The sequence below is a fragment of the Eptesicus fuscus genome, chromosome 8 (genome assembly GCF_027574615.1).
Source record: "Eptesicus fuscus isolate TK198812 chromosome 8, DD_ASM_mEF_20220401, whole genome shotgun sequence".
NCBI lineage: Eukaryota > Metazoa > Chordata > Mammalia > Chiroptera > Vespertilionidae > Eptesicus > Eptesicus fuscus.
In genome coordinates this window covers 13,575,884-13,720,062 of record NC_072480.1, presented here as the reverse complement: position 1 = coordinate 13,720,062, position 144,179 = coordinate 13,575,884, and the positions used below count along the sequence as shown (strand labels likewise).

The window sequence follows — 144,179 nt, the reverse complement described above, 5'->3', positions numbered from 1 at the left end:
TAGCAGACATATGTTGTAGCAATATCTTTACCTACACAGCTCCTAGGGCAATGGAGACTAACAAGAAAATAAACAAATGGGACTACATCAAAATTAAAAGCTCTGAGGAGAAACCAAGATGGCGGCATAGGTAAGCACCTAAACTGCTGCCTCGCACAACAATTTCAAAACTACAACTAAAAGACAGAATGGACATCATCCAGAACCACAGGAAAGCTGGCTGAGTGGAAATTCTACAACTAGAAGGAAAGAGAAAAGCTCATGGAAAATCAGAGGAGCTGCAAAGGACTGAGGTACAGAGACACTCGTGCAGAGAGGAAGGGTGGCTGAGTGCCTGGCTGGCTTTCTCTGGTGGGAGGGGGAAGGAAGCCCCTGACTGCACTGAACCCCAGTTCTGGGTGAAACCCCATGGACCCAGGCTCATACGGGGGGAGTCTGGACTGTCAGGTAGAAAGAGAGGCACACGGAGACTCGGGGAAGCCATGGCGGGCAGGGGTCTGGAGGCGCGCGTGCGCGCAGAGAGTACTGACTGCTGAGGTTACCACTAGCTCTCCCTAGTAGAAGGGAGTCAGAATCTCCTGACTGCACTGAACCCCAGTTCTGGGCGAGCCCCTGGGGACCCACACTCTTACGGGGGGAATCTGGACTGTCAGGTGGAAACTCAGGGGAGCCACAGAAGGCAGAGGTCTGGAGGTGCGCGCGCAAGGGCAGGGCTGATGGGAAGCCAAGACTGTCTGCTCAGCCCGGAGACTCCGCCCCATCCAAGCTGAGCACAGAGGCTTTTGCAATTTTGCAAGTCTGGTCCTATAAGGCTGTCTCCAGCACAGGTCTCCCAGCGTAGACACAGCTGATACTCACAGCCAATTGGCCTGGAGGCCAATTCCTCCCAGTGATACCAGCAACAATCAAGACTTAACTACAACAAGGCTGTACACACAGACCACAAAGGGGTGCACCAAGAGTGTCCACCTCAGGTAACTGGGGAGGCCAACCCACTGGACCATATAGGACATCTAGCACACAAAGCCACCCTACCAACTCAGGGAAGCAGCAAAAATGTGGAGACAAAGTAACAGATCACAAATGACAGAAATGGAGGAAAACAAACAACTAGATATAGAATTCAAAACCACGGTTATAAGGTTTTTCAAGAATTTCCTAGAAAAGGCCGATAAATTTAGCGAGACCCTCGAGGATATGAAAAAGGATCAACTAGAAATTAAGCATACACTGACTGAAATAAAAAATATTATACAGAGACCCAACAGCAGACTAGAGGATCGCAAGAATCAAGTCAAAGATTTGAAATACAAAGAAGCAAAAAACACCCAACCGGAAAAGCAAATAGAAAAAAGAATCCAAAAAGTTGAAGATAGTATAAGAAGCCTCTAGGACAACTTCAAGCGAACCAACATCAGAATTATGGGGGTGCCAGAAGAAGAGAGAGAGCAAGATACTGAAAACCTATTTGAAGAAATAGTGACTGAAAACTTCCCCTACCTGGTGAAAGAAATAGACTTACAAGTCCAGGAAGCGCACAGAACCCCAAACAAAAGGAATCCAAAGAGGACCACACCAAGACACATCATAATTAAAATGCCAAGAGCAAAAGGCAAAGAGAGAATATTAAAAGCAGCAAGAGAAAAACAGTTAATTACCTACAAGGGAGCACCCATACGATTGTCAGCTGATTTCTCAACGGAAACTATGCAGGCCAGACGGGAGTGGCAAGAAATATTCAAAGTGATGAATAGCAAGAACCTACAACCAAGATTACTCTACCCAGCAAAGTTATCATTCAGAATGAAAGATCAGATAAAGAGCTTCACAGATAAGAACAAGCTAAGGGAGTTCATCACCACCAAACCAGTATTATATGAAATGCTGAAAGGTATTCTTTAAGAAGAGGAAGAAGACAAAAGTAAAGATAAAAATTATGAACAACAAATACATATCTATCAAAAAGTGAACCTAAAAATCAAGTGAATTAAAAATCTGAGGAACAGAATAAATTGGTGAATATAATAGAATCAGGGGCATAGAAAGGGAGTGGACTGATAATTCTCAGGGGGAAAGGGGAATGGGGGTTGCAGGAAGAGTCTGGACAAAAATCGTACACCTGTGGATGAGGACAGTGGGGGGGAGAGGTAAGGGCAGAGGGTGGGGTGGGAACCGGGTGGAGGGGAGCTATGGGGGGAAAAAGGAGAAACAATTGTAATAATCTGAACAATAAAGATTTATTAAATTTTAAAAAAAATAAAAAGCTCTGCACAGCAAAGGAAACCATTAACAAAACAATAAGAAAGCCCACTGCATGGGAGAACATATTTGCCAATGCTATTTCAGATAAGGGTTTAATCTCCAAAATTTACAGAGAACTCCTACAGCTTTACAAAAGGAAGATAAACAATCCAATCAAAAAATAGGCAAAGGACCTAAATAGTCACTTTTCTAAAGAGGACATACAGAAGGCCAAGAGACATATGAAAACATGCTCAAAGTCACTAATCATCCAAGAGATGCAAATCAAAACAGCAATGAGATACCATCTCACACCTGTCAGAATGGCTATCATCAACAAATCAACAAATGACACATGCTTGTGAGGATGTGGAGAAAAAGGAACCCTCGTGCACTGCTGGTGGGAATGCAGACTGGTGTAGCCACTGTGGAGAACAGTATGGTGTTTCCTCAAAAAATTAAAAATGGAACTTCCATTTGACCCAGTAATCCCACTTACTTCTAGGACCAAATCCCATGAAACCAGAAACACCAATCAGAAAGGATATATGCACTCCTATGTCCATAGCAGCTATTTATAATAGCTAAGATTTGGAAACAACCTAAGTGCCCATCAGGAGATGAGTGGATTAAAAAATTGTGGTACATCTACACCATGGAATACTATGCCGCTATAAAAAAGAAGGAACTTTTACCATTTGCAACAGCATGGATGGAACTGGAGAGCATTATGCTAATCGAAATAAGCCAGTCAGAGAAAGATCAATATCACATGATCTCACTCATATATGGGATATAATGATCAACATCATTTGATGAACAAAAATAGATCCAGAGACAAATGGCAGGAGAGGTGGGAGGGTTAGAGAGCAACCAAAGGACTTGTATGCATGCATATTAGCATAACCAATGGACACAGACACTGGGGTGGTGGGGGCTTGCCTGGGGTGGGAATGGCTGGGGAGGGGGTGTCAATCATGGAAAAAGGAGGCATATGTAAAACTTTAGACAATAAAATAAAAAAAGAGAATATATATGCATACCCCATGGACATGGACAATAGTTTGGTGAAGGCCAAGGGATGGGGAGGCAGAGATGGGCAGAGATGGGCAAAGGTGGGAGGGAGACACCTGCAATAATGTCAACATTAAAAACGTTTTAATAAAAAATAAGTTTGTAAATAGGAAGTCAGATGATGTAACATGAAAAGGATGCAACACAGATAGAGGAAAAGGCCACAAGTCAAGGAATGTAGGCAGCCTCTAGAAGCTGAAGGAAACAGATGCTTAGACCCAGGTTAGACTTCTAACCTACAGAACTATAAGGTCATTTATTTGTGTTGTTTTAAGCCACTAAGTTTGTGGTAATTTGATCCAGCAGCAATAGGAAACTAACATTTCTATGAGCCAGTCATTGAGCCAGTCAATAGGATTGCAAAGAAGTCCCAGCATTCTAGGAACACAGTCCAGGAGGGAGAGAAAAATACATGCATGTTGTTAAAGCAGCATGCTGAGCCCCCTGAGGGCTCACTGAGCAGAAAGTGCTCTCCTCTGCTTTGGCTAGTCAAGGAAGGCTACCTGGAGGAGGGGAGACACTCCAACTAAGTCTAGAAGGCCCCAAAAGGAGTCTGCACAGCTCCGGGTTCACATAGTTTCAGAGCCTTTTATTTAGCTATCTTCAGGGACACAGGTGTTAAACAGAGAAACCACTTTTTTTATTGTTCACACTGATCTAGACCCTTGATCCTCAAAGTATGATCTAGGGACCAGAAGCATCAGCATCACCTGGAAGCTTGTCAGAAATGCAGAATCTTGGTCCCAGCCCAACCCTACTGAGTCAGAACCTTCATTCTAAGAAGATTCCCCAGATGATTCATGTGTGTCTGAGAAATCACTGCCCTCAATAACAACATTCTCATACTCACCATACAGCATGGAGAGGACGGAGTCCGGGCTCCAGAAGTTGCTTACATGTGTAGACCTGATGGGATGGACAAAACACCTCAGACTGCGTGTAACAGTGCTCAGAAAGGTGCACTCCCACCCTACGCCCTTCTCAGCTTTTGCATAGATACCACACATGATCAGGCTATACAGCTCTGACCTGAACATTAGGCAGATTCATTTAAAAAAAAAAACAACACTTGGTTACAAACATCACCTTTTTATTTCTTAGAATATGTGACTTTAACATTAGCATTCTTCTCTCTCTCTCTCTCTTTTTTACAATACATCATCTGTATATTATATTGTCTAATAGGGAAAATTTTAATTTCGTTCAATAACCTCAGTTCTGTAATTTACTCTTATTTTCAAATCATTGAGTTTCAATTTGTTTCTCCTGCTACCAATAGAACCAGGTCAGGGGCTCTGGCAAACCCCAGCCCTGGTGTTCAGAACCTCAGTCCCAGGAAACCCTTGGCTGAAACCATTTGTTCCTGCACTCCACCTCCGACCTGTGCAGGGGCAGAGCATGACAGTATGAGGAAGCAACCTAATAGCATTCTTAAAATGTCGCATGAGTCCTAGCTGGTTTGGCTCAGTGGATAGAGCATCAGCCTGTGGACTGAAGGGTCTCTGGTTCGATTCTGGTTAAGAGCACATGCCTCGGTTTCAGGCTCAATTACCGGCTATCGTCGGGGCTCTTTTGGGAGGCAACCAATCAATGACACACTGATGTTACTTTCTCTGTCTCTTGTCCTCCCTTCCACTCTCTCTAAGAATCAATGGAAAAATATCCTCAAGTGAGGATTAACAAAAATAAAATAAAATAAAAGTCAAATTAATAAAGTGAGCTTAGTAGAAGCCTCATGCGTCATGAACTAATAAATGTTCACTAAAATTTAGAGATAGGCAATTCAATATTGACACCTGTGTTATAGCTCTCAGAGACTTGCCAAGGATTTGTAAGTGGCAAGGACGAGAGAAGAGAAAGGTTTGGAACTATAATATGAGTTTAAAGCAATCTCAAGTCACTATTCTTGCTGATATTATGAAGAATAATGGTTACAGAAAAAATGAAAAAGAAACAAAACAAAAATAGCCTTTTCCACATTTATAATGCCCCAGGCTTTAGACAATTGATTTTGTATTCATTGGTTCCATGAATGCATTTTGTAGACGGGAAAACTGAAATTCACAAAGGTTAAGTAAATTGCCCAAGGTCCCATGGTCCGTAGAGGTGCCAGGATTTGAGCCTATCTTTGTCAGGTTCCAGAACCTGTGCTCTCAGCCACCACATTATGCCTGGATGAGGGACCGATGGTATCCCAAAGAGAACTTTGACTTTGGCAATGGACAGAGGTGGGTTCAAATTCTGCCTCTGCCTCTCCCTGCTGGTTAGTAGAATAAATGACTTCTCTAAAATCCTTAAGTAAGACAAGAGCAGGGAGGGACGACAACTCCTACCTTGCTGATTTGTTAAAAAAATAAGTAATAATATTTGTAAAGCGCCTTTCTCACTATGGTGACCGTTAAGGGTATTTACCGCCGTGCAAACCAGAGGCAAGCTGCCTGTGATGAGAATAACGGCTGCCCCTGCAGCAAGGTCCTTCCCAGCCAAAGCAGCACCTGTTGGCCACGGTGAGCCGCATCCTCTGTCACCGGGCACGTCGTGGGCCGCCTCCCAGCAGGGCCCGCCTCCGCCTACAGTTTCCCCACATCACACTTCACAGACTTGGCAGCAACGGAGCACAGAAGCCAAGGATGGATCTGGATGACTGCAAGTCACCGCCAATTCACGAAACAACTGTCACTGACATCTGGGTTTCTTCCTCCCGCTGGTTGTTGAACTGAAGGGTGTGCTGTGGAACCGATTGCACCAGCGGTTCTTTCAGTGCCTCAGAGACAAGATGATGGCGTGCGCCCCAGAAATGAAAGAACCTGCTGGGCGAAGAGAGCGTTGAGGCAAATCATTTTCTTCCTCTGGCAGCGGCTTTACTTCCCAGCTCCTTCTGCACAGGGAACTGAGAGGTATTAAGGGAGCTTTCGCTGCGTATCAATGTGCTGATAAGCTAGCTCCCTTTCCATTTTCCTACCATTCTGAGGGACTGTTTAGGTACAAAGGTAACTCTACCAAGGGCTCTCGCTCACCCCACACACACCCTTTACCAGTTCTGAGTCACTGAAACCACTGTCTTTTTGTCCTCCGTCCCCCACATTCTCTCCCCTCCCCCCACCAATCATTCGCATAAAGGCTGATTTTCAGCATTAAATGAAAATGCAGACTCTCAGGCAAGTCAGCTGTATGCCAACTCTTGGGTGTGATGATTCGTACCACACTTGTTTTCACTGACAGTGGTGAAAAAAACACATGTCAGAGTGAGGACTGGAAGGGTAAAGGGGTGGAGTGGGGGGTGGAGAATGACAAGAAATGAAAGAGAGCTGAGTCCAGAGAATTCTGAAACCTTCAGAGTTGCTGAACTCTTAAGCTTCCTCCAGCCATTAGGAGAGACCAGCTTGCTGACCCCCTTTCAAGAACTAAATTACAGTTGAATTTTTATTCAAAAAAATCAATCTCTTTCTCTGAGTCTTTGCTGCTGTCACCGTTATGTCATTGTGCTGAGGCCTCAGGGTTACTGTCATTAGTGTGCAAATGAAATTCTCACATACAACAAAAGAAAAAGATCCTAAGGACCTGGGGTCTCACCAGAAAGCCCCTTAAGTCAGCTGACTTGGAATATGCAATGTATATTTCACATTTTAATGCATTTTATATAGCATGGAATGTCTTATTCCTGGCAATTCACATGTAATGCAGTGTGACATTAAGATTGGGTGACACAATGCCAGTTAAAAAATTGATTTGCTTCTCCATATTGGCATACTTTATGGTGCACAAAATACAAGGCAGGACATGAGCCTCCCTCATTGAAAATTAATAAGGATTTGTGAATTGGACTGTGAGGCACTGGAAAGCAGGTAATTTCTCAATGGTGTTAGAAGAATATCCCTCAAAATAGTAGGTGTAAAATGAGTGGGAATACCCATAAATGATTATTTTTAAAAACTCTTAGAAAACTAGAAATAGAAAGGAAATACCTTAATCTGATTTTTTTAAGTATCTGCTAAAATCCCACAGAGAGTGCTATTCCTGATGGTAATCAGAAAAAGCTTTGTCTCTGAAGAAAAGAACAAGGCAATAAAGCCTGAGACCAGCACTTCTAGTCAACGTTGTACTGGAGACACTGCCGGCACAGTAAGAAAAACAAAATCTGCAAGGACTGGGAACAAAATTACAAACTGTCATTTTTCACAGTTGATATAATCATCCAAAAAGAAAACTCAAGGGATAATTTATAACTAAGAAGAATTAATAAGTGAGTTACACATTACTATCCTATATAATAAAAGCCCAGCGACCGAATGGCAGAACAACCAGAATGACCGGTCGACCAAATGGCAGAACAACCAGAATGACCGGTCGACCAGTCGCTGTGATGTACACTGACCACCAGGGGGCAGACGCTCAATGCAGGAGCTGCCCCCTGGTGGTCAGTGCACTCCCACAGTGGGAGCAGCCTCTCAGAGGGCGGGTCCACAGCCACTCTGCTGACCGGGATGAGTGGTGCTCCCACAGCAGGCCAATCCCCACAGGCCATGTCCCCCACCAGTGCACGAATCCCATGCACCGGGCCTCTAGTTTAATATAAACATTAATATGCCATTATCACTTGGCTTCCTATATCCAATGCACTTAGCCAGCAGATATTTATTTAACACTTACTATGTGTCACTCTTCTAAGTGCTTATAGTATATCAATAAAGACAACAGGCAAAGAGCCTGGCCTTCTTGATCTTACCAGACAGAGCTACCTAAACAATGTAACTGACATGAGTGGGAACAGAAAGATTAGATGGTCAGCGAAGGGAGGGAGCCTTATAAGCACTGGGTTCTGATTCCTGGTGGTTTGCTGCAGCAGAGGTATTATTTACCAAGATGTGTATCTGCTCTTGGGCCATCAGTGACAAGTGGGGCAGAGAGAACTCAGACCAGCTCAACAAGAGCCAAATTTGGCCTTTGTTTAGCAGACAACACCCCTAAAATTTAATATTGTTTCAATAATATCAATTATTTAGCAATCCATATTCAAATATCCATAGTTGTCCTAATACAAGTTTTTTATAGCTGACTTTTAAAAATATAGGATCTCATTAATGCTCACACATTCACTTGTTATATTGTCTAAGTCTCATTTAATCTAGAACAATCCTCCACTGTCCTCTCACCCTATGTCAAAGGCCACAGCTCCCATCAGTCAGCCCACACCCTTAGTTACCTTCGCCAGGTTCTAGGAACCACTCCTGCTTCTACTCCCTCCAACTCCCCCCTGTTTGTAACTCCAGAATACTGGATTATTAATTGTTGATGTTCCTAAACTGTGTTCACATCTTTATAAAAAGTCCCATTATTAAACTTACCTCAAATTACCTAGATTTTTCCATCAGGTCTCTGACCAATGCAGGGAGACAGGCCCAAGGACTTGGGGCAGCTTAATAGGTTGGGAAGAAAATAGGAACAAGCAAAGAGGATCAACAATGAGCAATCAATGAGATTGAACAAAACTCAAGAAAGTGTGGGTGTCCTGAAACCAAGTGAAGAAAGAAGCTTAGGAAGAGTGACCAACTGATGGTGTTGATAAGTCATGTGAGGTGAGGACTGACTGAAATGTGCCATTGGTTTAGCAACATGGAAGTTACTGATCACCTCGGCAAGAACAATAACAGTGGAATGCTGATGTGTAGAGGTCCCAGATAAAAATGAATGCAGGTTCTGCTAATGGCAATAAGTAATCATAGTCTCTGAAAAATTAGATATAAAACTACATTTAAGCCATGTGGTATTTTTGAAATTGATTTCAGAAAGGAAGGGAGAAGGAGAGAGAGATAGAAACATCAATGATGAGAGAGAATCACTGATCGAACCTGCAACGTTTGCATGTGCCCTGACCAGGAATTGAACCGTGACCTCCTGGTGCATAGGTTGATGTTCAACCACTGAGCCACACCAGCTGGTCCATTTAAGCCATGTTTTTAACCAGCACAACAGCATGCAAATAGAGAGGCTCCCAAGCACTAACTAAGAACCATACTTTGGGTCAGGTGCTTTGCATATATTATCTTATTTAATCTTCATAACAATCCCATGAGACAGAATTATTATTTCCGTTTAACTGATTCATCCAATATATGTTACTATGGGCCAAGTAATGTTCTAAATATAAGGGATACATCAGTAATCAAAAGAGGAAAATGTGTCTGCTTTAATGGACTTCTGTTCTGGCGGGTTCAGAGGAGCGACGCTGACAAAGAGAAGTCACATCATTTCCCCAGAAAGTGAAGAGGTAGAGGAGCTGGAATTGGAATAAAACTGTATCCTTTCCAGCATATTTTTTTTACTTCATTATGCAAACAAATAAATTCACAATTAAAAAGTTGTTTAATAGAAACAAGCATGACTTTAAACTTCCTATATGATAAACATGATTGCCACAGCAAGTCTCCATTCTATATTCAAATATGAAACATTCAAATGTCCAATATTTCTCCAAGACTAAAATAAAAACCTCAAATACCAAGTAATTCTACCCCAGACACCCACCTGGAGTTTGCTGCATTTGAACTCCAAAGGTAATCAACACATACTTACATTCAAACACTCTTACACAGGCACAGGCATTCACATACACCTCTGGGGGAGTGTTGCGGATGGTGGCCTGGCATTGTGTGTCTTTAGGCAAGTCAGAGGAAGGAGTGGGGTTCTAGAAAAAAGTATATAAAACACCTTTTAAAACTGAAAAGCCCTGTTTAGATATCTGTATAGTGTCAATAGTTATAAAACTCTTGACTCTAGGATTCCCCAAATCCCTCCCTGGAACAGAGCCTAACGAGTTAGCCACTGGAGATCTGGGCCTTCCCTTCCAGCCATGGCAGAGGAGGCCTGCTTGCTGCTCAGGATGGGAGAATAGGCCAGCTCCTGGGGACTGCACGTTTCTCTCTCTCTCTCTCTCTCTCTCTCTCTCTCTCTCTCTCTCTCTCTCTCTCTCTCTCTCTCCCCTTATCTTTATTGTTGAAAGTATTACAGATACCCCCCCCTTATTTTCCCCCATTGACCACCTCTACCCCACACTCACCCCTCCCAGGCCCTCACCTCACTATTGTGTGTGTTCATGGGTTATGCATATATGCATATAAGTTCCCTGGTTAATCTCTCCCCATCCACCCCTGCCTTCCCTCTGAGATTCCTCAGTCTGTTCATGCTTCTATGTCTCTGGACCTATTTTGTTCATCAGTTTATTTTGTTCATTAGATTTCACATATGAGTGAGATCATGTGATACTTATCTTTCTCTGACTGGCTTATTTCACTTAACATAATACGTTGTAAGTTCTTTATGAGGCAAAATGACAGGAAAGGGACAAATGGGCTTTAAATTCCATTTTCATGGTTAGAAAAGTTTCAGTACTCCATTTATTTCTTTTTAATCTTCTGGGTGGATGTCTCTTATACAGGCATAAATGCCTAATTGGTCTTCAATTAATCAACTCTAGGGGTTTCTGACTCCAGCCAGGTATGTGGGTATGTGGGAGGATAACCGCTTTTCTAACTTGATTACCAGGCTTTGGGTGTACTACGCATCCTGCTGACTTATGGATTTTAGTTCTAATCTCTGTGAGCTCTGTATGCTCAGGGGCAAGTATTCAAAGTCACTTATCGTAAGCTCTCCAGATGCTGCCTCTACGTGTGTGTTTCCCGTCAGGAGATGAAATTCCCACCAACACATCTGGGTTCTAAGCCTTCAGGTAGCTACACAATACAGCCTTCCTGATAGAATGCCAGTTTCATACTTTCAATAAAGGGGAGAAGAAAGGGCCCCTTTACTAGCATTGTTGAACACTTACTATGTACCAGATGCTCTAACAGACACCTTATAGACATTAATCCCCATTTCTTGTCTCTATGTTATAGACAAGAAAACATGCCTGTGTGAGGTCCAGTTAGTAAGAGACAGGTAAGATTTGTTAAGATTATCCGTTACCTAGATGAAATAAGCAGTTTCCCATTGTCTTGTAAAGTCTTATGTGCCAGAGATTGCTAGTTACCTCCCAGTAACCATTCTCACTTCTCTGTCAATTTTAACTGAACAAATGGTTTATCAAAGTCTAGGTTGTTTCCCAAGCCTTTCTTGTAACATGATATAGTTATGTAAAGAAGTTTGACAAATGGAAAGTAAGTGAAAGTGGTGTGAGCTCCTTCTAGGTTACCTCATTACCATGCAGTTTTGATTACTGTCACTTCATGATATATTTTGAAGTCAGGAAATGTGATGCCTCCATCTTTGTTCTTTCTTAGCGTGCACCTAACTATTCATGGTCTTTTGTGTTTCTATATGAACTATAGACTTGTTTTTTCTGTTTATATAAAAAAATCTTTGGAATTTTTATAGGGATTGCATCGAATTATTTGCAGATAGTTTTAGATATTACAGACATTTTAACAATACAGTACTAAGTCTTCCAATCCAAGATGGCTTTCCATTTGTTTCTGTCTTGTTTAATTCCTTTCATCGAAGTTTTGCAATTTTTAATATAAAATTCTTCTACCTTCTTAGTTAATTTTATTCCTATGGAACAGAATACAAAACTGAGAAATAAACCCATGCATATATGGTCAACTAATTTTCAATAAGAGAGCCACAAATACACAATGGGGAAAGCACAGTCTCTTCAAATTATGGTGTTGGAAAAACTGGACCTCAGTACGTAACAGAATTAAATTGGACCCGTATCTTACACCATACCAAAAAGTCAACTGAAAATGGATTAAAGACTTAAACCTGAGACCCAAAACTGTAAAACTCCTGGAAGAAAACCTTTTGGGAAAAAGCTTCATGACATTGATTTTGGCAATGATTTCATGGATATGAAACAGGCAACAAAAACTAAAATAAGCAAGTGGGACTACATCAAACCAAAGAGCTTCTGCACATCAAAGAAAACAATCAGCAGAATGAAAAGGCAACCTATATATGGAATGAGAGAATATATTTACAAATGATATATCTGGGTAGGGGTTAATAGTCAAAATATATAAAGAATTCATATAACTCAGTAGCCAAAAAACACTCAATCCAATTTTAAAATTACATCACTAGTCCATATATCTTTTCTGCTCTTTTCCTGAACTTTAACTCTTTACACTCGCTTGCTTTTTTCTCTATTCCTTTATTCTAATGCTAACCGTGTCAAGTCACACTCGACATCCGAGTGCAAAAGGTTAACCATGGTCTACCCCAGTGGTCCCCTTATCACTAAGTCTGATGGAACTTTTAAATATTTATCTTGACTAAACTCTCAACAAAATTTGATACTCTCTGGGAAAACTCTCTCCACTGGGCTATTTTTTTGTACTCGCTCTCCTGTTTCTTCCTTCCTCTTAGGCCAAATCTTTCAGTCTCCTTTGCCGGCTTCTACACTACTCATTCGTTGAGTGTTGATGTTTCTTAAAGACAGTCTTACTCCAGAAACTCTCTCTGAACATTGCCATATCTTTAATTACTATGTATGTGCCACAGACCTCCATAGATACATCTTCAGTTTTAGTAGTACTCTCTTTTGAGCTCCTGGCACACAGTAATTAATAGCCCATTAAATTAATGAATGAATAAATGGTAAACATTTACAAAATGTTTAACTGCTTTAACTTTGATTGCATTTTTCATAGGTAACTTCTTGGACACATGGAAATCATCTTTATCTCATAATCAATATCTTCAATACATTTTTCCTAGCTTTACTGAGATATAACTGACAAACAACTTTGTGTGAATTCAAGATGTACAATGTGATCATTTGATGCATTTATATATGGTAAAATGTTTACTACGTTAAGTTTAGTTGACACATCCTTTACCTCACATAATTACCGTCTTGTTGTTGTTGTTATGGTAAGAACATTAAAGCTCTACTTTCGAAGCAACTTTTAAGTATGTGCTTTCCATTTAATTATTTATATACTCAGTTAATGACACACAGAGCTTGGAAATTTGCTATAAACTTTAGTACAAAAAGTTTCTCTTAGGTGATAGCTTTACTTGGACTTGTGAATTAGTCATCTCACACATCATTGTTTATCCCACAGTACCTAGTATAGTCATTTACAGATAAAGTGTTCAGTGAAGATTTATTTATTGTGCATTTGATTTTGTTTATTCCCCAATTGCTCTAGAAGAAACCAAAAATGAAATTTGAGGTATTTCCATTTAATATAATCTGATGTAATACTGTATGGATTGATTCCCACATAACCATATCTATATTTTTACCTTTTTGCTTTGGGCTATTAAACTTTTGACCATATTCTTTGTAGAATTTTAAGAATATCACAAGTGAATTTTGTAGACAGAAGCAAGTGTGTGAGAGCAAGTGACATCTTGATGTGGTCTGAAACTGTCGTAATTGCACAGAAATTGTATAAAAAATTAACGTGAGAATATCTGCATAATTAATGTTTTTGAATGAATATTTAAATACAAAATATGTTTGCTTAATTATGTATCCTATTATCTTCCTTATCCTTAGCTCATCTCATTTCTTCCAGTGATTATACTCTCTTCATACTTCTTAGAGAATATTTCAAAAAAAGATGTCCTTTCTTTCATTATTTTGAATGGTAAAGATCTCCTCAAAATTACTTCCGCTCCACAACCACTCCTATCATTATTTTTTACCCACATCAGGAGAAGCATAATTCCAACTAACAGCTTAAAAATTAGATTTACTAGCATAATAAAAATGAACCCAAACTACTTCAGAATTTTACTTTCTATCTTTTGTTTTCAGTGCAAATGTTTGAACTGGCATGACATATAGATCCCTTCTTTACTTATTTCTAGATGAGTGACTGCATTAATTAGTGAGATCAAAATTTTACAGAAAATTAATCAGATGTCTAAAGGAAACAGCTTCTCTTTCTTATATAATTGGTTTACTTCCTACTCAACGGGGGAAGATGAGATGGGTAAACAACATAGGGACTTAAATTTACCAGTTAAAGTAATATGCTCTCATCTGTTTTAAATAAGTCTCTTTCAATACTTTTTTTTTCTTTGAGGTAAATAAATTTCTTCCCAACTGTCCTTTCCAAGTGACATCTTGGTGTGGTTTGCTGTTATCTAATAGGGCCAACAGTATATCTTCACCTCATGAATGAGGTTACAGGACTCAGAAAAAAAGAAAAAAAATCATTTTAGAAATTAAGACTAAATTGGAAGAAACACAAAGCAAATAGACACAACAGTGATAGCTTAAGAGAAAAGACGGTGAAGTGAGGAAATTCTTTAATTAAAAAGAAATAGAGTTTTTAAAAAGACTCAAGAAAATGTGAAAAATATTGAAAATAGGCAAAGAAAATTCATTATATATATATAACTAGAGGCCCGGTGCATGAAATTCACCGGGGTGAGGTGTTGTGTGTCCCTCTGCCCAGCCTGCACCCTCTCCAATCTGGGACCCCTCAATCAGACGTAAACAGGCAGTCGGACATCCCTCTCACAATCCAGGACTGCTGGCTCCCAACCGCTCGCCTGCCTGCCTGCCTGATCACCCCCTAACCACTCCCTTGCCAGCCTGATCGACACCTAACTGCTCTCCTGCCGGCCTGGTCCCCCCCAACTGCCCTCCCCTATAGGCCTGGTCACACCCAACTGCCCTCCCCTGCTGGCCCAGTCACTCCTAACTGCCCTCCCTTGCCAGCCTGGTCGCCCCTAACTGCCCTCCCCTGCTGGCCTGGTCACCCCCAGCTGCCCTTCCCTGCAGGCCTGGTCCCCCTCAACTGCCACCACCCCCCCCCCTCGCAGGCCTGGTCACCCCCAACTGCCCTCCTCTGCCAGCCTGGTCATCCCTAACTGCCCTCCCCTGCAGGCCTGTTCTCCCCCAACTGTCCTCCCCTGCTGGCCTAATCGCCCACAACTGCCCTTCCCTGGCAGCCATCTTGTGGTGGCCATCTTGTGTCCAAATGGGGGTGGCCATCTTTGACCATATGGGGGTGGCCATCTTGTGTGTTGGAGTGACAGTCAATTTACATATTACCTCTTTATTATATAGGATAGGAGTCACAGAAGAAGAAACATAAAACATGGGAATAGACTAAATACTAAAAAATAAAATTTAAGAAAGCTCTTAAAATTTAAAAAAATTTTTTTGAAAGTGCATTTTGAAGTAGTATGCCATGGGCCTGAGAATAATGACTCAGAATGATCACAGTAAGTCATGTCAGATAAACTATTAAATTTTAAAGAAAAAGGAAAAACCTTATGGTCATCTAGGCAAAACTAGTAAATAATACATAAGGAAAATAACAGTAAATTGTCACCAGAATTTTGAACATCAATGGTTATGGCAAAAGAAAGTGGAGTAACGTATTTTAGATACTCAAAGAAAACTATGAACAATCAGCTAAACTGACTTTTAAATATAGAGGCAACAGGTAAACTAAGATGGCAAGAACTTAGGATATATGGTTTCCATAAGCCTTTACTGAAGAATATGCAAAATAATAAACTTCCAATTGATTAGAGAGAAATCAAATATATACTAAAGAATGAACTTCAAATAATTAGACATCAAAATAAGGAGTGGTAAATATTAAATACACATTTACTTGTAGAATTAAATGAAGCTGAAGATAAAATATATAGAGAGTAATATACAATCTGTATATATAAAACCTTAATATGCAAATAAACTGAACAGAAGAACAACTGAACAACTGAATAACCGAACAACCAGTTGCTATGACGTGCACTGACCATCAGGGGGCACGCATGGAACACAGCGGGCATCGGCGGCAGGCGGTAGAGTGCAAAACATTGACGGGCATCGGCCATGGTAGGATGTGGAGCAGGTGAGTGGGGGCGCCAGACCAAGGCAGGGCGCCAGTCGCTATCATTGGGGCAAGCCTCTGGTGGTTACTGAAAATTCTTTGCTTCTGTGCACCATGGTCCTGCCCAGCGCTCTCACCTGCTGCTGGTGCCAGCCCCACTCACACCCGCTGCCAGTGCCCAGCACCAGATTGCTTGGCACTGTCAGCAGGTGTGAAAGGTGGCTGCCGGCCCCTATCACCCCTGAGGGCTACTCCACCCCCCCCCCCTGATAATGAGGGGCAATTGGGGCTGGCAGCCACCTGTCACACCCACAGCTGGAGCCAGAGCCACCGCTCTCACCCGCTGCCAGTGCCCAGAGCTGACCCCAATCGCTCAGCACCATCAGCGGGTGCGAACGGTGGCTGCCGGCCTCAATCGCCCCTGAGGGCTTCTCCACCTCCCCCTGCTCCTGAGGGGCAATTGGGGCTGGCAGCCGCCGCTTGTACCCACTGACAGCACCGGCCCCAATAGCTCTGCATGATCAGTGGGTGCGAGCGGGGCCGGCACTGTCAGTGCATGGGAGTGGTGACGGCAGGAGCGGAGCTGCCAGCAGACAGGGGACCAGGGCTGGCAGCAGGAGGGGCCAGGTGGGGGTACAGAGGATGTGCCAAGACCTGTTCCTGTGCCCACCACAGCCTCGCAGCCCACAGTTCCTTTTAAGGTGCACGAATTCGTGCACTAGGTCCCTAGTACCTATAAAATAAGACAGTGTAAAAATGATAAAATTGCAAAAATGGGGTCAGAATGGGGAGCACATACAAAAAATGTAACTGGTGGTGACAGTATTATTATAAATATGGTTAGACTGTTATGTGTGTAATGTGGAAAAAGAAAATAAGTATTTATGAAATTTTTAATTCTATCATTCCTTGGGTCCTTGAGAACCAGGATTTTTAGATTCTCAGTGTGGAAAAATAAGATATAGAAATAATATAAAATCTTAAGGAAAAAAAAAACCTCTACATCTAAATTGAATTTGAATTAAAAGTTCATATGAACTCATGAGATTATATAGCATATAGTATACAGTGGTACATATTAACTCCGTCTACTAAGTCTAGAAACAATTAATACCCAGATCATGGTCTTAAAAATACCCTAACCTTAACCCTTTTCACCAAAAATCCAGAATTTCTTGGGGAAAATGACTGATTCCAGGTCTAAGGTAAGAAATGAACAAAATGCGCCTAGAATACCAGATATCAAGAAAGCTACCAAAGACTAAGATATTTATGTCAAAAATACTCAGAAAACAACTTGAAGAGGCTCCCACTGGCCAGAGGAACAATTTGAGCTTCAAAGGGAAAGTTGGAATTGACTAAGTCCATTAAATCAATGGATTCATAATGATATTTTGAAAATCTAATTGTTCACCTTCAAAGAATGAGAGGAAAGCAATTTATCATCTTGGAAACTAGTAAGTAAAGGGAAAGAAAAAAATATTCATCCTGACTTTCTATGTAAATTATGCCACTTAATAACAAAATTATAGATGAGTAAAATGTTTCTTTATAAAGAGTTCTACAATAACTAAATTGTGAGAAGTGATAGAATTAAAATAGCACTATTTTCAAATTCCAGTGAATTAATAGATCTATAAGCATTGGGCATCATCAGCTGCTAACATTACAGAAAGAAATGTCCAGACAAGATGTGCCTCCTCATTAAAGAACACGGCACTAAGCAAAGAGTACAGACTTCCAGTTATAAGATGATTAAGGTCTGGGGGTCAAATGCACAGCATAATGACTATCCTATATAATAAAAGCCTAATAAGCAAATTGTCCCCTCAACCAGGAGTTTGGCTGGGAGTTTGACCACTTGCTATGACGTGCACTGACCACCAGGGGGTGGCATGGAACATGGCAGGCATTGGCATGAGACGCTGGCAGCGGGCAGCAGTGGAGGCACTGCAGGCCCCAATGGCCCCCAACGAGAGTGGGACCAGGGTGGGACGGTGGAGCAGGTGAGTGGGCAGTGTCAGACCAAGGCAGGTGTGAGCCACTGGTCACCAGGTGGGGGCCAATTGCTCCGCCGATCCCCCTGCCACTGCCAGGCTCCCAGGCACTGAGGGAGCTGGGAGGGGCCTGATGTTCTGCTGATCTGATTGCAGAGCGACTAGCTGTCAGGAGCCAAGAGTTGGTCAAAGGATTAACTCTGACCTTACTTCAGTCACAGAAACTAGGCCCACTTCCTCTTGCCTGAGGACAAAGCATTCCTTCTGTAGCCGCCCTTCAACCACCACACCCTTTACTTTAGCCGATTATCTAAGTCCCCACCCCTCCTAGGCATCTCCCCTTCTAGAAACCACATATAAGGAACACTGTAAGAATAAAATTTCAAGGCTTGATCAGAAACCCTTTTGTCCTGCCTCCATTCTTCTGCGTCCCTTGTCTGTCTCCCATTCTCTTAGGTGCGCCGCCTCGGTACCCTCGTTAGAAGACCCCGCTGGCCGGGGCAACTAGCAGTGGCAGTGGGGGTCAGCGGGGGTGGCCTGCCAACAGGCTCCCTCAGTGCCTGGGAGCTGGGCAGCAGTGGGGCATTCATGGGGGGGGATGATAGGGCCCTGCAGGCAGCAAGCAGTGGCAGTGGCTGGGGGCAGGCAGCCAGGGGAAGGGAGGGAGTACCCAGTTGGCAGCAGGCAGCCACTAGGGACCCTACCAGTGCACAGATTTCATGCACTGGGCCTCTAGTCTATATTATAAAGCAGTAATATGCAAATTAGGCCAGGACTCCGTAACGGGTCATGACCAGACAGGAGGAGGTTGCACGTGCAGGTGAGACCAGAGCAGAGATAAAGATAGAGGCAGGGGGGCCTGCCTGAGCCAGTGCAATGGCTAGGGGGGCCCCAGAGCAGACACAGGCAGGGAGGCCGGGGGACGCTGTAAGTCAGGAGCAGGTCCCGGCCCCCCACGGTGCCCATCTGGCCTCCTGCGGTGCTGATCTGGCCTGACTCCTGCGGCGGCCGGTGCTGCGCGAGTCAGGCATGGGTCCTGGCCCCCAGCGGGGTGCCTCCTCGCACAGCAGAAGGCAGGGCGCCTCCTTGTGCAATTTCAATCATGCACTGGGCCTCTAGTAGTTAATAACAGACTTGAAAGTTGCTAAGAGGGAAGATCTTAAATGTTCTCACTACTGAAAAAGAAATGGTAATTATGTGATATGATGCTAGCTAAGGCTATGATGGAAATCATTTTGCAATATATAAATGTATCTAATCAACACATAAGTGTATCACATCAACACATTGTACACCTTAAACTTACATAATGTTTATGTCAATGGTATCTCAATAAACCTAAGGGGTAAAGGAAATAACTTAGCACCACCTATAGTCTTGCCAAAGGATTAAATATGAGTCTGATTGAGACTTTGGATCCAACCATCAATTTGCAAGAAATACGAAGGACAGAGGACCAGGCTGAATTGCATCATGATTATACAATAAAAATTTCCATGCTGTACATAATTCTTCAGGTCAAATGCAACAAATCAATTTTAAGATAAGTGAAGAGATAAAGGGGAAATTAGTGATTAAAAAAGACTTAGTCATTTTTTTTAAAATGAGAAAGATGTGTTTAGGATGTATCTGGATAATAAAGATATTTGAACAAAATAAATAATTGATTACTAGATTAGTTTATATTTATCATATTAATACTAAGGGCCCAGTACACGAAATTCGTGCACTGGGGAGGGGTCTCTCAGCCCAGCCTGCCCCCTCTCACATACTGGGAGCCCTCAGGGGATATCCTACTGATGGCTTAGGGCCGCTCCCAATGGGGAGTGGCCCTAAGCTGCAGTCTGTCCTCCCTTTGCAGGAGGTGACCGGGCTGATCAGGGGAAGGCGCCAGCCCCATCACCCCACTGCTGCAGCCACTGCCAGTCACCGCAGCCGCCAAGGTATTTTCATCAATACAGACTCCAGTCCCTTCACCATGAAAAAATGACTTTCTTTAGGCATTTTCAAGATGTGTCTTTCATAGGATATGACATTTCTTTCTTTATTTTTCTTTTTATCCTCACCTGAGGATATCTTTCCATTGATTTTTTTTCCGATCCCAGGCTTGGCCCCTGCCCAAGCCTAAAGTCTCCACCTGGGGCTTTAGGCTTGGGAAGGGGGCCCCCTGCCCCTCCGATGGCCGGCTAGAAGTGACCTGGGTGAGGAGGAGGTTCCTGGGACCCAGATATGTATGCAAATTAACCACCATCTTTGTTGGGTTAATTTGCATACTCACTCTGATTGGCTGTGGGCATAGCGGAGGTACAGTCAATTTACATGTTTCTCTATTATTAGGTAAGATAGTAATGTCCTATGGGCCACGTGGAAGGACTTTTTTTTACTTCTCCCACAAGATGTCTTGTGGAAATTTTATTAGCTAGAATGTAAAATGAATTGTCAGTCAAATAAAAAGAACCCTTTAGAAAACAACAACATGCGTAACATTTTCCAACAGCCTTTTTAAATAGTCAGACATTTCAAGTATTATAAGGAAAATAAGGAGAAAAACCCAGAAACTATAACTTCAGTACATTTCAAACAGAATGTCCCCCAGGTCAATTAAAAATAAAAGAAAAAATAGCTTCAATTCCATTTTTTTTCCTTTAAAAATACATGTTATCTGTACAAGATATACTTCAGTAAATATTGAAAATCATATTAGCCCTTTTATTAAATCAAAATTATTTAATTCACATTGTGGTTAATATTAGATTTATATATTCATCTAGTTTATTTGACAAATATTAAAAATATTTAAAAGATAAAAGCAAAGAATGCCTTGGAATTAAAAAATAGTTACTACATTTTTATGTGCTTCAGTATTCCACAGTGTTTATTAGAAGTTATATCAAATTTCTTTTTAATATTAAAAAAAACAATATTTATATTTCTGAGAGAATAGAGAAAGGTTGTTTTGTTTTTAAAGGTGAGGTCTTAGATACACAATTGCAACTGGTAATGGAGATATGAAAATAACATGCTAACCACTGAACACATTTTTATTACCCGTTAGCACTCTAGAAATTATACAAACCCTATAAAATGCATCCTCCTAACCCCTGTTAGATAGCAATACAATTCTCTATTCAGAATTCACATAATTACAATACATGATAGTTCAGGTCTTTTTTTTAATGCAATAAAACCAGACAGTTAAGATATAAAAAATTAGAAGTAAAACATTTAATGAATTTACACATTTAAGAAATTTAAGTACTATTTAAAATTTAAAAAAATAATGTTACATCCCACCTAAGACTTCCAAGACACTTTGCAACAGAAACAACTGTAAATAAAAAGACACACACAAACACACACACACACACACACACACACACACACACTCACGCACCAACAAAAACACAAGTTAAAATGTCACTGCTATGAGGCACATTCTAGTGCCTGAATTTGCAGATATCGCTCCAGAAAGAATCTTAGAGCTTCCACATTTGAAATAACAAAAACTATCAGCAAATTTTAGTAACGATTTCCTGGTTTTTAGAAAAAAATCTGTTAATCTAAATATAGTGTTTCACAGAACAAAACAAAGATTCTTCATTAAAAGTTTTGCAAATCTACAAACCTCTGTTAAAAACACGTTTCGTCACAATGATGTGGGGAGGAGGGTCACTGTGCTACTATTCGGGGCAGTGGGCCTGAGCTTGCCCTAGTGTCTGGCGGCAGAAAGTGACCGCTGTCTGTAATGCTCCGCCCGGGCCACAGCGGAGTCTGGCGGAGCGCTGGCCTGGGGGACTTGCTGTGTGGGCTGGGCAGGTGCGGCCCCAGCCTGGGGTCAGAAAGCCGGAGGACCACTCCCAGGGGTGCTGTCCTGAGCTCCCTGGAGAAGAGGTGTTTTGATGATCATGGCTCGGCAGGTGGCTGGCTGAAGGAGCTCAGACCAAAGGCTGCAGGTGCTCCAAGACTGGAACCGCCAACTTCCTCATCTAGGAGATGTGTGGCCCCCGGATCTGCTGAGGAGCCCCCCTGACGAACATTCGCAGGTTGGTTCGGTGTTGGGAGGGGGCGCCGATGCAGCTCCATGTGTGCTCCTGACGGCTGGCTTCTGCTGTTCTCACCCGCTTTGCTGATGACTGTGCTATCTCTTGGACGCCGCCAGGGATTCCCACGCTCCAGGGCACAGCCACGGCCATGGACTCCTTGTCTAGCAACTGCAGGGCCTCCAAGTCATCTCTCTGCTGGGCCGTAAGAATAAGCTCGTTGAGGACATCGGTGGAGGGTCCCGTGGCCTGTGCAGCTCTCCCTGGGCTCATACTACACCGTCTGGTTTGAACTGAATGCTCCCCTCCATGTCATTCTGGCCCTTCCTGATCATTGCTCCGTTTCTCCCTGTGCCATCCAACAGCAAGCCTAGGCAAGACACTCTATACGGCCTCCTCCCGTTTGGGATGTGACGTCACCGCGCACACCGCGAGCGCCAGCGTGGTCTTTCTCTGGGACGGTCTCTACGACCACGTCTCTTGCTTGTTCTTCAAAGGGTCTCCGTGCTGCGAGGAGGCTTGTCCGCCCCCGTGGGCAATGGGCGTCCTGCATTATGACCATTTCACACCCATCCGCTCCCGCAACTGCTTTGTCGGTCCCCTCCTTTGCCGAAGGCCAGGCCCACCTTGGACGCAGGGACAAGCATCTCCTGGGTTGTGCTGCTGCTATGTCATTATGAAAGTCAGGTCCATTCCGACAGCGGTCCACAATCTGACCCAGGAGCCATGTGGCTTGCTCAGTACATTCTGGGGTTTGGTTAAATACACAGGGCCCCTCTGGAATCCCAGAGCGCTCTGAAGCAATCTGAATTGAGCAACCAGATTGTGCTTGAATCCGAGAAATCTGCCTGCTCACCTCCGCTGCCAATAATAAATCCAACCATTTTATCAGGCACTTTGAATTCTTCTGTTATTAGTACCCGCTGATGTACCAAGGCCCCAAAAGCCATTCTTGTACTCCATATTCATACCCTGAAGGATCCACTGGAGGTGTGGGATTATTCACGTGAGAAGTTGAATCAATTTTAGCAGCAATCTGCCAGACCTGGTGCAGGGCATCCAGGCAGCCCCTGCACTGCTCTGCCCCTGTACCAGCTCCACAATTGCGCCGCCCCCCCTCCCCACTTTGCTCTCTGGCCTGCCTGCCCCTCTGCTTTGCAAGGACTTCTGGAGTGACTGGTCAAGTTCTATTTCCTGACCTGATTGTTTAGCTTATATCTCTTTCAGCAAACGGTTGTTCTGCAGCTTCTTTTGCATCAGGCTTGTTTTAAAATGTAAAGTTGTTTTTTTAAGTCTGTGCTTAACTACAATTGTTTATTGATTCCCTGTAGTGCTATTAAGATAGATATGGGGACCTTATGATAAATGTCAGATATAAAGAAGGTTGCATTTTTAAAAAGTTTAAAATCTATTTTTATTGATTTCAGAGAAAGGAAGGGAGAAGGAGAGCGAGATGGAAACATCAATGATGAGAGAATCGTGGATAGGCTGCCTTCTGCATGCCCCCTACTGGGGATCCAGTGAAACCTGGGTGTGTGCCCTGACCAGGAATGTGACCTCCTGGCTCATAGGTCCTTGCTCAACTACGGAGCCACACCCGCCAGGTGAGGCTTCATTTTTTTTACACTAAAATTTTGAGTCCAAAACCGACTGAAGAAATGGAAATAAAGATGTAAGATTTGCATGAAAAGAACTTGGGAGTTTTCTTTTATAGTAAGCTCAATATGCATTAACACTATGCTAAGACAGTTCCTAAGAGCTAACCTGGTCTTTAGCCTCGGTGATAAAGATACAAAATCGAAACAACAGAGATGATGGTTGCTCTCCACACTGCACAGTTGTGGGCTCCATACTAATACTGCTACTGACAGGCAAGGTTGCTCAGAGGAGATGGACTACAGAGTGAAGGTTCTCAAAACCTTAGTATAAAAGGAATAATGAAGCAACTAAAGACATTTACTCTGGAAAGACTAGACTGAAAGACATGTGGCCATTAACTTAAACATTTGAAAAACAGCCTATTTTAAGAGAGAATATTGTTGTTCTAAATGGTCCCAAAATCAGTGGGTGAAGAGACAGAAAGACAAATTTTGCCTCATAAAGAATTTTTTGACCATCAGAGTCTGAGAAAATGTGATGAATTATTTTAGAAAGTACAAGGTTCTTGTCACTGGAATTCAGTCATAGGTAGGAAGACCACTTGGGGATGGGTAATATATAAGTACTAGAGGCTCAACGCATGAAATTCGTGCACGGGTACGGTCCCTAGGCCTGGCCTGCGATCAGGGCCATCTTCCCCAGCTGCCTGCAGCCAGCCCCACCCCCCGCTGCCACCCACCCCTGGTTCCCTGTTCACCATTGGATGATTGGTGCCTGATGGCCAGGGGGAGGGACTGAGAGGTCAGCTGTTCCCACCCACTTGCCGGCCCCGCCCCCGACACAGGTCACCCTCTGTGTGTGGGGTGACCGGCGGGGCGGGGGCCTTGGCCTGGCACCACCCGCATCCCCCGCCACCCACCCCCGATTCCCCGTTCACCATCAGTCAATCTGAGCCTGCCGACTGGGGAAAGGGACCAAGAGGTGGTCAGTGCACCTCTTAATGACTGGTCCAGCAGTCATTCTGGTCATTCCACTGTTAGGGTCAATATGCATATTACCCTTTTATTATATAGGATAGAGGCCTGGTGCACGGGTGGGGGCCAGCTGGCCTGCCCTGCTGGGGGCCCTGGATTGGTGTGGGGGGTCCCCACTGGGGATGGGGCTGGCCTGGGCGAGGGGCTGTGGTCGTTCTGGCCTCTGGTTGTTCTGGTCATTCTGCTGTTTCGGTTGCTGGGCTTTTATTATATAGGATTAAAAAGTTTGGGTAAATGAAATCTATAGGTTCTTTTAACTTTGAGGGTTTTAGAATTCTTATTATTCTGCTTAGCATGAGAATCCTTGGGACCAGGAGTTATAAAAATAACTCATGTATTATTAACTTTTAAATTCCTCACCATGATAAGAGTGATCTGTGAGAAAAACATCTTTTTTGTATTTTAAAATGCTACCATTTAAGCATTTCTATTAAAATGTTTAATAGAAACAAACTTGAGGAGTTTAGCTTCTACCTAAAACCCTTTGTGCAATTTTTCAACCATAAGCAGTCACAAAGGCTTTACCTGGGAGCTCGTGGAGGAAGCCTGCCTGCCCACACAGCACTTGGCACAAAGCCAGGGCATGGCAGGCTCTGAAGGAAGTTGTCGTCAAAGACTCCGGCCCTCCTGGCTGGCCCTACTCTTATGCATAACTGCATTTCTAGCCCAAGCACCTTGATTTGAGGTCTTTTTATGGGAACACTTTGAAGACACTCTCCCCCACACTGACTCCGTCTTCAGTACTTTTCCACTTATAGCACCCCCTCTCCTCCCGCCTTCCAGCCCCAGATTAAACATGAGTCTAATCATGTTGATATATGATCCATAAAACCGCAGGAGCCATTAAGCTGCAGGAGTGCTGTGTTCAGGGCTACTTCAATATGAGGCAAACCCCAAGTCTGTGTGGATCCACTTGAACCTCGCCAGGCGTACTATTCTGTTAGGAAAAGTGGATCAGAGGGGAGTGGGTGGGTGTTTTCTCCGGTGTTAGCCTCTTGCTTACACTATCACAGTAAGTGATTAGAAGCTTCATTGTTACTTTCATTTTGGCTTGTTGCTTTAGTCGGCTACTCTGACACCTGAGAGCTCAGCTGAGCTAATACAGCACATAATCATGTAAATTATGCTTCAAAAATATTTGAGGTTAATTTTATAGCTAAGATCACACATCATTATGAACTATTCTTTGCACTTAATAATAAATGCTTTCATGCTTGTTAATCTCCTATGAGAACCCACGGCAGGCAGCCAATTTCACTGTCCGTTACAGGTTACTATACCCTTGACAGCTTGTCTGAAGTCCACTACCAATAGATATAAATCTTACTGCACGCACATTCACATACATGCTAATTTGAGACTCCTTTATTATTTACATGTCTTGTCCATTAAACTTCCCTGAGCCCCTTCCACATACTTCTCTTCCTGTCTTTGGTAGCACCTCTGTGAGTCTCATCTTACCTACCATCCAAGCTAGGCCTGTAATGGAGTGGAAATACAAGAGCAGATTTCCTATCACCCTTTCCTTCAGGGCTGTCAAGGCAGGGACAATACTGGCCTCACTTCAGCACCAGAGATGGGTATGTGACCCAAGTGAGAGGACGGCAGCCCAATGGCTATGTGATGGTTACAGAGAAGGGCACTGAGCCAGGCTGAAATCACATCTTCCCAAGGATTTTTCTGCCATGGGTATTGGGAAAAGTGCTTTTGTTTTCTTCTGAGATCTTGAGCCCTAACATCCATAAGTGCATGCCACATTGAACACCTTCTCCAATTGGAAAAAACTGTCTGGTATAGGAATGAATAAAGCCAACACGCATAAAGGAAACAGAAGATAGAGAAAGAAATTAAAAAATAGACTCTTGGGTCCAATGCTACTAATGTGTACCTCAATTTCGTAGTTACATAAGTCAATTACTTCATTTTCTTTTTGTTTAAATCTGTGTGAGTAGAGTTTGTCACTTGCAAACACAAGAATTCTGATTAATACATACAGTATATCACAGTTGTTTGTTCAACATAATGCTTTCCTGAATAATTGTGTTAATGAGACAAGATCTGAAATTAAAACTATAAAGTAAAGACAATAGCATTCAATTAATTCTGTCCTGTAGTCATTTATTCAATTGGTATGGAAGAAAAGATTTGAAAGGCAGATAAGAAATCAATTATAGCATAAAGCTCTGATATCTGGATTGCAAAATTCTAATCTCTATAAGATGAATATAATATAGCTATTTCTGCTTGAGAAATAAGTGGTTTCTGCCTAATTTTGAATTTTTGCCTTATTGTGTGCTCTGAATCAGCCCTTCTATGAGTGGAAAATATTAATTCTCATCAAAACTCATTTGAATTCTGACAATAGTTGTGATGTGCATTTGCATCTAATTACATTCCATTAAAAGGAACAAAATTGGATGCAGCACAGACTGAATTGTGTTGAGTCCTGAAGAAATAAGGGAGTCTAGAAAAATCAGAAGGAGAGTCTGGTGAATTGAAAGAGGGTAGGTGCTTGAAGAGCATCGTATTTTCACCACCTGAATGTAATAGAAGGCATGGCACTCACACAGGATGTCAGCATCTCTTGGCCCTGGGTTCTTAAAGGTAGGGCTTCTCTGAGTAAACACACATACACAGTTATGCAGACATGCACTCAGATTCTCTCTCTCACTCTCTCTTCTCCTCCCTCTCTCTTCTTCTCCATCCCTCCTATCCTCACTCTGTCTGTGTTGCTGGCTCCTTAAATGCCTAAAAGTCACTAGCCACATTTATTATCCAAACAATTAAAATAGTATCAAAGAAGCCACAAAAGTGTTCAGGTGTCTACAGATTTACCCATTTGCTCTATTCTCTTCTATCCACCCCAGGCCGTCAACACTTTTTAAACAAACACTATACAGTTTATTAAAAACCTATCACCCCACCCAAAATTTCTTGATGGCTGCTTTAGATATTTTATACAAATATCTACAATATTTTTTCCACATTCTGCTTAGGAAAAAAAGTTTTATTTGAAAAAGCTTCATGAATGTCCTGATATCTCTGTTTCTTGCATTAATTAATCTACAACAGGTTTTTCAATAATTTTGGTTCCAAAATCCTGCTGCATATCAGTAGTCCCTGCAGAATTTCCTTGGGAATCCAGATGTGGAAGCCTCTGCTCTACAAGCTTGTCACTGACAGTATGCTCCGAAGACAAGCAGCACTGGCATCACTTTCTCTGAGCTCCTTAAAAATGCAAAATCTCTGGCTCCACTACAGACATAACGAATCAAAATCTGCAGCAAAGACCCCGGGCGAGTCTCTGCACATTAGCATTTAAGAAACATCTACAGAGGATGGTCATGCTTTTCTCTATTCCTATTATTCAAAATTTTGACATCTTCTACTTAGTTAAGAAAACTATGTAGTGCCCTTAAATTTTATTTATTTTTCATCTGTACCTTGCACCAATTAAACTTAAATCCTATATTAGACCACAAAGTAGGTAAAAATAAGGTTTTAAACTTTGTAAAGTCCCCCTTTGATGTCTCATTGCATTTTGTTTTCAGAATATTCCCTATAGGCCTGAATCACTAAAGTATTTTGAACTTGATCTTTCTATATTTCTTGACCTTTGCTTCTTATGTAGGTTTCATTTCCAAGGCTGTTTCATCTTAGCTGTGACATTGTCATTCATTTCCTGCTAAATTTTCAAAATCATTCCTTCGACAGACTTCCGAAGCTCTTGTCTGCCTTTCATCTTTTTGGCCAGCTTTAATTTTGTCTAATATGAAGACCCCATTTTCTGTAGGCTCTCAGGCTAGTTACCTTCCAAATTTCATTTCTAGGACATTGTCTGCCAATATCTGCTTTCTGGCTGTTCCTACTTCACTTCCAAATGTCTGGATAAAGGTGATTCATCAATCACCTTGACTATTTTCCCACTGCTGGATGCTTGGTGTTACTGTAACCATCTTCTTGTGGTTAAAAGCTTTTCATCTGGGTATTTTAATGTTACATAGATGCAGTAGTTTGAAAACACAAGCACAGTGATTGGCTTATTATAGTGATAGCAGTAAGGAGTAAGCAATGATCAGAGTATGAGGGTTTTTATGAATGAATTCTGCCTCAGTGTCTTCACTTTCTCACTTCCAAAGACCTTTCTACTATTTCCTTTCAGTCACTTCTCCCATAATCAGACCCTGGGCCTGGCCATCATCAGGAAGTACCCACCTCTGGCACTGTGAATGCCAATTTCCCACCAATGATGCAAAATCGTTTATCTGTCAGACTTCAATTTTCTCATCCATGCCTTTTGACACTGATTTGGGTTAAATCAACTAGAACATGAACTCAGCCTTTCAGCATCTTCCACAAAATATGAGATTACCGAAGAATGTCATCATTGAGGTCATTAATAAAGACTTTGTGTAATCACATAGCAAGGTTGCATCACATATAGTTCAATATTATTGTTCTCCATAGTCCAGACCTATCCAAATAGAGCTCTGCCCTCCTCACTCACGGTACTTAACCCACAGATTCCTCTCTCTGATGCCATCTTCTCTCCTAATCAAGACTCTACTCAAGTTTTTCCATCCCTTATTCAGGGAAAGTCCATTCTCCTCTAGCTCCCACACCCCAAAAGCCAGTGTACCCATTGAAATTAATATTAGTTTCTATTGTGCTACAGAATTTCAGGAATGCAAGACAGAAAAACATATTGGTAAGGGATAAGATGAAATTGCAAAGAATATGGAATAATGAAAGAGCGCAAAGGAAAAGGGTTTGAGAATAAATCCACTTAAAATCAAGGTGTGTTTGCATTCTCTATGCCTCATATTGACCAAAGTTTTCACTGGTTCTCAGAGTACAAAAACTATGTGAAATTCACTACTAATGAAGTATTACTGTGGGCACATGTCCATCCATTAGGTCTTTGCTTGGGTTGACCAGCAGACCTTGAGCAATGGATGACTGATTACTCCGACACATGTTTCTGTGAAAGAGAGGGCTAAAGGACTGCTTGGCTTAAGAAACCAAACAGCCCTGTTCACCTGCCTCCTCAGGTTTTTATTGTAGCAACAGCTTGAACTAAAATTAACTTCTAGATACTGTCAGCAGGGTAAGTATCCTTGAGAAGACACATGCACCTGCAATGTCCTTTAAGCAAGGACGTCTGAAGACCAAGCATAAAGATTCCAATAAATACCCGGGTGCTCACACATACACAGACTTGCTTCCCTACAGGCCTTACCGCACAGAAATTAGATTCAGGGCCTCTGAAGTTCAACTGCCTCCTTATAGCTCTCAACAAGCTACTTAAGTCCTCTGTGCCTCATCTTTAAAATGGGAATAATAAAAGTATCTGCCCCTGAGGTAATGATGAGGTTTATATGAAATCATCAATGTATGGTGCTTAGCACAGAGCCTGGCCCAAAGTAAGCACTAAATGCATGTCAGTTACAGTAAGGATTAGCATTGATCATAAACCTTTTTCTGAAGGGCTCCCATTAAAACAGCATTTTATTTTGATAACTTTATCTGTCATTTTAACATGGCTTCTGTGTGGACTGAAAGATGAAAGAAATAAAGATATAAAGTAAGGTAGAGGTAGGGTAGAGCACTGGACTTGTAAATTAAAACAAAAGTGATGAAAATAAATATAATTCCTCTGCTCCAATTAATTGTTGCAGAAATGGACTCCAAAATTAAATGAATATGGTCAAGGAAAATGAAAGCTCTTCCACTGTACTCTCCTGCCTTTACTCATGTCCACATCCAACTCATATCTGGAAGACAAGAATGAATTTTCTTTTCAAAGGGCCTCTTAGAAGAGATTTGACATTCTTTCTGAGTAACCAACTCCTTTCCTTCTGAGTTGTTGGATTGGAACAGATAGGTCCTTTTATTCTAGAAACAGATGTATGTATAGAACAAAACCTGAGTGGTAAGTGGGCATAGAATTGACAAAAATTTCTGTCTTTTATTTACAGTTCTGTTTCCTAATTACCACACATGATTTGAAATGAATAGGAAATAATTGCCCAAAATGCTACACTTTTACTCATATATTCTTGGGAAAACTTTACATTATTTTCTTAGTTTGTAACACCCTTGTCATTGCTATAGTCTTGTTGATCTAGATTTGTAAAAATGATGTTAATAAATATTAAACTATGACTGCCACTTCAAGAGCGGACCTTTAGCAATCACCCTTGTGTTGCTGGCCCTGGTGTGCAGGAAACATAAGGAAGTGTGGGCAGAAGCAGGAAGACCAGCTCTGAGGATGTGTGGTAAACAGCTGAGAGAGGTTGAAAGCCCAGAGTAGGCAGTGAAGTGGGGTTGGGGAAACAAGGAAGGACAGACCAATAGTAAGGAAGTAGGGTGACGGGATATGGTGACAAATTCCTTCTGCTTAATTTTTTTTACTTATTATTATTAGTCTTCAATGAAAAAAAGAAAAAAACTTCCCATCCTATATCTGGCAATACATTATATTTATTAAGTGCATCAGGAGAAGAGGAGAGAATTAATACTTCCAGAATGTCTGTTAGGTCTTTGGACCTCTTCTCTATCTGTACCAACTCCCTTGGTGACTCAACCAATATCTATACAATGAGGGCTCCAAATTATCTATGTTTAGGTTCAACTTCTTCCCTGAATTTCAGGCTTATATATTCAGCTTCCTACTCAACTTCTCCACCTGCATCTCTATTAGGCATCTTACACTTAACATACACCTAAATAAACTTGGACCTTCCTCCAGCCTGGTACCTCCTCTATCTTTTTCATCTCAGTATTGGCTACTCCATTCTTAAATGGTCAGGTAAAAAATTTTCCAGTATTCTTGACTTTTCTTTCGGTTAGATACCTCTTCCAGTCAATCAGAAAGTCCTATTAGATTTACCTTCAAAATATATCCAAGAAGGCCCTTTCTTTCCAGTAAAAACGAGCTGTATTATTCAGGCAACCCTAAGAAAAAAATTTTTTTTAATTTATTTATTGATTTCAGAGAGACAGGGAGAGGGAGAGAGAAAGAGAGAGATTTGTTGTTCCACTTATTTAGGCATTCATTAATTGATTCTTGTATGTAACCTGACCAGGGATTGAACCTGCAACCTTGGAGTACTGGGACAATGCTCTAGCAGCGAGCTACCTGGCCAGGGCCAAACAAAATATTTGCAACAAAATATTTTTTAACCTTTTGCACTCGGATGTCGAGTGTGACTCGACACGGTTAGCATCGGTAGCAGGAATCGAGAAAAAAAGCAAGTGAGTGCAAAGGGTTAAAAACCTAAGAGCTGAGGGGGAGGAACCAAGATGGCGGCATAGGTAAACACCTGAACTTGCTGTCTCACACAACCACATCAAAACTACAACTAAAAGAAAAAACGGATTTCATCCAGAACCACAGGAAGGCTGGATGAGAGGAAGTTCTACAACAAGAAGGAAAGAGAAAAGTGCATCTAGACTGGTAGGAGGTGCAGAAGTATGGAGGAGCAAAGGTATGGAGGCGCACGCGGAAACAGGCTGGCAACTGAGTACGCTGTGGTCTTTTTCAATCAGGAGGGAGATACAAACTCCTGACTGCTCTGAATTCCAGTACCGGGTGAGACTCTGGGGACCCAGACTCATACAGGGAGAAACTGGGCTGTCTGGCATCAGGCCAGAACACGAGGGCGGCTTTCTCTCAGAGGTGGTTGCAGTGTTCATTGCTCCTGCACAGGGCCACAGGACACAGAGACTCAGGGACCTATCCAGGACAGAGCAGACTGGCAGCCATTGCAGTTTGCTCCACCCAGTGATTCCCTGAGACCATGCCCAACCCAATTTACAACCCCACCCAAGCTGTGTGCAGAGGCGTTTGCATATGAATGGCCTTGCCTTTTGAAACCTAACCTTACAAACTACAGCTGGGTCAAAGAACCCCAGAGCTTCCAAAAGACAGCCTAAGGCTCATCAGCAGCCTGCATTGCTTCATAGCTGCGCCTCATCTGGGCACCTCCAAATCCCAAACTAAGAGGTAGATTCTGCTGGGTGGCCTCAGGCAGGGGTTGACTTAGCACCTCCTTGGAGATCCAAGAGCCAGTGCACCCAGTGGTCAAAGTGAGACCACACCAGATTACAACTCTTCAGATCCATAAGAGACAAACTCAGGGGGCAGACTCAGTGAGCACCAAAGTCCCACTAAGCAAGTCCTGCCCTATAAGGGTGTCTCCAACACAGCAGTTCTCCCAATGTAGACACAACTGGTCCTCACAGCCAAATGGTCTGGAGGTCAATTCTGCCCAGTGATACCAACAGCAATCAAGGCTTAACTACAACAAGACTGTGCACACAGCCCATAAAGGGGTGCACCAAGAGCATCCACCTCAGGTGACTGGGGAGGCTGAGCCACTGGGCCCTATAGGACACATAGCACACAAAGCCACCCTATCAACACAGGGAAGCAGCCAAAATGTGGAGACAAAGAAACATGTCACAAATGAAGAAATGGAGGAAAGCAAACTATAGGATATAGAGTTCAAAACCACAGTTATAAGGTTACTCAAGAATCTTCTAGAAACCTCTGAGAAATTTAGTGAGATCCTCAAGGATATGAAAAAGAACCAATTGGAAATTAAGCATACACTGACTGAAATAAAGAACAATATACAGAGATCCAACAGCAGACTAGAGAATCCCAAGAATCAAGTCAAAGATTTGAAATATGAAGAAGCAAAAAAACACCCAACCGGAAAAGAAAAAAGAAAAAAGAATCCAAAAATATTAAGATAGTGTAAGGAGCCTCTGGGACAACTTCAAGCATACCAACATCCGAATTATGGGGGTACCAGAAGAAGCGAGAGAGCAAGATATTGAAAACCTATTTGAAGAAATAATGACAAAAAACTTCCCCCACCTGGTGAAAGAAATAGACTTACAAGTCCAGGAAGTGCAGAGAACCCCAAACAAGAGGAATCCAAAGAGGACCACACCAAGACACATCATAATTAAAATGCCAAGGGAAAAACACAAAGAGAGAATATTAAAAGCAGCAAGAGAAAAACAGTTAGTTCCCTACAAGGGAGTATCCATACAACTGTCAGCTGATTTCTCAACAGAAACTATGCAGGCCAGACGGGAGTGGTAAGAAGTATTCAAAGTGATGAATAGCAAGAACCTACAACCAAGAGTACTCTACTCAGCAAAGCTATCATTTAGAATTGAAGGTCACATAAAGAGCTTCACAGATAAGAACAAGCTAAAGGAGTTCATCACCGCCAAACCAGTATTATATGAAATGCTGAAGTGTATTCTTTAAGAAGAGGAAGAAGAAAAAGGTAAAGATAAAAATTATGATCAACAAAGTGACAACAAATACATATCTATCAACAAGTGAATCTAAAAATTGAGTGAAAAAAATACGATGAACAGAATAAACCAGTGAATATAATAGGATCAGGGGCATGGAAAGGGAGTGGACTGACAATTCTCTGGGAAAGGGGGTGTGGGGATGCAGGGAGAGACTGGACAAAAATTGAACACCTATGGACGAGGACAATGAGGGGGTAAGGGCATGGGGTGGTGTGGGAACCTGGTGGAGGGGAGCTATGGGGAGAAAAAAAAGACGAAAAACTGTAATAATCTGAACAATAAAGACTTATTTTTTAAAAATAAAATAAAATAAAACAGAAAAAAACTAAGAGCTGAAAGATAATCAGGAATTATAAAAACTGAAGAAGAAAGGATAATTCAGGAACAAAAAAAAAAAGGAGATATCTTTGCTCTGATTGCATGTGTCTATCCCAAAACCTTTTCCTTGTGGATGTAAACATTATGGGAATATAATAAGAAACTTTTCTCAAACTTAGTTGGGACCTTAAGGGCCTATGGTGCTAGAATGGTCCAGAAATTATTCAGTCCTCACATGGAGTTCCACCTCATCTTTATTTCTGGGTCACCTAGTGAATCTCAAGCTTTGAACTTGATTAAGTTTATCCACAACTGGTAGCATCCCCATGCCTGGCAGAAGCAATGACAAATCCTTTCTGGATGCAGTTTCCTTAATTAATTATAGGTCCCAAATTATACCAACAATTTTTTTTCAAATAAAACATCCAATATCTAGTCATACATTAAAAACTAGGCATACAAGGAAGCTAGAAATAACCAGCAGAAGCAACATGGAACACAGGCTTTGGTATATAACTCATCCACCAGAGTCTATAAAGTAATCATGCTCACTATATTTGAATAAACAAAAGACAAACTTGAGGATCTCTTCATCATTCATCATTTTATAAAATGACAAAGCAGAAAAAATTTTAATTTTATAGAAATTAAAGCAGAATAAAATTTAAAATTACATGGATGGGTTCAATAGAAAATTAGACACAATTGAAGGGAATTAGTGAACTGGAGTGCCAGGCTGGGGTCTCTTATTGAGAGGTATAGAGATGCTGAGTCCAGCTGCTGCTTATTTGAGAGATTTTAGAAAAGTCTGAAACCTGAACCATGACAGATTATTCATATGGAAAGACAACTGCAAACAGCTTGGGTGAGGCTGCAAATTATGTGGGACAGGGTCTCAAGGAATCACCAGGGCCAGGCAAACAGGTTGATGGAACTCAGATGTGGCACTTGCCAGTTGGCTCTGTGGTGGGGGAGGTCTCAGCATAGGAACAATGATTTCCACCAGCACTTTCGTCTGGGTGAAAGCTGCCCCCAGTTCTTGCCATAATGCCAGACAATTGGTTCCTCTCCATGTGTCTCTGGATTCTTTCAAGCTGCTGCCCCAGCACTGGAGCTCAGAGTGAGTGAGTCCAAGTAAGTCCATGCACAGGCCCTTTAAGAGGAGCACCTGGGACTCCAGCAACCTTTGTGTCACTCAGCCACAATTCCTGCTGGGTTTTACAGCCCGGAGTGATGGGGACTTCTCTTTCTGGCACTGGAACCCTGGGCCAAGGGGTCAAGTGTGGGGCTGGGACCTCTGCATCCAAGATATCCCTCCCAATTAAAAAAAGAAACACCATACATGGGTATCAGACCAGCCTGTTCCATGCCTCTGCTTTCTCCTACTAGTCTCAATGTGGCTTCTTCTTTAGTTCTCTAGTTGTAGGACTTCAGTTAGGCCAGATTTCAAGTGGTTCTGAATGATAGTTGCTCTGGGGTTTAGTTGTAATTTGGATGTGATTGTGGGAGGATGTGAGTGCCACCGCTATACCATACTTTTTAATCATTTTGTTTCTCCATGCTACATTTTGTATAATTTCTTATGAGTTGTCCTCCAGTATAGTGCAGAGGTAGCCAGCTGTGATAGCTGAAGGTGTGAAGGGGTAGGGGCAGGTGTTGCCTCTTTGTGTCATTGTTTTCTAGCACTGCCTATCCATCTAGATCATTACCACCATGAAGATCTGGATTTCAGAGTATGTCTTTTACATCCATAGAATATTTTTAGCAAAAGCTGTGATGCAGACATAATCAAATCCTATGAACCCAAGTGTCATTGGAGTTAATGTATTGGATAGACACATAAATATCTCTGGAAAGTTGCATAGCCATAGATTTCCTAGCACAGAGTGGGAACTGCCTTCCATTGTGAAATCTTTATTGGTGCAACAACAACATTCTGGAGGACTTCTGGTCAAGATGGTAGTGTAGATAAACGTGGCACTCACATCCTCTGAGCCCTACAGGACACCTACTACACAGGCCTCTCTACCAATTCCAGGAGACATAGCAGTTCTACCTAAAACATAACAGCCAAAATGCAGAGACAAAAAAACATGTCACAAGTGAAAGAACAGAAGAAATATCCAGAAAAAGAACTAAATGAAATGGAAGCAAGCAAACTACCATTAACAGGGTTCAAAACAATAGTTATAACTGCTCAAGGAACTTAGTGACAATTTCAAGGAACTTAGAGAGAGAGCACCAATAATATTTAAAAAGGATCATTCAGAAATGAAGGATACACTCGCTGAAATGAAGAATAATTTACAGAAAATCAATAGTAGACTAGAGGATGCCAAGAATCAAATCAATGATTTGGAATATGAAGAAGCAAAAAATACCCAATCAGAACAACAAAAAGAATCCAAAAATATGAACACAGTGTAAAGAGCCTCTGAGACAACTTCAAGTGTACCAATATTCACATCATAGGGGTGCCAGAAGGAGAAGAGAGGGAGCAAGAAATTGAAAACCTATTTGAAAAGATAATGACAGAAAACTTCCCCTACCTGGTGAAAGAAGTAGACATACAAGTCCAGGAAGTGCAGAGAGTCCCAAACAAGATGAACACAAAAAAGCCCACACATAATATTTAAAATGCCAAAGGTTAAAGACGAAGAGAAAATCTTAAAAGCAGCAAGAGAAAAGCAGTTAGTTACCTACAAGGGAGTGCCCATATGATTGTCAGCTGATTTCTCAACAGAAACTTTGCAGGCCAGAAGGGAGTGACAAGAAATATTCAAAGTGATGAATAGCAAGAACCTACAACCAAGACTACTCTACCCAGCAAAGTTGTCATTTAGAATTGAAGATCAGATAAAGACCTTCACAGACAAGAAAAAGCTGAAGGAGTTCATCACCACCAAACCAGTATTACATGAAACATTAAAGGGTTTTCTAGAAGAAGAAGAAGAAGAAGGAGGAAGGAGGAGGAGGAAGGAGGAGGAGGAGGAGGAGAAGGAGGAGGAGAAGGAGAAGGAGAAGGAGAAGGAGAAGGAGAAGGAGAAGGAGATGGAGAAGAAGGAGAAGGAGAAGGAGAAGGAGAAGGAGAAGGAGAAGAAGAAGGAGGAGGAGAAGAGGAAGGAGAAGAAAAAGAAGAAGGAGGAGGAGGAGAAATAGATAAAAATACTAGTGCCCCGATGCATGGATTCATGCACATTGAAAGGAAATCAATTAGAAGGTGGCCGGTGAGGCAGGACTGGGCGAGATGGCCGGTCACACCCTGGAGCCAACCTCCTATGGTCCCTCCCTGGCCAGACACTCCTGGGGTGGCGCCACGGCTTGAAGGTCGTCTGGTGAGTGAGTGGGGTCCCTCCGGCAGGTGGGGTCCCTCAGCCTGGCCTGCGGGGATTGGGCTGAAACCAGTTCTCCGACATCCCCCAAGGGGTCCCAGATTGCAAGAAGGCGGTTCTCGGGTGACACACCTCAGAATCAGGCTCCCTCCTCTCTGGTTCTGGGTGTGTCACCTGAGAACTGCCACTACCAAGTCACTGCAGCTCGGCAGCTCCTGCATTGAGCATCTGCCCCCTGGTGATCAGTGCACATCATAGCTACTGGTCAGACAGTCAGACGGTTGCTTAGCCTTTTATATATGTAGATATGAACAATAAAATGGCAATAAATATATATCTATCAACAATTGAATCTAAAATTCAAAATAAAAAACAAGGAACAAAATGAACAAAATAAACTGATGAGTAAAATAGAATCAGAGGCATGGAATCATGGAACAGACTGAAGAAACTCAGAGGGAAGAGGGGGGCACAGGGGTGGGAAGGGATCAACCAAAGAACTTATATGCATATATGCATGACCCATGGACACAGACAATAGGGTGGTGAAGGTCTGGGGTGGGGCAGGATCCAGGTGGAAGGGGGCAATAAGGGAGGAAAACCAGGGGACATCTGTAATACTCTCAACAATAAAGTGTTGTTGTTTTTTTTAAAGAACACTCTGTAGTTAATCCTGAAGAGAAAATAATAGAACTTAAATTCAGTAATATTTTATTTACAAATATGGCTTCAGTAGATGGGAGACAAATGCAAACCACATCCTCAAGACCCAGAAACAAATTTTGACTCAAAAATTCATAATGACTTTGCAAGGAATCAGTCTCATCAGTTACCTAGAAGGACTAATGACAAGTACTCTATGTTCAAATGCTAATAAAGGCTGAGAAGCAATGGAATGAGCAATACAGAAATTAAATGCCAAAAAATGAAGACCTGGCAGTTTCAATAAGAGGAATATAATAACTCCCATAGCAAAGGCAGCATTTGTAGAGAATAATGAAAATTTGTATACAATATTGGGTCTCCCAGGTTTCTCTAAACTGGCAATATATTTATTTGTTATTTTAAAAATACAACTACATTGTAGGTAAAATTGTTGTTGTTTTCTGTTGTTGCTGTTTTGTTTTGTTGTTTTTTTTAGTAACCAGAAGAAAGGCTATGTGACTTCTGATCAAATCCAAGAGGTGCCAGCTTTTACATAAAAGAGATCATCTGAAATCAGTGTTGTTCAAAATGTTCACCTAATTTGAGGGTTCCTGTACTTATGTGAAAATTTGGCCATTTTTAAAAAAGTACTTTGAAATGTGGATTGGCATATTCAATCTCCTTAAGGTAGAATTTTAAAGCTTTCACACACTGGTGCTCTATGTGGCTTTGGATAAGCTAACTCTTTTGTATACACAATTGCCCTCTATAGTAAACTTCAACAGCTTGCTTGAAGAAACTCACTTTCAAAAAAGAAATTGTATAGTTTTAAAGGCATATTAATTTGTTTAAAATAACCTGTTTGGTTATAAACAACCACAAAGAACCATGGTGTTTGAATTTGATACTTAAATGATATTTTAGAGTAAAAATTATCACTAAATATGTTCACATTCGTGCACTGGTGGTGGGGGGGGGGGGGTAGTGGTGGTCCCTCAGCCTGGCCTTCACCCTTTCACAGTCTGGGAGCCCTCGGGGGATATCCAACTGATGGCTTAAGCCATCTCCCCGAGGTGGGAGTCCTAAGCACGAAGGCGAGCTGCTGCGCTAGCCAGCAGTCAGCCCTTGTGGCTAAGCAGCACTCCCCCATGGAAGCGCACTAACCACCAGGGGGCAGCTCCTGCATTGAGCATCTGCCCCCTGGTGGTCAGTTCACATCATAGCGACCAGTCGTTCCACTTTTCGGTCAATTTGCATATTACCCTTTTATTATATAGGATTGTATTAATGTGTACTGTATTCATTTGCCAAAGTGTTGTAACTTTGTAAAGTTATTACCTTTCTTCAATTTGTGCTTCCAAAAGCTTTTATAATTTAGTATGTTGTACCATGGGCTGATTATGTTAACTGAAAACACAGATATACCTGGTGAAAAAAGTGTAGAATATAAAGTAGTAGAAAATGTCCATAGTGAGAAAATCTCACATACATTAAATCAGAGTCCCCCAAAAAAGCAGAAAGAATGAGGAAGAAACAATACTTTATGAGATAGTGACAGTTTTTTAGAACTACAGAAGGGCATCAATCACATATTCAAGGAGCTTTATGAATCCCAAACAGAAATATAAGAACCAAATTATACCTAGATACATCAGGGTATGTTTCTGAAAATTAAGCACAAAGAGGATATCTCTAAAACTATTAAAGAAACAAGACATATTATCTTTAAGAATTGGCAGAAAGCAATAATCTTCAGGAGCAATAAAAAAAGTCAGAATGCAGTAAAATTACTGTCTTGATTATTTTTAAAAATCTAACAGTCTACATTTGCTAAAATATCCATAAATAAAGAAATCCAATAAAGATATTCTCAAATAAACAAAAATTGAGATTTCCACTAGCAGACTTGCACTGAATGAAATTCTGAAGAATTTCAGGAAGAAAGAAAATACTCCTATCTAATAAAAGAGTAATATGCAAATTAACCATCACTCTGCTACACCCACAAGCCACCCACCAGCCAATCAGGAGCAAGTATGCAAATTAACCCAACCAAGATGGCTACGGCCATGGAGAGAGCAGGAGGCTTGGGTTTCCTTGGCAATGGAGGAAGCCAAGCTTTCTGCACACCCTGGCAGGCCCAGGCCTCCACTCAAGGCTACGAAGTTTCAATTATAGAAGATAAATAAATCCCAACAAAAATGTCAGCAGCCACGGAGCTGGAGAGAGTAGGAGGCTTGAGTTGCCCCCGGCGATGGAGGAAGCCAAGTTTCCACAGCCCTGTCCTGCCTTGGCCTCCGCTTAAGGCTACAAAGTTTCAATTGTAGAAGATAAATAAATCCCAGATACCAGGGCCTCCGCTTGGGTCACCGGGGTGTGTGGCTGGCCTGCAAACCACCACAGACCCCTCACCCAGGCCACCCCACACTCCAAGGGAAACCCCTGATCTGGGACACCCTTCAGGGCAAACCAGCTGGACCCCACCCGTGCACCAGGCCTCTATCCTATCTAATAAAAGAGTAATATGCAAATTGACCATCACTCCAACACACAAGATGGCTGCCCCTATGTGGTCAAAGATGGCTGCCCCCATGTGGACACAAAATGGCCGCCACAAGATGGCCAGCAGGGGAGGGAAGTTGAGAGGGACCAGGCCTGTAAGGGAGGGCAGTTGTAGGTGATCAGACCAGCAGGGGAGGGCAGTTGTGGCGGGGGTGGACCCAGGCCTGCAGGAAAGGGCAGTTGGGGGGGACCAGGCCTGAAGGGGAGGCAGTTAGGGGTGACCAGGCCTGAAGGGGAGGGCAGTTGGGGGTGACCAGGCCTGAAGGGGAGGGCAGTTAGGGGTGACTAGGCCTGCAGGGGAGGGCAGTTAGGGACAATCAGGCTGGCAGGAGAGCAGTTAAGCATCCATCAGGCTGGCAGGGGAGTGGTTAGGGGGTGATCAGGCTGGCAGGCAGAAGCGGTTAGGGGCAATCAGGAAGGCAGGCAGGTGAGCAGTTGGGAGCCAGCAGTCCTGGATTGTGAGAGGGATGTCCAACTGCCCATTTAGGCCCGATCCTACCAGGATCAGGCCTAAACGGGCAGTTGGACATCCCTTGAGGGGTTCCAGGGGTTCCATATTGGAGAGGGTGCAGGCTGGGCTGAGGAACACAACCCCCCGTGCACGAATTTTGTGCACCGGGCCTCTAGTCCATATATATAAAAAGCCAGGGGCCATGATGACTGAAATGACCAAATGACCGGTCCAGCTCTCACAGCGTGGCAGGGTGGGGCCGTGGAGGCCGAGGAGACTCGCGGGGTGGGGGCTGTTAACATGGAGCTTCCTGAGGTGGCTGAGGTGGAGAAGTGTCATGGGACAGGGCCTGTGAGCGTGGAGCTTCCCGGGGTGGCTGAGGCAGAGGAGCATCACAGGGCAGGGGTGGCGGAAGCGAGGTGGAGGAACGGGGCGGGGGTTGTGAGCGTGGAGCTTCATGGGGTGGCTGAGGTGGAGGAGCATTGCAGCGGTGGCAGCTGAGGCCGGGGAGCTTCACAGGGTGGGGGCTGTTAGCGTGGAGCTTCCTGGGGTGGCTGAGGCAGAGGAGCATTGCGGGGCGAGGGTGGTGGAGGCGAGGCAGAGGAGCAGGGTGGGGGCTGTGAGTATGGAGCTTCGCGGGGCTGCTGAGGCAGAAGAGCGTCACGGGGTGTGGGCAGCAGAGGCCAAGGAGCCTCGCGGGGCAGGGTCTGTTAGCGTGCAGCTTCATGGGGCAGGGGCCACGGAGGTGGAGGAGTGATACTGGGCAGTGGGCATGGCCCTGATTGCAGCTAGGCCTAGGGACCCTAACTGGCAGAAGAGGGCAATTGGGGGTGAGATAAGGCCAGCAGGGGAGGGCAGTTGGGGGGCGAGATCAGGTTGGCATGGGAGGGCAGTTGGGGGCGATCGGGCTGGCAGGGGAGGGCAGTTGGGATCAATCAGGTTGGCAGGGGAGCAGTTAGGCATCAATCAGGCTGGCAGGGGAGTGGTTAGGGGGTGATTAGGCTGGCAAGCAGAAGCGGTTAGGGGCAATCAGGCAGGCAGGGAGGCAAGCAGTTAGGAGCCAGCAGTCCTGGATTGTGAGGGATGTCCCCCAAGGAGTCCCAGATTGGAGAGGGTGCAGGCCAGGCTGAGGGACACCCCCCTCCCCCGTGCACAAATTTCATTTCATGCACCAGGCCTCTAGTCCATATATATAAAAGCCTAAGTGACCAAAGGACCGGTTACTATGATGCACACTGACCACCAGGGGGCAGATGCTCAATGCAGGACCTGCCCCCTGGTGGTCAGTGGACTCCCACAGCCAACCTCCCATGGCCAGCCAACCTCTGTGGCAGGCTGGCCCCCTTGATCGGCGCTGATCGGGTGGGGGGGCTGGCTAGCCAACCTCCCGCAGTCACTCCCCCTGGCTGGCCAACCTCACGTTCCCTCCCCACAACAGGTTGGCTCCCCCGATGGGCCCTGATCACCGGCCAGGCCAGGAGACCTCACCCATGCACAAATTTCAATCTTTCTCACCCAGCAGACTCATCCAGACAATAGATAAGGAACTCAACTTATGAGGTTAGCATGTTCTTTAAACAAAAATTTTCCTGAGACATATTTGAAAGGTAAATATTTGTAATAAATACAGATGCAAAAATCCTAATCAAAACATTATGAAATAAAGTTCAGAGACAGATAAAAATGTAATACATCACAATCAAATATGGCTTATTCCCAAAATGCAAGGTTGGTTTTACATTAGACAATCAATATAATGTGCCACAGATTAGTATAAAGGAGAAAAACTACATACATGGTTATCTCAAGAGCTTCAGAAAGGGTTTTGATAAAATTGAACATCCCTTATTACAAAAACTCAGTAAAATAAGGTATAAGAAAATAACCTTAATCTGATTAAAAGCATCCACCAACATCATACCTAACCTGAAACACTGAAATTTTACTTTGAAACAAAGAATAAAACAGAAATGCCTACAAGTACCACTTCTATTTAATATCTTATTGGAGATTCTAGCAAGTGCAGGAAAGCAAATAAATAACATTCTACAGATTAAATGGAAATAATTGGGACTATCATTAATTGAAAATGATGTGATTGCATAGCAAGTCCCAAATCAATTACATTTGCATATCTTGACATGTCAGAAAGCCAAGAAGCACTTATAGACTAATAGGAGCGATGGAAAGGGCACAGGAGCCAGCTCGAAGAGGCTTCCACTGACTAAAAGTTGAGACAACATGAACATTGAAAAGAATAATGACTGTAATTAACTACATAGTGTTTAATAAATAAAATTTCATGAGGAGAAAGAGAAAGAACGAGCAGGGGCTGGTGGAACTTGTTAGGGAGCGCCTGTCATGGTACTAATTCCCTGGGACATTGTCCTCAGGGGTGCAGTTGAAACTTACTGGGGTATGAAGCCAACCGTGTGTCCTGCATGCAGGTGAGCAGCACAGAAGCAAGAGGAGAAGGAAGCACCCTCCACTGACAAAGCCTAACATCATGCCACCAGGCAATGGAAAAGTATTTATGGGATCTGACTATAGAACCATAAAGCAGAGCAAGGAAAGGTGAATTTGGAGTTGAGAGGCAATAAATATATATACATATGCACCCATACATATGTTTATAACACATACACACATATATAAAACACAGTGTCATGCTGATAAAATTAACTATATTTAAAACTGAAGTTGAAAGCTTTAAAATTAAATATGTGTATGTATTTTGAAACACTGACATATAAATGTATATTAAGATTAGTTTTATAAGTTTAATAATAAAATTTTTCAGTAGGTCAGAAAAAGAAAGATCTTTAAGTATACATTCTTTCTTCCAGCTTTATTATGTAAGTTTTAAGGAGTATAATGTGTTGATTTGACCCACTTATATTTTGCAAAATGATTATCACCATAGCACCATGTCACATAATTAGCATTTCTTTTTTGGGGGTGAGAATATTTAAGATTTACTCTCTAATCAACTTTCAAGTATTATTAAATATACTCAAAATGCTATCTATACATTAGATTCCCCCAAATTTATTAATCTTATAACTGGAAGTTTATACTCTTTAACCAATATCTCCCCATTTTCCACACCAAACCTCATCCCCCAGACCCTAGTAACCACCATTCTAGCCTGTTTCTATGAGTTTGACTTTTATATTTTTTTTATTTATCTTTATTGTTGAAAGTATTACAGAAGTCCCCTTTGTGGTTTTTCTTTCCCATTGACCCACACAACCAGGCACCCACCCCCCACCCCAAGCTTTCACCACACTATTGTCTATGTCTATGGGTTATGCATATCTATATATATAAAACCCTATATGCAAATAGACTGAACAGTGGAACAAATGGACAACCGGACAAACGGACAACCGAACAACTGGTTGCTATGATGTGCGCTGACCACCAGGGGGTATGTGTGAAACATGGCAGGTGTCAGCAGCAGGTGGCACAGCACGGAACATGGTGGACATTGGCTGCAGTGGGATGGTGGAGCAGATGAGCAGGGATGCTAGACCAAGGTGGGGTGTTGGTCACTATCATCGGGGCAAGCTTCTGGTGGTTACTGAAAATTCTTTGCTCCCACACATCGCTGTCCCACCAGGCACTCGCACCTGCTGCCAGCACCAGCCCTGCTCACACCTGCTGCCAGTGCCAGAGCCGCCACTTGCACCCACTGCCAGCTCCAATCTCTCGGCGCCGTCAGCAGGTGCGAGCAGTAGCTGCTGGCCCGATCACCTCTCAGGGCTTCGCCACCTCCCCCTGCTCCTGAGGGGTGATCGGGGCCAGCAGCTGCCTCTCGCATCCGCTGCTGGCAATGGCCCCACTTGCACCCACTGCCGGCGCCAGCCCCAACCGCTCCATGCCGTCAGTGGATGCGAGCAGGGCTGGTGCCATCAGCACATGGGAACTGCAGCAGTGGGAGCAGGACTGCCAGCAGACAGGGGACCAGGGGCTGTGGCAGGAGGGGCAAGATGGGGGCGCAGAGGATGGGTCGAGACCCACCCTGTGCCCACAGCAGCCTTGCAGCCCACAGTTCCTTTCAAGGTGCACGAATTCATGCACTGGCCCCCTAGTCCTATATAATAAAAGCCCAGCGACCGAATGGCAGAACAACCAAAACAACCAGTCGACCAGTTGTTATGATGCACACTGACCACCAGGGGGCAGACTTTATGGATTAAGAACTTTGGTGATAAAAACTAACCATCATGTTTAACATGGATTACACAGGAAAATACTTTCCTGGTTCCAAACATACAGGACTAATTTATAGATTCCTCTATCTATTCACTCATTTTTTAATTAATGTAATTTATAATTCTGCTTTCTAAAAATATCTGGAGCTGTTAACTTAAAGCCAGGTAAAGTATATTCATTAAAAACAATCTGAAAAAAAATAATTTAAAGAGAGGCTAGTAGATGTTATCAGGCAACTGGGATAAATTGGTTAAGGACAAAATCTACTACCAAGACTCCTGGCCGCTGAGTGTGGTGACAGGAACGTCTAACCGTTCCCCACAGGGCAGTGACCAGACGACTGGGCTGAGAGGAGGGGGCCTGCTGCTAAGGAGCCCAGGGCATCTGCAGGTTCTCTAACATCTCTGGGCCCATGTCTCCTCTGCAAAAGTAATGGGATTGACTACATTACCTTAAGTTTATTTTAGCTCTGGAATGTTGTGAATCATTTTTGATTCACTGATCAATATTTTTAAAGTCCCAGTTCATTTGGAAAAGTAATTTATTTTCCCTGGTATTGATTTGTAGGGGGAATTTGTCACAAAGTTTTTTATATAATATGCATTGAGTAACTCAACTAGTAGTGTGCTTACTACTGTTTTGAAAAACAAAACAAAAACCCACAGAAATGCACATTTAGTAAGGAGTTCCTGTATATTCCCTCTATAAAACTTAAGGACCAAAAATTAAGGTAAATTTAGTATTTCCAAAAGTTTGTTCCATTAGTTCCATAAAACACAACTTGAAAAAATTTTTTCAAAAGCAAAGATGACAGAGTAAGTGCTATGCTCACCTCCTCCCACGACCACATCAAAATTACAACTAAATTAAGAACAACCACCTTTGAGAACCACCTGAGGACTAGCTGAGCAGAACTCATATAACTAAGGATACAAAAGAGAAGCCACATTGAAACTGGTAGGAGGGCAGAGGTATGAAACAGGCTAGTCCCAGACCCACATATGGCAGTGAAGAATTAAGAGGGAGCTCTATCCAGTTTCACCCGGTGGATAGAACATTGGTCGAACTGCGGACTGAAGGGTCCCAGGTTCGATTTCAGTAAAGGGCACATGCCCAGGCTGTGGGCTTGGTCCCCAATAGGGGGCATGCAGGAGGCAGCCAATCAGTGATTCTCTCTCACCCTTTCCATTCCTCTCTGAAATCAATAAAAATATAATTTTTTAAAAATAATTAAGATAGGCAAGATGGTGGCTGGCAGGACAGCTGTGAGGGAGAGGGTGTGAGTGAGTGAGGGAGTGAAAGGGGTATATGTGGACATGTGTGTGTGTGTGTGTGAGTGAGGGACAGTTAGATCCTGCAGGAGTATCAGGGGCTATCAGACCAGGCTCTCCTGAATGGAGAGCCCCTGCCACCACTGTAGGCATTCCCTGGGCTGCGGGGCTCAGGCACAGACCCCACACCATCATGAAGGGGAGAGTAGCCTCCACTAGGAACCCAGCCTCACCACCACCCAGACTGGCCTTGGACACTGCCCAGAACCTTGCAGCCACTCCAGCCAAAGTCGTGCTGCCTCACCCGCAGACCTGCAGACCCCAGGATGTCTACTTCTAAGGGCGCACAGCTCCCCCCAATAGAAACCACCATACCCTGCTCCCCAGCGGCTGGCATCTGGTGCCACTCCAGTGTGCGTGGGCTCAGGAGCTCACTGCCTGGTGGCAGGCAGCTCCTGGGTCCCTCTGTAAGCCTCCCATGTGTGCACACCTCTCCAACCAAGGGTGCACAGCTCCCCCAACAGAAACTGTGACTCCGCGCTCCCTGATGGTTGGCATCTAGACACCATGGTGAGGGCTCGCCTGCCTGAACAAGGTTGCACTGTTTCAGCCACAGACTCCAAGACTCCCACATCCCCAGCTGCTGGCTCCTAGACTCCCTTGTGATTCACAGAGCGAAATCACTCTGGCCAGAGTCCCACTGCCTCATCCGCAGACTACAGGACAGCTGCCTCCCACTGTCATGGGCTCCAGGACCTTTGCAGTGATTTTCAGAGTGACACTACCCCAGCAAGAGTCACACAAAACCAGCAGAGACACATTACCTGAGCCTCAGGGCCCAAGACCACTTCTTCCCAGGCCGTGGACTCCAGGATCTCACAGTTAGCGCAGGCCAGTGAGACCTCAGGCAACCCTTTCCACAAGAGCCAGAACCATGAGACATCCACAACAGCTTGCATGACAAGGCTGGGATAAGGCACATTGTCAGACTACCTGTGATGAGACTTCCTCCGTGAACAAGAAACTAACATTTAAGACACAACTGCATCAGGAGAACCCAAATAGCTCAAGTAGGGGGCTCCAGTAGAACACCAAGCTCAGGAGATCTGGGTTGCACGAATCACCAACTAAATAGGACCACCTGAAAAAGAACCTGGGTAGCAAAGAGTTGGATCTAAGACATAGAAACAATTAAAATATTTCAGCAAAAATGGGGAGACAGAGAAACAATCCCCAAAGGAAAGAAAAGGAGGAATCACCAGAAAAGAAATTAAATGAAATGGAGGCAAGTAATTTGTCAGAGAAAGAATTCAGAGTAATGGTTATAAGGATGCTCAAACGTTTGGATGGCAAATACACACAACTCAATGAGAGTTATAAGGAGCTGAATGAGAATTTCAACAACATGAAAAGGAATAAAGAGAAAATGAAGAATGACATAGCTGCAATAAAGAACACAATGGAAGACCTCAACAATAGACTAGAAGAAGCTGAGGACTGCATCAGTGAGTTAGAAGACAAGGTAGAAAAAAACACCCAAGCACAGCAGCAACTGGAAAAAAAAAACTTTAAAAGCAGGAGGACAGCCTAATAGGGGAGCCAGAAGGAGAGGGAATGAAGCAAGGACTAGAAAACCTGTTTGAAGAAATAATGACAGAAAACTTCCCTGAGTTGGGGAAGAAAAAAGCCACACAAATCCAAGAAGCACACAGAGTTCCAAACAAGATGAAACCAAAAAGACCAATACCAAGACACATCATAATTAAATTGGCAAACATCAACAACAAAGTAAGAATCTTAAAGACTGCCAGAGAGAGAGACAGAAAGTCACCTACAAGGGATCTCCCATTAGACTATCAACTGACTTCTCAACAGAAACACATCAGGCCAAAAGGCAATGGAATGAAGTATACAAAGTGATGCAAAGCAAGAGACTGAATCCAAGAGTACTATACCCAGCAAAGGTATCATTCAAAATTGAAGGGGAAATCAGGAGCTTCACAGAAAAAAAAAAAAAATGCTAAGGGAGTTTATTACCACCAAGCCAGCCATGCAAGAAATCCTAAAGGGACTGCTGTAAAAAGAAGTAGAAAGGGAAGAAGGAACACAGGCATCTATCTATAATAATAAAAGTGTAATATGCTAATTAGACCAAACAGCTGAATGAACTTCCGGACATCCTTCTGGATGAAGCTGCGGCAGTGGGGGCTGAGGCAGAGGCAGTTAGGTGTGATCAGGCAGGCAGGCAAGCAGTAGGGGCAATCAGTCAGGCAGACAAGTGGTTAGGGGCGATCAGGCAGGCAGGATGAATGGTTAGAGGCCATCAGGCATGCAGGCAGAGGCAGTTAGGGGCGATCAGGCAGGCAGGTGAGTGGTTAGGGGAGATCAGGCAGGCAGGCGAGCATTTAGAGGCTATCAGGCAGGCAGAGGGATTAGGGGTGATCAGGCAGGCAGGCAAGTGGTTAGGGACAATCAGGCAGGTAGGCAGAGGTGGTTAGGGGCAATTAAGCAGGCAGGTGAGCAGTTAGGGGTGATCAGGCAGGAAGGCAGAGCGATTAGGAGCGGTCAGGCAGGCCAACAGTTAGGAGCCAGTGGTCCTGGATTGCGAGAGGGATGTCTGACTGCCAGTTTAGGCCCAATCCCTGCAGGCAGTTGAACATCCCCCAAGGGGTCCCAGGTTGAGAAAGGGTGCAGGCTGGGCTGAGGGATTCCATCCCCCCACCACCATGCATGAATTTCGTGCACCCAGCTTCTAGTCCTATATAATAAAAGCCTAATATGCAAATCGACCAAACAGCAGAATGACCAGCAGAACGACTGGTCACTATGATGTGCACCGACCACCAGGGGGCAGATGCAGGAGCTTCCCCAGCCTGCAGGCCCCAGGCCAGCCAAGGTGGGTGCCAGTGGGGGCCCCTCAATAGCCCCTCCAATTGCTTCACAGATCGGCCCTGATCACTGACTGGCCAGGCCTAGGGACCCTACCTGTGCACGAACTTCATGCACTGGGCCTCTTTTCTATAATAATAAAAGCATAATATGCTAATTACACCAGACAGCCAAATGACCTTCTGGACATCATTCTGGATGTCCTTCTGGACGACCTTCCTGATGAAGCTTCAGCAGCAGGGGACAAGGCAGAGGCAGTTGGGGGCCATCAGGCAAGCAGGCGAATAGTTGGGGGCAATCAGGCAGGCAGACAGAGGGGTCAGGGGCGATCAGGCAGGGAGGTGAGTGGTTAGGGGTGATTAGGCAGGCAGGCAGGGGTGGTTAGGGGAGATCAGGCAGACAGACGAGAAGTTAGGGGTGATCAGGCAGGCAGGCGAATGGTTAGGGTGATCAGGCAGGCAGAAGTGGTTAGGGGTAATCAGGCAGGCAGTCAGAGGGCTTAGGGGCAATCAGGCAGGCAGGCAGGAGAGTGGTTAGGAGCCAGTGGTCCCGGATTATGAGAGGGATGTCCAACTGCTGGTTTAGGCCCGATCCCACAGGGATCCCAGATATCCCCCAAGGGGTCCTGGATTGCGAGAGGGTGCAGGCTGGGCTGAGGAACCCTTTCCCTAAATGCATTAATTTTGTGCACTGGGCTTCTAGTGTATATATATATATAAAAGCCCAGTGACCATTACAGCGGAACGACCAGAACGACCAGTTGCTATGACACACACTGACCACCAGGAGGCAGATGCTCAACACAGGAGCTGCCCCCTGATGATCAGTGTACTCCCACAGCAGGAGTGCTGCTCAGCCAGAAGCTGGGCTCACAGCTGGTGAGCACAGCTGGGCGTGAGCTTCACCCGCCTCCAGCAGGCATAATCTCCAATGAGCAGACTGCAGTACCAACACCTGGTGGTAGGGGTGTAGCCAGAATGACCACAGATCAGCCCCTGCCATCCCCTGGAACTCTCCCTCCCGACCCTGCAGCTGCACCACACCCCTTACCAATTGCCCTCTAGGTCTCCAGATGCAGGCTTGGGAAAAACCCACAGAGGTGCTTCATGCACATACTGACTGGGCTGGCCCCCATCTTGAGAGTGAGCACCGGTGAAGTTGAGTTCAATGACCAACACCCATGCATGTCTGCGGACAAGCCCTTCACAACTTCCACCTACCATCTGGCCCCGGCCCCAGCCCCAGCCCCGTCTCCCAGAAAGGTTGGCATCCTGGCTCTGAATATCCACTCCTGAATCCCTGCAGAGTGCTGATCGGCTCTGGTGGGCAGAGGGGCACCAGCAGGTGCTGGCCTAACCTGTTCAATTTAGGCAACCCCACACTTGGGCCAGGATTTGCATGGAAAATCACCCCCTATACGCTGCAGATACAATCTACTGCAAACAAATGCAGCATGGAATGTTTGAGCATGACCAGGATGACCTTGATACCTATGCCGACCCCCTGGAACTCTCCTCGGGCATCAGGGCCACCCTTAGCTATTACCATGTTCCTTTGGATGTGGAACTGAAATACTAAGAATGCATCTTACCCAGGACCGTGATCAGCCTCTCCCTCCCTCCTTCCTACCACCCCCAGCTGCCACATCCAAGTCAGACCAGTCGCCACCTCCAAAGAGAGTCCTGGAAAAAGTGAGAAAATTCCAATCCAACTAGCGGGTCTCCCACGCATATCCGTGGCCAAGCCCATCATGCCCTTCCTGGGCCTGGCCGGCATCTGGGCTCCCACGTTCCCCACAAATCCCCAGTGACTCCCGCTGGCAGGCGGGCCCACGGACCACGGCTCCCGCAGACAGACCCCAGTAGTGCTGGTACCTGGCCCCAGGACACCCACAACTCAGCCAGAAGTTGCTGCAAAGCACATACCACATAAGCCTACAGGTTCAATCTCCAGGGAATGGATGAAGCGCAGACACTCGGAGTAACTGGGATGATCCTGATATTGACAGCGGGCTCCTAGAACTCTGCCTTGGGCATCAAGATGAGATCAAATCTCATCCCTTCTTGATTGCCCTGGAGCTACAGAGGAAGGCAGCAACATAAAAGTGGCCACAAGGTGGCAACTGACAATTAGGGTAAAAGTCAGAGAGATGGATCTGAAGGGTGGGGGTGTTGGCAAGAGAGCATCCCCACCTTTCAAGCTCCCGAACTTTGTATTGTTCACCTCGGAGCATCTCTTATCCAGCTCTGAGCAGTGGAAAGCATCCAGCATGGACCAAGGACACTGGGGACCTCCTGGCCAGCAAGGCGTGACACTGGCTGCAGAAGAGACATTAGGAAATATTTTTTTCAGGAAGCTGCGGGGAGGAGGACAGACTCCCCATGCTACTTCCAAGCGGCTCACAGGGAGCTGGAAACTCCCTGGGCACGTGGGCTGCGTGCGGGCTCCTGATTTCCCTTCAATGTGCATGAATCCATGCACCAGGCCACTAGTAAAGAATAAAAATGGCTACAAAAAAGTACCTATCAATAATAACCTTAAACGTAAATGGATGAAATGCTCGAATCAAAAGACATAGGGTAGCTGAATGGATAAGAAAACATGACCCTATATTTGCAGTCTATAAGAGACCCCACCTCAGAACAAAGAACTCACACAGACTGATAATGAAGGGTTGGGAAAAAAATTTAGGCAAATGAAAATGAATAAAAAGCTGGGGTAGCAATACTTAAATCTGACAAAATAGACTTCAAAGTGAAGGCCGTAATAAGAGATAAGGAGGGCCACTTCATAATACTAAAGGGAGCAATTCAACAAGAGAATGTAAGTCTGGTAAACATATACAGGAGCACCCAAATACATTAAAAAAAAAAAAAAAAAAACTTCTGGAAGATATCAAGGGAGAGATCAATAGAAATACAATCATAGTAGGGGACCTTAATATCCCATTGACAACACTGGATAAACCATCCAAACAAAAATTCAACAAAGAAACACCAATACTAAATGACTCACTGGATCAGATGGAATTTAATGACATTTTCAGAACATTTCATCCCAAAGCAACAGATTATACATTCTTCTCAACTGCACATGGGACATTTTCAAAGATAGACCACCTATTGGGACACAGGCAAAGCCTCTTCAAATTCAAGAATATAGAAATCATATCAAGCATCCTCTCAGATCACAATGGCATAATATTAGAAATCAACTACAATAAAAACAATAGAAAAATGTCAAGCACTTGGAGGCTAAATGGAATGCTATTTAACAATGATTGGGTTACCAAAGAGATCAAAGAAGAAATAAAAAGCATCCTGGAAACAAATGACAATGAAAACACAACCATCCAAAATCTATGGAACACAGTTAAAGCAGTCCTGAGAGGAAAGTTCATAGCTCTATAGGCTATGAACTTTTTTTTCTAAAAAAAAAAAAAGAAAAAAATGGTAATTAAATATCTAACCCTGCAACTTAAAGAATTAGAAAGAGAGCAACAAGAAAAGCCCAGAGTAAGCAGAAGGAAGGAAATAATAAAGATCAGAGTGGAAATAAATGACATAGAGACCAAAAAAAACTCCACAAACAAACAAACAAAAACACATACACACAAAACAATAGAAAAGATCAACAAAACCAAGAGCTGGTTCTTTGAAAGGATAAACAAGATTGATGAAACTCTAGCCAGGCTCACCACGAAGCAAAGAGAGAGGACCCAAATAAACAAAATCAGAAATGAACGAGGTGAAGTAACAACTGACCCCACAGACATACAAAGGATTGTAAAAAAAAAAAATATTACAAACAACCCAACTCCAACAAACTGTACAACCTAGACAAAATGGACATATTCCTAGAATAAATACAATCTTCCAAAACTCAATCAAAAAGAATAAAAAACCTGAATAAGCCGATAACTACTGATAAAATTGAAGCAATAATAATAATAAAAAAAAACCTTCCAGCAAATAAAAGCCCTGGTCTGGATGGCTTCACAGGAGAATTATACAAACCATTCAAAGAAGAACTAAAATCTATCCTCCTCAGGCTGTTCCAAAAAATTCAAGAGGAAGAAACACTTGCAAGCTCTTTCTATGAAGCCAGCATTACCCTAACCCCAAACCAGATAAAGACAATACAAAGAAATAGAAATACAGGCCAATATCCCTGATGAACATATATGCTAAAATCCTCAACAAAATTCTAGCAAATTGGATCCAGCATTATATTAGAAAGATCATACACCATGACCTAGTGGGATTTACTCCAGGGGTGCAAAGATGGTACAATATCTGCAAATTGATGAACATGATACATCACAAAAACAAATTGAGAGACAAAAATCACATAATCATAACCATTGATGCAGAAAAAGCATTTGACAACATCCATCACCATTTCTTGATAAAAACTCTCAGCAAAGTGGGAATAGAGGGGTCATACCTCAACATAACAAAAGCCTTATATGACAAACCTACAGCCAACATCATACTCAATGGGCAAAACTAAATTCATTTCCCCTAAGAACAGGAACAAGACAGGGATGCCTACTTTCACCATTCCTATTTGACATAGTGCTAGCCATAAAGAAGAAATAAAAGGAATCCAAATTGGAAAAGAAGTAAAACTGTCATTATTTGCAGATGATATGATATTGTACATAGAAAACCCTAAAGACTCCATCAAAAAATATTAGACTTAATAAATGAATTTGGCAATGTAGCAGTATATAAAATTAACACCCAGAAATCCATAGCTTTTTTATACACCAACTATGTACTCACAGAAAGAGAAACTAAAAAAATAATCCCACTTACCATTGCAACAGAAAAATTAAGATGCCTAGGAATGAACTTAACTAAGGAGGTAAAAGACCTGTACTCTAAAAACTACAGGACATTGGAAAAAACGACATAAACAAATGGAACAATATACCATGCTCATGGATTGGTAGAATCAACATCATTAAAATGTCCATACTACTCAAAGCAATCTATACATTCAATGCAATCCCCATTGAAATACCAATGGCATACTTCATAGACCTAGAACAACTCGCCAAAAATTCATATGGAATAAAAAACGACCCTAAATAGCCGCAGCAATTCTGAGAAAGAAGAACAAAGTTGGAGTGATCACAATACCAGATATCAAGCTATATTACAGAGCCACTGTTCTCAAAACTGCCTGGTACTGGCACAAGAACAGACATATAGACCAATGGAACAGAACAGAGAACCCAGAAATCGACCCAAGACATTATGCTCAATTAATATTTGACAAAGGAGGCAAGAGCATACAATGGAATCAAGACAGTCTCTTCAATAAATGGTGTTGGAAAAATTGGGTAGATACTTGCAAAAAAAATGAAACTAGACCACCAACTTACAACCATACACAAAAATAAACTCAAAATGGATAAAAACTTAAATGTAAGACTGGAAATCATAACAATCTTAGAGGAATTCACAGGCAGCAAAATATCAGACATATTACAGTTGCATAGTATTCCATTGTGTAGATGTACCACAGTTTTTTAATCCACTCATCTGCTGATGGGCACTTAGGCTGTTTCTAAATACTAGCTATTGCTATGATTTCCAAATCATAGCAATATCTTTACCAATACAGATCATAGGATAGCGGAAAGTAAGGAGAAAATAAACAAATGGGACTACATCAAAATAAAAAGCTTCTGCACAGCAAAAGAAACCATCAACATAATAACAAGAAAGCCCAATGCATGAGAGAACATATTTGCCAATGTTATTTCTGATAAGGGTTTAATCTCCAAAATTTACAGGGAACTCATACAACGTAACAAAAGGAAGATAAACAATCCAATAAAAAAATGGGCAAAGGATTTAAATAGAATCTTTTTAAAAGAGGACATACAGAAGACCAAGAGGCATATGAAAACATGCTCAAAGTCACTAATCATCCAATCAAAATGACAATCACACTTCTCAGAATGGCTATTATCAACAAATCAACAAACGACAAGTGCTGGCAAGGATGTGGAGAAAAAGGAACCCTCCTGCACTGCTGGTGGGGATGCAGACTGCTGCAGCCACTGTGGAGAACAGTATGGTGTTTCCTCAAAAAACTAAAAATGGAACTCCCTTTTGACCCAATAATCCCACTTCTAGGGATATATTCCAAGAAATCAGAAACACCAATCAGAAAGGATATATGCACCCCTATGTTCATAGCAGCACAATTTACAATAGCTAAGATTTGGTAACAGCCAAAGTGCCCATCAGCAGATGAGTGGATTAAAAAACTGTGGTACATCTACACAATGGAATACTATGCTGCCATAAAAAAGAAGGAATTCTTACCATTTGCAGCAACCTGGATGGAACTGGAGAGCATTATGCTAAGTGAAATAAGCCAATCAATGAAAGAAAAATACCACATGATCTCACTCATTTGTGGAATATAATGTACAACATAAACTGATGAACAAAATAGATCCAGAGACAGAGAAGAATTGAACAGACCATCAAATCTCAGAGGGAAGGCAGGGGAGGGTGGGAGGTGGGGTAAGAGATCAACCAAAGGACTTGCATACATGCATATAAGCATAACCAATGGACATAGACACTAGGGGGGGTGAGGACATGTGCTTGGGGTGGGGTGGGAGTGTCCTGGGAGAGGTCAATGGGGGAATAAGAGACATATGTAATACTTTAATCAATCCTATGTAATAAAGACACAATATGCAAATTTACCATCACTCCAACACACAAGATAGCTGCCCCCATGTGGTCAAAGATGGCCACCACAAGATGGCTGGCAGGGGAGGGCAGTTGGGAGGGACCGGGCCTGCAAGGGAGGGCAGTTGGGGCCGATAAGGTCTGCAGGGGAGGGAAGTTAGGGTTGACCAGGCTGGCAGAGGAGGGCACTTGGGGGTGACCAGGTCTGCAGGGGAGGACAGTTTGGGGGAACCAAGCCTGCAGGGGAGGGCAGTTAGGAGCAATCAGGCCAGCAGGGGAGGGCAGTTAGGGGTGTTCGGACCTGCAGGGGAGGGCAGTGTGGGGGGGCCAGGCCTGCAGGGGAGGGCAGTTGGGGGCAACCAGGCTGGCAGGGGAGGGCATTTAGGGATGACCAGGCTGGCAGGGGAGGCCAGTTAGGGGTGACCAGGCTGGCAGGGGAGGGCAGTTAAGGGCAATCGGGCCGGCAGGGGAGCAGTTAGGCATTGACCAGGCTGGCAGGGGAGTGGTTTGGGGGTGATCAGGCAGGCAGGCAGGCGAGAGGTTGGGAGCCAGCATTGATGGATTAAGATCGAACCCACTGGAATCGGGCCTAAATGGGCAGTTGGACATCCCTCGAGGGGTCCCAGATTGGAGAGGGTGCTGGCTGGGCTGAGGACACACACACCCCCTGTGCACGAATTTTGTGCACTGGGCCACTAGTAAAGAATAAATAAATAAAATAGTTTAATATTGTTTTATAAAAGTGTAACCAATTTCTGAATATTAATTTTGTATCTTACTACTTGACTGAACTCATCTATCAGTCCTAGTATATTTTTGGTAGAATCTGTAGGTTCTCTATATCATATCATCTACAAATAATAATTGTTTTACTTATTTTTTTCCAATATGGGTGCCTTTTTCTAGTCTGATTTCTGTGGCTAGCCTTACAATACTATCCTACCTTATAATAGAGAAATATGCAAATTGACCGCACCTCCGCTATGCCCATGATTGGGCCTGCGAGAGGCTGGGGGCGGGACTCCGGGTGGCCTATCCGGCCGTTGAGAAGAGCAAGATGGCGGCGCCCAATCCTCTTAGTTCCGGGGGTCTGGGGCGGCGATGGCCACCCTGGGGGGTGTGTCCGGTCCGAGCCAGGCTCTGCCGGGGGTCTGAGCCAGGCGATCGCCACCCGGGGGGGCGTGTCCGGTCCGAGCCAGGCGATCGCCACCCTGGGGGGCATGTCCGGTGCGAGCCAGGCGCTGCCGGGGGTCTGGGGCTGCGATTGCCACCAGGGGGGCGTGTCCGGTCCGAGCCAGGCGCTGCCAAGGGTCCGAACGAGGCGATCGCCACCCGGGGGGGCGTGCCCTGTCCGAGCCAGGTGCTGCCGGGGGTCCAAGCCAGGCGATCGCCACCCTGGGGGGCGTGTCCGGTCCGAGCCAGGCGCTGCCGCTGCCGGGGGTCTGAGCCAGGCGATCGCCACCCGGGGGGGCGTGTCTGGTCCGAGCCAGGCGCTGCCGGGGGTCTGAGCCAGGCGATCGCCACCCGAGGGGGCGTGTCCTGTCCGAGCCAGGCGCTGCCGGGGGTCTGGGGCTGCGATCGCCACCCTGGGGGGCGTGTTCGGTCCGAGCCAGGCGCTGCCCAGGGTCCGAGCCAGGCGATCGCCACCCTGGGGGGCGTGTTCGGTCCGAGCCAGGCGCTGCCGGGCTTCTGGGGCTGCGATCGCCACCCTGGGGGGCGTGTCCTGTCCGAGCCAGGCGCTGCCGGGGGTCTGAGCCAGGCGATCGCCACCCGGGGGGGCGTGTCCTGTCCGAGCCAGGCGCTGCCGGGGGTCCGAGCCAGGTGATCGCCACCCGAGGGGGCGTGTCCGGTCCGAGCCAGGCGCTGCCGGGGGTCTGGGGCGGCGATCGCCACCCTGGGGGGCGTGTCCTGTCTGAGCCAGGCGCTGCCGGGGGTCTGAGCCAGGCGATCGCCACCCGGGGGGGCGTGTCCTGTCCGAGCCTGGCGCTGCCGGGGGTCCGAGCCAGGTGATCGCCACCCGAGGGGGCGTGTCCGGTCCGAGCCAGGCGCTGCCGGGGGTCTGGGGCTGCGATCCCCACGCTGCGGGGCGTGTCCGGTCCGAGCCAGGCGCTGCCCGGGGTCCGAGCCAGGCGATCGCCACCCTGGGGGGCGTGTCCGGTCCGAGCCAGGCGCTGCCGGGGGTCTGAGCCAGGTGATCGCCACCCGGGGGGGCGTGTCCTGTCCGATCCAGGCGCTGCCGGGGGTCTGAGCCAGGTGATCGCCACCGGGGGGGCGTGTCCGGTCCGAGCCAGGTGCTGCCGGGGGATCCGGGGGCCATCGCCACCCTGGGTGGGGCGTGGCAGGACTCGCCCAGCCCCTCCCAGGGTCCCTGGGAACATTGCAGGCGTGTGGTTGCTGAGACCCAGACCAGGCCTCTGGCCACAGATTCATAGCTTTGCGGAGACCTAGGGCAGGGATCTGCTTCATCTGCAGAGAGACGGAGGTTCTGCAGTGCCCCCAAGATGTGGGTGGGCCCAGCCAGGGGTCAAGGGGCATGGAAGGACTCCTGGCAGAGGGGCAAGGACCCTCACCCCTGAGGCGGGGGTTGAGGGATGGAGCCACCTCAGTGAAGGGGTACTGCACTGCAGGGTACTGGACTGACTGACGTGATTCAGAGAAGCTCCCAGTGCTAATGGGCCTCGCTCAGGCGGCCTTCACACTTCAGAGGCAGTGACTACTGCTCCTGCCTTGACCCAAAAGCAAGCTCGCTACACCCTGCCCCATAGCAGAGCATGCCTAGGCAGTGAGTGGGAAGCCTTCCACCTGCTTCGGAGAAGAGGGGGCAGTAAAGAATGGGGGGAGAGGAAAGAATGTGGAGCATCCGCAATGAAGAGGTGCTTGAGAAAGAGGCTGGGAAGCCTGACTGGAAGGTTTGTTCTGTTTGCTGGGCCGCTGCCCCTTAGGAAGCGCAAAGAGCATGGCTCTGAGGGCTTCCTGTGTGCTCTGAGGGCTTCCTGAGTCAAGTTCCACAGCCAACTGGAATTGGCCTCAGTTTCCTGGTCTGTAAAATGGATGAAGCGTGTCCCAGTGCCTTCACTGATCTTTGATGGCCAATTGAGATACTATATAAAGAAAATGAGGGAAGAAGTGAGAAAGAAAAGTAAGGACAAAAAAACACAAAAGAAAGATTGAAAGGAACCTGTAAACCCATTGTCACTTAAATAGGGAATATAGTCAGTAGTGTTGTAATGATGGTATGATGCAGGTGGGTACTAGAAATATCGGGGAACACTTTGTAAAGTATATGATTGTCTAACCATTATTCTGTAACTAATATAAAACCTGAAACCAATACAAAATAATGTTGAATATAAAGAAATGAAAATTGGAGTGAAATTTTTATAAATTTCAAAGTTTAAATAAAAGCTGTAAAGGAAGAAAGGAGAGAATAAAAAGTGTTTTTCATTTTGCCACTTCATTAAAAAGACAGTTGTCTTTATGTGATGCTTTTATACTTTTCTAAGTCATTATCTCATTTTAATTTCCGGGCAACTTAAAGACAAGATAAGTATTCCCTCCACTATTCAAAGAAAGGAAATCTTGGTGTCTGGTCCTAATGATTCAATCGTCAAGCCCTTATTGTAAAGCAGTGTTAGTAAAATTTTCTGTGCAGGGTCATATCTATACTAATAAAAGCCTTGGGGGTGATCAGGCCAGCAGGGGAGGGTATTTGGGGGCAATCAGGCCCGCAGAGGAGCAGTTAGGGGTCAATCAGGCCAGCAAGGAAGCAGTTAGGGGGCAATCAGGCAGGTAGGTGAGCGGTTAGGAGCCAGCAGTCCCGGATTGTGAGAAGAATGTCCAACTGCAGGATTAGGCCCGATTCCACAGGAATCGGGCCTAATCCTGCAGTTGGACATCCCCCGAGGGGTCCCATATTAGAGAGGGTGCAAGCTGGGCTGAGGGACACCCTCCCCAGTGCACGAATTTCGTGCACCGGGCCTCTAGTCCTATATAATAAAAGCCTAATATGCAAATCGACCGAATGGCAGAATGACCAGTTGCTATGATGTGCACTGACCACTAGAGGTCAGATGCTCAATGAGGAGCTGCTCACAGCCCACAGGCCCCAGGCCAGCCAAGGTGGGTGCCTGTGGGGGGCCTCCAATCACACCGTTGCTCGCCCCACATATCATCCCTGATCACTGGCCAGGCCTAGGGACCCTACTGTGCAAGAATTTCATGCACCAGTCTTCTATCTATATATATAAAAGCCTAAGTGACTGTTATGGCAGAACAACCAGAACAACCAGCCGGTAGTATGATGTGCAGTGACCACCAGGGTGCAGATGCTCAGTGCAGGAGCTGCCCCATTGTGGTCAGTGTGCTCCCACAGCCAACCTCCCGCAGCTGGCCAGCCTCCCAAGGTCCCTCACGCTGGTCGGCCAGCCCCGATTGGCCCCAATTGGCCCTGATCACCGGCCAGGGCGAGGGACCCCACCCATGCACGAATTCGTGCACTGGGCCTCTAGTGTTGAATAAAATGATGAAAGTGGACAACCTTGTCTTGTTCCTGATCTTAAGGATAATGCTTTCAGCTTTTCCCTCTTGAGTATGATGTTAGCTATGGGTTTGTCATATATGGGCTTTATTTTATTGAGTTATGGTCCCCTATATTCCAACTTTGCTGAGAGTTTTTATCATTAACTAGAGGCCCGGTGCACAAATTCATGCACCAGTGGGGTCCCTCAGCCTGGCCTGCAGGGATCGGGCCAAAACCTGCTCTCCGACATCCCCTGAGGGGTCCCGGATTGTGAGAGGGCACAGGCTAGGCTGAGGGAGCCCACCAGTGCACGATCGGGGCCAGGGAGGGATGTGGGATGTTGGCCAGCTAGGGAGGGACCGTGGGAGGGCTCCAGGGTGTGTCTGGTCTGTCTCGCTCAGTCCCGATCAGCCAGATCCCAGCAGCAAGCTAACTTTCCAGTCAGAGTGTCTGCCCCCTGGTGATCAGTGCATGTCATAGCGAGTGGTTGAGTGGCCTTAGCATATCATTAGTATATTACTCTTTGATTGGTTGAACCAATGACTGGACGACGGAACACTTAGCATATTAGGCTTTTATTATACAGGACATTTGCTGAATTTTGTCAATTGTTTCTTTGCATTTATTGATATGATCATATAATTTTCATCCTTCTTTTTTAATTAGATTAAATTTTATATACAACTAGTAATTGTACATTTTCAAGCAAGAATAAAGTGTTCAATATGACTAAACAGCTTATGATACATTCTTGATACATGTAGGTGGAAATGGGATGGGAAGCTATCAGTCACACCAAGGAAGACTGTGCCCCTGCAGCATCCAAGCTGAGTGGGAAGGAGGCAAAGACATCAAACTCAACCTGCCCTGCAAACAGCCCCAGGAGAAGCGGTTGTCATTCTTGTTCACAGGCACAGGTCCATGAGGCAGGGTCTTCTCTTTAAGGTGGAGCAGGTACACCTCTAACTCACCTCCCCACGAAGTCCATGCTGTCTCACTAGCTTGTTATGTCTTTCAATTTCTTGTTTCTTCTCAGAGCAGCTGAATCAAGGTGTTGGATCTTGGTAGCCAATTGTGTATTTGTCTATTTTAACCTTAACAGTTGTCGTTCTGAGCATGTCTTAACCGAGGTAACTATCCCATTGATTATCCAGGCCACCTGCCACAGCCACAGCAGAATCAGCAGGCCTAGAGCCTCAAACTCAGAACAGGAGGATAACGTTGAGGAGGAATGAAACCATGATGACGATGGAGCCTAGGATTTCAAACTTGCAGTGGAAGAACTCCAAGCAGAAAACAAATATTTTCAAGAAAACCACCATCATAAAGAAGGTCCAGATGGCAATGCTCTTGTAGTGGCATACCGGGGGGACTTGTCAGGCTGAATGATCTTCAGGTACAGAATGAGCTGAGCCAGCACCAGGAGGGCATCCAGAATGACCAGGCAAGTGGTGATGACCTGAAACCTGTGGGAGCTGAAGAGCTTCCTCAATGTGGTCCTGAAGTCTAGGGGACCCTTGGGTGCAGAGACAGGAGCCAAAGTTGGGTCAGTAGCTGTGCCTTCCTTGCCCAAGGCCAGTATTGGTGGTGGCTGCTCCTCCTTCTCTTCTTCATTCTCCCATTTCTTGTGGTTGACATTCCAGGCATGGTAGTCATCCCCATCGACAATGAAATGCTTCAGGAACTTGCTCATCCTCTCGGCAGAAGCCACCTTGGCCCTGTGGCTGACTGTCTTTTCATCCCAAGTAGCCATTTTCCTGTCTCCAGATCTGGTATAACTTCTGGCTCTGCTCCTTTGTGATGCGAGGAAAGTGGCTTGGCCTCTTTGAGTCTTGGTTTCTTCACCTGTAAGAGGGAAACAAGGATGGTACTTCCTAATCTGTTGCTGCTGCCTGGCCTGTCTTTTCTTTTCTTTTCTTTTCCTTTTCTTTTCTTTTCTTTTCTTTTCTTTTCCTTTTCTTTTCTTTTCTTTTCTTTTCTTTCCTTTCCTTTCCTTTCCTTTCCTTTTCTTTCCTTTCCTTTCCTTTCCTTTCTTTCCTTTCCTTTCCTTTTCTTTTCTTTTCTTTTCTTTCTTTCTTTTCTTTTCTTTTCTTTTCTTTTCCTTTCTTTCTTTCTTTCTTTCTTTCTTTCTTTCTTTCTTTCTTTCTTTCTTTTTTAAATAAAGTCACAGAAACTTTTATTGGAAATAAACAAGCTGCAGCAAAGTACACTTGGTGCACACTGCCCAATGGGCAAGACGGAAGGTACAGGTGGTGCCAGGAGCCCACCCAGTCCAGGGCTGATGATCAGTGGGGCCTGCTGGGTCTTGGGCCCTTTGGGCCGAAGTGTGCAGGCCCAGGTCTGATCCCAAACAAAATAAAATATGTGATCCATCTGTCCCTGCCTAATTCAGTTAGTGGGCAGGGCAGTGGCTCTCAGTCCACACACCTGAATCAGGTTTATGTTGCCTAATTCTCAAGTCTGATTTAAATCTGGAACTATTGGACTAAAATAAATCAATCTGGCTATCGCCTAGCTCTCAGCATGAGCCATAGCTTCTCCATAGTTTTAATGACACCGTTTGACTTTTCTGTCAGGCTTTGTGATTCTCAGCTACTTCTTCATGAATCACATCCTACTCAACCTCCACATAATATTTGACATCCTTGATGACTAAGCCCCTTTCCAAAACTGTCACCTACTTTGGCTGTTATTAATGTACTAGAGCAGGGGTCCTCAAGCTTTTTAAACAGGGGGCCAGTTCACTGTCCCTCAGACCGTTGGAGGACCGGACTATAGTTTAAAAAAAACTATGAACAAATTCCTATGCACACTGCACATATCTTATTTTGAAGTAAAAAAACAAAACGGCAAAAACACCCGCATGTGGCCCGAGGGCCGTAGTTTGATGACGCCTGTACTAGAGGCCCGGTGCACAAAAATTCGTGCACTGGGGTTGGGGAGTCCCTCAGCCTGGCCAGCCCCCTCTCACAGTCCAGGAGCCCTCAGGGGATGTCCTACTGATGGCACGGGGAGCAGGCTTAAGCTGCAGAATGGCCTTCCTCTGCAGGAGGCAACTGGGCTGATCAGGGGAAGGTGCTGCCCCCATCACCCTGCTGCTGCTGTGCAGCCACTGGGGCTCAAGGCTGCCATGAGCCCTGGGCCTCGCAGCTGCTGTGGCTTTGTCCTGATGGACGTCCAGATGGACGTCAGGAAGACATCCACCCTAATGAGCATATTGCCCTTTCATTAGTATAGATTATCCTCATTTTCTGGACCCCTCGTTCCTCTATTCCTCTCTGTAACAGGGATGTTCCCAGAGTCTGCTGTCTCTTTTCTCTCCCCCTGGCACTAACTCACACTTAATGCTCATAACATTCTCTCTACATTAGTCCTCCCTACTTTAGTTCATAGGGAAAGGTGAGGCAATTTCCATGCCCATCCCCACTGCCATCACCATTGTTAGCTGATAAGTCATGTCACTTGCTGAGTGTTAAACAGAAAAACCAATAGCACAGTGATAATGTTATCCATACATAGAAGAAAATAAAGGGATTGTGTTCAAATACAAAACTGATGTTATTTGCGTCTATCCAATATCGGTCAAGCTGGCTTGGGAGTACCTTCATCTCAGAGGCACAATGGGAGTGGGATTTTTAACCAAGAAAGCTGAAATGTGAACACTTACATGTTGCTCTTCCTGAAGAAACTCCAACAGAAGAAGGTGGTCGGTAGGTGGCCTAGAGAAAGAACAAGACCGTGTGGCTTTGCCGACGTGTCCAATGCACAGACCAGAGGAGGGGGACCTGTGTGGTCTGACTTGGGAGCTCAAGGTGTGGATCCCACTCTGTTCTCCCCACGCTGCCAGAACGTTTGCCTGAAATAAGCAGCCTGTAGCCAGGCTGCTTAAGAAAATAGTCCCACGTTTTGGTATGTGGGTAAGAAAGAAAAAACAGAAAAGGCACTGGCATCCCAGCCCTCCCCTCAGCCCCTTCCCCTACCCTGGTCCTCAGCAGGAAACCTCCATGGCTGCAGGCATATGTCCCTTCAAGCTGATCATGGCCTATCACAGTCATGATGTTATTGGCTCTTCAGGGACCATGAGGCACCAACTTGGGTCTCTCTCTCTCTCTCTCTCTCTCTCTCTCTCTCTCTCTCTCTCTCTCATATACACTTCTAGCGAGAGCAATAGGAAGAGGGTGGGATCTTGAGACTGTGAATTTAGGAATCTAACCACTGGGTTCAAATCCCAGCACAGCTACTTACTGGCTATGCACCTTTAGCAACTTACCTGCCTCACTTTTCTCCTCTGTAAAGTAGAGATAGAGCACCTATCTCATAGAGGTTAAGCATTCAGTGAGCTAATATATTTCAACCGTGCAGAAGAGTGCCTGGCTGCAAGTTAAATTCTCACTATCATCCTAATGGGCACAGAGGGTAGGAGGAGGACTACAAATCTTAGCATTTCTTAGCTCAGGACACTCAGCTCAACTCTCCCAATTTCTGTTCATTAGAGCCAAGATTGCTTCCCACTGATTCCTTCCCCTCAAAGGCAATTACTCCAGAAGAATGGTGCTTATCACTCTATAGTTGTTGTTTTTCTAAGACTCAAGCAGAAGAGAGGAATCAAATGACTGTTCTCTCAACTACTTTATCTTGTTCAAAGTAAAGTTTAATAAAGTAAAACATTCTTCCAGCTGGTTCCTGTTGAAAGTACAAAGTTACCTTTCGAATTATGATATATTTTGGCTAAATATTTCTAACTTAATGGTGAACATTTTCATAGCTTTGTGGGGGTTTTGTGTTTTTTGTTTTGTTTTGTGGTGTGTTGTTGTTGTTGTTGTTTTTGTGTGTGTGTTTGTGTGTGTGTGTTCTTTTTCCAGCTGTTTGCTGGATTTTTTTGTTTTTATAAAGGGAGCAAAAACATTTGTAGAAAAATTCTCATATATCAGTAAAAGTTGCTTCATTGTTTGTTATCCCAATTTCAAGGTTAGCTAAGCAAAAACAGAACTTTAAGGCACAGCATCAACAGTGCCTAGAAAATTGTATGTGAATATTCTGGACCAACAAATCAATAAGAATCATTCATCTCACTTCCCTAGCTTGGATATTATGTTCACTGAGCAATCTCCTGATTACTGGTATAATTTGTCTTACAGTAATTTGTCTTTAGGGGGGAAAATGTATTGAGCAGTAAATTCAATACATTCTTTGGAAGAAACTGATAGTTATATTTCTCACTTTAAGTTAATCAGTTTGAGATGGCAAGCCCCCTCCCTGCCTGCACCACCATAACCACGCCTCAGCTTCTGTAATCTCGCTTGCTTCTTCTGCTCCTGCTTCAGCGGGGCTGCAGCCGGTCAGGCTTCTGTTGGCTCAGGTTGCTGCACTCATCATCTAAGACATTGTAGGCCCACAGGGGTCCTCGAACTTTTTAAACAGGGGGCCACTTCACTGTCCCTCAGACCATTGGCGGGCCGGACTATAGTTTAAAAAAAAAAACTATGAACAAATTCCTATGCACACTGCACAAATCTTATTTTGAAGTAAAAAAACAAAACAGCAAAAACACCCGCATGTGGCCCGCGGGCTGTAGTTTGAGGACGCCTGTGTAGGGAATCTAGTCGGAATGTGGCTTGGAAGTCATGTCTGTCAGGGCGGCTCTGGAGGCCAGCTCCTGGGCAGCATCCTCCCTAGTGGCGGCTGGCGCAATGCAGCGGGAGAAACAGCCCAGAACACAGGCACAGATGTGGGAGAGGGGGGCCCCCCACCGGGGCCTCTAGAGGGGCTCGGCCTGTGGGGAGGTTCTGAGCTCTGCTTGGTTGTGGCGCCCGCCCCTCCTCCCCAAACTGCAACAGGTACCTGGAAGCTTAGCGTGTATCGTAGAAAGAATGCGTAGAATATGTATGCAGGCCATAAATGGGAGACAAAGAACCTAGGGATGTATATAAGGCAAAAACCCACTGCGTTGGGGACTCAGCCTCTGGAGGGGATTCCGTTGAGCCAGCACTGGTGCGAATAAACACTCCTTTTCCGAACCTCTCAGTGCGTTCGGTTTGTCGCTTCCTGCTGGCCTGATTTCTGCCATAACAAATTGACATGATTGTACATCAATGATCAAAACTGCCCCCAAAATACTGGGTGCTTCAGTAAATTAGACTTCCCCAGCCTCTAAAACCTCCAGAATGCTGTGGCCACACCTGGTATGATTGCCATTCTGTGAGCCCTGTCTGAGGGAACATCCAGTTAACCTTTATAACATCCCCATTGGTTCTTAGTTACAACAGCTACTACTCCAGTTACATCTCCTACTGCGACCTCTATGTGCACCTGCCCAGGGGACCCTAACTGACTGTGCCACCAGCATTTCTGAGACACAATTCACAGTCTTGCTCTGCAGGCCCATTCTTGCTACTGCTCCTAAGATGTTAGGAGATCACAGAAAGGCCTTAAGCAGAGAAGTAACATGACTGGGTTTGCATTTCTGTAACATTTCTCCACCCGGTGTAGAGAAGAGATTGTTAGGAGGCAGGAGTGGATACAGGGGTGTCGGTTAGGAGGCCAGTGCAGTCATCTGGGTCCGCAATGATGTGGGCCTGGACTGAGGGTGTCAGTGGAGATGGAGAGAAGAGAACAATTGGATGATTGGGTGTAAACGGCGGGACAGATAGAGATATCAAAGATAGCTCCTTGGTTTCTGGTGGATGGTAGGATCATTTACTAAGAAACAAGGAGGAAGAGCAGCATGTGTGGGAGGAAGATGATCATTTCTGTGCCGGACATGTTGAATTTGACACATCTCTGAAACATCTAAGTGAACTGCCGTGTAGGAAACTGGACTTAGGGGTGGAGCTCAGCTGGGAGAAATGTTCAAAGACACAAATTTAGAGTCATCAGCATAATGACTGTACTCGTAGTCATGAGCATGCATAGAATCACCAAGGAAATGAGAATGAGTAGAAGTTGGGGGGTGAGGGCAGCGGGTAGAACTAGTGTAACAGGGAGACTCCAATACAAGAAGTCAGATTGATCTGAACGATGTGGCAAAGGAATCTCCAGAGACGTGGGAGGAAACCCAGGGGTGATATCAAGGGAAGGGAGTGCTCTAGGGAGAAGGGCGTGGCTGTCTGTGTGGACTGCTGCTGGCAGGTCAAGTTAAAATGTCTATAATCTTTCTCTTGGGGAAATCGCATGATAAAATCAGAAAATGTTTTGTGTTTTTTAAAACAAAAAACAAACAAACAAACAAAAACAGCTCTCTGGATAGCCACAGGTTATATTTTGAAATGTAATGTCAATCCTAGTTACATATAATAAAGAAACTTTTCAAAAATGATTTTTGCAGCACCATAATAAGGAATTGAAGAAATAAAAAAACACCCGCATAATTCTTTATCCAAAACATTTGTTATTGTAATGCCAGACATTTGAATGTTTTCAAATATCTTGATGTTTGGCATTAATGTAACCCAAATGTGCAGACGTTTTCAGTCTTTTTTTTTTTCCCCTAAAATTATTCTGCTATCTAGCATAATTTGCAAAACAGCCCAAAGCTCTCCACAGCTCACTGACCCACATTCCACCTTTTTAACATGGAGCCAGCATTTGCACCTTGATCTTTTTGGTTTATGCACTGTTGGTCTCTTAAATCACTTAGAACACCATTTGTCAGTGTTCCCAGGCTCACAGATAAAATATCACATGTGCTCCCAACATGAAGCCAAATCCAGATAAATTTTGAGTCAGTAGCATAAGCTCTCCAACATCCTCACATGGGGCTTTGCTTGTTTCCTAGGTGACCAAGCTGTGCAGCTAGTTACTATTCCAAAGCACACAGCCAGATTCTCATCACTACAGTATATTCCATTTTCTATTCAATTTCACCCCCAGGAGAAAACTCAGGGGTTATGTGGAATTGCACATTTAGACTTGCCATTCTGTCAAACATTAATAGGATCACGGGATCATCATGCAGTGGGAGACCTGCGGACTCAACCCATTTCCCTTCAGCAGGAAAACGTTTAACCTAACCCTGAGGAACGAAGGAATCTTTATGTTTAAAGGCAGCGTCTTTCCCCTCCAGGAGAGAAGATTCTAGTCTACAACAAAAAATTCTAATGCTTAGAACCTCTACCCCATGAGAGCCCTGGGGTGACACAGAATCAACATTATCACAGTAGGACATTGCTAGTCAGACAGACTGAGAAGAAAATGATCTAATTCACCCAGAGATGATTCAGAAATAATACTTTGAATTTTGGAAAATATTAAAAGTGAAAGCATCAAAGCATAGCCAGTTCACAGTATAATGTTTTTCACATTAGACTACTCATGCCTGGAAGAGTCCATGGGTCATTGGGGTCAATTCTTGAGGGGTTATGGGAATTAACCACTGTCACTCAGTGTGCCCTTTTTTCATGCTTCTTCCAGTAAGGAAATTTCCCAGTGGGGTGAAACAGTTATTTGAACTGTGTCTGTTTTGTTACATATTCTGTCTTGCCCATGAAAAATGCTTTAATAAAACTGTAAGTCTTTTTTTTAAGAGTGAACATTTTGAGAATTTTTCTAGTTTCCTCCAAGGGATTAGAAAAGGCATCAGGCCCTGGCTGGTTTGGCTCAGTGGATAGAGTGCTGGCCTGTGGACTGAAGGGTCCCAGGTTCGATTCCAGTCAAGGGCATGTACCTGGGTTGCGGGCACATCCCCAGTAGTGGGTGTGCAGGAGGCTGCTGGTCGATGTTTCTCTCTCATCGATGTTTCTAACTCTCTATCCCTCTCCCTTCCTCTCTGTAAAAAATAAAAAATATAAATATATATATATATATATATATATATATATATATATATATAAAGGCATCAGAACATTCATAGTGCATGTGCTCAGTCACCCTTTCAGAAACATGTGAAGGACTCCTTCTGTGTGCTAGGCTTCAGTATTAAGTGCTAAGCATAGACACATCTGTTGTAATAAGCACATGTCAAGCTCTATGTTAGACAGTGAAGGTACAGTGGTGCACAGAATCATCTGGTCTTCATGATGCATAGAGATGAAAAGAGAGAATGATTAAAGAAACACAAAAATATTAAATGACCACTTTGTTAAGGTCCTCTGAATGCATAAATAGGGGATACATCTAGTCAAGCAGGCAACAATGATTGAGTGGTGATATGACAACTAAGCAGCAGTCTACCAGGTCACAATGAACCAGGAAGAGTATTCCAGAGAGAGAAACTGGCAAAAACAAAAGTCTGTGCCTGAAGAGAAAGAACAGTTGGTTATTGAAGGAACTAAAGAACGCTAGTATAGTTGGAGCACAGACAATGCCTGCAGAAAGGGGGGATTGTGATGACACATGGCTTGGTATAATTCTGGTCTCCATTCTAAGAACAACAGGAAGTTGTTTCGGTTGTTTAGGTTGCTGAGGGGATGACATGGCCAGATTTCCCTTTCACAAAGAGCACTCCAGCTAGAGTATGGTGACTGGGTAAGAGGGCATGAATGGGTGTGGGAAGCCATTTGAAAGACTAGTGTAATTAGCTAGCCTAGAGAGATGGAAAGAATGGACTAAGATGAAAGTGGGGTAGGAGGCAAGAGAAATATTTCAGGGCACATCTAGCAAGCAGAAATGACAGAACCTGGTGATGAACTGATAAGTAGTTAAGGGAGAGAGAGTTTTTAAGGATGACATCTAATTTCTGGCTTGATACTAAGACAAATGATGGTACCACTCAGTGAGATGAGAAACAGGGGGAAGAGAATCATGGCAGAGTGGGAGTGGCAATCATGAGTTCAGTTTGTATCATTTTAATTGGACGTACCTTTGAGACAGCCAAGAAAATCTGTCAAGGTGATAGTAAGATCGACAGGCCTGAGGCACAGAGAAGATGTGAGAGCTGGATTCTCATTGGGAGTCATATGTACATCAGTTGAAATCACGGGCCAAGGGAGAGGGTGCAAAGAAGAGAAGAGAGCTTAGGAGCAAACTTTGAGGACTCCAGTCCATAAAGACATAGAGGAAGCTGCATGGGAGACAAAGGACCAGAGGGGTGGGAAGAAAACCTGGAGCATCATACTATGGAAGTCAGGGGAGAGACTATTCCAGGAACAAGGGAGGAGTCAACAGTGGCTAAGGAAACTGAACCCTATCTGGCATTGAAAGGAAATGGAGATTACAAATATGGACAATCCTTTCAGGAAATGTGCTGTGTAAAGGAGTGGCAGTTGATGAAAGAGGATGTGGGGTTACAACAATGATTTTTTTTTTTCCTTTTTCAACGTGAGAGAGATTAGTGTATTTAAATGTTGATGAGAGAGACCCCAGGAGAGGTAGATAGAACAGAGAGAAGGGGCGGGCAATAGGCTACTTTTTGAATAGGCTAGAAGGGAGAGGAGCCTTATGTGGAGAGATTTTATTTTGAAAGTACTCATTGTGGGTACTCATTTGAAAGTACTCATTGTTACAAGCTCAGGTTCTCTGACTATATATTAAAAACAACCACATTGCCAGGGCAAGCAGCATCGTGGCCAGCATCAGGGAACCCCAAAGGTTCTGTCAGTTGTTCCTCTTCTTGCCACCCTGAGGACAGCCGTCTAGTCAGGACACTGCTTGCTGGTTGACCCAGCAGAGAGGTTGTCTGAGCCAGAGGTTTTGCTTAACAACCCCAGCCAGCCCACCTAATAGCGCTTCCCAATCAGTGGCCCACAATACTTGTAAACCCACAACACAGCAAAAGGGCTCATAGACATAGCAAAAAGAAAGAAAGAAAAAGGTGAGTACACCAATGGGTATTACATGAAAGGTCAAAGGGTTATGGGGGGAAACAGAACCCCCTCAGCCTGACTTTGGGCTTGAGAAAAATTATCACATTGTTTTCAAACTGTCAGCTTACTTTTAAAATCAAATATAGCCGGCAGCAATTTACGGGCAAGAATTGTGTCCTTTTAATCTGAGTGTCCCCAGTGCCTACAGCTGTCCCCGACACAGAGCCGTTGATGGACAGGCTCCATCACAGAGAGTGGGAAGAGGGCAGAGAGATCATTGGGGCTGGGAAGAGCATCCAGACGGGAGGTAGGTGCAGGTTGTGGTGCTTGCCTGTGCTCTGTGAGTAGAAGGTAGAAATGAAAGCTCTCAAGGCTGTGCTGTAGGGCAGTAGCTTCTGAAGCAGCAGATCTATCTGGAGACCTTTTGGGGCGGTTCAACTGTAAGATGCATAAATAGAAGTCTTTATGAGGTGAGGAATGGGTGGGGAGACAGAAATGAGAGTAGAAAAGACTAGAATGGGTAGTCATAAATTTGTATCTTGGAGTTTTAAAATTGCATTTGGAATAACTGCAAAATGAAGGCAAAAATTGAGTGAGGATGATTGTTAGCAAATTCCCAGATCCTCACTGGAAGAACTAGGATGTCTATAATATCAACACAACAGAAGCCGGAGTAGATGGTGGAGTGGGATGAGTTGGGGGTGGGGAGGAGAGGGATGCCAAATGGCCTAGACCTCAAAAAAAGAAAGATTTCTGACCTGCCCCTTGCTGTTTGGTGAACTCTATTTGCTCTTTATGCCTCAACCTTTGTTTTCTCTTTGTTAAATCAATTCCAATCAATCCCCCCCCCACCCCGCTCCCCTCTCATCATACTCAGGATCTATTGTTTCCTCCCTTACACTGGCTCTAACACCATCCTGTACATGTTTCTAAACTGAATCACAAACACATCTGTCATAACATTAATGACAATGTATTCAGGTTTGGGGTTTACTTGTCTGGATCTTTCACTAATGAATGTTAGCATTCAAAGGTAAAGTATCTTATTTGGACCAGATCCAGCCGGATACCCAATATCATGTTGAGGATTGAGGAGTTCATGTAGAAAGGGTCAAGAGCATTTAGATTGTAGATACAGACTTGTGAGAGCACATGAAGAGAGATATAGATTTGGAAGCTGACTGCAGAGTGAAATGATAATATCCAACACTTCTCACATGCCAAACACTATCTCAGCACTCTATGTATTAACTTCTCAGTCCTCACAAAACCCTTAGAATGCCAATGATACAACCAAAGAAAATGACTCTCAGAGAGGTTGAGTAACTTGTCCCAAAGATCACAAACCTAGTGATGGAAAAAGCGTTTGAATTCAGACAGTCCTGCCAGCATTAAAAAATCAGTCTTATCCATGATACATACTATCCTTCCACTTATGTGAGACTTCTTCAAAGACATTGTTGTGGGCTAAATTGTATGCCTCAAATTCATATATTGAAGTCCTAACCCCAAGTACCTAAGAATGTGATTGTATTTGAAAGTAAGTTCTTTCAGGAGGTAATTAAGTTAAAATGAGGCACTTAGGATGGGCCCTAATCCATTATTGGTATCTTTATAAAAAGAGGAAATTTAGCCCTGGCTGGTTTTGCTCAGTGGATAGAGCGTCGGCCTGCGGACTGAAAGGTCCCGGGTTCGATTCCCGTCAGGGGCACGTACCTTGGTTGCGGGCACATCCCCAGTAGGAGGCGTGCAAGAGGCAGCTGATGGATGTTTCTCTCTCATTGATGTTTCTAGCTCTCTATCCCTCTCCCTTCCTCTCTGTAAAAAATCAATAAAATACATTTAAAAAAAAAAAAGAGGAAATTTAGACACACAAAGAGACACCAGAGATGTGTTCTCACAGAGGAAAGACAAGCAGAGAGGCCTCAGGAGCAACCAAACCTACCAACACCTTGATCTTGGACTTCCAGCTTCCAGAACTGTAAGAAAATGAAGTTCTGTTGTTGAAGCCACCAGGTCTGTGATGCTTTGTTATGGCAGCTCTAGCAAACTAGTACTGGCAATTAGAGCTGTAGAAGACTGGTCCCTGAAGTCAGTGAAGGGAAGTGTGAGAATGAGGGGACAGAGGGTAAGCCCCAAGTCTAGATGAATAATATGATGATAAGAAGGTGACCGGCCACAGTTCCAAGAAGGCATGAGCATCCTCACAGGAGCCTAGAGGGCAGTGTTGTGGGTCTAGGATTTCACTGTATTCTTAAATTCCCACAGCACTTTTCCAGAGTTCTTTCTCATTCCGTCTCATCTTTCTCCCACCACCCTGCAGTTGGGGAGGTAACCATGGGCACATGGTCAGATGTCTGGTCCTGGTCTCCAGATCTCATCCCATACACTGCAGGCTGGGACTTCTTGGATAGGCTCCAAGGCAGGACCACTATCTCTGCTCTCCCTTATCGAAGCAGAGTCATTTATATTTTAATGAGATTATTTTCCAACTCAACAGTTTATCTTTAGTTTCATTTTCCCTTTGCCATCTGGTCCCCTTATGCTTGCATGTAAGGCTAGTGGCTTTCTTTGTCTAAGTAGATTTGTCAATAGTTTATAATTTTTTCTTGTCATGATCATAATATTTATTTTTCACATCACACAAACTCTTCTGGAGACTTGGAAGAAAAAGGGTTTTTGTTGTTGTTGTTTTATTATGCCTCTCTTTAACCTGAAATTTTTCTTTCTAGGAAGCGTGTTTTTTAAAACAAAGTGTTAAATAAAATTGAATGAATAAAACTTCCCAAGCCAACGTATCTTTGAGTTCTAACTGCTGCTAAATACCCTAACCTAGTACTTCATTTAAAGAACTGTGACAGAGCAGGTGGCCTTACAGCAAATGGTACAGAAAGTTTAAATTCAGGCAGGCGCCTTCTTCCCTCTAACTTTAAACTCAAATCCAGGAAAATCCCATGCCGAGGAGATTTTTATTTTTATCTGTTTGTTTGTTTGTTTGTTTAATCTCTAGGCCTTTAAATTCTTATAAAGCTGCTTATCTTCTGTTATTCAAAACCCTGGGCCCCTTCCCTATTACTTTTGGCCTTCTTGATTACTAATCTTTTTCATCATCAAAATTGATGCTCTTTATTTAGCATCAGATTATCTTGAGATTTGCTTTTTCTTCAGTAAAGGGCTTTGATATTCCAGGTTTACCCTAAAGGCTGATGGCACTGTGCACCTGACAGGTGCCTGGTGGGCCTTAAGGAGCCCTGCCAGGAAGGTTAGGCCTAGTGGGGGGCCAGGCCTGCCAGTGAGACCTAGAACATGATGAACTGACCTCAAAAGCTCCATTTGGGCCCTAAGCAATGTGGCTCAGTTGGTTGGAGCATCATCCCTTACACCAGAAGGTGGCCAGTTTGATTCCTGGTCAGGCACATTCCTAGGTTGTGGATTCAATCTCTGATTCCAGGGGGTCATGTGGGAGGCAACCCATTAATGTTTCTCACTCACTCACATGGATCTCTGTCTCTCTCTCTCTCTCTCTCTCTTTTTCTTCTCTCTGAAATCAATAATAATAATAAAAAAGGCCAGTCACTGACTCTGACCTGTTCCCCAGTGTGCCCTGGCACCCAGCCACTGCCTGGCACACTGAGTGCTCAATAAGGAAGTGGATGAATGGCCTTGTATTCGTAATACCAACATATGCAATAGCATCAACAAAGACTGAAACTAGTACTGTGGTGAAATAAAATATGAGTGTTGAGACCTGTTTGAGAAAAAGTGATTAAAAGGTCAGTGACATCTTATATTCATACTAGATGCTTGGTGCACGAATTCATGCATGGGCGGGGTCCCTCGGGGTGGCCTGCGGAGATCAGTCCCCAGCTCGCACCCCCAGCCTCGCAGCCCTGTAGCCCCATCTGGCAACCTGCCTTGGCCTGGCACAGCCCCTTCACCTGCTCCATCATCCCGCCTGTGGGGCGATTGGTCGGGGCCGGGCCCCCCACACGGCTCCCTCAGCACCTGGGAGCCCAGCAGCGGCCTCACCCCCCGCCACCACCACAGCTAGTCGCCGTCTGTGGGGCAATTGGCAGGGCGATTGGGCCCCTGCTTGCACCCACCTTGGCCTGGCGCTGCCCACTCACCTGCTCCACCATCCCACCATGGTCCCGCTCTCATTGGGGCCCATCAGGGCTGGCAGCGCCTCCACTGCTGCCTGCTGCCACTGTCGTGCCGCCAACGCCTGCCATGTTCCGCGCGCACCCCCTGGTGGTCAGCGCATGTCATAGCGAGTGGTCAAAGTCCTGGTCTCCCAGTCTAACCATCGGTCAAACAACCTTCCTAGGGGACAATTTGCATATTAGGCTTTTATTATATAGGATGTTTCATAGTTTCTAGACAGATTCGAAGACTCCATTTTAAGGATGATGGGAGCCTCAAAGGTATTTTTGAGGATTAAAGAGATCGTGTATGTAAAGCCCCTACCACATGCCTGACATGTAGTAAGAACTTTGAAAACAGCTGATGGTCTACCCTTTTCTTCTAGTGATGTGACAAATTCAGGTCCAGAGGTCAGGTTTCCCATTTTCTGGCCTATCACACTTCCCCGCTTCCTCAGTGTTCCTCCCACACTGTTCTCAGACTCTGATGGGATCATCTTTAGGACAGCAGGCAGGGCACCCTAAGCAGACCTGTGACACTCCTCTGCTGCCATCTTACAGGGGGTGAGGGGAGAGGGCATCGCACCCTCCACCATTAAAGTGATTGATGCTAAATAGCTGGAAGGAGAGCCTGGGAACCATGCAAGGTTTGGACAAGATATCCTACTGTGATCACCACAAAATCCCTGGACCGATTCCCTGCCGACAGCTCTATTTCTGAAAAAATAACAAATAAAGTGAGGCTTCTAAGACTCCATGACTGAAGTGGGAACCCACACAGATCCACGATATGTCTGCTCAGAGGGACAGTGATTACCCTTCAAACTTTTCATCCAAATAATAAATGCATTAAGGAGTTGCCGTTAGATGCTGTGCCAATGATAAACAACACTGTGTTTCTGTGGTCCAGGGGATCTGAATCAAATGCATCGTTCTGAGATGTGGCCCAGGTTTTTTGTCTGGATATTTAAAAAAGAGTGAAATAACTTAAGTAGCATCTCATTTTCTACTGTCCTCCTTCTAAGGGCCATGCTAATGTCATCCTTTTCTTCTCTGACCTTTGTCTTAATGCTGTCTTGCTGAGGGTGCAGCTGGCCCATCCATAAGCCATCCAGGTGGAGGACATGAGCCCCATGGCATTTAAGGGCCACCTGGCTCCTCCTCTCACTCACTGAGTGGCCTGGGGCAAGCCCTTGAATGCAGTGGGGTTTAGTTTCCTCTACAGAAAAATGGAAAACTATACCTACTTCACAGACCTTTCTTTGACAAATATGAATGACCTATACAGAATAGACAGAGGTAGTTCCTTTCGTGGCTGTCAGGATAACAAGATGGTAGACTGTTCAATATACTTACCTATTTTCCCACACTTATCACGCCCGTCCATCTGGTTTCACTGACACTGTGTTTGTCCTTCTGTTTTACAAAGAGGCTATAACTGCCTGCGGGTTTCCTGGAGATGTCACGTTTATGCACCGGTGGACATGCCCCACTATCATCTTTGCCATTTGGGGTTCTTCTGGTCACCCAGCTTCCCTTCGCTCCGCCTCTAATCAAACGTCAGTGCCCTCTACCTCTTGCTGGTCCCCACCTGGAACACTCTCCTCATGGCCCGCCTTCCCTTGGGGCTGCTTCCCTTTCATTCACTTTGTCAGAAGAGAAGAATGGAAATGCAAACTCATAATCGAGAATTAAAAAACACGTAAATGTGCCAACTCCAAATCTTAGCTGAATTGTCCTTGCTGAGTTTTACATTCCTTTTATACAGCACAGAAATGGATATATTATAGTTATTTATTGCTCCAGGTGTTGGGTATATAGCAGTGAACAAAACAAAGTCCCCGCTCTCATGGAGTGGGCATTTTTGGGGTAGAGTTGGGGATGGAAGAGCAGGTAAGTAAAGAAATCTATCATATGCCAGATGCTGGCAGCGTTACAAGAAGGAGTAGAGAGGGGTAAGAGGGTTCTGTGGTGTGGGTTAGTTGGGACAGGCTCTCTGGTGTCAGGAGTCTTGCAGGAAATCTGGAAGACAACATCCCAGGGAGAAGGAACAGCTCAAGTGCAAAGGCCCTGATGCAGCAGAGGCTAAAATACCCCTTTCTGAGAGAGCGCAAATTTAAATTGTGTTCTCTTTTTCTCAGGGCACACTGTTCTTTTCCTTCAAAGATTTATCTCCATTTATGTTATATATATATAATTTACTTCCTTAGTCTGGATTATAAGGTCTCTAAGGGTAGGCATCATATCTGTTGCTGTTTTCTCTCATTTGTACATTCAGAATTCACCCTCCTGTCTGGTTAAATAGTTATTGAATCAATTGATACCTTTAAAAGGGTCATTAATGGCATTGTGTAGTAAATCACTCACCGAGTTTCTTTTGCCTCCTGTGAGAATTTTCTTTTAGAAATCAGTACATGGGGGTGGGAGGAAATCCCCCTTGACTTGCTCCATTCTTTCCACTAATGAGTACAAATTGAGTAGAATACCATTTCTGTTTTGTGTAAAAGGAAAATTCAGTTAAGATTTGGAGTTGGCATATTTACCTGATTTTTCCTGATGATAAGATTGCTCTCTATTCTTTCGCTAATTGGTTTCTCTTTTGTGTAATTTAAGTAAGAGTCAGAAAGGAGTGATCTTTAGGTAGGTACATGGTAAGGAAGAAATAAAGAGAAGGGAGAGGGAAAGAAAATATATTCCTCTTCACCCATATCACTTGTCATCCAGAGTGACACTGCTTTGCAAGTTGAGATTGGTATGTAATGACAGCTGCCTCTGACTAGTGCTTGGCATGTATTAGGGCCAATGCTAAGTATTTTACATATATGAACTCATTAAATTCACAACACACTATAGGGTACATATAACTAGCTCTATCTTATAAATAAGTAAATTAAGTCTTAAAGAGGTTAAATAACTTGCCTCCAAATAGAAGAAAGTAGGAATGAGTGCCTTTTAACGGCTAGGTCAGAACTGTCAGAATTAAATCCCAATTGTTCTGATCTTCCCTCTCCCCAAGCTTCCATCTGGCCTCACCCTCCAATAGTGATCATTAACTCACCTTGAGTCCTTGAAGTGGTACTTGACAAACATCCATTATTCCCTTACTACTACAATTCCTGACTGAAGTACAGCCCTGTTTAAAAAAAAAAAAAGCAAAAGAATGCAAGATGCCGATTGTAAACCGACAAGCTGGATGGTGGGAAGCCACTCAGACCTGTGCTAAGAAAGGTGATAATGAATTGAGTGTAGGCAATTCTGAGGAAAATGTAAGAAAACGCCTAGATGCTCCAGCTGATCACAGAAGTGAAACAGATCCCTCCTTGCTTTCTTGGTGCGACCGGGTATTTCTCCCTGCTGCTCGCACCAGCTCAGGGCTCAGGAACCGTGAGGCTGGGGAACCGAGGGGGCAATGCCTGGGTGTCTGACTCACGGACTGTGGACACAGGGGCGAGGGCAGTCCAATGCGCACGCATACATACACTCACACACCACACACGGTTACAAAGCAGACGGGCACAAGAGCAAACGCGTTTGACACATACACAGAAGTGTGCACCTACAAATACATACTTCACCCGCCCACCCTCATCGCACCACAATCACAGGCGCACGCGAACTCACACCCCTCTCCCGCTCATGCACGCACACCACACACAGGCGCGCAACACGCGAGCTACAGATGCTCTGCGCGCACACGCTCACACCCCGCGCACACGCCCTCCTGCGCACGCACACACCACCTTGCACAGGCACGCACCGCGCGCACACGCCCACACCCGCGCACACGCTCACACCCCGCGCACACGCTCACACCCCGCGCACACGCCCACACCCGCGCACACGCTCACACCCGCGCACACGCCCTCCTGCGCACGCACAGACCCTGGCGCGCACCCGCTCACGCGGCGAGGGCGGGGCGGGGAGGAGCGGCCGCCAGTGCCCAGCCCCGCGTGGCCGGGAGAGGGCGCGGCCGGAGTTGTCTGCGGAGCCGGGACGGGGAGCCGCTGGCCGCGAGCTTCACCGGGTCCGGCTGCGCTGGGCGGGGCGGCCCGGAGGGAGCGCGTCCCAGGTCACGCTGGTGCCCGCGAGCGGAGCGCGGCGGGGAGCGCGCCATGGACCCCAAGGCGGGCGGCGGCGAGGACGATGACTGTGTGGACTCGGGAGCCGAGACCGGAGGGTGAGCCGGGCCGGGCGGTGGGTGGGGGGCGCTCTGTGAGTTGCGAGGCAGCTCTTCTCTGGCCTGAGACCTTCCCGGACCCCGCGGCGGAGCCGGAGCCGCTTCGGCTGAGAAGGGGCCCGGGGCTGCCGGTCCCGCAGCCCACTGCTCCCCCGAAGCCGGAGGGGCAGTGGCGAGCCTGAGGGCACGTGGTTCATGGCTGCCCGGGACAGGACCGGCCCACGCCGGGGGAGGAGGAGAGTGCAAGACTCGAGGTTCAGAGTACCCCACAGCCCGCACACCAGCCCCTCCCGCACTCCGTTATCACTAAGATGACGTGGAGCGCCCCACAAATGTAGTCACCCCTGAGATCGTCCTTAGAGACCAGAGATGCTCTTGCACCTGTTTCGACCTCCCATGAGGACTTTCTTGTGGCTCAGGAGCCCCCTGGAGTCCGGGATGGGGGCTCCTGGATGAGGAAAAGAGGCTAGGACACCTGGCACCTAAAAGTCTTTCAGAAATCGGCTAAGAGGCTGGCATTTTTAATTTCATGGCTTTACTGTGCTTGCTGAGACATTCTCCCCTCCCCCCAACTTCTCCACTCTGCCCCTCACCCCACCCCACCCCACCCCCGCCGAAATTCCTCACCTCTGTGTGTACCTGTCCTACCCGCAACCTTTTGCCTTGGGTACAGGTGGGATGAAGATGGCGGGATGAAGACATGTTTGAAGCAATGTCCTCCTCCCTTCAACAGACTGTTAGCCCAAACCTTTGGAGACTAACTAGCCCTCTCCCAACAAAACCGGTTTCCTTAATGTCTTCAAGGAGATGAAAGTCCTTGTAAAGGGTCCCACCCAGCCCCTATCTCTTGAGGATTTCCCTGTGCAGAGTCAGCGCCACATCCCATGTCCAGGATGCAGTGCTGACCCAGGAGGAAAGGGTGTATTTTCCTATCGGAGGAACCCTGGGGGAGGGCTGGAGCTGCCCTGACAGCCTTTATCCTGGAGTTTGGGGAGGTTTAGACTAATCTCAGGGGTTGGCAACCAGGTGAGGGCGGGAAGAGAGTCCAAGCCCAGAATGGACACAGGGTTCTGACCTGACCCCAAGCCGGGCTCCCTACTGGCCTCTCCTTCTTTGCAGCCCCCACTGCCATTGCTAGCCCAAATCTGGGATGCTATGCCCTAAAGCATCTACCCTTCAATGGTCTTGCCCTCTTTTCCAAACTTGTGATCATCTATGGTTCACTACAGAACCCAATGACATTCCAGTGTAGTAACCTGAGTCCGAATACTGAACCCCCTTGCTTTCCCCCCACACTTTGTATATGTGGCCTTTATCAACTTTAATTGAAGATCCTTGGCTTTTTTCTCCCTAATGCCTGTAGTTAGATGGACCATGAATAGAAGAAAGCAAGCAAAATTAACCAGCGCATTATCAGCCTGGTTAACTAAAGCACTGACTAGTCCATTTGTTTTCAATTTGCAAAGCTCACCTAAAACATTTTTTCCGAAGGCTCTCTCTTGGAGAAGAGAATGGAGAGGAGTCTCTAACCCTCTTCACCCATTTAACACCACCCTGGGGTCCCAAGAGCAGCATCACAGCCAGGGCTCCTGGGAAGGGCTTGCTGAACACGCTGATACCAGAGCTTCTGTTTTCTGCCTGTCCTGAAAGTGTGCAGTTGTAACAGGACATGATTGTTTAAAGAATTCTTATAGCCTCAGGAGAAACCTTAAATTGAAGATACAGGTAAAATGCCCTGTATTTAAATAAAATAGTTTCTGTGTATGCTTATTAGTCTAGTATCTGCCACACATTCACATATCCCTTGAAGTAGTTTAGTTATCAAAAAGCTGTTCATAATTTCCCTGCTTTTCCAGAGCTTGCTCTCTCTTACCCTATCTAGCTTCATATAGCTGCCTGTTGAGACTATGTATCAAAAGTGGAGAAAGCACTCTATACATGTTTGCTATCATTATTTTTGAAGTGCGAATCTGGTCATGTCTCTCTCCCATTCAGACTTTTATGGCTCTGTCATCTATAAAAGGCAAAGAGCTCAGCATGCCCTATAAGCCTGATGTTATGGCATTCCTCTCTCTCTGGCCTTGTTTCTTGGCAGGTCTACCCTTACTTTTTTTGCTTAGACATTGTCTTTTGCTTGAAATGCTACCTTTGATGTCTGACCCACCTAATACAGGCCAAAACTAAACGCAAACTATATTCTTCTGTGGTGATTGATGTCATTTTGAAACTCCCATTTTCCTATTGAAAACCAGCCGTGTGCTTTTGTGTACTTTTGGTTAGAAAAAACTGGCAGGTCAGCTATTGACAGTTGTGAGCTATCTTAAGAAACAGAATTCCTTAGTAGAGGGACAGGCAATGCTGTAAACCCAAATAAAAGACAGAATAAGCAAGACAGTCTATGTATATATAAAACCCTAATATGCAAATAGACCGAACGGTGTAACAACCAAACATCCAGTCGCTATGACGTGCACTGACCACCAGGGGGCACGCATGGGACATGGTGGGCATCGGCAGCAGGCTGCAGAGTGTGGAACATGGTGGGCGTTGGCCGTGGCGGGATAGTGGAGCAGGTGAGCAGGGGTGCCAGACCAAGGCGGGGTGCCGATCGCTGTCATTGGGGTGAGCCTCTCGTGGTTACTGAAAATTCTTTGCTCCCATGTGCCGCCGTCCCACCCAGCACTCGCACCGGCTGCAAGCACCAGCCCTAATCGCTCGGCAACATCAGCGAGGGTGAGCGGTGGCTGCCGGCCCCGATCGCCCCTCAGGGCTCCTCTAGCCTCTTTTGCTCCTGTGGGGCGATCGGGGAAGCAGCTGCTGCTCGCACCCGCTGACTGTGTGTGGGAGCGGTGGCGAGACCAGGGGCTGTGGTGGGAGGGGCCGGGTGGGGTGTGGAGGATGGGCCAAGACCCACCCCTGTGCCCACCACAGCCTTGCGGCCCACAGCTCCTTTCAAGGTGCGTGAATTTGTGCACTGGGCCCCGAGTGCTTTGTAATGGGTGTTTCATTAGTGATGTCTCCCAGATGCAGCCTGTACACCACTCTTCCAAATACGATGGATTACTTTCATTCAAAAGTTTGATCTGACATTAATGAACTTCCACTTCACAGTCAGTTGGCGCCGAGCTTCTGGAGATGTAGGGCCTGTCAATGAGAGGATGTCCGGCCCAAGAAAAGACTTGTAAGAGTTTATGTGAGCGAACTGATGACAATTGCCAGGAAGCAAACTCGCAAGGGATTAAAACAAATGCTCAGGAGAATAGCAGTTTTGTGGCTTATTTTATACATTAGAATCGAAGGAGGGCACATGGGAGGGTTCCATGAAATCCATTGGTGGTAGATTTAGGGGGCTGGAGAAAGCAAAGTGGGGAAATCTCTGAGACTGGATAAAAAGCAAAATGGAGAGACACATACTTCTTTTACCTTGGTGGGTCAGGGTAGTTAACATTTACAGCACATGGAGATGGTATGCGGGGAGTAAGATAACAATGTGACCTTGTGCTGGCCTTTGTGCTTCCCAGAGGTTTAGAAAAGAAAATTACTCTGACATTTTAAAGGTATGTTATCTTAGATCAGGGGTGGGGAACTTCCAGCTCGCAGGCCGTAGAAGGCCCTCGGAATCATTTGATCTGGCCCTGCCAAGGCACTAGGGGTGAGTTAATTAAGTGTTTGACCAAATATAGCAGACTAACTTTTAAGTTGGTAATTTTGTATGGCCCACAAATGATGCTATGAATATCCAGATGGCCTTTGGCAGAAAAAAAGGTTCCCCACCCCTGTCTTAGACAGTAGACAATTTTTTTTTTTATTAATTTTTTACAGAGAGGAAGAGAGAGGGATAGAGGGCTAGAAACATCGATGAGAGAGAAACATTGATCAGCTGCCTCTTACACACCCCCTACTGGGGATGTGCCCGCAACCAAGGTACATGCCCTTGACCGGAATCGAACCTGGGACCCTTCAGTCCGCAGGCCGACGCTCTCTCCACTGAGCCAAACCGGTTTCGGCAACAGTAGACAATTTCAAAGGTAAAGATTTACCTTTGACAAGGAAGCTACAGGCCTAGCACATGACTACCTACCATGACCCACTTTTACTTAGGAATTTTTATGTTCAAGCCTGTTACTGTTGTAACTAGCTAGTTGATATTAATAATAGGAAAGGAGCAAAAGGGAGGCCAGACATTATAAGCACGGTCATCTATTGTGGGCCACTCACACTCCCCAGGGAACTACCAGTCCATTCCCTACAGATCACTAGGAGAAAGGGAAAATTGAGGCATGTGCAGTAAAGTCGGGGTGATGTATGGAAGATACTTGCCTGTCAGTCTAGCCTAGAGAACCATGGATTCGCTAGAGGGGATGGAGCCACTGCATTTTAATCTTATAAGATTAAATTCCCAAGGACAAAGGAATTCTCTCTCTTTCATTCCTCTTGCTTCACTCCTGCTTCCTTGCACTTGCCTGTATGCTAGCCTGCCACGTGGACCCCACACACAATGGACTGCAGCTGGAAATACAAGCTAAGCTAGCCTGATGCTGGACTAGACTGTGCAAATATGGGACAGAAACTCTGGACAATGGCTTTAACCTTAGCTCTGCTGATGACACATCTGGACTTTTTCCTTGGCAGGATGGAGGGAGATGGGACCTTGGAAACTCATGGGTTTAATTCTACGCAAATAAATGTCACCCATACTCTTTTGTGAGTCTCAGAAATTCCTTTTCTCATGACATCGCAAGAAGCCCACTTCCATCAGCAACAGGTGGGACACGAAGAGCACCCCACCAATAGCAAGCCCATCCTGTGTGACTACTTTCGGTCTCTTGAGTTTGTAAGGCCTTCCATGTAGGCCTCGGCTGGGCTTGTCAGGTTCGATTGGTTGGTCCTTTTTCATCCACAGGTAATATAGATGCAGTTGCAATAATCTGGTTATTATTTACAGGAAGGAAGTAAAGGGGAGATCAAATAATATAGACATGCCATTTATACCACTTTGCCAAAAAGCTGCATTTAACACTCTCCAAGTCTGTTCCTTGCTGTTTCATGGGGGAAGGGACTGGACAAAGGCAGTTTAGACTCATACCCAGTAAGGTCTGAGTGCCATGGGAAGGTGCCTACCTGTCTCCCAGTCACACCTGGGATGGGCGCGGCCTCTGCAAGTAAGCAAAACCTGACTACTTAAACTTCTAATCAAAAGAGCGTTCTCTCTCTGTGTCTCTCTCTCTCTCTCTGTCTCTCTGTCTCTCTGTCTCTGTCTCTCTCTCTCTCTCTCTCTCTCTCTCTGGCTCTCTCTCTCTCTCTCTCTCGGTCTCAGTTCCTCTTACTCATGTGGTCCTGGCCATATGGGACTCCACACAGTGGACTTAAATGCACTTAGATGCTGCAACATGGAGCAGAAGCTCTGGACACGGGCCTTGCTTTTGGAACCCCAGCTGTACCTCTTTCAGGACTGGTTTAAGGGGCATGGGACATTGCAACCCGAGGAATGTACCTCCACACAAATAAAGCCTCTTGCCACATATCATTCTCCTGTGGGGGCTTCTGAAAATTCTTATTTCAGGGGTACCCCAAGAACCTCGCTCTCATGAGCAACAGGGATTCTCCAGTAACAATACCCTGCCCTTTATCTTTGGGTGACCTCTGATTAATACTTACTGTGACTTAAGAGGTAGCAATTCAGGAGTCTAGAGTTTATAAACTCTAGGTGGATGAAACAATAGGGGGAATACATTTTAAAATGGGACAGGTTTAAAGGAGATAAAAAGAGAAATCTTGTATAGAAGATAAGCTGACCTATTATTATCTTTGTGTTCAAGGTGGAGCTAGTTAATTAAATTACCATGGAATCTAATTCAATGGATTGAGTTAACAGATGAGGTCCATGATGCATTGAACTGATGTTTTACAGAAATGTCAAGATCAGTTTTACTGAAATGCCAAAATCAATTCTTATGCCATGATTGTCCTGGAATAGAGAATTTAGGAAGGTACCCATTATATACATACTAGAGGCTCGGTGCACAAAATTCGTGCATGGGTAGGGTCCCCAGGCTTGGCCGGTGATCAGGGCCAATCAGGGCTTTCTGGCTGCCGGCCGGGGCCTTCCTTCATTCCGTGCCACACCCTGGTGGTCAGCGCACATCATAGTGAGCGATCGAACTCCTGGTCAAACTCCCGAGGGGACACTTTGCATATTAGCCTTATATATATTATATATATGGTTGCTAACAGTGGTAAACTATTTTAAGTGCAGATCTTTTTATATATGATTCCTATATGTATAATTATAATTAAAATATGGTCAAGGGATTGCATCTAACTTTCTGTTCATTATTGGCACAGATACTAAAAAAATGTAATATTTGGAAATCTGTCCACTGTATGTGTCAGGTATGTGAAAATATATAATCCTTGTATTATTATTCTGCTCATCTCTATTATGTGTCCATAAATTTTTCATCCTAAAATTCATGGATTCACCTTTCACGCTTTACTCTGGCAGAGCTGAAGGTGTTATGCAGAGCCAGCTGGGTAAATTCTTAGGATGTGATTCCCAAGATAGGTGCCCTATTGCTGTTCCCTCCTCCTCTAAAAAAGCTTGGGAGTACATAGCCCTCCAGAGATTGAAATTGTTTGAACCTACTTAGTATGCATAAACTTGTTTTAAGTTTTACAGTTTGTCTTTCATTGGCAGTATTTCCAGTAAATAACTTTGTAGGGTATTTGGACTGTATTTTAAGAGCTACACAAGGTTCATGCCTTGATTCAGTCCCTGCTCTACTTCATGATAATTTTCCTAAGGAAAAGAAGATAAGTATCAAGTTGTATTATAAATATCTTATTGCTGGTGTGCTTTGCAAAAGTGAACAATCAGGAACAATCATATAGCCAACAAGAGGGAAATGGTTGATTAAATTATAGTAAATCACTTTATCTAAAATTATAACTACAGGAACTATGCAGCAGCATGTTATAATAGTGTTCAGTGAAAAGAGCAATTTAAAATTGTATCTCCAGTATTATGGCAACTGCATACAAATTACAGAAACAGGATCAGAGGCTGGAAAGCAGTGTGAGAGTTTAGGTGACTTTCTGTTGATTTCTGTTTTGTTGGTGGACAGGAATGGAAGATGGGGTGATGAATGAGACTGCAGAGCTGGGCAGGGGCCATCGGTAATGGAAAGAGGGGTGTATGCTGTATAATATCAAGCTTGAACTTCATCCAGAGAGATACATGATCAAATTTGTACTTTGCAGAGTTTCACTGACGTAAAGGGTGAGATGACAGTCAAGAGACTGAGCAGTGCCAGGCAGGCCTGACCAAGCAGTGCCTTCAGACATGAGAACTACGGGAGGATTCCTGGCAGGGGCAGTAGTTATGCTAGCACCTGTCCTACAGTTCTACTGTTGCACTTTGAGATTCTTGACATGTGTTTCAAATGTAAATTTCATTCTAAGTACATTTCCATCTGTATGCAGATCTTTAAAATGTACGCATATGCGAAACCCATCTGCCTCAGGAGTATTTGGAAATCCTAGCTGAAAATACTGACAAATTTTTAATAATAAGGTAAATAGCCCTATCACACATTCTTATTGAATGTTTTATTTGAGTTATCATGAAATTTCTTTAAAATCTGTCCATCTTAAGATGACCATGTTGTAATGGGATTGCTTTTCTGTTGTATCTACTACAGTGGATGTTTGTTGTGTATCGTTGCATTTATATAGTGTTATATTTCTAAGTATTGTCCTAAAGTTTATTTGTATCCTGCCTGATTCCAAAAAACATGCAGTGCACCAATACTGGGGTTCCAGATCCTGGGTTTCAAAAGATTCTTGATCCTTGACTCTCCTTTCTCTTTCATTTCCCTCAGCCAGTGTGTCGCCGTGCCCTAGCCAATTCCTCTACCTTCTAACTTCTTCCTTCCCACCACCCTGCACACATAGTTCAAGCCCTTATCATTCCTCGCCTCCTGTTCTCCCTACAGATAGTATCCCTTTAGTTTCCTAATCAGTAATATAAAAAATTGGATTAGATCTAGGAGAATGCAGTTAGTCATATATAAAGAGATATGCAAATGTTAGTAGTTTGTTATTCTTTCCAGTTTTAGAATTCAGTGATTCTATGAATCTGTACTCTTTCTTCTATTTTCTTCCTCTACCAGTAAGTCAGTGCATCATGTTGTGTGAGAGATGCAGGTTATTTTAACTAGTAAGGCGCATGCTCTTTATGTTTTTTAAGTTATACATATACTGTGCTTTTTTAATGTGCTAAGAAACTCAGTGGAGAGAAAATTGGATGATTGAAGAAGGATACTATCAGACTAGTAAATAAAAGGAGTGCAAATCTATCAAATGTAACATAACTAATCACTTAATTTGCATAACTATGTCCCCTAACTCCCACTTAGCAGAATAATCCCTGCTTGAGGTTAATTTTCGACTGAGAACAACTTTGGGATAGTGGGGAAAGAAAACGAATAGCTTCTATACCGATGAGTTGCCAGAGAGGGAAGCCTTAACAGCCATGTAAGTAGGGCAGAAGTTTAGTGGAGAGTAAGCAGGCAGGTCCTTGGCCAGATGCCCATTTGCACAGAGGCTGAATGCCAGCAGCTGATTTCTTAGCGTAGAGACTGGTGGCTAATTTCACCCTGGCCCTTAACCCTGCCTTTTCCTTTCCCCAATCACAGCCTATATCCTGTTACTGTACTGTGCAGCAGGAATTGTCCTTAGATGGAACTGAAATCAGTCAGACATCATGTGCCTTCGTGTTTCCTGATGGCCGGACCTTGAACATGGAAGTCCTCAGAGCCAGGGTCCCCACTCACGCTCCCCAGGGTCCACCGTTCCTATGCACAGGGAGATCTGTCCAAGGTGTGGTGATAACATTTGAAGGGTGTTATTTGCAGTGGTTTAAACTTTTGGGGAGTCATGACCCCTTTGAGAATCTGTTGAAAACTTTGAGGCTTTTCCCCAGTAACATAAGTGTCCATTCAAAAATTTGCCAGGAAATTTAGATGGTCCAGAATCCACCGGATCTCCAGTCTGGGAGAGTCACAGAGCCCATATGAAGGACCCCTGATTTTTTTTTTTTTTCAATTACAGTTGGCATTCAATATCATATTAGTTTCAGGTATATAGCATAGTGGTTAGACAATTGTATAATTCACATAGAGATTCCCACCCTTCACCCCTCACCCATAATTCTAGTACCACCTGGCACCATACATAGTTATTACAATATTACTGACAATAGTCCCTATGTTGTACTTTACATCCCTGTGACTATTTTGTAACTACCAGTTTGTATTTTGTAATCCCTTCACCTTTCCAATCAAGTCCCCGTCCCACATCTGACCTGGCAACCCTCAGTTTATTCTTTTATCTATAAGTCTGTTTCTATTTTGTTTGTTTATTTTGTTCTTTAGATTCCACAAATAAGTGAAATCATATGGTATTTGCCTTTCTCTGTCTGACTTATTTTACTTAACATAATATTCTCTAGGCCCACCCATATTGTGAATTGTAAGATTTCATTCTTTTTTAAAATATATATATATTTTTTATTGATTTCAGAGAAGAAGGGAGAGGGAGAGAGAGATAGAAACATCAGTGATGACAGAGAATCATTATTTTGGCTGCCTCCTGCACACCCCGCACTGGGGATCGAGCCCACACCCGGGCATGTGCCCTGACAGGGAGTCAGCCGTGACCTCCTGGTTCATAGGTCGACACTCAACCACTGAATCATGCCAGCCAGGCAAGATTTCATTCTTTTTTATAGCCAAGTTGTATTCCATTGTATATATCTTCTTTCTCCAATCATCTATTGATGAGCACTTGGGTTGCTTTTCAGATTAGTGCTTTTAAAAAAATGTATCTTTATTGTTGAAAGTATTACAGATGTCCCCTTTGTTGTTTTTTCCCCATTGACCCCCTCCACCCACACCCACCTTTTGATTTCTTCCAATATATATCCAGAAGTGGAATTGCTGGATCAAAAGGTAGGTCTATTTTTAATTTTTTTAGAAACCTCCATACTGTTTTCTATAGTGGCTGTACCAATTTGCAATCTCACCAACAGTGCACGAGGGTTCCTTTTTCTCTACATCCTCACCAGCACTTGTTGTTTGTTGATTTATTGATGATAGCCATTCTGGCAGGTGTGAGATAATATCTCACTGTGGTTGTAATTTGCATTTCTCTGGTGATTACTTGAACATTTTTTCATATGGCTGTTGGCCATCTGTATGTCCTCTTTGGGGAAGTGTCTAGGGAGGTTCTCTACCCATTTTTTAATTGGATTGTTTGTTCTTTTGGTGTTGAGTTCTATGAGTTCTTTATAAATTTTGCATATTAACCCCTTATTGGATGTATCATCGGTGAATATCCTCTTCTTTTTAGTAAGCTGTCTCTTTATTTTGTTGATAGTTTCCTTTGCTGTGCAAAGTCTTTTTAATTTGCTCTAGTCCCTTTAGTGTTTTTTTGTTTGTTTGTTCCCCTTGCTTGAGGAAATGTATCAGAAAAAAACCTTGGTAAATGTCAGAGAGTTTACTGCCTAAGTTTTCTTCTAGGAGTTTTACGGTTTCAAGTCTTATATTTAAACTAGGGGCCCAGTGCACGAATTCATGCACCTTGAAAGGAACTGTGGGCCGCAGCGGGTGTGAGCGGTGGCTCTGGTGCCAGCTGCAGGTGCGAGCAGGGTCATTGCTGGCAGCGGGGCCATTGCTAGCAGCGGGTGTGAGCGGCAACACCAGCGCCGGCTGCAGGTGTGAGCAGCGCCGGCGCCAACAGTGGGTATGAGTGGCAGCTCTGGTGCTGGCAGCAGGTACAATCAGGGCTGTTGCCAGCAGTGGGTGTGAGAGGCGGCTGCCGGCCCCGATTGCCCCACAGGAGCTGGGGAAGGTGGAGAAACCCTGAGGGGCGATCAGGACCGGCAGCTGCTGCTTGCACCTGCTGACGACGCCGAGTGATCGGGGCTGGCGCCGGGTGTCGGCAACGGGTGTGAGCGGTGGCTCCAGCACTGGCAGCGGGTGCGAGTGGGGCCAGTGCTGGCAGCAGGTGTGAGCTCCAGGTGGGACTGCGGTACGCAGGAGCAAAGAATTTTTAGTAACCCCCAGAGGCTCACCCCGATGACAGCAACCAGCGCTCCGCCTTGGTCTGGCACCCCGCTCACCTGCTCCACCATCCCACTGCGGCCAACGCCCGCCATGTTCTGCACTCTGCCACCCGCTGCCAACGCCCACCATGTTCCGCGCGCGCCCCCTGGTGGTCAGCACATGTCATAGCGACCGGTTGTTCTGTTGTTCTGCCGTTCAGTCTATTTGCATATTAGCCTTTTATTATATAGGATCTTATATTTAAAATGAATCAATTTTGAGTTTAATTCCATTTATGATGTAAGAAGGTGGTCTAGTTTCATTTTTTTTGCATGTATCTGTCCAATTTTCCCCACACCATTTCTTGAATAGACTATCTTTATCCCACGGTATGTTTTTGCCTCGTATATCAAATGTTAATTGGCCATAAAGGTGTGGGTTCATTTCTGAGCTCTCAATAATGTTCCATTGATCTATATGTTTATTTTTATGCCACTACCATGCTGTTTTGATTACTACAAACTTGTAGTGTAGTTTAGGTATCAGGTAGCAGGTATTTTTCCTCAAAATTATACTAGTGACTATTCAGGGTCTTTTTTGGTTCCATATAAATTTTGGAATTATTTGTTCTAGTTCTGTGAAAAATACCATTGGTGTTTTGATAGCGATTGCATTGAATCTATTTAGATTGCTTTGAGTAGTATGGGCATCTTAACCATGTTAATTGTTCCTATCCATGAACATGGTACTATATATGCTTCCATTTATGTGTATCTTCTTCAGTTTTTTCCTTCCATGTTTTATAATTTTCTAAGCACAGGTCTTCTGTCTCCTTGATTAAATTTATTCTTAGGTACTTTTCTGATGCATTTGTAAATTGGATTGTTTTTTAGTTTTCTTTTCCAGTAGTTCATTATTGGTGTATAAAAATGCAACCAAATTTCTGAATATTAATTTTGAACCCTACTACTTTACTGAATTCACTTATCAGTTCTAGCAGTTTTTTGGTGGCATCCTTTGGGTTCTCTGTTTACAGTATCATGTCATCTGCAAATAAAGACAGACAGTTTTACTTCTTTCTTTCCAATTTGGATGCCTTCTTATTTTTCTCGTTTCATTGCTGTGGCTAAGACTTCCAATGCTATGTTGAATAAAAGTGGTGAAAGTGGGTATCCTTGTCTTGTTCCTGATTTTAGCTTTTCCTCATTGCATGTGATGTAAGTTGTGGATTTCCATATGTGGCCTTTATTATGTTGAGGTATGTTCCCTCTATTTCCATTTTACTAAGAGTTTTTATCATAAATGGATGCTGCATTTTGTCAAGTGCTTTGTCTGCATGTATTGATATGATCATATGTTTTATCTTCCATTTTTTTATGTGGTGTATCATATTAATTAATTGGCTGATATTAAACCCACCTTGCATTCCAGGAATAAATCCCACTTGATTGTGGTATATGATCTTTTTAATGTATTTCTGAATTCGATTTGCCAATATTATGTTGAGGATTTTCACATCTATGTTCATTGGGGATTTTAATGTATAATTTCCTTTCTTTGTAAAGTCTTCTGGTTTTGGAATCAGAGTAACGCTGGCCTCTTAAAATGATTGGGAGCCTTTAGTCCTCTTGAATTTTTTGAATAGTTTGAGGAGAGATGTTAATTATTATTTGGATGTTTGGTAAAATTGCCTGTCTAATGTGGCTCAGTGGTTGAGCATTAATCCATGGACCAGGAGGTCAGGGTTCCATTCCTGGTCAGGACATATGCCTGGGTTTCAAGCTGGATCCCTAGTGAGGGGTGTGCAGGAGGCAGCCAGTCAATAATTCTTTCTCATCATTGATGTTTCTCTCTCTCCCTCTCCCTTCCTCTCTTGGAAGTAAATTAAAAAAAAAATTTTTAAATTCATCTGTGAAGTCATCCAGTCTATGACTTTTGTTTATTGGGAGTTTTTTTTATTATTACTGATTTGATTTCGTTGGTAGTAATTGGTCTGTTCAGATTTTCCGTTCCTTCTTTTTTTAAAGTTTATCTTTGTTGTTAAAACTATTACAGATGTCCACTTTTTCCCCCATTGACCCCTTCACTCCAAACCCCCCAGGCCTACTGCACTATTTTCTGTGTCCATGGGTTATGCATATATGCATAAAAGTTTTTTAGTTGATCACTTTCCACCCACCCTTCCCTGTCTTCCCTCTGAGATTCCACAGTTTCTGGATCATTTTATTCATCGATTTATTTTGTTCATTTGATTCCACATGTGAGTGAGATCATGTGATACTTGCCTTTTTCTGACTGGCTTATTTCACTTAGTATAATACTCTCCAGGTCCCTCCATGCTGTCTCAAAGGGTAAGAGATCCTTCTTTTTTACTGCTGCATAGTACTCCATTGTGTAAATGTACCACAGTTTTTTTTATCTACTCATCTACTGATGGGCACTTGGGCTGTTCCCAAATCTTAGCTATTGTAAATAGCACTGCTATAAATATAGGGGTGCATATGTTCTTTCTGATTGGTGTTTCAGGATACTTAGAATATTTTCCTAGAAGTGGGATCACTGGGTCAAATGGCAGTTCCATCTTTAATTTTTTTAGGAAACTATACTGTCTTCCACAGTGGTTGCACCAGTCTGCATTCCCACCTACAGTGTACTAGGGTTCTCCTTTCTCCACATCCTCACCTGCACTTGTGATTCATTTTGTTGATGGTAGCCATTCTGGGAGGTGTAAGATGATACCTAATTGTCCTTTTAATTCGCATTGCTCTGATAATTAGTGACTTAGAGCATTTTTTCATGTGTCTCTTGGCCATCTGTATGCCCTCCTTTTTGTTTTTAAATATTTATTGTTGAGAATATTACAGATGTGCCCCTTTTTTCCTCCATTGCCCCCCACCACCTGGTTCCCATCCCACCCCAGGTCTTCACCATCCTATTATCTGTGTCCATGGGTTATGCATATATGCATATAAGTTCCTTGGTTAATCTCTTGCCTCCCTCCCCCACCCACCTTCCCTCTGATATTCGTCAGTCTGTTCCATGTTTCCATGCCTCTGGTTCTATTTTATTCATCAGTTTATTTTGTTCATTAGATTCTTTGTTCATTTTTTATTTTAGATTTAATTATTGATAGATATGTATTTTATTCATATTTTTATCTCTTCTTCTTCTTCTTCTTATTCTTATTCTTATTCAACTGCTTTTCTGTTGCTGCTTTTAAGATTCTCTCTTTGTCTTTAACATTTGGCATTTTAATTATGATGTGTCTTGGTGTGGGCCTCTTTGGGTTCCTCTTGTTTGGGACTCTGCATGCTTCCTGAACTTGTTAACCTATTTCTTTCACCAGATAGGGGAAGTTTTCTGTCATTATTTCTTCAAATAGGTTTTCAATATCTTGCTCTGTCTCTTCTCCTTCTGGCACCCCCATAATGCGAATGTTGATACACTTGAAGTGGTTCCCAAGGCTCCTTACACTATCTTCATATTTTTGGATAATTTTTTTTTTTTTCTTTTTGCTCTTCTGCTTAGGTGTTTTTTGCTTCCTCATATTCCAAATCCTTTATTTGATTCTCAGACTCTTCTACTCTACTGGTGAATCCCTATAAATCACTCTTTATTTCAGTTAGTGTATCCTTCATTTCTGACTGGTTCTTTTCTATGTCATTGATGTTCTCACTAAGTTCCTTAAAGTTGTCAATAAGTTCCTTGAAGCTCTCATTAAGATCCTTGAGCAACCTTATAACCATTGTTTTGAACTTTGTATCTAGTAGTTTGCTTGCTTCCATTCCATTTAGTTCTTTTTCTGGAGATTTCTTCTGTTCTTTCATTTGTGACATGTTTCTTTGTCTCTGCATTTTGGTTGCTTCCCTGTGTTTGTTTCTATGTATTAGGTAGAGCTGCTATGTCTCCTGGAATTGGTAGAGTGGCCTTGTATAGTAGGTGTCCTGTAGGGCCCAGTGGCTCAGCCTCCCAAGTCACCTGAGCTGGGCACTCACTCTAGGTGCACCTCTGTGTGGGCTGTGTGCACAGTCATGTTGTAGTTGAGCCTTAATTGCTGTTGGTGTCACTGAGAGAAATTGACCTCTAGACCAGTTGGCTATGAGGACCAGCTGTGACTACAGTGGAAGAGCTGCCATGCAGAAAACACCCCTATAGAGCAGGACTTGCTTCAGTGGGGCTTTAGTGCTCACTGAGTCTGCCTTTTGAGTGTGTCACTTATGGAAGTGTAGAGTTGTAATCTGGTAGGGTCTGAAGTTGTCCACTGGGTGCACTGGCTCTGGGGCCTCCTGGGAGGTGTAAAGTCAGCCCCTGCCTGGGGTAACCTGGCAGGAGCCACAGAGCGACCTGTAGATGGCCACCACTTATTGATAGGTATGGGGCATGCTGATGCCAGCTGCTGCTTTCTTGAGAGATTTTAGGAAAGTGTGAAGCCTCAGTCAGGACAGGCCAATTATATGAAAAGACCACTGCCAACAGCTTGGGTGGGGCTGCAAATTGGATGGGGCAGGGTCTCAGTGAATCACTAGATTGGAGAAACAGTGTTAGCCAGGCTAATGGAAACTCAGATTAGGCTGCCAGTCAGCTCTGTGATGGGGTAGGTGTCAGCACAGTAACAATGACCCCTTTGAGACCCCTGTCTGGGAGAAAGTCATCCGCGAGTTCTTGCTCTGATTCTAGATGACCCAGTTCCCCCCTTTATGTCCCTGGATTCCCCCGAGCTGTTGTCCCAGTGCTGGAGCTCAGAGAGAGCTGAACTGTGTAAGTTCATGCACCAGCCCTTTAAGAGGAACTGCTTGGGTCTCCAGCAGCCTCTGTCACTCGGCCACAATCCCTGCTGGTTTTTACAGCCCAAAGTTACGGGGGCTTCTCTTCCCAGCTCTGGAACACTGCGCTGGGGGTCTGGGTGTGAGGCTGGGACCCCTTGCTCCTCATGGGAGGCCTCCGCCGCCAAGATATCCCTCTTGACTGGAAAAAAATGCCGCATGTGGGTGCAGGACAGGCCCATTCTGTGCCTCTGCCCCTCCTACTAGTCTTGGTGTGCTTTTTTCTTTATTTCTCTATTTGTGGGACTTCCATTTAGCCAGATTTCAGGAAGTTCTGAAAGATGGTTGTTCTGTATTTTAGTTGTAATTTTGATGTGGTTGTGGGAGGTGGCATGTATCGCTGTTGACCTGTGCCACCATCTTGGTTCTCTGTATGTCTTCTTTGGAGAAGTGTCTATTAAGGTCCTTTGACCCTTTTTAAATTGGATTGTTTGTCTTTCTTTTGTTAAGTTGTATGAGTTTTTTAGATATTTTGGAAATTAACCTTTTATCAGATGTATCATTGCCAAATATGTTCTCCCATTCAGTGGGATCCCTTTTTGGTTTCTTTTGCTGTGCAGAAGCTTTTAGTTTGATGTAATCCCATTTGTTTATTTTTTCCTTTGTATCCCTTGCCCTTGGATATGTATCAGCAAACGTATGGCTATGATAGATGTGTGAGATTTTGCTGCCTATGGTTTCTTCTAGGATTTTTATTATTTCGTGACTTACATTTAAATCTTTTATCCATTTTGAGTTTATTCTTGAGTATATTGTAAGTTGGTGGTCTAGTTTCATTTTTTTTTGCATGTACCTGTCCAATTTCCCCCTCACCATTTATTGAAGAGATTGTCTTTACTCCATTGTATGTTCTTGCCTCTTTTGTCAAATATTAATTGAGCATAATGGCTTGGGTTGATTTCTGGGTTCTCTGTTCTATTCCACTGGTCTATATGCCTGTTCTTGTGCCAGTACTGGGCTGTTTTGATTACAGTGGCTTTGTAGTACAATTTGATATCTAGTATTGTGATCCCTCCAACTTTGTGCTTCTTTCTCAATATTGCTGCAGCTATTCAGGGTCTTGGGCAAGTTAGATAGGGGAGTGTCTCAGGAAGTCAGGGTAGAGCTAGTGGAGTTCACCTGGCTAATGTAGATTCAGCTTAGGCTGTGTGCAGGGCGGGCTCAAAACAGGAAGAGTGGTGGTCGTCCCTCCAGCCCTTGCCCTGAAGTCATACAACTAACTTTCTCCCTGTATATCTGTGGCACTCCCCGATATACTGCCCCTTCATGAAGCCCAAGTTTAGTGCCCTGTGAGTGAGTGTTTGTGCATTGGCCCTTCAAGAGGACAGCCTTCTATCTCCCTCAAAGAATGGAATCCCTGCTGATTTTCACAGCCAGATGTTATGTGAGCTACTCTTCTGGCACTGGTGTTCCCGGGTAGGGACCTGGTGTGGGGCTTCAACCACCCCCTTGCTTCTAAGGGGGGACCTCTGCAGCTGAAATATCCCTTCAGATTCTCAGTCACCACAGATGGGTGCAGGGTCAGCCTGTTTTGCATCTCTACCCTTCCTACCCGTCTCTATGTGGCTTCTGCCACGTATAATCCTTAGTTACAGGATTTCTGTTCAGCTATTCTTCAGATGGTTGTACAGATTGATTGTTCTATACTTTGGTTGTAATTTTGATGTGGTCATGAGAGAAAGTGAGTGCAGCATCTACCTATTCCACCATCTTGACCAAAACCTAAAGGACCCCTGATTTCTAAAGTGCCTTTAAAGTTTTGCTTTCAAATTTAGACTTAAATTTATTTTGCACAAGCAATGCTAACACTATAGTTTTTAATTTGTGGCATTTCTTTATTAGCTAGATGCTACTTGCCACTGACTTGAACATTGTAGCTTGGAGAAATTATTTGGGTAAAGAAGAAATTTTTAATCCTACTAATACCGAGGTTTTGTGTTTCAGGTCTGACTACAGCCACCTATCCTCCACCAGCAGTAAGTATGGGTTAACTGCCCTTCAGAATTGTTTTCACAGCCCCTCGGGCGTCAGTCCCCTCTGTGCATGTAGAGAAGGTCATCTGTGTGACCCTTGTTTTAATAGTAGGACTTACCAAAGGTATTCTTAACAGTAATACATCCTCTAACTCTAGAAGTGGAGACTTTCTCTGGAGAATTTGTTTTTACCTTCGTTGCAGGACTAGATATGCCACTACTTTCCCTATGGGAATTCAGCCTGGAGGAACTAGCTCAGGCTTTATTAGCACAAATGCTTCTAAAACATCTTCTGAGGAATCTGAGGCAACCCATTCATTCAACAAACATTTATCAAATACCTGCTAAAGGTTAATGGCTCAGAGCACATTTATTGAGTCCAGGGGGTGGCCCCAACTCATCTGTTTGGGCAAATTTCCTCAGATATCATAATTATTATATATGGTTAAAAAATGATTGGAACTTTGTGTATAAACACATTCTGAGTATAGAAAAGTTGCCTCTGTAGTTAATATTAAATCACAAGTGTGAATCTATTCATGGGAAATTAGGCCTTGAACAATTTACAGTGATTCAGATCACTGTGTAAAAGACCATAGTCACTCAGACTGATTAAACACTTATTTTAAAATAACAAAAAGGATGTTTTATGGTAAAATCCTGATCTTTTTAATCAGGACAAAACAGTTCAGTATTTATTATCTCACTATCCGGTTAAACTCTCAATTCTAAATAGTTCCCAATTGGAAACACACTTAATTGGGTTATTCTTTTTACTGATGTTCTGGCTTAGCTTTCCTTTGCAATAAGAGACTGTGCAGAAAGCTGTATATCTGAAATTATATTTAGTGTCAAGTTATATTAGTTATTAGAATGGATACAAGGAGCAATTTCTGGTTGTTTCAGCCAACTGGAGACTCAGAATTGCCCCTCAGTTATTAAGAACCATTAGTAATAATGAGAATAATGCTCTCGTGATTTGCATTTACTCCCTGAAGCTTTTGCATTCCTAACACCGGAGAATGCTCTCTTGAACTCTCAGAGACTATATTTTTAAAGAATGGTTTGTATAAACCACTTGCACAAAGCCTTTTCTCAACTCATAGCTCTCAAATCAGTCCTCTGGGTCACAACAAAGCACCTCTCTTGTTAGGGAAACAGGTAATTTGGTTTGGGATGTTTTCCTCTCCATTATTTTTATTGCGATCTCTGAGCTGAAATTTCTCTTAGTGCAACTGGGATCAATAGCCTTTTATTATGCTTTCTTTTCTCTTTAAATATTACATGATTTCACTCTCTCAATGTCAGGGCTCCTTGACAAGTGAGGATGTATATTTACGTGTTTCATATTTTAGTTAGGACATGTATCGGGCTACAGATAATAGAGGAAAATAAAGACTTGAAGAAATAGGGGTTTCTTTTCCTCTAACATTAAAAATGAAACAAATCCAGAGGATGCGGTGCCGGTGTGGTATAGGAGCTCCTTCAATCGTTATTCTACACCATCCTTAACTTTTGGCTTCCATCCTCAGGATTGCCTCAGAGTCACGAAACAGCTGCCTCTAGTATAGCTATCACCTCCTTGTCCTGGGCAGGAAGAGGGGGTGAGTGCATACAGGTGGCCCCTGGCTGTTTTTGCCCAGTATGTGGCCTGGCCTGCATTTCCTCCCAGCCAGGAACATAAATCCTGGCCACACCCATACTCAGGAGAAGGCCCCTTAAGTAGTCAGTGAAAGATAATAGAGTGGACCCTTTCCGAAAAGAAAACAAATTTTTTTTAAGTCTACAGTTTTAAATCTATCCTTTAAAACGTAAGTTCAACAGAGCTGCAATAATAAAAAGTTTCTTCCAAGTAGATTTAAAACATAGCATTTCTCACCCTGGCCAGCGTAGCTCAGTTGGTTGGAGTATCGTCTCGTACACCAAAAGGTTTGATTTCCCATCAGGGCACACAACTAGGTTGTGAGTTTGATCCCTGGAGGCAACCGATTGATGTTTCTCTCACATTGATGATTCTCTCTCTCTCCATTCCTCTCTCTAAAAATCAATAAACACACATAGCATTTCTCCACAAACGATATAATCACACTCAGATGACTAAATAGGGAGAAAACCAATATGTTTACTATCTATCCTGAATGTTTCTGTTCCAGGGTCACTCTCCCCTCACAGCTGACTTGGTGCCTGTGCCCTGTGTGACCAGTTCCCACTAGTCAGTCCTGGGAGCAGCTCCTGCATCTCATTGTCATTCCACTGTCCCCAGTCAGCCTCTCTCCACCCAATGGCTTGTTTCTGGGTAATTCCTGATTCCTGACTGGGGTTTGAGCATTGGTTCTGACGATTCACTGTTAAGAAATGAATTTTTCTGTCTGCAAGTGGTTCTTACTCAACATTCCCATGATATTCCTTTCCCCATTTGTTCCTGAGTTCACAGGGACATAAATGCTTCCTCGGGGAGAGCGAGGGATAGAGTCTGTGTCCCCACAGTTGGTTTTCGTCCTTACCAAAATGGTCAGAAAAGCTTTGTCCAGTAGCACCAGTCACTGTTTAGTCGTCTTTTGCTTCAGAATGCAGGGGCTGCTTCGTCACGCTGCCGGCCCCTGGTGGGAAAAGAAGAGAGACCATCACCAAGACAAAGTACAGGAGCAGTGGTGTAGGTTTAAGTGTCCTAGGTCTTAGTCCTGGCTCCACCCTGAGTGACAGTGTGCTCTCAGACAAGTCAGTTACCTTCTCTGGGCATCTGTTTTCTCCTCTGTGGAATGAGGCTAGATGCCCTCCATGGACATTTTCAGAAGCTCCAGGATGCTAAGATGTGAATGTCTTAGAAACTCCTCTAAACAGAGAGAAGGAATGAAGGAAAGAAGGAGAGGAGGGAAGGAGTCAAGAATCGAGGAATCTGTACCTTTTTTCTTTGTCCCTGAATAGAGTCTAGGATGTGCACCCTCTCCGATGGCCCTTAGCATTAATATCAAATTGAGGGGCTGTTTAGACTGAACCTGACCTTCTGTACTGTGAGTTGCTTGTAGTTGGTAGCAGTAGAGACATTATGGTAAGGGGCGGTTGCTGCTTTTTAATCCCCCTCCCCTAGAAAAAAATGGACAAGGTATGGGGTTGGGGAGGGCACATGGAGAGCCAGGCACCCTGTTTTTCCTCAACCTCATGGATCATGGAATTGCATTACTACTGACTGTGTCTGATTTCACTTCCAACTCAGGGTTGGGGAAGTGGCTGAGGGGGCTTCTTTAATGGATGATTGTTTTTGTGGGGGTGAATTTTTTTCTAGTTGCAACTGGTCCACTTGCCTTTTTAGATTGATGGGGCAGGCAGGTTTTTCCTTTATGCTTCCTGCAAAGCTAAACACACTGTTAGCCCTCAGGATATCTCAATAAATCATATTTCCCAAGGAAGACGAATTTAATTTAAACTCAGAATTTTAGATTGTTTGTCCAGAATCCTGGTAAGAAGATCATGAAGCCACTATGTACACTTTGCATTCTTTTTGTTTTTTTAGTGATTTAAATAAAAAGGGGAAGTTTTATAAGCAGGATAAAAGGAAAACAATAATTATGCAAGGGGAATAAAATCAACTGTGCCACATAATGCTAATGAAACTACCATCACGTATGACTATTTACATTCAAATAAAGATTATAATCATACTTGGAGAACTACTCTTAGAAGATGTTGGGAGCTTTAAAATGGTATTTTTAGGAGAGTATACCATTTCTTGAGTCTCTCTAGCCCCAGAGTGATGCCAATAGAAGTGGTCAAAGAGTGAACTAGTTCCCTCTGTTTGAGACTGCTCTCTATTTGCCCTCCTCACGTATGCCCTAAAACTGTTCCATCCCAAAACTCAGCTTAGTCATTACCCGTACCTGGCCCTTATGGACTTTGGTGCCAGCAGCAATGCCTTGCCGTTTTGTATCCCTTCAAACTTTCCATAGCACAAATGATAAAAAATCAGTTGAAGTGTCTTAGTGCCCTGGTCACTGCCCTGAGAATTCTCCCAGCCTGACACTGCAGAGAAACGGCCATGAAGAGTGTGTTCTGTGGGTCTGAATTCAGGAGCACCTACCAACCTGAGCCAGAAAGACACACATCATTGCTGGGTGGGAGTCCTGAATCTTCATTAACCTGCCCAGGCTCAGATTCCTGCTTTCCTATTTTTTTTTTTTTTTAAGAAAGTTGGTGTGTGTGTGTGTGTGTGTGTGTGTGTGTGTGTGTGTGTGTGTGTTTTGGGGGGTGGTTCAGGAACTCTTGGTGGGGCAGGCCTACGCCCACCTCCTCTTCACCATCACGGGCTTCTAGCCTCCCCGGATGGCGCTGGCTCTGGGGAAGGAGGCCGTGTGCAGGTGACAGCGGTACTTGATCTTGCGGATCGTGTGCAGGATGCTGCCCAGGGTGGCTGGCGCCCTGGTTGATGGTGCTTTGCATTAGGAGGTGGCGGCTTTCACTGGCCCATTTCTGCTTCGTGACAACCGCCACACCTTGGCTTCTGGCCGCCGGCTCCGTCCCACAGTCTTGCGGGGAAGGAGTTGCGGGCCTTCAGATGATTGGGTTCCATGTGTACTCAGGTTGTTCCTCTTGATCTCGAAGCTGGAGCAGCTCTGAACGACCATCCACTGCAGGTGGGCGGGCACGTGGGCGGCAGCTCCTCTCGCTGCTGTGGCCGAGGACAGAAACCCCCCTTCCTGTTCCCCCCTAGCTTTCTTCTCCTTGTTTCTTGGCCTGTCTTTCCAGTGACAAGTGGCTTCCTCATTTTTTGCCTACTTCTCCCTATTGGCCCCGAGCTTCCACAAGATTTGGCAAAACTCAAGTCTGTTCATTAACCCTTATGAAGAATAATTTTAGCCATTGAGCATGCTTAATTTTGCGATTAGCGCATAGTTGGCAACTTAGAATATAGCCTTGTAAACAAAGGTAGCTATGGATAGTAATACAGTCTTTAGGGACAGACTAGGCAAGTATTTTAAGTATCTCAGTTCAGGTCCATCGCTACTTTTATTTTCTACTTCCTCAGTTTTCAAAGGGCGTATTAGTAATACTAACGATGTTGTTGGATATACTCTTGTAAACCCAACAGGCAACATTAAGCAAAGCAAAACATCAGGGAAATGGTATACTTATTTCCAAATGGAGGAAAATTTAGGATTTTGAATTTCCACTCCACCACTCGAGCTCAGAGCACTTGAGTGTGCAACTTCCAGGAAATGAACCCCAAATAAGAACTATTTCCATTTTTGTTATGTTTAAGATCATGTTTGGCACAACAGTCATGTTCACATGCAGAACTGTTCTCAAAGGAGATTCAGGGTGAGCTGTGGCACAGCTGGAATGACCCTGCAACCCTAGCAGGCTCTTCAGGATCAGCCTTGTGTGGGATGGTGTTGTCACGGACCTTCTTGATGTGCAGCCATAACTGCAGAGATCCACCACAAACCACTAAGATGTTGTCCATGTGGATGGATCAACCCGATTTCCTTGTCCGATCTGTCCTCCTTTGTGTATATCAAACAACATCTGCCTTCCAAAGTGACTGTAGGATTAAAGTTTTTCCTCAGAAGTACCTTTCCCATTCCCTGGCAGGGGGCAGGGTACACCTACAGCTGCTGCTCCTTTGGCTGTGTGGGAAAGAACTCTCAGGGCTGCTTCCCTCCTCCTCGGAATGCTCTGGCCTTGTCCCAGCTCTCCCTAACCATGGAGAGAGGGCCCTGCTGCCAGTGGCCCTTCCCATGCTCCTAAGCACTGAAGCTTTCTGTGGCAAGTAAGGCTTCAGGTTTGAGACTGGTGTTCCTGGACCTTCCTCTTAGTGCTGGAGCCATTTAGCTTATAGCTTACAGGTGACACTAATAAACAGTCCTGAGTGTGTTATTTTGGGTAGGTGTGGGAGGGCTAGTCACAGCCTGAGAACCACAAAATGCCAGCTGGTGCAAGTTGGGGTGCCTGCTCAGTCCACATTTCGTCAGCTGCCCAGAAAAGGCACTCTCAGCCTGGTAGAGCACATAAAGCTGCTACTGGAAAACTTGCTACTCAGTGTGGTCCAGGGACTGCTGCATGAGCATCAGCCTGGAGCTTGGTAGAAATGCAGGACCCCAGCCCTGCTCAACACCTCCTGAGTCAGGTGGGCTGCTTGTGCTGCAGTTTTGAGGAATAAAATTGCTCTTACATCATCCCTAATAGATGAGGTTTATCCAGATTTCGTACTTTTAGAGTTTAATTTTTAAAGGCATAGTTTGTAAACTCTAGGATTTGGATAATGTCTAGAGGAAAATATATTCACTTGATAAATATCTAAATTATTCTATTAATAATTTAAAAGAAGAAAATTGTGGTTTATCTCAAAACATGGCAATTGTCATTTATCAGGCAAGCTAGAGGTATTTGTTTGTTTGGGGCTCTTTTGAGAAGCAGGTGTCAGCCTTACATATAAGATCATGGAAGTAGCAAATGAAACCTCTGAGATGAATGAAACTACTGAAGCTGAAAGTGTAAGTGCATGTAGACTTGGTGGTTTGGGTTTATAGGTTCAGAATCCTCTGAATGGGAACTTGAAAAACTAAAATATATTGCTATTTCATAGTTGATAAGAAAAAAGCAATAACCAAAGATATGCATCAGGAAATCAAAGGCTGAGCAAGTATACCACACAGACAACTCCTTTGATGCTTTGCTGCTGTTTTCAAAAAAAAAAATATGGTGTAGTCCTTCTAGCTTTAAAGATGGGATTTCATTGTGTGACTTCAACTACATAGAGGGTGTCAGTTTCTATCCAGGATGTGAAAGAGAAACGAAGGCAGATTTCTTAGACCATATTTTCCCTGAGCAGCTTAAGTGACATGGTCTACCAGGGTTGTCAGGACCCCCCAGACAGGAACAAAAGCGAGAAGCTGCCACTGCGTGTTCCCCTGACAAGCCTGGTGTTTTTCTCAATTTCAGATAATAATTATTATCCAAACAATGTATACTCAATATAGAAAAATCAGAAAATGCAGATTAGCAAAAAGAAGAAAACTCAGAATCCTACCATCCAGAAAGAACCAGTATTTATAATTTGGTGTCTACCTTTATAGGGTTGTTTTTTCTGAGTATCTATAGTCATATAGACACATATTATTATAAAAACATTGTATGGTAAAGTTTTATAGTCTAACTTTCTCTTTTTTAACTAAGTATATTGTGAACATCTTTATGTATCAGTAAACTTCTGCAGTAGTTTGAATGTCTCAGTATTGCATTAAGATCTTTCTGCACCAGACTTTATTCACCAGTGCCCTATTGTTGGTCCTATAGGTTATGTTCATTTTTTCACTATTAATAAACAGCATTGCCAGGAACATCTTTGTACTAAGTCATTGTATATATCCTTCATCATTTCCATAGAATAAATTCCTACAAGTAAAATTGCTGATCCCTATGGCCAGGTCATACTCCAAAGGTACCCTTTCATGCTCCCACCTCAGGAGGCAACATCAGCCACAGCAAAGTCATCAGTGCTCTTCACAGGCTTTGTGGAAAGTATTCCCCACTCCAGTAGACAATTTCTGTCTTTCTTCACCGTCAATATTGTTGCCGTTTATCTCTGAGGGGTAACATGTTAGAAGTATTTGGGGGATGCTGTGCAAAAAAAGTTCATATCCACTAAGGGGTACAATATTCAGAATAGACTAGAAAGGTGAAGAGGATCCCATCAGTCTTCCTTCCTTCTTTGTAAACCTTCTCTCCTTCCTCTGCATTTATTAAGTTTGTTTTGTACAACACACTGCATATAGAATGGAAAGTATGTTCCACCTGCTTCCCCTTTTATTTTTAGCTCACCCTGCCATCTTGTGACATTGTTATTGGTACAAAAAGGTAGTGAAGCTGAGCTGTTCCACCTGTGCTTGGAAGACTGATTTTTCCTTCTTTGTAACCAGAATAGTTGTGAGAAATCTTTCCTTTGTCTACTATCAGGAGAATTGGGCTTCCTCTGTAGTTCCATATTTAACATTTCAGGCTTGAACATAGTTTGGCTAAAATATGTGGGGATCACAGATAACCTAGACTCCGAAGTTGGAAGTCTTTCTGTGGAATGGCGTGCTTAAGGGATCACCATCAGTGGGATTATAACATTGAATGCTCTCCACGGAAAACTCTGTAAGAGCCTTCACAGTCACACGCTCAGGTATGAAACTAGAACTGCTATATTTCTCTGTAATTGAGCTGACCTTCAATCTTGAGTAGCCAGCTCACCCCTGGCAAGTGAAGGCCCAGAGCTGCTATGCTCCGGGATCCTACCACTGCAGGGTTCAGCCAGGAGAAGCCCATTGCATGATCCTTCCTCAGAAACCTCTGGTACCCGGACTTTGGTCAGGTCCCTCCCAGTCTTCTTCTTTCACCGGAAGCCCAGGGTGGACATCTCCTGAGCTGGAGGAGCTGCCCTGGCAGCGTCACACATGCTTCTGCCCTCCATTCATGGACTGAACCTTCTGCTCCAGGTTGTTGGCTCAGAAAGCCTTTCTGTCTCCCAAACCAAGGCCTTGCCATAGAGAGTCTTCAAGAGCGTTTCTTCCACTCTGATTTTAAAGGTACAGAAACTTGACTAATGGGTCTGTCTGCCCCTACTCTCGCTCAAGCAGTAAACAGCCCAGACCCTGCGGGTGGGGGCCACAGGCAATAAGAAAATGGTGGGAAAGGGGAACTTTGGTTATTACCTCTGACATTCACCCACTGCATCCTTTAGAACTTAGCATCTCCCATTTTACGTTTTCCCTATATTTCTCGGGTGTGAGTGAACATCTTGCTTCCTCAGCTAGGCTGTGGGCTCTGGAAGGGACCATGTGTCCTCCTGCTTTGCAGTCGTTGGGCTCTCAGCAGGACTAGGCACTCCAGAGCGAGGGGCAGCCCGGTGCAAAGGGGAGAGCCCCACATTGGGAGTTGGGAGATGTTCATTCTCTTTCTAGACCTGCCACTGGCTGGTTGACATGGGCAAGTAGTCTGACCTCTTCTGTAAAATGAGGGGCTGGACTAAACTCCTCACCGCCTTTAATTTCCTAGTCATGTTCAGTAAGCCTGTTCTTCAAATAGGCTGCATGGTCCCTATATCCTCTGGAAACAAGGACCAGGGACTTGTCAGTGTCATATTCAAATTGGCAAAGCATTTGAATATTTTATTGAATTTTAGCTCCTCCCCCCAAAATGAGCCCAGAGGCTCCAGTCCCTCCATTGCCAGCACTGATTACCCTGCAGGTATGCTTTATAAGCGTACATGGTGGTTTTTTCCTACGAGGGTTGTAATAGCGAATCGTTGTTCATCTGATTTCTCAACACCCTGCCGGAATAAATCCCATTTAAAAATAAATGTTAATTACTGTCATTGTGAGGATTCCTCCTGCTAGCTCTAGTGTAAGACTGAAAAGTCTGGAGCTCCTTGATGAGCAAATCCTTGGAACAGGTTTTGGCTGACATCCTCCTCTTGTGTCTATTTTGCTTTGATAAATGCACTTTACTTCTTAAAACAAGATGGATATTCTAACCCTGTTGTTCAAAAGCCCTGCTGCCTCGTGTCCAAATCTATAGAATTTTATTGAAGTCCTGGCTCTCTTAGGATGCTTTGCTGCTGATGAAAATGACAAGACATAACGTGGTTTAGAAAAATGCAGGATTACAGAGTAGAAGAAAGAATTCTGTGTAAAATACTAGATACTTTAGTCATTTTGAACCCTTTAGCTTTTATGCACCAAGAGTCTTAGAACATTATTAAGCATTGGACATTGGTGTGTGTCAGGCCTGTGTTACTTTCTCATAAATTTTCAAAATCGTTATATTCCTAAATACTTAAATAACTATGGTAGGTATGTTTAGTGTTTCCAGCTGCATTTATATATTCTCCAACTAATAACCTGTCAAACTCCTGGCCCTCCTCCATAATTCAGGTCTAGCTGTCTCAGGATTTAAAGTGTCTTTGTCACTACTCTCTGGTTCATGCTTCCTTCCCCTTCCTCTTCTCACCAGAGGTTTGTTTCTGAATGAAGCTTGGAAATACATTTAAAGTAAAATGAATGTCTCATTTCTAAGTGGGAGAAAATGCAGAGTATCTGAAGTGTCTGCCTTCATTTCTATAGTATTTTGTTCTTAAAGTGTCCTGGATCCAGAATGAGCTCAAGAAACTCTAGATCCCTGACATTGTTTCCACAGTGGTGATGGACATTGAGAGGGAAGTCCAATAACCACAGTTACAGCAAAGCCATGCTTTTTCCAGTAGCTTGAGAGGGTGCCAAGGAGCAGAAAGATTCCATATTCTCCTCTGTCAAATGAAGATACAGGTTTGGGTCTAACCGTGTCAGCCGATATTCCATTCTTCAATGAGAGGGAAGTTCTGTGAATCCAGACTGGGAGAAGAGAAGCTTATTTCCTACATGACGAACACAGTTCGGGTCCATTATGTTAAAAACTCTGCATATCGCCTTATTGCCCCGAGATTCCCACTATCCCCAACCCTGCACCTCACTCGGACTTCACGTTGGAGCTAGCACTGGGACTTTCACAGCCCAAAGTTGCAGGCCAACCAACGGCCTTGTCCAAGTTATAAAATTACTAAGAATTAAGAAAGTCTGAGATTTCATTTAAGTATTGGAAGGGGCAAATGGGATTGCTTCATTCCCCCTCCCCACCCCCCACCCCCTTTAGTGCAGAGGTTCAAGGAGCTGGCTTTAAAAAAACTGCAAAGAAAGAGATGAAGGCAGGTTATTCATTATATTCCAGATGAACAGACTCTCAGGGGAAGAATTTGAGAGCCCCTTTCAGAGAGCATTTATTTCGGGCATTCTGGGAAGGCAGCTTCCTGGGGGAGGTTGGCCCTCTTATGGCATCTCACAAAGCAGTGGGATTGTGTTCATTGTCATTCTGAGGTCCCTCTCCCTCCTGCTTTCTAACCTAATCATTCTTCACCGTGTCAGCCTGTGCCCTGGGCATGTCTGTGTTGCATATCTGATCCCCCATCTCACCTGGGTTTACTGCCACTGAATCATGTGGGTCTGGCTGACAGACCAAGTATCCAAGCCTCTGAACTGTTCAGTGCCCCAGAGTGGGGTATCTTTATAAATGCAAATAATTTTATTCAACCTCTAAGGAGTTTGTTAGACCTCATGCATATGAGCTTCGAGGGTCTCAAGCCAGGCTCCAGGGCCCAATTCCCCAAACCAAGCATCCTGCCGCAGCTGGAGGTACCCTTGTTCAGACTCTGTCAGCTTCCTTAGGGGACACTGAAGGTGCTGGCGGTACTTATGGCACTGAAATGCTACTTGGGAATGTATTTAGTTGATGGTAAATGGTTATGTCTGCTGCCTTGGAAACCTCTTATTACGCCCACATTGAACATGGGTCCATCCAGTAAAGTGTCTCTTGCACTCAGCTCCCTACTTCATTTTATATATTTGTTTGTTTATTGTCCATCTCCTCCACTAGATTATACGTTTTAGGAAGTCAGAGATTCTTTTATTCATCACTGTATCCTACAGTACCCAGCACATAATAGGTTTACAATAAATATTCCTTGATTAAATAAACCATTGCATCTGAACTGCAAATTGTCAGTGATAATATTTTGGATAAAATGACAATGACATCAGTCATTGCCCAAAAATTCTAGAAAGAGGTATCTGAGCTTGTCCTATGCTGAGACTTGGTGAGGCATTCCCTTTGGAATGAGAGATTTGGACCTTCGATTAGCTATGCCTGCTGCTTGGAAGGAAGTGTGTTTGGGGACATACCAGTTTGCCAATTCTTGGAGGAGGGCCAGTCTGGCAGGCACCGGACAGCTAGAGACAGCGTTGTGGGCAAGGATGGTGTGAAGCCCCGGGAGGCAGGAGTGATGGCGAGGGGATCCGGTGCAGGCAGCAGTGAGATGTCAGTGCAGATCCAGCATCAGGATGGCAACGGGCAGAAGGACCTCAGTCTCCTACACCACACTCAGGCTTAGGACGTCCATGCAGGCCAGGGATTGCCAGGAACTGCCCAGGCATAATGGTCAGCCCATTCACAGCAGAATCTCCCGCCCACATTGCCTGAAGGAGTTAAGTCACAATTTCAGAGCCCAACCAAGCAGCCTGAGGTTCAAGTCAGGATGGATATAAAGAGGGCAGACTGGAGAGGTGGGGAAGCACACTGGTGAGAAGAGAGACCCCAAATGGCCTTTGGCAAGTCAGTTTAACATTTCACCTGCATCGTGGTGTGTGTGTGTGTGTTTTAATATATTTTTATTGATTTCAGAGAGGAAGGGAGAGGGGAAAGAGAAACATCAATGTTGAGAGAGAATCATTGATCGGCTGCCTCCTGCATGCCCCCCACTGGGGACCAAGCCCGCAACCCTAGCATGTGCCCTTGACCGAAATCAAACCCAGGACCCTTCAGTCCGCAGGCTATTGCTCTATCCACTGAGCCAGGGCTCATGGTGTTGTTTTAAAGATAATACATGTATTTAAAGTGAGATAATACATGTATTAGAACAGTGTCTGGCAAATAATAAGAGCTTAATACATGGTTGTTATTGTCTAAATTATTTTCTGCTAGACTTAAGAGACCAAAAAACAAAAAGGATATATAGGAAAAGTGAAATATTGGGGGGGGGGAGTAACAAATACTCATATTGACCACACTTTCTACCTCATAGAAGGCCTGAACTCGTGCAGTACTTAAAGTTGTTTTTGTTTTACATTATGAAAGGAAAATCTAATTATGTATAATCACATGGGAAAGACTCTTTCTTGTCCTCTGGGGAAGCGCAATCTAATCTGAAAGCTTTTTAAATATTGAGTGGCCAGCTCCTGTCCTCCAACCAGCCCTGAAGAGATCTGTCTGTCGCCCAGTCATTTTTGGTCTGCTTGCTCTAACTGAACATGTGCTCCCTGAGAGCCCTTGAGAAGACATGTAATAGATATGATAAAGGCCGAGCACATCCCACAGTCATGGCGTCTCTGCTTCTCCAAGGAGGCGGAGAGGCTTTGCATGACAATTAATTATTCACACTTTCTCTCCTTCTCCTCAAATACTTGGTTTCCTATCGAGCTCCACGGAGGCAAATTTTCTCTGGGGCGTGTGTAACCTAGCACCGGTGACAGTTAGGCGCTGCCTTCTGTGGCTCTTAGAGCCTGTTTATTTTAGGCTCACATGCACTGGGCACACGCTGGCGATGGCTAGGGCATACCAATGCCACTACTCATTCTCCTTCCTCTTCTGGGGCAGGGTTTTAGCCACTGACATGTCCCTGGTTCTTACCATGCAAAGGCAGGAGCTCTGGCGTCGGGTCAGTTGGCTGCACCCGGAACTGCCCAGGCTAGCGCTTGAGCTGGAGCTTGGCCCAGCGCCTTTCCGCCCCACCCTCTGCTCTGAGGCTGGGCATCTTGCCCTTCAGTAAAGCTGTGAACATTCACTCATCCGTGCAGCTCAGTGAGGCTTTTGTTACCATTCTCTGGGAAACCTTTGTGCAGCTGGTAGAGGCGGTGCGGCACTGAGCTCCCTGACAACTCTTGGAGACTCAGAGGCTACCTTACTTACCCCAGGTCTCTTCACACCCAGGCCGCTCACACCCGCCTGCAGACTTGTTCTGTGTCACTCTCTGATTTCCTTTCCCTGTTACACCCACCTGCAGTGCTAGCCTGTGTCAGTTTCCCTCAAGGGCAGTGTTCAGATCTAAACACTTGGGCATGTGCCATCGGGGAGGTGGTTTCTGGATAATCTTTCTCAGAAACCCAGGGCCAGAAGAAAGAGATGTAAATGGCTGTCCAAGGCATGAAGTTATTGGCTGGCAGCCAAGAAGCCAACCGGTTAGAAGGAAGTAGGGGAGCAGTAGAGAGAGGTGAAGTAGTAGCAGGGTGGCCAGAGATGGCAGGAGAGTGACAGTGGCTCGTTCTGCTGTGGAATGAGTACCGCAGAGAGCTTGAGCATACCTCTCTGCAGAGCTGTGGGGTGACTGTGCACACAAAGTCAGACGCTGGGTGACTGGGAAAGGTTACTCTACATCTTTGAGCCTCGACTTCCTGCTCTCTAAAATGGGGAGAATAATTGATTTCCCCCCCACCCCCACCTCTTTAGGGTTATTGTGAAGATTAAATAAGTTCATACATGTAGAACACTAAAAAAGTGCCAGCCCACCCACAGTGAATGTCATACAAGTGTTAGCAAATAGTGTCACCACAGGTACATGGCCACATGCACACCCTGAGTGTGGGGCAGGATCTTTTTTTGGGGGGGGGGGGGCGGGGCAGGGTCTTAACAGGACTGCCTGACTGCTCTGACAGCCTCTTTTCCTAAACGTTCTTTCTGCAACATGTATCCTTTTTTCCCCATCACAGAAATCATCTGTAGTTTTCTCAAATAAGTTTCATCCTCAAATTGTTCTAGGCCTTTCTGCCCCTTTCCATCTATATTGAGCACTCAGTAATGTTTGGCATAGTCAGTGCCTCCGCTGTTGGGAGGTCAAGGCACCATGGAAAAGTGAGATGTGCGTTTAGATGATTACTGGAGTTACTGACTGATGGAAAATTTCAGTGGTTTGCATTTCACTGCTTTTGTTTCTACTGCAGTTCTGCTGATAGCGATGCTAATAATGTTCAATGAAACAGAAAGTAGCCAGGTGAGCAGAAAGAGCAAGCAAAGTAAAGAACCATAATAATTCATGAATTTGGATTGTTTTTTTAAGCCATCATGATTAATTTTTCCTGATTCAAATGAATATGGGGGCACACACTTATGAGTTAACTGCATAAAAATAGGAATATGTACTAAAGGTAACTGGCCCATCTTTAAATTCAGCCCATTACCTCAGCAAAACACAGGTCCAGGTACCAACAAGACACTTCTCCTAGAAGTCATTCAGACATCTCAAGCCAACACGGGCAAAGTGGAACTTACTATCTTTCCCCACAAACCTACCCTTCTTCTGAATGTTTCTTAGTTCAGTTAAACATCGACATCAGACCACTTGCTCGAGTTGGAAGTATCAAGGTATACACGTCTGCTTTTCCTGCTCCCCACGCCCATGCACATGTGCCTCCTAAATAGCTTCTGAATCCATGCCCTTCCGTACACCCAATGACTCTGCCTGCATTTATAATAGAGCTGTGTAACCATCACCCCAAACGGTGGCTTAAAACAGCAGTCATTTGTTATTTTCCATGTGTGTTGGGTCAGCTCATATAGACCACGCTTAGCTGGTTGCTCATACTCTGTGTCTTTGGGTGTCCGCGGTTGGCTGACGTAGGTGGGCTCAGCTGGGGTGCCTTTGCTCCACGTATCTCTCATCCTCCTTTCCGGCACCAGTGGGCTGGCTTGAGTATGTTTTTCTCATGGGAATGTCAGAAGCACAAGAAGGCAAGCCAAAGCATGTCGCTCTTGACTCTTCCTGTTGGCCAGCCTGGGTATATGGTCTCATCCAAAATCAAAGAGTGAAGAATCGCACTTCACCCACTGGGTGGGAGGAACTACAAAGTCACATGGCAGAGAGCAAAGGGACAGGGCAGGGTAAAGGAAATGCTTTTTAGAGGACCACGGCCTGTGCGTGTGCAGGTCATGCACCACAGAATTCTCAGGGTGCGCTGTTCACACCACAGTCTGTGTAGTGGACTTCCATAGTACTCAGTGGCACCAGCTTCCTTATCTCCCCAGTGCCCAGTACATATAAATTGCTCAAGAAATGTGTGAATGAAAGAGTAAATGAGAAAGAAGGTAACAACAAATTGGACTAACTATTCCCAAGTGACATATCTGATAGTCAAAGTTGGGATTAAAATTCAGATAGCTTTTGATCCAACAAAATTAAAACCATGTTATTACAGGTGCATATGATAGAATGTATCTGTAAGCTAACTTGGAATGTCTTGTTTACCTACAACAACAAAAAAATTACCTTTCATTTTGTGAACTAATCAAGATTATGGTTCCTTAAAGCACATCATACTTCTTAAAAGCTATTGACTGCATAAATGGCCCTATGCATAACACCCTAGGGGACATTGTGAGACGGGTATGAAAACTGGTCTGGTTCTACATGACTCTAACCCCCCAAGTCACAATAGAACTAAAGATTTCTTTTAAAAAAAGATTTCTTGATTGTCCTTGGATGAGTCATAAAGCTTATATAAATGCAAATAGAGCCCATAGTTTAAAAGAACAAAACTTTTATCAGGTAATTTGATAAAATATGCTGAGTATTTGTGAATTATAATTATGCCCGTGTGGCCAGCAAACTGTTCACCCTGTGGGAAAGTGTTGCCACGTTAAACAGTCAACTTCACACTTAGAATTTGAAATTTCCCAATGTTCTGCCAGAGGACATCGGGAGGGTAACTGACCCAGTTAGGATGTGTGGGCTTCTGGGTGGACATGGCCTGAGGAGAGGCCCAAAGAAAAGCGTTACACGGGCAGTAATGGTCCCACCTCGAGTCCCCCACCCCTACCCATAGCCCCAGTAAGCTCCGACAGAGGGCTCTGGGCTTGTCCCTGGATTGCTCCTCCCTGGGTTTCCAGCAGCAAAGAGATCATGACCAGGCCACCCCCACCATCAGGACGCTGTTGGCAGGATGCCTCAGTTAGAGTAAGTGCTTAGCACAGCACCCAGCATAGGGCATGAAGAAAGGATTCCATAAATGTTTGTGAAATGAGTGAACAAAATAAACCAATGAAATAAGCAAACGAAGGGAGTAGCCTATCTAATAAAGAGGGAATATGCTAATTGACTGTCACACCCTCACAAAGATGGCAGCACCCACAGCCAATAAGGAGGGAATATGCTAATTGACACGCCCTCAAAGATGGCAGCGCCCACAGCCACAAGATGGCGGCTACCAGTCCCCGCAGCTCCCCAGCCGCCCAGGGCTGGCCCAAGGTGCAGGCAAGCCTTGGATGGTGGCTGCCCAGCCGATGCCTGAGGTGCAGACAAGCCTTGGATGGCGGCTGCCTAGCCAATGCCTGAGGTGCAGGCAAACCTTGGATGGCAGCTGCCCAGCCGCCCAGGGCTGCCCAAGGTTCAGGTAACCAGGGCCGGCTGAGGCTTGTGCTGCCGACAGTGGCAGCATCAGAAGTGTGATGGGGCGTTGCCTTCCCCTGATCACGGGGTCGCCTCCTGCCCCTGAGGGCTCCTGGACTGTGAGAGGGGGCAGGCGGGGCTGAGGGACCCCCTCTCCAGTGCATGACTTTTCATGCACCGGGCCTCTAGTAATGGTATAAGGAACATTTGTGGGGTAAGGCACTGCAATCACTTCAGGAAATACTAAATGGTATACACTTAAGGCTACTGGGCCTGTTATCCCTTCCAGGTCAATGGGGACTTGACTTGCTACTGCCCAATACATTCAACCTGATGAAGTACAGCACCGCAGTTCTCCTAGCACTGCCCAGCGGGGGAACCGTTCACAGCGCTAAGTTCTTCAGCTTTTGGCAGCTAGGGTATTGCAACAGTGGTTTTTGCACATGAACCTGGGATCAGAAAACCATAGCAATTGTGGAGTCAGTTCAGTTAGAATTTAGCGTCTCTTCCTGCCAAGGCTTTGCATGTCATCATTGCAGGACCCCAGGAAGTAGTCACAATTCGGGGCTTTCTTTTGTTTTTCTTTTTGTGCTCCCAGGTGAGCTCTCCGTGGAGGAGGCACAGGACCCTTTCCTGGTTAGCATCCACATAATCGCAGACCCAGGGGAATCCCAGCCCCTGCAGGAGGCCATCGACCGGGTCTTGGCTTGGATCCACCCAGACCTGCAGCTGTTCCGGGTCTCGGAAAGGAGGGCTTCCCGGCGGCGGAGGAGGGCCCCGAAGGCGAAGGCGAAGGCGGCGCAGCCCGCCCTCGCGGTGGTTCTCTTTCTGCAGGAGGGCTCCGGCGACGAGCCCGTCCTGCAGCTGCACCGCGCGCTGCAGCGGCCGCCCTGGCGCCACCACCACACGGAGCGCGTGCCGGGCAGGCTCCTGCCCTACCTGCCCTGCAGCCAGGACTTCTTCACGCTGGCGCCCGGGACTCCGCTGTGGGCCATCCGGCCCGTGCACTACGGCAGGGAAATCGTGCGCTTCACCATCTACTGCCGCCACGACAACTACGCCGACATCCTCCAGTTCTACGAGCTGATCCTCAGGCGGAGCCCCAGCCAGAGGAAGGTGGACTTCTGCATCTTCCCCGTTTTCTCCAGCCTGGATGTGGACATCCAGTTCTCCCTCAAGAGGCTGCCCTGTGACCAGAACCCCGTCCCCACCGACAACTCGGTGCTGGAGTTCCGCGTCAAGGACATCGGCGAGCTCGTGCCCCTCCTGCCCAACCCCTGCAGCCCCATCAGCGAGGGGCGTTGGCAGACCGAGGACCACGACGGGAACAAGGTCCTTCTGCAGGTACCCTGGGGGGGGAAGTCTGTCCGTGTCTGTCTCCCTGTCTGTGTGGGGGGCACAGAGAAAAAGTGGGTCGGCCCTGCCAGGACCCCTACCTGTTACAGAGCAACGAGTTAGGAAAAAGGAGGGGTCAGTGACCCCCTGTCTGGCCTCAGACTGTGCCAAGGAGTTCGTACAATACCTAAGCAAGAGGAGGGCTCTTTCTGGCGGTTCCTTTCATGTCACTGCTGTGGCCAGGTGCCTCAGGCAGGCAATGCCAACGCCTGCCCCGCCGCTTCGCCCACCTGCGTTGGAGCACCCGCTGAGGGCGTGTGGCTCCGGGGGATCCCAGGTGAGCTTATATCCCAGGGGACTTGTTAGTAAAGATTCCGGGATCCACCCCCTCACATTTAGGGAGTTTTACCAGCGTATTCTTCAGTCCCACAAAGGAACTTAAGGAAAACCCATCTATTGTGAAATCTGTCACATTCAATAGAGAAGATATCTGTTTTCTTCTCCACTCTGCTGCCACCTCACCTGCCCTTCCACTGCTGGGCAGTAGGTTGTTAAAATTCAGTGATCACTTGAAAAATGACTTTCTCGTACACATTGTAATGAGTGAGTGATGCCTTTGGACCTTGTGGTTTCATTGAGCTTGGGAAAGAATGAGTGAATGCCTTTGAAGGAAATGGGTGCAGGAGACTCTCCTGTTCCTTCCATGGTCTGTGTCTTTGCTCAGTTACCGGACCCCTTTTTCCTCTCCACCTGCCGATGGGTGTCCAACGCTCTTTCAAGATCATTAGTTATACCCTAGAATTCAAAATTCAACATACAGATTTAAGACTGTCCTACACCTGGCCCTGCCTGATAAATGCTTTCCAAACCTAGGCTTTCTTGAATCAACATGTAAATCAGTTAAAGGAATATAGGAATTTGTTTTTCTGAGAATCCTCTTCTGTCTCAGTTTTCACTTTTGGTTACCTGCAAGGAGAAAGTTGATATCAAATTAGGGACCATTGTCTTGAAAGGTGCTGTTTGTAGTTACTTGAATCACAGGAAAAGTTTCAGTTTTTGTTGGTTTTGTTATTAAACATCAGAACTGTAACCCACATATCACAAAATGAAGTGAGAACTTGGCATGTGTCAGATAACTGACTCAAATGACAGCCAGGACACCATTGCTCAAGTCGGAAAGGTCACCTTGAGATAGTTACTATTTATAGAAAATAGAGAATTTTCAGAATTTCCTTTGAACTGTACAGATAAGTAAATAATATTGCTCTTTTATTTGGTGAACTAAAAGCTGGCTAACATTTTCTCTATAATCCCTTTTGAAATGTGAGAAAAAATTTTCTTCTGGTTTGAAGACTGCCAATTCTTTATGCAGAATATAATGCAGTTGAATAAGTAAAAGTTAAAGGAAAGTTTTGCTTATACCAAAAAAAAAAAAAAAAAAAAAAAGAATGTGATTGTTTCTGAAGGAGCTCTTCCTTTTTATAATCATTAGGATGTTTTTTCTGTTGATCCCTATAATAACGTAAGTGACAGAACAGAGTGTGGAAGCTTGGCCCGGACTCTGCTCAAAGGAACCATTGAAAGAATATTTCAAAGCGCATCCACACATTTAAATGGTAATAAAATCTGTACAGGTACAGGCTTTTGAAGTTACAGCATCAGAGTGTGAAAAGGGTAAGAAAAATGATTTGTATCTTGGGCCTCAGGAATGCAGGCCTTTATTCAAAATAGTAGTATATGGAGGAGTTAAATTAATGTGGGCAGAAATGACTAATAGCCCCCTCATAAATTTTGATTATGGCCATTTGAACAGGTTACTGTTACTCCATCACTGCAGAAAGCAACCTTCTGCTCTAGCATGAGATTCACACCTGCCCATCTCTTTAACTTTTTAAAGTAAAAATTTATGTTTCAGTCTTTAGCAAAATTAAGATATTTAGATCATGGGGGAGTGGTGAAGTTGAGAGAGCTCATTTTTATCTACATTTTCATTAAGGTATATATTTCCCGAATTCCATGTTTAACTATAATTTTAATTAAATGCTTTTGTTTGATTGAGTAGAATTATACATTAAAGAAAAATCTTTGTTGGGTAGTTTTTAATTACTTTCTTAAAATATAAATTGTATTTTTTTTTCAGTGTATATCCTTTTATTTTAAATTGTATTTTATTTCCTCATCCTGCCTCACTGATTTAACATTCCATATTTCAGAGACCTCTTCCTCCCATTTAATTTCCCTGGAGGAGAAAGCTGAGAGGTTATTTTCTGGGAGCTACTCACTCTCTTATAAGAATTTGGAAATGTTTTTACTGAGATATGATGATATAAAGCAAGCCTTCCTCCTCCTGAAACTCATCTCTCCATCTTTCTTGGCATTGCTGGTTCAGAGGAATAGGCAGGAGGTGGCATCAGAAGTTGTCTGAGATCCCTCTGAAAAAGGCATCTTAGAAATTTGCATTAATACCTGATGATACTAAACTGTAGTTTTCTGGAATCAAGGTCTGTGTTTGTGAATCCACATCTCCTAGAACTAAAATAACATTGACTATAAACATAATAGGTTCTCTTTAGATGTTTTTCTTTACTTTTTATTGAAGGGTAATATAAATTTTATCATATAGAAAGTGTACCTGTCATAAATACACAGCTCAGTGAATTCTCACCAATTGAACATTTGTGTGAGCAGAATCCAGATGAAGAAACAGAACAGAGACACTCCTGGGGCTCCCTTCCCTTAAATCAGGGGTGGGATACACCCGACCTGGGGGCCATATAAGGCCCTCGAAATCATTTGGTCTGGCTCTGCCAAGGTATTAGGGGTGAGTTAATTAAATGTTTGATCAAATGTAGCAGGCTAATTTTTAAGTTGATAATTTTGTATAGCCGGCGGATGATGATATGAATATCCAAATGGCCCCTGGCAGAAAAAAGGTTCCCCACCCCGGCCTTAAATGAACATATTAATTACTCTATGTTGCTTTAAAGGTGGGGAGAAGTACCTAATCTGAAAAGTTGGGAATATGGGTATGTTTTAATTTTTTTGTACTTGTAGGTAGATCTCACATTTTTAAAACACGATTTAAGATGGCTGACAAAGATATAAACCACATAAGAAGTTTAGTAAAAATTATTAGATACCCAAGGGATTTGAAGTAGAGGAAAATATTGATAGGAAAGTAAGATAAACCCAGTGTGACATCCAAAATGCATGTCATTTTCTGTATGCTGTCTAAGGCTGTGCTGTAAGTTAGTAGTCACTAGCCATGTGTGGCCATTTAAATTTAAATTTTAAGCTAATTAAAAGTAATAAAACTTAAAATTCACTAGACACATTTTAAGTACTCAGTAGCTGCATGTGGTTACTGGCTACCATATTGGATAACACAAATACAGAAAATTTCCGTCATGAAAGAAAGTCCTCTCGGAGAATGTGATTCCAGAAATAAGCCCCAAATTTGAGTTTTATAGCAGCAAAAGCAAAATGGAAAATCATCAGTGACATGATTTAGAGTCTGTAGGTAAAAATAAACATGTTCTAGATGCACAAGTATCCCTGGTTCTGAGTCCTGGAGTAGTGTTCCCACAGCTTCTCATGTTCGTAGTGGTGTCGACAGCCAACCACCAACCATCCCTCTACAACTACAGCAGTTCTCACAAGGCTTTTCCTTAGATGGTGCCTGCAGTGTGAGCCAGGGTGCCCAGCCAGGGGTTGGTGCAGAAAAGCCACTGCCCTGGAGGAGGCTGGGCAAAACAAGATGGTCCCTCCTGCAGCTCCTAGGGGCTTAGCTTAATCCTAGAGGGAGGGATGATCTCCCAAAATTTGTTTCTCTCAGTCAGGCTTTCGGTAGATAGTGAATAACAGTGAGCTTGGCTTTTCTATTCCGAGCCGAGGACCTGCGGTAGCCCTGTTGCATGTAGCTGGTAAAGAGCAGAGTCCTATGTCCTGTGACTCAGCCAAGTTGGACTATATGCTGACATCTTCTTCGTCCTGAGGAGCCTGATAAGTACAAGGGCCTGAATGGAAGGCCACTCTCCTTTGGAGAATTGCCATGGGAGTGTCAATTTAAAAAAGCTGTTCCATTTTCATTTTTTGAGGAAACTCCATACTGCTTTCTCCACAGTGGCTGCACAAATCTGCATTCCCACCAACAGTGCACAAGGGCTCCCTTTTCCCCACATCCTTGTCAACACTTGTTGTGGATTTAATGATGGTAGCCATTCTGACAGGTGTGAGGTGATATCTTATTGTGGTTTTAATTTGCATCTCTCTGATGATTAGCGACTTTGAGCATTTTTTCATATGTCTGTTAGCCATCTGTATGTCCTCTTTGGAGCAGTGTCTATTCAGGTCCTTTGTCCACTTTTTAATTTGATTGTTTTGTTTTTCTGACCCCACCCTGACTGTGCAGGCCTCTGTCCTTTGCCCATGAACCCAGTAGTGACCTGGGCATTCCTTCTACCAGTGCTTCTCAGACTTCAGCAGGTATAAAAATCACAGGTTCCTGGGGCCCACCTTCGGAGACTGATCCGGGAGGCCCGGGGCCAGGCCTGAGACCCTGCGTTTGTAGCCAGCTCCCTGGTGCTGCTGCCTGAAGCACCCTTTCTGCATGTGCATCAGGCACAGGATATGCTAAGGCAGGACACCCAGTCATTGCTTCATGTTTTATACCAATGTCTAGGGCAAGTTCACTTTAAAGTATATTATAGTTGTACTTAGTAGGAGGTTTAGGACAGAGCTTCAAGAGTACAAGTCACAATATTGTGGTGATCATATTACTATATATATAAACATGTTGTACACTAAAACTAAAATGTTTAATGTCAATTACTTTCAATTAAAGTAAAATAAGAGTACAAGTTGTAAGAGGATGAGCAGACCTTCCTGAAACTGTTTTATCCTGCTCCCAGTTTCAAGCCTGATGTCCCTTGCACAGCAGCTACTCAACAGACATTAGCCTGTCCTTCCTCCCCCGTGGGCTCTGGTATCTCCGGGCAGGGTCCAGTGACCATGGGTTAGGGCATCCACACCTGGAAGCAGGAAGATACCACATGAACAGGAGGCCACTGGACACAGCAGCTCGCTCCACCCGCCCAGGGTTTGTGGCTCCCAGTACAGACTGAAGACAATGGTTGTTCCCCATAGACCGCATTGCACATGCTGGGCTAGTTGACCTCTGCAGATTACCCAGGTGCCTGAAGGTCACCCCCAGGAAATCATTTCCCAGAACATTACCTGGGTCTCATATTGTTGCAGAATGTGTGTGAGTGACATCATAGCCCTTTCAGGCCTGAGAGGAAAGGCATCTTCTTTTAAGAAGACAAAGAGAACCTTCATTATAAGCCTTGGTGGGACCTGGAACCAGACCTTGAGGCAGAGGGAGGAAAGTGAGGAATTTTAAGCAATATTTTCTGCTCTCAGTTCTGAGAGCATCTTCTCCCCTGGGCCTGCCTGTCTCGTTTGGCTTACTTAGTATGGTCTGAATAGGGCTCTACTTCTGAAGAGGAGATGTTGGCGGTAGATCTGGAAGGAAGTGCTGCTGTGTCTGATTGTGGCAGGTGGCTCCCAGCAACCTGGGCCTGTCTCCTGCAGACCAGCCGAACTATGCCTGTGAATAAACTGCAACACAAATAGACAGCCCAGCGCTTTCGGGAGCCATTACAGTCAGCAAAAACTTTGAATATCTCCTCTCAGCCAGACGTGGGACTGGAGGGTGACAAAGACGGACAACAGAGTCCCTGTGCTCCCAGTCCAAGCTGGCTTAGATCATTCCATGGGTTATGACATGTGCGAGCCCTGGTACAGGAGGATGGGGTGCAGTGGGTGGGCTCCAGAGGGACCCCTCCCTCCAGGGCTGGGAAACCAGGAGACTAAAGCAGAAACTTTCTGGAAGCCAGCAAGCAGATGGGGTTTGGACCTTAGGTCCCACAGATCCAGACCAAATCCTGTTTGGTGACCTAACAGCTCTGTCAGGTTGGCCTAAACTTAAAACATCAGGCGAAATAACTCAGCTTTAATTTCCAATGGGTTTTCCTCCCATGTTAATATATTTTTATTAGAAAGAAAACCAAAGTACCCCAAAATTTTGTGGCAATTAGAAACTTTTTTTTTAATGACTCTATTACTACCACCATAACAGCATTTTGGCACATTTTCTTCCAGTGTTTTTGTCATATAAATGTATATGTCAGTTTTCTTTAAAATTTTTTTTCCCTTTTTCTTCCTCATTTATTCCCAAAAAAATGTACCAAAGGAAACTTTTCCTAAATGGGCTTCAGACTTTTGATCAGTTTTCTCTTTCCCATCACCAGCCTTCCACCCTCCCAAATGGAAGGCCAAACATTACTTTGACTTTAAGGAAATTTTCACCTGACTTTTGTCTTCATGCTGAGAGAATGAGCCCCGGAACCTCTGGAACATTATGTAAAGGGGTTCTGTCCCCCACAGTGTACTCAGATATAGCTGTGCCCCCCCCTCCAAAAAAAAAAGTCTAGGTTCCACTAGTTTGGACAAATTGGAACCCATGGGGACAAATTAGAACCCAGGTTTGTCTGTCACCACCTCAACTTCCTGCGATTTGGTGACCTGAAGAGAAGCTGGCATCCTTTGGCATAGACCTAAAGCGCACCTGCCCAGGTTCACTTTGGCAGAGACAATTTTTCACCAGTCCAATTGGCTTGGTGTTCTGGATGTTTCACCTGATAATGTTCTCAGGCAGATGGGGCTTGCAGTCAAGGTCTATTTTGGGGTGGGGCCACTTCCTGGACTCTGAGGTTGGGGGTTAGGGTGGTGACAGTGGCTGAGAATAGTCGGATAGGACTGTTGGCTTGGTTCCCTGTCCAAAGGAGGCTGTAGGATGTGTTTCATGGTTGTCTGGAGTCTCTGGTCAGGCTTAGTAGACATTGGTGCCTAGGTACCATACTTAGCAGTAGGCAGGGCAGGAAGTAGCTCCTCTGCACTGGTGGTTCAGCAGAACGTCCCAAGGTCTGCCTGGCTCATTGTTTGGGGACCCGAATCAGGCTAGACTGTGCACTGAATTTCCTGACCAGATGGGCCACCAGTTTTGCTCTGCAGATGGGAAACCCCATGCTGTGATCTCTGCTCAGTGCCACTGCCGCAGCAGCTGCAAGATGGGCTGCTCAGCTCCCTGTGTGCTCCCGCAGGTCTCCAGGATGGGCAGGCTGGAGATTGTCTTCATCGGTGGTGGGGCTGCAAATTAGTTTCCAAATTAGTTTTTGCCCACGTGGGCCCCACACAGGCCCCAAGGCTGGCAAGGCTCTTGTTTGAGGACCAAATTAGGCAGAACTATGCACCAAATTCCCAGGCCTGACAGGTGAGTAGGGCTGCTGGCTGGGTTCTCCACTTGTGTTCCACTATTGCAAATGGGCTCCCCGAAGCTCTGGTTAGGTTTCCAGGTCAGATTGGGCTGCAGGATGTATTGAGCTTTGGGTGTAACAATAAATTACCTTCCCTGCATGGTTAGAGCTGCAGAACAGGCCCCAGCGCCAGCAAAGCTCTTTATTTCACTATCAAGTCAGACAAACATGCACACTAAGCTCCCTCCTGCACAGACGGGGCAACCATCTTGGCTCTGCAGACACAGAGCCACTGATCAGGTTCTCCATTCAAATGCTGCTGTAATCAGTGCTGCACGGTGGGCTACCAGGATGCCCCGGAGCTCTGGTTTGATTTCTTGCTTAGCAGGGTTGGAGACTATATTAACAGTGGGAAGAGCTATGGATTAGCTTCCCAGCCGTGGGGGCAGGGGAGAGGGTCTTGCACACATAGGAGGCCCCAAAGCTGACAAGAACTCTTACTTGGGGAACTGATCAGGTAGACCTCTGCACCAAACTCTGTCCCGGCAGTCACCAGCTTATCTCTGCAGATGAGCAGTGACAGTAGACCTGACAATGGAGATGGCTACTAAGTGTGGATGTACTGGACGAAGGGATGACTCATGTCCGGGAGGGAGGGAGCTGGACGGCACGAGAATTCATCATGCTACTCAGAATGGAACACAATTTAAAACTTAGGAATTGTTTGTTTATTTTTGGAATTTTCCATTTAATATTTTTGGACCACAGTTGAGCACAGGTAACTGAAACCGTGAAAAGCGAAATCGTGAATAGCTGGACTACTGTAGTTGTTAGACGTTCTCCTTGTGAGGGAAGCGAAATCAAGGAAGACCTGTGTCCTCATCTTGGTGACATCATTCCAAGAGACAGGATCTAGAATAGTAAATCCTAGCACATAGTAAGGTTATTAAGTGTTGTTTGCTGTTGCCCTTGTTATCATCATTACCATTCTCATCACCGCCACCATCATCACTACAGCTACTATACCACTTGCCCCAGGCCACAAAGCTAATAAGTGAACCAGTAAGGGTTCAAATGCACGGAGGTGGCCCTGCTATTAGCTAAATTTGGTGACTGCTAAGGGAAATCCCAACTTCAGGGGCCTCTCTCCAGACCACAACAAAGAACCTTTGTGCCTGAAACCAGAATTCAGGGTGCTTGATTGGTACATGTAAGCATGTGCCTATCTCAGCCACATACATAGGATTTACTTAAATTATTCTTAGGAAATGCAGGTTGAAAATGGAGGAGTAAAATGTTAGGAAAGCCACAAATTGCTTTCAGGTGGTTCAGCAAAAAACTATATATAAATTCTATTACATATAAGTACTATTAGACATATATGTATACATATAAATAAATGAAATTATTTAAAATGGTATAAATATATAAAATATATCCATACATATGTAGATAAAGGAAGTAAAACAAAATAATTGTGTCTAAGTTGATCCTTGTACTATTCTTTCAACTTTTTTATATTTAAATAATAAAACATTGGAGAAAGGTGTACATATTTCCAGCCATATTTAGTTTTAGGTACCTTTCATCAGTAGAGTCCATTGCATAGATATTGTCAGATTTTTATTTAGAATACAAATTCGTGCACCAGTGGGGTCCCTCGGCCTGGCCTGTGGGATTGGGCCTAAACCGGCTCTTCAACATCCCCCAAGGGGTCCCGGATTGCAAGAGGGCAGAGGCCAGGGTGAGGAACCCCACCCGTGCACGATCAGGGCCCGGGGAGGGACTGTGGGAGGACTCCAGGGCATGTCCGGCCCTTCTCGCTCAGTCCCTGATCGGGCAGATCCTAGCAGCAAGCTAACCTACCAGTCGACTATCTGCCCCCTGGTAGTCAGTGCACATCATAGAGACTGGTCGACTGTCTGCCCCCCTGGTGGTCAGTGCACGTCATAGCAAGTGGTTAAGCAGCCTTAGCATATCATTAGCATATTACTCTTTGATTGGTTGAACAGCTGACCGGCTGACTGGACACTTAGCATATTAGGCTTTTATTATATAGGATATAAAAACTATCATACACTAGGTAAATTATAAAACAAAAACAATGCTCTCTACTCCTAAATTGGGTATCTACAGCTGCATTTTAATATGCATTAGTGACCAGGAGTCCTCCCATCTGACCCCAAAGCCCATTGAGTTGGGGGGCTCAGTAATGCTCCAAGGAAGCACGTGCAGTTTTTTGTTTATGGCAAAACTTGGCAACTAAACTTTAGAAGAAGGTGTTAAGGCCCTTATGGGCCATGTGGAGTAAAGATTTGCAATGCTGTAAGTTTAAGGCCATAGTAAAATGTCTGCAAGTAGGAAAGAAAGTAGTATGGACAGAAACTTGAGTATTATCATGCTAAAAGACAAGGCCACCTACTTGGGAAGATATTTTCAGAATTTGTTGTGTTTTAGAGACGTTGGTCAACCTGAGCTTCCAATTTAAAATGTAGTTTAGAATTCATTTGCAGTTTTAAGTTGAGGAATATAAGGGTAAGTTTTGGTAGATTTGTAACATCGAAACATTTAAGAGGATTCAATATTTGCCATGTTTATATTTTAACTAATTAGATTTACAAAAGTTACGTATGTGCTTAAAGGTTTTGTTTATCAAACTACTGAATGACTTAAAGAAAATCAATGATTAAATGCATAAATGCAGTTGTTAAAGGAAATTAGCTAATTAAGCAGAAAGTGCGTTTTTTAAATGTGTTAATTGCTAGATTAGTTAGCGGAGTAATAAGATTTGAGAGTTGAACTTAAATCAGTAAGTTTAGAAAAAATGGGCTTGAAATTAGTAACTTTATGTAATTGGTATTAATTTTTCAAAAGTAGCTTTTGGATATTTTTCTGTGCACAAAAGCAGAGCAGAAACCTACATTGGTACTCAGATTTTAACTGAGCAACTAATGGAAGGTTAATTTAATTCCAGCCAGAACTCATCCACGTATAAGCCAGGTCTGGTCCTCAAGACAGTGGAGGGTCCAAGGACCCAGCTATTGAACTGGGTGTGCTCAGGACCAGTGAGACAGTTCTGAGGGCTCACTCTCACCCGTGGCGTTCCAAGATAGGTCCTCTTTACTCAGGGCTTTCCCAGATCCCATGGGAATGGGGGTCTGTCCCATCCCCTCAGTGGTCTTCTGCACCTCCAGGGTGAGCCCCACCTAAAGCAGTGACCCCAGACCCATATTCCTCCTCCTCCCGATACTGCAGCCGGTTAAAGTGGTTAGTAATTCTTCAGGCAAATGGCCAACTGACTACTTGTCAGGTAGTTTCCACATCTGAAAATGCAAACCTGTAATGACTCATTCTTTACAACATATATATTGCATCCAATCCAGTGAAAATGCTTATTTAATTGACTTATTTATTGTGCATCTATCAAGTTGTCCTATCTTTAGGTCCTTCTGTTTCTGCATCTGTCTTTTGAATAGTAAGCACTTCAAAGACGGGATTTTTTTTTAATTTAATATTTTTACTTTCTTTTCAACCACCCAAGAAAGCCCACACAGGATTCTGGCCAGGGGAGCCCCTGAGGACATAATGAGTAGCCATAGTGAGTTCTTGACGTATTCCTGGCATGCTTCTTACTAACCCAAACTTTGAGGTGCTGTTCTAAATTCCATTTGCTAAGTAGAGGCATTGTTATGACAAAAACTAATCTCAACAGCCAGCATTTTTCTTCAGTGAGGAAGATATATGGAGAAGATTAGATGCATCTTTGCTGTTTAGAATCTACAATGACGATGACGTCCATGTGTTCTAAGGAGGGCTGGATGGAGACTTTGTTCAGCCTGGGTCTTTGTTCTGTGGGCCAGTTAGTTGATCTCTTCTGAGGTAGGCAGCCTTGTTTCTGGCATAAGCATTACAAATATATTCAATAGTTCTCTGTTTAAATGTGTTAGAAGATAATACTGTGAGAGGAAACTTATGTGAGCTATAGCAATGGTTAGAACTAATGAGAATTCAAATAAAAAGCAAGTTTTGTTATTAAAACAGATTTTCAGATAAGAACAAAGTAAAAAATTATTGGGAGAGGAACATGGCAATAGAAACTCATTCTTCAAATTTTCCATTATCCAGACAAAGGTCAATTGAAAGGAAACTTCAGTGTATTTTGGCCAAAATAATTGTATAAAACAAGGGCGGGAAAGTGAATGCTAATCTAATTAACACAGTGGGGAGTCGGAGAAAGAGAAAGAATATTCCTATGTGCTAGCTCTGCCTCTCCCATACTTTTCTCAGTGCAGATTTTACAATGCACAGTTTTCTGAGTCTCAGTTTTCACAGTTTTTTTCAGAATCACAGATACTTTGAGCTAGACTTGCAAGAGTTTTTACATCACAGAGAGTAAGAAAGAGGTTTTTTAAGGTTTTGAAGAGTATATAGTCATGAAAAGATATACTGACTGGTCATTCGTAATGTCACTTTTAGTAGCCATAAAAATATGTACACGCCCAGGCACAAGAGAAATAAAGCCTAGGCATATGAGGAAATCAGGAAGTTGGCCTAAAACAGCTGTTCCTGTTCTGCCTACCCATTGAAATCACCTGGGAAGCTTTTCAACTGATGCCTGGGACCCACCTGGAAATTGTTTCAATTGCTGTGGAGTGGGCTCTCTTTTAAAGCTTCCAGGTGATTCTTATGTGCAGCCAGGATTGCAAATTACTGGCCTACATAATACAGTAAGTTCTGCTCTCATTTCTGCTCCTCTTGGCGTGATTTCATGACAGCACCAGTCTTGAGGACTCCACCAGCATCTGTCCTGGCAAATACATGTATTCACTGGTCCTGAAGAGGGTGTGGGGGGCTGCAGTTGAGGGCAGCCAGGAGAGGACCGTGATGACTGGCGGTAATGTAACCTTTGCCAAGTCCACTGGAAGGTTTTGAAGATGTTTAGTAGACTGGACCCATTGGCATTGCCTCATATTAAGTGTGGTTCCTTTTCTGATATGGGAAGCTAGCTCAGCCTGGCAATAGCACTGCCTTTGTTTACTTTATAATATCATGTCATCTGCAAATAGTGATGGTTTCACTTCTTTCTTTCCCATTTGGATGCTTTTTATTTCTTTGTGTTGCTGAACTGCCCTGGCTAGGATTTCTAACACTATGCTGAATAAACATGGGTAAAGTGGGCATCCCTGTCTTGTTCCTGATCTTAGAGGGAAAGATTTCAGTATTTCACTATTGAGGATGATGTTAGCTGTGGGCTTGTCATTTATGTCCTTTATTATGTTGTGGTACATCCCCTTTATACTCTTCTTGTTGATTTGCACATGTTGAACCATCCATACATCCTGGGAATACATTTCACTTGATCAGGGCATATGGTCCTTTTAGTGTATTGCTGAATTCAGTTTTCTTGCAGTTGAGGAATTTTTCATCTATGTTTATCATGGGTAATTGGCCTGTAATTTTCTTTTTATCCAGTGCCTTTGTCTTTGGTTTTATATCAAGGTAATGGTGGCCTCATAAAATGAATTAGGAAGAGTTCCCTCCTCTTCTACTTTTAGCAGAGTTTAAGAAGGATTGGTATTAATTCTTCTTTAAGTGTTTGGTAGAAGTCACCAGTGAAAACATCTGATCCTAGACTTTAGTTTATTAGGAGGTTTTTTATTACTGTTTCAATCTCCTTACTACTAATTGGTCTATTCAGATTTTCTATTTCTTCATGGTTCTGTTGGTAGATTATATGGTTTTGTTTTTTTTTTTTTTCAGAATTTATCCATTTTTCTAGGTTGTTCAATTTCTTGGCCTATGATTGTTTTATAGTTGTCTCTAATGATCTTTTGTATTTCTGTGGTATCCATGTTAATGTTTCCTCTTTGAGTTCTCTTTTTTCTTGGTGAGTTTAGCTAAAGGTTTGTAAATTGTGTTTATCTTCAAAAAATCAGTTTTTAGTTTTATTGGTCTTTTCTATAGTCTTTTCTATCTAATTTATTTATTTGTGCTTTGATCCTTGTTATTTCTTTTTTCTGCTAATTTTGGTGTTAATTTGTTCTTATTTTTCAAAGTTCTTGAGATGTAAACTAAGGTTATTTACTGAGATCTTTCTTGTTTTGTAATGGTAGGTATTTATTGCTATGACCTTTCCTCTTAGAACTGCTTTTGCTGCATCTCATAAGCTTTGGTATGTTCTATTTACATTTGCATTTGTCTCAAGGTATTTTTTAAGTTTTGTCTTTGACCCATTGGTTTTTCAGTAGCGTGTTATTTACTCTCCATATGTTTGAATTTTTTAGTTTTTCTCTTGTATTTACTATTTAGTTTTATACCATTATTGTCAGAAAAGATGCTGGATATGATTTCAATCTTCTTATTTTGTCTTGTTTTGTGGCCTAACATATGATCCATATTGGAGAATGCTTCATGTGCACTTGAGATTGGATTTTCTACATATAACACCGTATCTTTGGCAAACTCGAGATAATTTTACTTCTTCCTTACTCCTATGGATGTCTCTAATTTCTTTTTCTTGCCTAATTTTTTTGGCTGGTACTCCAGGCACTACACTAAACAGAATTTATGAGAGGAACAGGAATTCTGTCTTGTTCCTGATTTTAGAGGAAAGGATTTTAACTTTTCACCATTCATTGTCATGTTAGCTGTGGGCTTGTCATATATGGCCTTTATTATGCTGAAGTACCTTACTTATATACTCAATTTTTTGATTGACTTACCCAGAAAAATGTATTTTGTCAAGTGCTTTTTCTAAGTATATTGAGATGATCATGTGATTTTTTTTCTTTCATTCTGTTAATGGGGGTGTATTACATTTATTGATTTGTGTATGCTGATCCATTCTTGCATCGCAGGGATAAATCTTACCTGATCATGATGAATCATCATTTTAATGCGCTGTTGAATTGGTTTGCCATATTTTTTTGAGAATTTTGGCATCTATATTCATCTATATTCATCAGTGATATTGGTCTATAATTTTCCCTCTGGTGGTGTCTTTAAATAGTTTTGGTATCAGGGCCATACTGGCCTCATAAAATGTGCTTGGGAGTATTCCCTCTTCAGTTTTTGGGAAGAGTTTGTAAAGGATTGGAGTTAATTCTTTAAATGTTTAGTAGAAGTTAACCATAAAACAATCTGATCCTCTGACTTTTGGAGGTAAAGGGGGGTTGATGAATGATTTAAATATCCTTACTCATTATTGGTCTGTTTTTGATTTTTTTTTTTTTTTCTTCATGATTTGATCTTGGTAGGTTATGCTTCTAAACATTTTCCATTTCTTCTATGTTTTCCACTTTATTGGCATATAATTGTTCATAATAGTCTCTCATATTTCTTTGTATTTCTGTGCTATCTGTTGTAATCTTTCATTTCTGATTTTATTTATTTGAGTTTTCACTCAGTTTATCTTTTCAAAGAACCAGCTCTTAGTTTTATTGATATTTTTTGTTTGTTTTTCTGGTCATTACTTCACTTATTTCTGCTCTGATCTTTGTTGTTGTCTTTCTTCTGCTAAATTTGGGCTTAGTTTTTTTTGTTTTTTCTGGTTCATTAAGGTATAAATTGAGGTTGTTTATTTGAAAAGTTTATCATTATAAACTTTTCTCTTAGAACTGCTTTCACTATATCCCATAGATTTTTATAGATTGTGCTTTCATTTTCATTTCTTACAAGATATTTTTATGTCCCTTTAGATTTCTACTTTGACCCATTAATTTTTCATGAGTATATTATTTAACCTTCAAATATTTGTGAATTTTCCAGCTTTCCTCCTGTTAATTTAAAAAGATACTTGTTATGATTTCAGTCTTCTTAAGTTTGCTAAGACATGTTTTGTGACCTATCATGTCACCTATCCTGGAGAATGTTTTGTGTGCATTTGAGAATAATGTGTATTCTGCTGCTATTGGATGGAATGTTCAGCATAAGTCTATTAAGTTTACTTGGTCTAAAGTGTCATTGAAACCTTTTTCCTTATTGATTTTCTTTCTGGATGATCATTGAAAGTAGCATATTGAAGTCCCCTACTATTATTTTATTACTGCCTATTGTCTTCAGATCTGTTAATAATTATTTAATATTTTAGGTTCTCCAATGTTGGGTACCTATATGTTTACAACTATATTCTCCTGATGGAGTGACCCCTTTATTATTATATAACTAGAGGCCCGGTGCACAAAATTCATGCTCGGGTGGGGTCCCCAGGCCTGACCAGCTATCAGGGCCGATCGGGGCCTTCCGGCTGCCGGCCAGGGCTTTCCTTCCTGCTTGCTGGCTGCCGGCTGCCTTCCTGCTGGCTGTCAGCTGGGGTCAGTCTTCCTTCCTGCCAGCTGCTGGCGGCCAGCTGGGGCCTGACGGATGGGAGGAGGGACCACGGGAGGTTGGCTGGCCACGGGGAGGGACCAGGGGAGGTTGGCCAGCCACAGGAGGTTGGCTGTAGGAGTGCACTGACCACCAGGGGGCAGCTCCCGCATTGAGCATCTGCCCCCCTGGTGGTCAGTGCGCATCATTGTGACCAGTTGTTCTGGTCACTTAGGCTTTTATATATATACTAGAGGCCCGGTGCATGGATTCGTGCACCTGTAGGGTCCCTCGGCCTGGCCTGTGGGGATTGGGCCGAAACTGGCTCTCTGACATCCCCCGAGGGGTCCCAGAATGCGAGAGTGCGCAGGCCAGGCCAAGGGACCCCACCAGTGCACTATCAAGGCTGTGGAGGGGCCGCAGGAGAACTGCAGAGCAAGTCCGACCCTTCTTACCCAGTCCCGACCAGCTGGACCCCAGCAGCAAGCTAACCTACCGGTCAGAGCATCTGCCCCCAGGTGGTCAGTGCACATCAGAGCAACCGGTTAAACGATTGAACACTTAGTATTTTAAGCTTTTATTATATAGGATAGACTAGAGGCCCAGTGTATGAAATTCATGCACGGGGAGGGGAGTGTCCCTCAGCCCGACCTACACCCTTTCCAATCTGGGAGCCCTCAGGGGATATCCAACTGCCCGTTTAGGCCTGTTTGCAATCCAGGACCTCTGGCTCCTAACCGCTCACCTGCCTGCCTGCCCTAGCCACTCTGCCTGCCTGCCTGATCCCCCTAACTACCCTGCCCTGCTGGCCTGATCCCCCTAACTGCCCTCCCCTGCTGGCCTTCTCCCCCTAACTGCCCTCTCCTGCCAGCTTGGTCACCCCTAACTGCCCTCCCCTGCTGGCCTGGTTGCCCCTATTAACTTTTTAAAAAAATCTTATCCCCTTCACACACAATTGTATTTGATTTCCTTATTGGCTTCTCCCTCTCACACAATTTTTCTCTTTCCTTATATAACACGTTTTTCTACTGACTCATCATTTATAGACTTTTCTTTCCTCCTTATTTCCTACTTCTGTTCCATCATCCTTCTTCCCATCTTTCTCCTCCCTCCCTCCCTCCCCACATTCCTTCTTTCCTTTATCTTTACTCCTGCCCTCTCTCCCCTTTTCCTTCCTTCCCACCTTAATTTTTTTCTTCACTTCCTCCCTCGGACCTGCTTTGCTCCCTCCCCCATTTCTTCCTTCTTCCCATTCTCCTTTTAAGCTCTACCGGCTCCCCTTTAAAACTTTTCTTCCTCCCTCTTTCTCTCTCATCCTACCTTTCCCATACATTCTTCTCTACTTACTTCCACTGTTTTAACCTTTTGCACTCAGATGTCGAGTGTGACTCGACACGGTTAGCATTAGAATAAAGGAATCGAAAAAAAAGCAAGTGAGTGCAAAGGGTTAATATCTATCTACCTGCCTAATTATTCACTATCATTTATCTATTTTCTTTTCTGACTCATACTTTTAAAATCTGTCCCCAGTACACAACTATACTTGATTTTCATTATGGCTCCTACAGTTTATTCATACATCCTCTTTCCTTCTTTAACTCTGTTCTCTACTGACTCCTTTATAAAGTTCTTCCCTCCCTTCTTTAAGCTTCCATTGGGGTGGGCGTTAACCCCCAGCCCAGGGCTCAGCTCCGGCCAGGTGTTTGCCACCCCCACTGCCCCAGCCTCTCCGCCACTGTCCTGCTCCCATTCCCTGCCCGGGACGCCCAGCCCAGCGTGGGTGGCCGAGGCCCACGCAGCTTGGGTGCTGCTACTGCTGCAAAGCAGGAGCGCCTCCACCCAAAAGGCCTCAGATCATCCTCCACTCTGTCCCGGACCTGTGGGCGCCTCCCAGCCCATGGCTGCCACTGCCCTCCTCCCCCGTCTGGGCGGGGCTCCCCGCTCTGTGCCGCCTGCACCCCGCCCCTCGCTGGGCACACCTGCTCCACCCCCCCATGGTCACCACCCCCTTCTGCGTGCGGTTTCCTTCCCCTCCTATTGTATCCTATCCTATCCCGGGCTTTGCAGCTGCCTGAGCAGAGGGCGCAGAAGCAGCATGATGATCCAGTCATGACCTGTGATGCTGTAATGGACAAACTTGCATATTCCTCTAGTGTTAGATTAGATGATCCTCTTTGTCTTGTATTATAGTTTTTTACTTAACATCGTTTTTGTCTGATGTAATTATAACTACCCATGCTCTCTTTGCTTTCCATTTGCTGTAAATATCTTTTACCATCCATTCACATTCAGCCTGTGAGTGTTCCTAATGATTAAGTTAACCTCTTGTAGGCAACATGTACTAGTAGATGGGTCATGTTTTATCCACTCAGCCAGTCTGTGTCTTTTAATTGGATAAATTAGCACATTTACATTTAAAGTAATTTTTAATCGCTGAGGACTTACTATCACCATTTTGTTAACTGCTTTCTGATTATTTTGTAATTCTTTAGTCTCTTCTTTTTTGCTATTTTTCTTTGTAACTAAAGATTTTTTTTTATAGTGGTTTGCTTTGATTTTTTTCTCTTTATCATTTGTGAACCTCTTCTGGGTTTTTGCTCTGTGCTTATCAACAGGCTTTTTATAATACACTAGAGGCCCAGTGCAAGATTGAATCATTCACGTGTAGGGTCCCTTACACGCTTTCGCTTTTCTCGGTGGAACTGGGTGCCTGTCCGCTGGTGCCGGAGCAGACAGGCACCCAGCTCCCCCACTTTTGATGGTCCGCGGCCGCTGAGGGGGGCTACCCCGCTGAGGGGGGCTACCCCAACGGCCACTGAGGGGGGCTGCCATGGACTTATAATTATAACAAAATGCATAAGAAAGTTCTACCTATTTCCTTGCCTGGCCCTATAATTTATGTAGATATGCAAAATTACATCTTTTTATATTATGTTCATTAACATAATATTATAGCTAGTTATTTCACCACATTCTTCTTTCTTGACCAATGTGCTGGATTTCAGTGATTTACACACCACCATTGGAATATTAAAGTATTTTAAATTTGACTATATATTTACCTTTACCAGTGTATTTTATATTTCAATAGATTTTCATGTTACTAATTAGCAACTGTTTTGTTTCAGCATAAAGAATTCCCTTTAGCATTTCTTACATGGCAGGTCTAGTGATGATAAATTTCCTCAGCTTTTGTTTGAGTAAATATCTCTCCTTTATTTCTGAATGACACTTGGTTGGGTAAGATATTTTTGGATGAGTTGGTGTTTTTCTTTGAGCACTTTGACTGTATCACCCCACTCTCCTGCCTGCCTGCAAGGTTTCTGCTGAGCAATCTGCTAAAAGCCTTACCAGGATTCCCTTGTATGTGATGATTCTTTCTGTCTTGCTGCTCTCAAGATTCTCTTTTTGTTTTTAATTTTTGAGAGAGTGGTTACATTGTGTCTTAGTGAAGATCTCTTTGGGTTGAAGTTCTTCGGGGATTTTTGAGCTTCCTATACTTGGAAGGCCATACTCTCTCCAGATTTGGGAAGTTTTCAGCCATTAGTTCTTTAAATTAGATTTCTGGCTCTTTCTCTCTCTTTCTTTTCTCCTTCTGAGACTCCCTAAATAAAGATATTGAGGTTTCTAAAACATGTTCCACTGTTCAGATAGGCTTTCCTCATTCTTTTTCATTCTAATTTCAAAACTGGTATTCTGACTTAAGTTGTTGCTAATTATTTGTCACCCAGTTCTAAGATTTATTCATTGAACTATGGCAAGGAATATTTGTCTTTTGAAATTCTTAAATTAGTGATATTTAATCAACTTCTGATGATCCTTGGTTAATATAAACAACAGTTCAGTCTACCCCTGTGTTTTGCAGTCAATGACAGGGTGTTTCATAAATTATACTGAAAATAGATATTCAGGGGGAAATGCAGAACTTATACATGGAAGTATAAATCTCACTGGTAAAGGTAAATATATAGCAAAATTCAGAGTAACATAATGTCATAAAGGTGATGAGTTAATCACTTATAAAGTTAGTATGGGAGCTAAAAATCAATGAGGAAAAATATCCTCAGATGAGGATTAACAAAAAATAATAAGTTTTTGTAAGTCTCATGGTCTCGCAAAGCAAACACCTATAGCATATACACAAAGAGAAGTAGAAAGGAATCTGAGCATACCACTTTCAGCCAAAGGTCATCTTCATCAATTCAACACCAGTGAGTCCCCAATTCTGGGTGTGGGGCAGGGGGAGACAGACTTTATTCAATGCAAACAGCTCAATTGTGTAACAGCACGGCTGTAGAACAGGTTGGCTTTAGAGCAGTTCAATTGTGATACCTTTGGCTTTGGAACAGCATGGCTGTGAGACAGCTCAGTAGTGATACAGGTCCATTGTGATATAGCACAGCTGGGGAAGGCATCCTGGGCAAGGTGGCCTGGTGTTACAGCTCCACTCAGGTCCAGAGAGACAGTTCCAGCTGCAGTGTTACAGCTCGGGTGATGGTGCAGCCGGGTGATGGTGCAGCCGGGGAAATGCGGGCTTTAAATGGAAACTGAACGTATGCTCCACCCAGACAGAGGGGAGGCTGGCTTGTATGGAGAAGAGTGCCTGCCCCCGGGCCCTGATTGGTCCACTCCCATGCAAATGAGGACTCCACATCCTCACAAAAGCGCTCCCCAAAAAGCAATGTCCTAATTGGTCAGTGAAGATTCAAATGAGGATATAGCTGCACAGTCCCAACGGGCTGGGGCAGGTTTTCAGTTCAGTGATTGATTCTTTATAAGGGTCCGCTCGAATGTCAGGAACACAGTGCAGGGAGACCGGCAGCACAGTGCAGTTTTCCCCTGAGGTGCAGAGAACGTGAAGTCCCCTGCTTACCAATAACTAATAGACTGTTTATAAATCTGAGCCAAATAGCCACCAGGAATCCTTCTTAACAGGCTTCCATGGGAGGAGGGCACAGGGCGTTGTTTCACTCTGGAAAGGTCCACTGGGGAAGAGTTTCCTGCAACATCCACCATGATTTTTTCTCAGTATCTAGTTAGTGTTCCTGTCAAGTCAGACAAGCAGACAAGAGAGGCTGGGAACAGCCACAGCCAGGGGTAGGACACAGAAAGAAACCCCATCCTTTGCATGTGCAAGTTTTCTTTCTGCCTCAGGGCAAAACTGGAGAATACTGCCAGATGCCTCCCACATCAGCCCACATCAGCCCTGGGCCCAGATTGGGATCTGGGGGTGTGGAGTCTCTTCAGCCACCCTCCTCCAACTCCCTGCCCCAGGCTCTTGCCGTTATCACCAGCCATCTCTGTGCCAGCTGGAATCCCTCCTGCCCAGCAGCTACCTCCATGGTGCACATGTTGAAAATACACCAGGTGCCACCTCTCCTCAAAGCAGCAGAATTTAGGGTTTATTTGGACTCCTGATTTGGTCAAAATGAGACAGAGCAGAGGCAGCTTTCTGTTAAACAAGCACAGTGATAAAAATCAGCAAAACCACCAACTACTCATCCTCAGCCAGTTGTTCCTGATTTAAAGTCACACCACTCTGTCCCTGGCAGTGGGAACACTCAGATGTCCCTTCGCAGTTCCTTGCATGGGAAGCTTGGCTTTTTGCTTCTCATGAAGCAGTTCCCACAGAGGTTCCTTTTTCAGGCAGATTGAGACTGCACAGCTGCTCACCGAGGGCATAAGACTCTGAAGTCACAGGCTGACATACTTAAAAAGTCAGAAAACGACTTTGGAGCACCCAGGCCCAGGAGGAAAATAAGATAAGACATTTAACTACCAAAGGTTGTCCCTCTGGAACATCCTTCTCTAAGAGCCGAATGTCATCTTTTCTCTTTTGTTTAGCCCACCTAATCCTTTCTCCTTCAGTCCACTGCCACAACTCTGGCCATGCCACCATCTTACTTTCAAACCTTTCCACGTTTTAACGTGCAGGTGCTTCTATTTGCATGGGATTCAGGGCCCCCCGTGACATGACTCCTCTCACTTCTCAGGGCTTTCCTCCTGGTTCATGCCTGCAGCCTCTGCTCAGGCTGCTTCTGTGCCTGACTGCCCTGCATGCTGTCCCCCCTGCCCTCCAGTGGCAAACGCCTCTCCAGTGCCGCGGCTTTATCCAAGCATGACTTTTCAGTGCAGACTTTTTCCACCTTTCCCCGTGCTGCCTCACTCCTCTATAAAACCAACCACTTCCTTCTTTGTGCCCCAGCATGCCTCATATACTGCCACTCACTTTATCATCATGGCTCACTTTACTACACTTCAACATTGTACTGTTCATTGTTGGGGGCTAAGACCATGTCTTATTCAAAATTATCTGTGCCTGGCCCTCTGGACCCTTTTCACATCAAAGAGCACATCGAAAATGATAATATTTATGAGGTTAACGAGGCTGCTAGTTTAAAAGATGAATATCTTGGCACACCTTTAATAACCCATTCAAAGCTTAAACACACCAACTGAGAAGTTCTGCGTACAAGACCGACAGTTAATGTTTGTTGAAAGAATGAGTCAATCAGTCTGTTTACAGGATTAAGAGATATCTGGAATTAGGCAAATAAAGATCTTAGAAATCAATGAAAGGAATGGTCATATAGAAGAGACATAATTAAGACTGAATATGGCCCAGCTGGCATGGCTCAGTGGTTGAGTCTTGACCTATGAACCAAGAGATCGTGGTTCGATTTCTGGTCAGGGCACCTGCCTGGCTTGTGGGCTTGGTCTCCAGTGGAGGGCATGCAGGAAGCAGCCAATCAGTCATTCTATCTCATCATTGATGTTTCTATTTATCCCTCCCTCTCCCTTCCTCTCTGAAATCAATAAAAACATATTTTTTTAAAAAAAGTTAAAGACTGAATATGATCCCAGCAGAAGGGAAGATATTTTATCTGTTCCTCTCCTAGAAATCTCGAATTTCCCATCAAGATAAGCTTCCCATTCATTCAATTTAATTTTAGAGCCAGCTTTTTCAAATTGAGCATACAGAATAATCAATTTGGAGGTGTCATAAGTTCCCCACTTTGCCCATTTCAAGCTGATAGCATTTTTAGTTAAATTTTCCCATTTCTATAGGTACTTGCAAGTTGAAATTCCATACAAACTACATGTATCCTGTGGGAGTATTAACAGGGGGCTGGGATTCTTGGCGTTTCGACCATAGAGGTACAATTTCTCATTTTATTTTAATCTTTCTTTGGATATCTGCAGATTCTGAGCAAGTTTTCTAGGGATGTTATGTAGTGGGTCAAAGTGTGCTGCTTATGGGTTGAGCTCCACAAGGCTCTCACCCCTCGAGTTATATTCAACCCTCTTGCGTGCCTCAGTTTCTCTCCCAGCTGTCCGAAACAATTGGGAGGGCACGGGAGCTGTCCAACTGGGCGTATGGGTGCTCCCCTGGATGAGCCTGTTGGTTTAATTACAATTGAGTTGGAAATTCCCTATGGGGCTCCTGCATGTCCTGAGGAATGTCCTCTGACACCACAAAGGTTCTTAGTAACCTAAGAACACCTGAGGTTTGGGCTGGAGGGAGGATGTGCCCCTTTATCTTCAGAGTCAGCTCTCATTTATACAGCGAAGGGTTTTTGCTCAGACCCTCAGAAAGCAATTCCAATTGAAAAGCCCAATCAAAACCTGCCACAGGTTTCAACTCCTATCCTTTAGTGCCACCTCTAGGAATTTCTAAGAGCAGCTCAAATAAAGTCAGACCCTCTACTAAAAGCACGGGAAGGTCCTGGATCCAAGAGACAACTCACCCGAGTTCACCCGATGCAGCTGGCAGCTGGCGGGGCTCAGCGGGCCCTTTCTGGATCCAAGCACGGGGTCTGGGTCTGCAGAACGGTCTTGGGTGAGCTTCTTTGGAATCCTGCCAACCATACCAAGTGATAATGTAAGAAACATTCAAACCTGTGAAGAATTTTTGTGAGTTTATTTTAGCCAAACTGTCAACAAATGCCAGGAAGCAGAATCTCAACGGATTGAGATAATGCTCTGGAGAAGGGCAGTTTTTGTACCTTGTACAAAATTACAACAAAGGAGGAGATGTAAGTGGGTTACATGAAATCCACTGGTGACAGATTAGGGAGGTGGGAGAAAGCAAAGTGGGGAAACCTCTGGGATTGGATTACTAGGTAAAAGTAAAATGATAGACACACACTCCTTTTACTTCAGTAGGTGCAGGATAGTTAACAGTCAACAATTAACTCAATAACAATGAGGGGATCTGTAGTCTCCACAGAGCAGTGCCTGTGCTTTGAGGGGTTCGGAAAAAGGGAAATTACTTTGACATTCCACAGATATGTTATTGTAGATGCAAAAAGACAACAGGCTCAGTTAGGGTAAAGATTGAACATGACTACCCACTGTAAACTGCCTTTAGTGTTTTTTTTAAAAAAAGGTTTAATTTCAGACCATCCTTGGTGCTTATTTTAGGTCTCTGAGTTTGTAAGGCTGCACGCAGGCCTCCCCTGAGCTTGTCAGCTTTAGTTTGTGGCCCCTTTTCATCCAAAGTGTATTACATTGAACTAAATTTCCCAAGTGGCTGTGGGAAAACCAGGTTCCTGCTGAACAGGGAGGCAGGGGTGTTTGATGTCTAGTGAGGGGCTAGTATGTTAGCCTGCTGGGTGCCAGGAAATATCCCTTTTAGTAAACTGCAGTCAGAACCCTTTTCTTATATCAGGGTTCATAAATCAGATCCTATACTAAATAGAACCAGATCCACTGTTCCTAAATCTACTATTAAATTGAAACTTGGCATTGTAAGGTTGCCCTGTAGGCTTGGGCTTTGAGCCAGACCAGAGGAAGAATCTGAGAGCAGCAGACCCAGGTGGCATGGAGGTCCCCAGATTTGTGCAACAGAAATGTGTTCCTGCTGAGCTGCAGGGAGGGTGGAAGAATAGGACAGGGGTGAGGCATTAAGGGTGCAGCTGCTTGTCTACACCCTATGGGGCATCCAAGGGATTAGTCAGTAGTCACAGCTCCCTTTCCTGTGCAGTCTCTGAAAGGCAAAATATACAGTAAGTGATTCCTAATAGCAGGTAAATAAATGCTAATCTCCTGATAGCCCCTTACTCACTGAAGGTTAACCACCCTGACATGGCCAGCCCTAGGGTGTGTCCTGTGATCACACGGGTACTGGAGTCAAATCCCATGTCCACCTGATCTGAGATTGTCTGTGCTTATCCCATCCTGGATGCTTCCACCCTCTCCGCAGTAACACTCCCAAGCAGCGCTGTGGTCAGCGGGAAGGGACCTTCAACCATCCTTTGTGCATTTAATGGGAATTCTCTCCTCTCAGCCGGGCCCTCACTTTGTGGCTAATCTGTTGAGCCCCTTACATGTGTACTTGCATGTTTCCCACTATTGTGACAAGGGGCTGTGTCTCCTCCGAGGTCCTGACTGGTACCACCCCAAGCCCTGCTACCTCTGTCTTTGCTTTAGAGTTTGGAGAATTAAATTGATTGCTACGACGTCGCTAGAAGTTTCCAATTATGAGGAAGTGTGTTTCAGGATGTTTTTAACAATGAATCCCCTTCCCAGGTGACTAGTGGGATATGCCCTCTTCCCCCTGCAGGCACAAAGGGTACACAGGAAGTTTCCTAAACCCAACAGAGCTCACCACTCCTCGGAGCAGAAACCGCCCTCCACGCCTTCCCCAAGCTGCACCGCACCGAGCTGCACTCCTGGCAGCGGCCAGCAACCCCGCCTGGACAGTCCACGCCTGGGGCCCAGCCAGGCGATCCTGCTAGCTGGGCACCAGCAGGGATTTGCCACACGCGCCAGCAGCACTACCAGCCGTCCCTGGTCTTTCCAAAGAAGCAAGTCCTTGTTTTGTTTGCCCACAGAAGACCCCGACCCAGCCTCCTCGGCTGTACCACAGTGTTTTTCAAACACAGGCGCCCCGGGGCGCCGGCCATCGGAGTGGAGACACGGCCACCTCCTCTCCATTGATGACTTAGAGGGGTCCCAGGAGACAGATGTGGACACAGGCCTGCGGCTGTCCTCCTCGGACCTGTCCGTGGTCTCTGCGTATTCTGCGCCCAGTAGATTCTTTAGCGCCTCGGAAGCACCCTTCCCCTCCGAAAGGTGTGGCAGCCACTGCTCCAAGCACAGAGGTTCCAGAGAAGGACCGCTACCCACTGGGAGTGGGGCGGCCATGGAGACCCCCTGGGCTTCCCTCCCGCTCTTCACTGAAGGGCCTTCCGGCTCCTTGGCAACAGCGGTTGCTGCTCCCCCAGCTTCTGGTGCCACCACCCTCACCAAGTCACCCTCCACGCTCCCTGGTGATGCTCCCTACACCGAGCCAACGGGCAGACACATCACACCATCCCCAGCATTGGCTGGACCCGGGGACAGTGACACGGAGGAATTTTATATCTGAACACCCTCTACTCTGTTTTTTTCAGACACACAAGCTCAGCTTCCCCAGGTCTGTCTGGAACCTAGTTATCTGTCCCAGCCCCCACTCGCCATGCCACCCATTCTAGGGACTAGGTGGGAAAATACTGGCATTTTTATGCCCATAACTTAAGTCGTAAAATATATATTTTTAATTACTCAGTTCCATTTGAGATATGGTTTAGTGCATTTACACACTTTAAATGCTTCATACAATTACAGTAGGTCCTCAGGTTACATCGGAGATCCGTTCCTACGGCACAAGGTAACGCGATTTTCACCGTAAGTCGGAACCCACCTACATAAGCACCTGCATCACTCACATGGAGCACATACACAGCAGTAATGAAGTGAAACAGTAAAAGAAATTTAAAAGAAAGATAACAATTCCTGACCTTTACTTGTGGTAAATAAATAATTAAAAAAAATAAAGCACATATGTACATACGTCGAAATGACGGAACTTTTTTTTTTTTAATTAATAAATGGGAGATGGTGACGTAACCATGAAACGACATACGTCAAGTCCAACATAACCCGAGGACTGTCTGTACTTGAAGTGAAACGAAAACCTAGTCAGCCAGAGCTGATTTGGCCATTTTTCATGCTGTGAAGAACGAACATTAAAGCCAAAATGTTAGCTGTAAGAAAGATACTAAGTGACTTGTGTGAGAAATTAGTGCACAATAACAATGTACAACCCTGGATTTCCCAGATAGATTTATGTTACCAGGGAGCAGGGACCCTAATAATTTCCAAGTAGTGCTTAGAATGAAAAAGTCAGCTTGATAAGACAGCTGTAAACATCAATCAGACTACAGTCATACCACACTTAAATGTCTTGCAACGCCCAAAAATCTGGATTTACACTAAAGTGGCTAATACGCTTTATAAGGACTTAGCATGAGTAGCAGACTCTTGGTGCATTTAAAATCTGATTTCAGTTCCAAAATCTAGATTTGTATTCACCTTTCGCCAGTACTAATACATTCACTGTAACAGGTGAGGGCTACAGAAGGCCACTCCCCACCTGGATTTATTTGGATCACTGAGGATGAATCGTTCATTGGAATTACAGAATAATAGGATGTTCACTGGGTAGGTAATCTTAGGATTTTTCAGTTTTAAAACCTGCAGTCTAAGGGCTTTCTGTGTATATATCTATATAAATGACAGGACCCACATTGTATACCACTTTCTCTAGCAAATATGCATTGTCACCTTGTCTTTTTCATTTTTAAATAACTTGTAACATTTTAACCAGCATTTCGGTTGCTCACTAGGAAGCCTCACGGCAGTGCTGGCCTTGCTGGAGTGCCAGGCGCCGTAACTGAAGCTGGAGCTCCCCCCGACCTTTGCCCTTCCGGACTGTTGTCTGCTCTGTCACGTGGGAACGGTATTTGAATCTCACCTCTCTCCCACTCCGATACGGGCTCCTTTACGGGGTCAACCTCAGCAATGCCACGTGCAGGCGCCGGGCAATGCCGAGCCGGCGCTGGTTGCTGTTTACCTTTGGGGAAGAAGAGCATGTATTTCCCTTGTTCATTTCTCAGTCTGGTGCTCCTTGCCTACATTAGCCCAGCCCACTCCCACCTCTCTGGAAGCGCCCACACCAGTCCAGACACAGCCTTGGGATCCTTCTCCACACAGCCTTCCAGGCAGCTGTGGCCAGTCATCAGACTTGCACTGAAGCCTCGATCTTTGCCATCCCTGTCGATGAAAGCCTTAGATCTTCCCTCAGACATCCTGGATATCCCAGGACTCCGATATATAACATTCTGCTCCAGATTAAGTAAATAAAAAGATGGTCTCTTATA

The 144,179-nt window shown here is 44.4% G+C and overlaps 1 protein-coding gene and 2 pseudogenes across 2 annotated transcripts; 1 reads left to right on the top strand and 2 right to left on the bottom strand.

Annotated features, from left to right (window-relative positions):
* Positions 1-22,222: 22,222 nt before the first annotated feature.
* LOC103295654 (far upstream element-binding protein 3-like) lies at positions 22,223-24,009 on the bottom strand (annotated as a pseudogene).
* Positions 24,010-62,022: 38,013 nt separating this feature from the next.
* LOC103295620 (voltage-gated hydrogen channel 1-like) lies at positions 62,023-62,813 on the bottom strand (annotated as a pseudogene).
* Positions 62,814-79,942: 17,129 nt separating this feature from the next.
* On the top strand, positions 79,943-143,658 carry FAM124A (family with sequence similarity 124 member A). Of its 2 annotated transcripts, XM_054720217.1 has the most exons (5): positions 79,943-80,118; positions 97,991-98,022; positions 115,617-116,362; positions 141,539-142,393; positions 143,646-143,658. In XM_054720217.1, the coding sequence occupies exons 1-4, from the start codon at positions 80,054-80,056 to the stop codon at positions 142,343-142,345; spliced, it is 1,650 nt and encodes a 549-aa protein (XP_054576192.1). In that variant the 5' UTR covers positions 79,943-80,053; the 3' UTR covers positions 142,346-142,393; positions 143,646-143,658. The 2 variants fall into 2 exon arrangements, with proteins under 2 accessions (XP_054576192.1, XP_008150297.2); XM_008152075.3 differs by lacking the exon at positions 143,646-143,658 and having other exon boundaries at positions 141,539-142,509.
* Positions 143,659-144,179: the final 521 nt, after the last annotated feature.

Excerpts from the sequence above, each read along its gene's own strand:
- FAM124A (XM_054720217.1), top strand. The coding sequence starts at position 80,054 with ATGGACCCCAAGGCGGGCGGCGGCGAGGACGATGACTGTGTGGACTCG. Across the intron at positions 98,023-115,616 it reads CCACCTATCCTCCACCAGCA|GTGAGCTCTCCGTGGAGGAG; the intron begins GTAAGTATGGGT and ends TTGTGCTCCCAG. Across the intron at positions 116,363-141,538 it reads GGAACAAGGTCCTTCTGCAG|GCACAAAGGGTACACAGGAA; the intron begins GTACCCTGGGGG and ends TTCCCCCTGCAG.